Source organism: Pipistrellus kuhlii, unplaced genomic scaffold (assembly GCF_014108245.1).
Source record: "Pipistrellus kuhlii isolate mPipKuh1 unplaced genomic scaffold, mPipKuh1.p scaffold_m20_p_2, whole genome shotgun sequence".
Lineage (NCBI taxonomy): Eukaryota > Metazoa > Chordata > Mammalia > Chiroptera > Vespertilionidae > Pipistrellus > Pipistrellus kuhlii.
The window spans coordinates 32,947,932-33,092,110 of record NW_023425515.1 but is presented as its reverse complement, the minus strand read 5'-3'; the positions used below and the strand labels follow the sequence as shown (position 1 = coordinate 33,092,110).

Sequence of the window (144,179 nt, the reverse complement as noted above, 5' to 3'; positions counted from 1 at the left end):
TAGTTATGACAGAATATGGGGAAAAACTTGCTTCTCCCCACACCTTCTTATCCTCTAGGTGGCCTCCACTTATAATTGCTTTCACCCTCTCTTCTTAATTATTGCAAAATATAGTCAATGCTTCTTCTTCTTCTTCTTCTTCTTTTTCTTCTTCTGTTTCTTCTTCTTCTTCTTCTTCTTCTTCTTCTTCTTCTTCTTCTTCTTCTTCTTCTTCTTCTTCTTCTTTTTTGAGGTGGCAAGAAAGAGTTGAAGGTACATCTGTATTTTTCATTTTGCTTAAGCTATTTGTAAGAATGTTCATATGTTGAAAAGTATGCTTCTAGAATCTGATGATCAAGGTCAGGTTGACCCAACCAGAACCTACTTGGGGTGAGAGAAAGCTGGGACTGAGTGCATGAAGATTCCAGATGTCCGCTTGTAGAAGTTCCCCTATTTTTTTTAAGTGAGTGGGACAGCAGGCACACAGAAACCATTCCGGAGCTGGGAGTCCTCCCACGCCATCTGCTGCTGGCCTCATGCATGGCCCCGTGCGCCTGAGTGAGGAGGCAGAGAGGAGCCCAAGGACTTCCCCTCAGGCTGTTTTGCCTAGTGTCCTCCTCTTCCTTCACTCAGCAGCGTGGGGGGAACTTTCCAGATGATGGTATCAGGTTCAAAAGGGACCTAATTATTTGTCCTTAATCACATGTTGATTTTGGAATTAGAATTCTAAGAGGGGAAACAGGAATACAAAACCCTACTCAGGCATCTGAAAGAATAGTTGAAGTATGACAAGTATGCAATTTTAAGGTCCCAACTTTGATTTTTTAGGAAAACTTGAGAACAGAATAATTCTTTTGATTGAATTTACCTCCCCACTCTAAATTTAGATTTTTGGGATATTATTTCAGTCTCAGGTTAAGGTATTCTAAACTGAAGTTTGTCCAATGTCCCAAAACATTACAATTTTTTTAAAAATTAAAAATTGCTTAAATAATACATGCTGTAGTAATGAACCCCAATATTAAAGAACCAAACATCGTTCACTATCTGGTCTGTATCACAGCATTTAGCTTATTCTCTCTTGTGTTCTGTTCATATACAGCAAAGCAGTACATATACAGAGAAGCAGAACATATACCATACATATGTAGAGAGCATGCAGTGGGATAAACAAGTCCAGACTCTAGCCAGGGTGTTTTTCCTTTGGGTAAATTGCTTAATATCTGAGTCAGTTTCTACATCTGCAATCCTCTTTAAGGATTGATTATGAGGATTAAATGAGATAATAATGATTAATGATTTAGCATATAGTGTTTGGCACTGGTTAAGTTTCAACGATTGGGAGCAAACAAAAGAGGTTTATACAGATGTTCTCTTCTTTACTCAGGTATGGGACAGCAACCATATAACCGTGTCTTAAGTCAGTTCCTTCAATGCCTAATAGGAGTAGGGGCTGAACACATGTTTGTCAAGTAATAAATGAATGAATGAATGAATGAATGATGGTTTATTGAAGTCCTTGATACAAATGAGCAGTACATTTTTCAACAGTGAGATTTTATTTTGCACCTTTTATTTTTTCCTATGTGGTTTCCTTTTTTTCTGATGTCATTTTGGTTGTTTTATAGAAAATGTGAATAAAGCTTGGTATGCTCTGGATGCTGCACTTGCCCACTTCAATGAAATTGGCATTAGAATCTTCAGTCTTCACAGCAACAGAATTAATTCGTTTTAAAAAATTATTCTCACCCCTCTTTTCCTTTTGTTCTTCTTTCATGTATAGGTAATCTATTAGATAAAAATCACCTCCAAAGTGCCTATTTCTTCTCTGGCCAGTTTTCTCAGTTGTTAGAGCATTGGCCTGCAGACTAAAGGGTCATGGGTTTGATTTCTGGTTGCAGGTTCCATGTATCTTGGTTGCAGGTTTCATCCCTGGCCCTGTTCAGAAGGCAAACAGTCGATGTTTCTCTCTCTCTGTCTCTCTTTCCCTATTTCCTCCCTTTCACTCTCTCTCTAAAGATCAATCGAAAAATATCCTTGGGTGAGGGAAAAATATATCTATATACATATAGATATATCGATATAGATAAATAGATAGATAAAACTCTTATTTCGTTTTTTTTAAAGCCATTTCCATACAGGAAACAGTATTCTAAATAAGAAACATCTAAATAAATGAATGATTCAGGAAGGCTGAGGGAGATGAGTGATGCCGTTTTTAGCTTGCCACACTCTGCACCCCTTGACAAATATTTTTATTGTAAAATATTGCACATTTGTTCAGAAACGTGCCTTAACTTGTCTGCACAGCTTGACAAATAAAGCAACCACCCATGTAACTGGTACTCAGGTTAAGAAATCAAACATTGTGAGTCTTTTATCCCAATCCACGTATCTATTTCTGATCCTAACCCCTCTCCTCTCCTCAGAGGTAACTGTTATCCTTTTAAGATAGACATTTTTTTTTGGTTGCATTTTCATGATGACTAATGAGATTTAGTACCTTTTCGTTGGCAAGCTGGGTTTCCTGCTTTGTGAAGCAGATGCTCATCTTCCTCATTTTTCAATTGGAATGCACGCCTTTTTCTCCATTGATTTGGCCTGTGTTCCTTTCAGGAGTAATATAGGTGGATGTTGATAGAAAGTGGAGTTCTTGGTATATCCAATCTTTTTTTTTTTTTTTTTAAACATTAGGTGCAGTTTAAGTTATGGTGTGTGTGTGTGTTCAGTCTGTTCTTTTCAGATGTTACCTCCAGAGTTCACAAGTTTGCTGCCCTTAATGCTGGGTAAGATTTGAGTAAGTGCCATCAAGGGCGGGCACAGGAGTCATTTAATGGCGGACACCAAAGGCCGGCTGTGAAGGGGGATCTCCAGTCAATTGTTACCTAGAAGCAAAGAGCAGAACTTGGTCTCAGAAATCCCCTAACCTGGTGAGTCCCCTTTAACCAGTGCTGGAAGACAATTATATTCCCGTGAGACCCATTAGTTCATCTGGAAGCTAATGTTTCCTTGGAAGTGAGCCAAATGAGAAGGGGAGTTTCTGAAGCAATCCCCTGGAGAAATGCATCTTCCCTTCCTCTAAATAAAGATAAAGTAGAGGAAAGAGGAACGTAGGAGAAAGTTAATTGCAGTCTCCAGTGCATAAACTGCTGGAGCACTTCTGCATGTCTTTAAACATTGTTTGAAAAATGCTCGCTGGCTGACAGTTTTTCCATTTGAACTTTTTTTTTTTCAACCCTGAGGTTGAATCTTAAGAGCTTTATTTTGTTTTAAACAATGGTTGAGCCTGGTTAGAATTTTGCAAAAATGGAGTTATAGCCCTAAGTGGTTTTGTGTAGTGGTTTTGCTTAGTCCTTGGCCCAAGGACTGAAGGGTCTCAGGTTTGATTCTGGTCCAGGGCATGAACCTCAGTGGCAGGCTGGATCCCCACGTGGGGGACGCAACCAATCGATGTGTCTCTCTCACATCAATGTTTCTCACTCTCTGTCTCCCGCTGGCTTCCACTCTCTCTAAAAAATATAAATGGAAACAATATCCTTGGGGAGGATTAACAACAAAAAATGGAGTTAGAGCTTTTGGTAAGCTCTACAAAGGTTTGGGGCACCCGGTGGCTGAGGTTTAGAGAGTGAATCCCAGTGAGGAAGCAGGAATCACCATGGTGCACTTGTCCAAGGAGAGACAAGCCTGGGATGGGAATGTGCTTAGTTTGGGGAGTAACACCCCAAATGCCAGCAAACATTCCCCCCGTAACCCATCAGTTCAACAGTGTCTCAGTAGTGATGGTGTGTTGGAAAGTCAGTGTTAGGAAGCTTACGTTAGGCCTGGCTCAGCTGCCAATGGGCAACAACCCTGAGCAAGTCACTTAACTTCTCTGGGTTTGTTTCTTTGTAAGTTGGGGGGGTGTGGGCGAGGCCCACATTGTCTAGTATAGCAGCCATCAGCCACGTGTGGCTATGGAGCACTGGACATGTGTCCAATGTAATTGAGGAAGATTTTTAAATTAAATTTAAATTAAGAAAATGGAAGCAGTGTAAAATATTTTTCCTTTAAACACAACTTCATAACTTTGGTAGGACTATATTTCACATTAACTGAAAATTTAGCGTCCCACTGAGATGTGTTAGGAAAGTAAAATACAGCCTGGCCAGCATGATCCAGTGGTTGAGCGTCGACCTATGAACCGGAAGGTCACGATTCCATTCCCAGCCAGAGCCTGTGTCTGAGTTGTGGGCTCAATCTCCAGTGTGGGGCGTGCAGGAGGCAGCTCATCTATGATTCTCTCATTATTGATGTCTCATTTCTCTCGCCCTCCCCTTTCCTCTCTGACATAAATAAGGAAATAAAAATAAAATAAAATAAATGTAAAATGCACACTGTATTTCAAAGAGCATGAAAAAGTCTGTAGATTATCTCATTGGTAGTTTTTGTATTGGTTACATGTTGAAATTATAATTTTTTTTGACATATTGGGTTAAGTGAATGTATTTTTAAAATTAATTTCAACTGTCTTTTTTTTTGCTTTTAAAATGTGGCTACTAATAGAAAAATTTGAATTATGTATATAGCTCACATTGTATTCTGTTGGATAGTGACAGGCCTGCTTGCCAGCTGTGTGATGTTGGGTAAGTTACTTAAACACACTGGGCCTCAATTTCCTCATTTTAGGAATAGAGATATCGGGTCTAGTAATAATTAATGTCGTTTTAAAACATTCGTTTAAAATCTTGCTTGGCGTTGACTTGTATTGACATAACCTTCAAACACGTGGTATCTACAGAACGTGTGAAGTGCAATTAACAAGTTTTGCTTGAAAAAGTTTGTGTTTGGTTTGGTTCTTGTTGCAAAACTAGGGCTAAGAAGATGGCGGATGAAGAGCATATTCGGCACTGCATGCTTTACGAGTTCCAATTAGGAAGAAAAGCAAGTGAGGCTGCAAAAAACATCTGTAGTACTCTTGGTCAAGATGCAGTTAGTGCCAGAAAATGCCAGCGTTGGTTTGAGAAATTTCGTGAGGGAAATTTTTCGTTAGATGACAAGAGTGGTCGAGGCCGTGTGTCCAATTTTGATCAAGAAGCTCTTTAAGCTCTTTTGGTGCAAAATCCTCAAATTACCCAACAAGAGCTTGCGACAACTTTAAATTGTTCACAAAAAACAATTTCCAATCAATTGCGTGCACTTGGCAAAGTCCAAAAGTTTGGAAAATGGGTTCCTCATGAGTTGACCGACAACCGTAATCAAAGAGTCACAATTTGCAGTTCGCTCCTCTCTCGTCAAAACCGTTTGCCGTTTTTAGAGCAAATTGTTACCAGAGATGAAAAATGGGTGCTGTATGTTAATTTGAAAAGGCGGCCTCAATGGTTGGACAAAAATGAGGCTCCACAGCCCACGCCAAAACCTGACTTGCATGCGAAAAAAGTGATGTTGTGTGTTTGGTGGAATTTTAAAGGAATTCTTCATTATGAACTTTTACCATTTAACCAAACCATTACAAGTGCAGGGTAGAGTGCCCAATTGGAAAGGTTAGCCCAAGCTTTAAGAGAAAAAGAACCCACGCTGATTAATCGAAAGGGCGTAATTCTTCACCAGGATAACGCACGACCGCATACTGCAAGAATCACTGCTGAAAAACTGCGCCAGTTGGAATGGGAAGTTCTCCCTCAACCTGCATATTCTCCTGATATTGCCCCTTCCGATTACCATTTGTTTTGTTCTTTGCAAAACTTTCTTCTTGGAAAAAAATTTAATAATGAAGAATGCCTCAAAAATGCATTGACCAAATTTTTTGCATCAAAATCACAAGAATTTTACAACAGAGGGATTAAAATGCTTCCTGAGTGTTGGGCACAAGTAGTAGAAAACAACAGCAACTATATTGTTGATTAAATTTTGTTGTATTGTTTAAATAAATTCAATTTAAAAAAGTATTAGAAAACGACATTAATTATTACTAGACCTAATAAACACACCTACCTCATAGAGCTGTAAGGATTAAATGAAATAGTACATGTAAGGTGCCAAACAAAGTGCATGTGGTTTGCTGAAATAAATACTCTCCAAACATCTTATCTCCCGGATTGAAATTTTTAATACCCATTAAGATCAAAAAAGGAAGTCGGGAAAGAAAATGTCCTTACTTGTGCCTTGTAACTCTAAATGTGACCTTATCTCAGAGGGTGCTAGTTTCATGATGTTGCCCCCATGAGTGGTTGAAGGGGAATTTTCTGCATGTCTTGTGAGAGTTAACTAAGGAAACCAAAGTCATTTAATATCCTCTGTCCCCTCAACAAGAGTAGAGTGACTCAGAGGGCTCTCCGACAAACTTGGCACTAAGCTTTCTGCTCTAGAAAATGGAGAGAAATCTCCAAAGAATTTTTTTTTTTTAAAGCATTGAATCCCGTGTTGTTTTTACTCTTTAGCACCAGCCAATCCGCCGCAGATTCCTGGGAAGAGAGAGACATGGAATCACCAGCCCTTGTGGATACTTGAGTCATCTGCTCCAGGGGCTGTGCTTGGGGTGCAGATCTGGAAGCTAAGATATCTTCCTTTGATCTGGTGTTAATTGCTTTCCAAAAGTTCTACCCGGTGCATAGGAAAACAGCATGCAGGAATGCCACAGGCATCTAACCTCGGCTGCTGCTTGCTTAACATGGGGGAAACAGGATGGCAAGCAGGGTGGATAGAGCTATTTTGTTATTTGAACAGGTTCCCGTGACCCCTTGCATATACCTTTATTATTGTACTTGTCACATATAATCATTCCTTTACAGCTCTGTTACCAGCAGGAATATGAATGCCTCTGGAACTACTGCTGACTCCCAGGGGCGCCTTTCACAAGATAGCTGTTGTGGATGGTGCCCCCTGGAGGTGTGCAGGCACAGCCTGAGCAACTCCCCGACCCCTACTCCAAGCAGCTCTGCTGAGGCCGGGGTGGAATGGGTGGCTAGCAGAATAGCATTACACATCTTTTATCCTGACACCTGGTACATAACAGGCGCTCAACAACTGTTTTTTGAATGAATGACACTGGCCTTGCCGTTTAGTCGGTTTATTTGACCCATTTTCACAATCTGTGGATCTTTTCATCTAATCAATTAGCCTATTATGATGATGCTCCCTTCCCCACTTTCATCCAGGAGAGTGCTTCAGTTTTCCTCCCAATTATTTTTATTATTGAGTGTATTGGGGTTACATTGATTAATAAAAGAGTTCTTCACGAAGCCGGTTTGGCTCAGTGGTAGAGCGTCTGTCCCTTCCTCTCTGTAAAAAAAAAATCAATAAAATATATTTTTTTAAAAAAGAGTTCTTCAGTTTTTTAAGATATATTTTATGATTTTCCACAGAGAGGAAGGGAGAGGGATAGAGACCTAGAAACATCGACTAGAGAGAAACATCGACCAGCTGCCTCCTGCACACCCCCTACCGGGGATGTGCCCGCAACCAATGCACATGCCCTTGACCGGAACCAAACCTGGGATCCTTCAGTCCGCAGACCGATGCTCTATGCACTGAGCCAAACCGGTTTCGGCAAGATCTTCAAGTTTAAAGGATCTTTGTTATTGATGTTTCTCGTGTATCCAGAGAAATTTTCAGAAATGAGCTCACATGTCGGGGAGCTGACACATTCAGGCTGCTTGGTGCTGCTGGGGTCTCTCCTGCTTGGGGCACTGGGCCTCGAGGGCTGGGTTGTTCCACGTTTGACCCAGTCCTGATGCTGAGAAACTGGTCAGAGACCTCTGGCCTCATTTTCAACGTCACAGATGTGGCTCTGGAAGAGAAACGGTTTATATCTCTTTAACGTGATAGGGTAGAGTTTGGATCACAGCTGCAGCTAAATTAACCCGAGACAGACACACAGGATGTAAACAAAGTGGGAACGAATTTCAATCACTTTCCTAATTTGGAGGCGTGGGGTTGTGGGTGGATTATTTGCCTTGGATTTTTCCGGGTTTCTTCAATTCATACTTGAATGAGGGAAAATTTAGCCCTGAATGCTAATGGTACCAGGGAGCTTTTGGCTTCATCTCTGAGTTTTCCTGTCCAGGTAGACAAGCAGCCATTGAGCACTCACTGTGCGGCAGGCATGGCTGGCCTTGGGGGTTTTCTTCTCCCCCAAATCCTCTCACATAACGCTGCAAGCCTCGTGTTCTAGGGAAAAGAAGCCATGGCCTCCTATGGTTCTGAAGAAGTTGAGCTGCCCAAACCTGAGTTCACCTGACCCACTTCTTGATTGGTCAAAAGTAACAGAAAGATTTTTAGAAAATCTTTTTTTAATTTTTTTTTTTTTCCGGATGAAATTTGACTTTCAAAATCTACTGTGCTGTTGCAGACCCCAAGTCACATATTTGGATGTCAGAGACTGAATAGTGAGCCTTTCCCTCTTGACATTTCGGTTGTAAAAGCCCATCTCCCCTCCTCTCTGCCTAGGTGCTGCAGAGCTGTCTGACTAGAGAGAAGATCACGTCAAAGAGGAAAATCCATTCATATATTTTAAAAATGTTTCCTGCCTGTACTAACAGAATTCATGTCCAAGGCAAAGAGGCTTTCTTCCCAGAGGACAGAAAACATTTCATGGAGCAAATGAAAAGAGACCCAGCACCATGTGTTAGGACCTGGGAGTGTGGTTTCCCTCAGTTTCCCAAATAGTTTGTGCTGTTGTCTTACATTTAGTCCCTCAGTTATCGCACCCCAAACAGAAGCAAAGCAGGGCACGCACGTACCAGGTTTGTGAAATCAAGCTTCTCTAGTTCTCCTCCTGAGGAGCTGATGGGAATAAATTGTGCTTTTTTAATGAAAGGATAGTACCCCATTTCTCCGAAAATAAGACAGTGTCTTATATTAATTTTTTCTCCCAAAGTTGCGCTAGGTCTTATTTTCAGGGGATGTCTTATCTTTCCATGCGCTAGGTCTTATTTTCAAAGGATGTCTTATTTTCAGGGAAACACGGTAAGAGTTGACAGGCCATGCTATAAAAAAGCCACTTGGAAAAGGGTAAATAGGACCCAGTGCTTAGGATACAGCCCAGGATTATGACTTGTAGGGTTTGCTTTTCAGTGCGAGGAAAATATGGCTCTCATAGTTCAGCTTGGATGAGCCAGATGGGGTTAACCATGAAGTTGCTGATCATTTTGCCCAGGTGGCTGCAAAGCCAGGCACCTAATTATGTGTTCCGGAAATAACCTTGGTGTGGCATGTCCTTAAAGGAAGGCCCGTTTCCTTGCTGCCAAAATAATTGAGTCTCATAATTTAAATTTGCTGATATCAGTAGATGGTTACTGGTTTCAATTTATTATTAATAATTGACACAAAGAACAAATTTGATTTTCTAGAGTATTGATTTTAAAGAATTCTAAGCCTTTAAAGATGGATTCTGTTCTCTTCATCATCTTTTAAAAATCAATATATTTTATTGATTTCAGAGAAGAAGGAAGAGGGAGACATAGAAACAACAATAATGAGAGAGAACCATTGATAGGCTGCCTCCTGCACTCTCCACCCTGGGGATCAAGCCCACAAACTGGGCATGAGCCCTAACTGGGAATTGAACCATGACCTCCTGGTTTCATAGGGTGACTCTCCACCACTGAGCCACACTGCCTGGGTCTCTCTCTCTCTCTTTCTCTCTCTCTGTCTCTCTCTCAATATATTTTATTGATTTTTTTTTTACAGAGAGAAAGGGAGAGGAATAGAGAGCCAGAAACATCAATGAGAGAGAAACATCGACCAGCTGTCTCCTGCACACCCCCTACCAGGGATATGCCCGCAACCAAAGTACAATATATGCCCTTGGCCCAGAATCAAACCTGGGACCCTTCAGTCCGTAGGCCGAAGCTCTATCCACTGAGCCAAACAGGCCTCGGCTCGCCTGGATCTCTTGATCACCTTTATGACTGGGTCAAGTTTTCTTAAGTGTGTGACTGGGTCAAATTTTCTATAAAGGAAAGCAGAAAGTAGAAATATTTATTTTTAATATTTAGGTGAAACTCCTTCCTTTTACCTAAATGGCTCAGAAATGAACTTAGTTTTTTTCAGAGACAAATGACAAAAACTCAACTCCATCTAACTTTAGAGAAAAGTGAATTTATTGACTCATATGACAGGGAAGTGCAATCAGGAGTGGATTAGGTTCAGGAACAGTTTGGACTTGAGGTTCAAACATTATCACCCAGGCAGCTTTCCTCTCTGCACCTTTCCTCAAGGAGAGGCAGGTCCCCTTAATGTGGTAGGTAACTTGGGAGAGAATAACCCTAGGCCCATATTCTCCAGCTTAGCAACCCTGAGTGAACATAGAAGGCTCCTGTTCCATTGTCCTGGCATTGTCTGCTTGGGCCATGTGTTCATCTTTGAACTAGTCCCTGTGACTGGATCTGTGTGTGGAGAGAGATGGGGAGCAGGGGGGCGGGAGAGAGGGTAGTACATGTGAACTGGACAGTTTGGGCCCAGTGCTGATCCCTGTGGTGGAAATGCAGGTACTAACCCCCAAAGAAGTTCCTTTATGTCTAATTGGCACTAAGTCAGTCACATGCCCACCCCTGAACCGCACACTTGACCAAAGGATTTTGAATAGCTGATCGGTCATGCTTCTGGAGACAGAGACATAGGACCAGAACTGGGAGGGGGTGGGGACAGGGAGACAGAAAACTGGGGCACTGACAGAGTAGAAGCTGGCTATCTAAAACAAAAAATATTCAAGAGATTTTCATAAAAGCTAGCATTTCTTTTTTTAAAGATTATTTATTTTAATTGATTTTTTAAAGAGACAGGAAGGAGAGAGAGAGAGCAGAACATCAATGTGAGAGCAAATCATCAAATCATCGATTGGCGGCCTCCAGCACATCCCCTACTGGGGGTTGAACTGACAATCCAGGCTTGTGCCCTGACTGAGAATGGAATCAGCAGCCCTTCCAACAGAACCATCCAACCAACAGAATCACACTGGCCAGGGCAAAACTGGCATTTCTTGTTTAAAACTTTTGAGTTTTGATTTGTTTTCTTTCTTTTTCTTTTAAATATTTTTATTTATTTCAGAGAGGAAAAGAGAGGGACAGATAGATAGAAGCATCAATGGGGAAAGAGAATCACTAATCAGCTGCCTCCTGCATGCCCCACATTGTGGATTGAGCCTGCAGAGCCCACAACCCGGGCATGTGCCCTTGCTCAGAACCAAACCTGGGACCCTTCAGTCCGCAGGCTGATGCTCTATCCACTGAACAAAACTGGCTAGGGCTGTTTTCTTTTTCTTTTTTTTAATCTGACATTATATGTAAGTTTCCCCTGGTTACAAATACTTACGTCTTGGCCTAACCGGTTTGGCTCAGTGGATAGAGCGTCGGTCTGCGGACTGAAGGGACCCGGGTTCGATTCCGGTCAAGGGCATGTGCCTTGGTTGCGGGCACATCCCCAGTGGGGGGTGTGCAAGAGGCAGCTGGTCGATGTTCCTCTCTCATCGATGTTTCTGGCTCTCTATCCCTCTCTCTTCCTCTCTGTAAAGAATCAATAAAATATATATATAAAAAAATACTTACGTCTTGTAGAGAGTTTTTGATTTTACAAAGTTCTTCTACCAGCCCCATGAAGTTTATGACTATTCTCATTCTACAGGTGAGGAAACAGAGGTTACAGAGAAGTTAAATGACTAACCCCAAATGACTAACAGCTAGTAACCAGGGGAGCCAGCGCTCAAAGCCAGGCCGTCTGACTCTCCTGTCCTTGTGTTTTCCACTCTGCCCTGTGAAAGAGGCGGCTCAACAAAAGCAGTTGCAATGTGAATAGGAGCAGGGTGCCAATTCAGGAGATAGTTCAGAGGGCTTAGCAACAGCCTGTAGTGACTCACTGACAGTGGGTGGAGGTGGGGGTGGTGGTGAAGGAGAGGAGATGATTCAGCTTTCCAGCCGGGTGACGAATGGGATGGATGCTGCTGCCATTGAGACCGAGCTCATAGACAGAGATAATTCACAGCATCTCAGCTATTTTCCCTGCTTCTCATTTCAGTTCTTGAGCCACTCCTGATGAGACCCATTCAGTACCACCCCCTTTTTCCTCTGCCTTCTGATATCTGCTCAGGTTCCTTCCTCTGGCCTTGGAACCCAATGGTCCTATTTCATCCTGTCCACATGTAGATTTAATGATGCACAACATGAGGGTTAGCTCAGGCTCATTCCGTTCATTTTCAACTCATTGATGATTTTATTCTGTGAATCCCTTGGCCCATTGTGTTATTACAGATTAGGATCCAAAAACATAATCCATAACTCATGGATCTAGTCTCATTATTGGCTAGTGGTCTAACCTTTATGTCTTTTCTTCGACTTCCTCTAGGACTTGGGTTCTTTTGTTGTCAATTTGGACTCAGGGAGTGAGTCCTGGTGCTTTGGGTGGCCTGAGTTCAGCACATAGAAAGCTGACCTGGCTTCCCCTCCTCAGGCCTAACATTCTAGTGCTGCCTTCAGGGGTGAGCTATCATATCACCCTGACTCCTGAAGATCAGTTTGGATGGCCTAGCACATTGCTCTGCTTGACTGTCTGAATGGCTGGGGGCCATTGGACTTGCCTCTTCCAACACACTTAGTTTCTGTTTCTCCCACTTGATGTCCCTGACATAGGCATCAGGTCTACTCTTGTTCACCTTGCTGACCAAACTTTTCCCACCTTAAAACTTTTGCACTGGCTATAGCCCTGTCTGCCATGCTCTGCGCCCTGGCCTGGTTGGCTTTTTCTTGCCATTTCAGGTCCCAGCTGAAATGCCATCTTCCTATTCTGTGCTGCTACTGCCCTCTTCCCACCTCTTTCTGTATCATCACCTCATATCTCCTCATCACATGGATATATTTGGAAATTTTGTATTTGGGTTCTTGTTTTTTATCTGTTTTCTCACGAGAATGAAAGCTCCTGGAAGGCAGAGACCTCCCCTCTCAAGCTCATTGTTATATTGGAAGGCCCAGGACAGTGCATGCTACACAGTAGATGCTCAATAAGCAATATATAGAATGACACGAACGATTCTTGATTGCTGAGACCACATCATGTCTGGTGTATGCCATGGGGAGAAGATGTGATGGGTTTGTGCAGGCTGAACTGGATGGTTGTCCACTTGGAGCTGTCCAGCTCCTTCTGCTGGAGCTGTCCACGTGGTCAGGCAAGCAGAGTCCTGGATTCTGCTCGTCCTTTCCAAAACCTTCCCTTGCCCTGACCCTCAAAGAGGTAATAGGCACCTGTTCTTCCTTGCTCTGGTAGCACTTCTTTCCAATCTTTGTATAATTTGTTCACCTGTCTTTCCCCCAAGTTAGAATGGGAGCTTTTTGCCAGCAGAAATTCTGTGGAGTTTGTCTTTGGGGCTCCGGAGTCTAACGCATAGTCACAATTCAATTCCACAATTATTTGTGTGGGAATATACAAGTTGGCTAGTGCAGTAGTAAACTGGATGTATGAATTTGTTATGCAAGAGATAATCCAGGCAGTGGTACAATAATAAAACCAACCGATTTAATAACCAGTTATCCAAAAATGATGACACTGAAGAAAGAAACCTTTGAAACTCTTGGCCATTCACCTGCAGAAGAGCTCATGTCATTGTTATTGTGTCAAGTTAAGTTTATCCAGGCCATCCTCCTACTCACATGCTCTTATGCACAAGCCTAGGATAGAAGTACAGAGAGTTATGTGTCCTGACCACACTCGAGACAACTCCAGAGTCATGATTCTGACATTTTCAGCTCATGAACAGCTCCATTTTCATCTAACCTGAATTATAGTTGTGAGTCTTGTGAGGCCAGCCTCATTAGTCATAAAAGTCTGTGCTGGTAGGGCACTTACCTCATCCTGCCCACGTGTAGATTTAATGACGCACAACATGAGAGTTAGCTCAGGCTCATTCTATTCACTTTCTTTCTTTCTTTTTTTTTTTTTTTAAATATATTTTATTGACTTTTTACAGAGAGGAAGGGAGAGAGATAGAGAGCTAGAAATGTTGATGAGAGAGAAACATCAACCAGCTGCCTCTTGCACACCCCCTACCAGGGATGTGCATGCCCTTGACTGGAATCGAACCTAGGACTTTTCAGTCCGCAGACCGACGATCTATTCACTGAGCCAAACTGGTTTCGGCTCTATTCACTTTCAATTCATCAATGATGTTATTTTGTGCATCACTTGACCCATTGTGTTATTACAGATTGGGACCCAAAGACATAATTCGTTTGGTAATGCCATTCCGGGAGGAAATTTTAATTGTAAAAAAAACGAGTTGTTTATTCACCAGGCATTTATAAAATGTGTAGTATACCATAGGCATTGTGCAAGGAGGTGAAAACAGGATGAATAAGGTCAAGTCTTTGTCTCTGAGGAGCTGATAGTTCTACTGGTAATGCAAGACAAGAGGGTAAATGATTTCAATCTGATTTGGTGAGGGCCATGATAAAGTGAAATCTTGGAGGAGGAATGCTAGCTGGTCAGACAAAGGGTGGGAGGAAACAAGAATAAGACAGGAAAGCATGGAGAGGGGACAGCACAAGGCAAATCAGAAGATTCTCTGGGCCATATAAGGTCCCTGAACTTTAGCCTATAGACCAGCGTTGTCCAAAATATACTTTAAATCATACTTCCATGTGATAGTACTCTTATGTGGTAAAAGGATTTAATGGATAACCAAATTTGGGAAACACTGATTAAAAAAAAACAACACTTAAAAACACTTATTTAAAAAACTGTGCATCATCCTGTGATAGGTGTGGGGAGGGGGAAGCTATGCAGCAGGAAGCAATACATATAGTCCCATACTTACAGGGCTTGCAGGCCAATATGAATGAAACAAATGGCTAACAATGACTTGGTAAGTACTTACAAGTGAGAAAAGTCCCAGAAAGGTGACTGTGTTAGAGGATATAGGATAGAGTGGTTAATAACAAGAATTAACATTTGTTTAGCCCATGCCATGAGCTGGACATTAGGGTTCACAGTCATTATGACATTTAAACAAAGCTGAGTTTGGGCAATATACTAATGTGATTTTTGCATTTTCTAGCATTGGACATGGTAATAGGGCATTTTCCAAGTGGATTTGACTACAAAGCCAAAACCAGTTTGGCTCAGTGGATAGAGCGTTGGCCTGCGGAATGAAAGGTCCCGCATTCAATTCTGGTCAAGGGCATGTACCTTGGTTGCAGGCACGTCCCTAGTAAGGGGTGTGCAAGAGGCAGCTGATCGATGATTCTCTCTCATCAATGTTTCTAACTCTCTATCCCTCTCTCTTCCTCTCTGTAAAAAATCAATAAAATATATAAAAAATAAAAAATAAAAAGGGAATATGTTTATTCAAGCTTTAAAGAAGTTTCTGCATTATAATTGTCTCCTTCATAGAAAATACTTCACTCTCCTGAAATGAGATTCATAGATGAAATAACCTATCTACATACATTAAAAAGAATGTAATGCTCCAATTAATTTAGATAGGATAAAGTTAAGTAAGTTATCATTAAATATGTAATTTTCCATGTAAATAATTTCGCATGTCTACATCAGTCGTACACAGATGCTGACATCTGCATGGACAGTCACCGTGGATGTGACAACTGAAATCCTCATTTGCCTGTTTCATTATATTGGCAACTCAGATACCACAAACAGCTTTGCTGATGGTGATTTTCCAAAATGTGAAGGACCTTTGATAAAATTCTGAACAAAACAAGTACACATTTTTCTCCACATAAACACAGTAGATGCATTTTTTAAAAAATTCAGTGTATATTGAGAAACATGCAAAGACTCTCAAACACAAGGTATTTTGTGTTTATGTGGAAAATGGAGTTAGGTTTTTTGCTCCAATCATTGTGAACAGTCTTTCCTCTCCATGAATGTCCAGAGGGACATAGACAGTTCCCTGGAACTCAGGGGAATTCTTTGTTGTGTGGGACTTCCTGTGCACTGCAGGACACCTGCCACATTTGGCCATCCTCTCCAGCCCTGGCGACAACCGAGAAGAACAGACTTCCAAAATGCCCACCAGGGGGTGGCACTGTCCCCTCTGAGAACCACTTCCTTGGGCTGTGACTGTAATTGAAGTGTAGGCTAGGAGAAGCTCACTAAATGCCCGCTGAATAGCATGAGTAAGAATCTTGCAGACCCTCACCACCATCATTTTGAACTTTATTCCACACTTTGGGGAGGCTGTGGATATAAAAGAAGATCTAGACTGGGAAAGCCAGATGCTTCCATCTTTCAAGCCTATCCCAGTTGCTTGGAAGTGCTGTCTTTAATACCCTGTTTCCCCCCAAATAAGACAGTGTCTTATATTAATTTTTTGCTCCCAAAGATGCGCTAGGTATTATTTTCAGGGGATGTCTTATTTTTCCTTGAAGAAGAATACGGTACACATTTATTGTTAAATGAAAATAAAGGAAATTTATTACCTGTATATGGTATGGTAGTACGATAGTTGTCAACACAAACCAGACAAACTGTGAATCCTACAGTAGCAAGAATTTACTCATTTATTCAATGACAATCATGTCATCATCTTCTGGAACATCATCATAACAATCCAATTCCTGAATTTCCTGGTGAACTTCTTGTAACTCCATTTCTTTCAGAATCAGTGGACCAAATCTCTCATGTTTAGCCTAGGGGGGCCTTATTTTCGGGGGGATGCCTTATATTTCACTCAGAAGGAAACCTGTAAGTAGGTCTTATTTTCGGAGGATGTCTTATTTTCGGGGAAACACTATATGCCAGAGATTTTCAACCTTTTTCATCTCATGGCACACGTAAACGAGTTACTAAAATTCTGCAACACACCAAAAATATGTTTTGCCTATCTGACAAAAAACATAGATATAATATATAATTTTCATTCATTCACACCTGGTGGTTATTGTCGTGTTAGTGGTTGCCATTTTTTTTTAATGTGGCAATCTAAGGGAAAAAAGGTCAGTGCCCCTTATGCAATAGTCAGATCTTACAAGTTAAAAAATTTTTTTTGCAGCACATCAGTGGGCCTGCTGAGGCACACCAGGTGAAAATCACTGCTCTATAGAGAAAAAACATGTAAAGCCTTAGACTCATGGCTGGCTCATAGTAAGAGCTGAATAAGTATTAGTCACTACATTATTACTCATCAGAGCAGGAAGAACGCCTGCAGGGAGGTGATATGGGATTCTCTAACTCATGCCAGTGTCGATTTGGTTAGCAGAGGTGGCTGGAGATAGTCATTAAGATTAAAAACAAAACAAAAAACAAAACAAAACAATAACACAAGGAAGATCCCATCTTATACTCCACAAGTGGGTGGCACAGATCAGACTCCCTTGCTGTTCTTCCCCCTGCAAAGAGAATGTAAGATCAGATATGACTTCACTTTGGTCAGTTTTAATGTTTGTTTACATCAATAAAAACTACTCATGCTGAGATGATGGTTCAGTTAGGGGCTTATTTATTCTCCAACACACAAATACATAGATATTCAAATAACATAGGCTGTCATAGACTTTTTTGGTTGTTGTAAATGAGTTGTGCATCTCTGAACTTGGAAAGAGAAGTATAGTTCTCATGAACACGGAGAATTTTAGCTACAAAGGAATTCTTAGCTGTAATAGGAGCATGTAATTTGAGAGAATGAAAAAAAAAAAGTAATTTCTCCAGCATGATTAAAGGGAAAAATGGTTCTTTTTTCTTTTGAGTAAAGCATCTGAAAAAAGCAATATTCTGGACTGTGGAGTTGGGAATTCATAATGCCAGCATCTTGCAATAATATCCTCTTTCATCTATAAATCTCACAGCAGTTTATGGGCACTAATTAAGTTTCACCATACTCACCAAAACTCACACTGAGTTTTATTTATTCCATTTTTTACTGAGGAAAACTAGGGCAGAGAATCTTTACAGAATTACTTGAAGTTACAAAGCTGGGATTTGAACCCAGCACCCAAAGACTTCAGCCTAGGGAGGGAGGAAATGCACATAGTGGCTGATAGTTGACTTCTGGCTGATGTTCTGTAGAGCAGGAAATGTTCTCTAGCAATTCTGAGAGGAAGGAATAAGCTAGGAGTTCAGGGAAGGTCTAGGGGACCAAGAGCGGGAACCAGAGATCCTGACATACAATGACGGTGCAAGTACCTGGTGTCTCTTACCACCACATGATTGTCTTAGCTTGCCATGCTCCTGAATGGACACGTGGTATTGCAATTTATACCAACCACTCTAGGTCTTCTTGAGAGCAGTCTATGTGTGAATGGGACATTGCTCTAGGGTAGGGGTGTCGAACTCAATCAGAGAAGGGGCCAAAATCTAAAATCCAGCCTAAATCGCGGGCCGAATGGTTTACTGAACAGTCATAAACTGTCATTGTGATGGAAACGCAGCGGAGTGCAGTGATGACAGCGCGGTGCGGGCCACATTGCAAGGCCTGGCGGGACGGATTTGGCCCGCGGGCTTTGTGTTTGACACATGTGCTCTAGGGGCACAAAGGAGTGGTCTGGTATTGGTGAACAGAGAGGCTAGTCAGTTATCAAGTGAAGGGGCATCAGGGAGAAAACTAAAGGGCAACAGGTTATGTTATTCTTTCTCACTTGCTGTCTTGGCCCTCTTTAAAAAGAAGGAAAAAAACAAAGCACAGGCTAGGTCTGAGATCAATTTTAGATGGCCCATTGGGATGGCTATACCTGAGCATATCCAGGGACAGACTTGTCCAGGACCCCAAATAAATCTATTTGGGCCTATCAAAACTTTTGAATTGAGACTAAAAGTAAATTTAAAGTAATTCACTTAAAAAATATTTATTGTTCAGATTATTACGATTGTTCCTCTTTTCCCCCCATAGCTCCCCTCCACCCGGTTCCCACCCCACCCCATTCCCTTACCTCTGCCCCCACACTGTCCTCATCCAATTTTTGTCCAGTCTCTTCCCACACCCCCAACACCCCTTTCCCCTCAAGAATTGTCAGTCCACTCCCTTTCTATGCCTGTGATTCTATTATAGTCAAGAATTTATTCTGTTCATCAGATTTTTTATTCACTTAACTTTTAGATTCACTTTTTGATAGATACTTATTTGTTGATCATAATTTTTATTTTTACCTTTTTCTTCTTCCTCTTCTTAAAGAATACCTTTCAGCATTTCATATAATACTGGTTTGGTGGTGATGAACTCCTTTAGCTTTTTTTTTTTAATCTGTGAAGCTCTTTATCTAACCTTCTATTTTGAATGATAGCTTTGCTGGATAGAATAATCTTGGTTGTAAGTTCTTGCTATTCATCACTTTGAATATTTCTTGCCACTCCCTTCTGGCCATCATAGTTTCTGTTGAGAAATCAGCTGACAATCGTATGGGTGCTCCCTTATAGGTAACTGTTTTTTTCTTGCTACTTTTAATATTTTCTCTTTGTTTTTTGCTCTTGGCATTTTATAATTATGAAGTGTATTGGTGTGGTCCTCTTTGGATTCCTTTTGTTTGGGGTTCTGTGCACTTCCTGTACTTGTAAGTCTATTTCTTTTACCAGGTGGGGGAAGTTTTCAGTCATTGTTATCTCTCTCTCAGCCCTTGAGTTTCGCCTGCTGCCAGACAGTCCAATTTCTCCCTATATGGGTTTAGATCCCCAGAGTCTTGCCCAGAACTGGAGTTCAGAGCAGTCGGGAGCTTTTGTCTCCCTCCTGCTTGAAAAAGCCAGCCTCATACTCAGTTGCCAGCCCTCTCCATGTGCACCTCCATACCTCTGCACTTCCACAACTCCTCTAAGTCTCAGTGTGCTTTTCTCTTTCCTTCTAGTTTAGAATTTCCACTCAGCCAGCCTTCCTGTGGTTCTGGGTGATGTCTGTTTTGTATTTTAGTTGTAGTTTTGAAATTGTTGTGCGAGGCAGCAGTTCAGGTGTTTACCTATTCTGCCATCTTGGTTTCTCCCCATAACTCACTTTTATCCATATTTTCTTAAGGTGAATTTTTAAAGATGGTGCATGAATATTTTTACATAAATGGAATTAGAATTAAAAAAAGGGAATGAGCCCAGGCCGGTGTTCCTCAGTGGTTGGAGCATCAGTCTACACTTGGAAGGGTCACAGGTTTGATTCCTGGTCAGGGGCACAAATCTTAGTTGTGGGTTTGCTCCTCACCCTCAATCAGGGTGTGTGCAGGAGGCAATCAGTTGGTGTATTTCTCTCACATTGATGTTTCTTTCTTCCTCTCTCCCCCTCCCTCCCTTCCACTCTCTGAAAAAGCAATGGGAAAAATATCCTTAGGTAAAGAGTAACAAAACAAAACAAAACAAAAACAAACAAACAAAAAAAAAAACAAAAAAAGGAGGGGAATTACCAGAAGCCCCAGTAAAGGCAGGTGCAAATTCTGAGTGTCAAATAGGGGGGGCTCACAGGTTCAAAAATTATTATATTTCTGAGGTTAAATCAAATATATAAAAATAGCAGCAAATCATTAATTTCTTCAGACAGAGTTACATGCCAAATTGCAGAGGAATTTATTAGCACATCTAAATATGAAAAACAGTTATTATATATTCACAATGCTAAGTTATAAGCAGGAGGCAGAGGCAAAAAATTCTGGTTGCTATCAGTTTTTATTCCAAAATACAATTCTTATTCTAAATTTCATTAAAAAACAAATAGTTTACCAAGGACCTAGTCCCTACCTCTTAATAGGAAAAAATGGTGGTGCCCACAACCAAAGATGGTGGCGCCCAGTCCCCTCAGCTCTGTCTGGGTGGCAGGCACTCAGCAAGGCCAGGCCCACCTCCAGGCAGGTCCAGCTGCTCTGCACACCTGCCTTCTGAGTCCCTCAGTCCCCTAGGCCACCCAGCCACCCAGGGCTGGCCTGAGGTGCAGGCAAGCCTTGGTTGGTGGCGACCCAGCTGCTCAGGGCTGCCTGAGGCTTGCGCTGCCAGCAGTGGCAGCAGCAGAGGTGTGATGAAGCATCACCTTCCCCTGATCACCTGGTCACCTCCCACCCCTGAGGGCTTCCAGACTATGAGAGGGGGCAAGCCAGGCTGAGGGACCCTTCCCTCCAGTGCAGGGGTCCTCAAACTTTTTAAAGTGGGGGCCAGATCACGGTCACTCAGAGAGCTGGAGGGCCGGACTATATGAACTACTAATTCCTACTGTAACACCTCGGCTGCGCTCACTGCCCAAAAAACCTGGCGGGCCGGATCAGACTTCTCTGCGGGACACATGTGGCCCGTGGGCTGTAGTTTGAAGACCCCTGCTCCAGTGCATGAATTTTCATGCACCCAGCCTCTAGTATAATGATAATCAATGTTTATAATTTGGGGATTATGAAAAGATCCCCAAATGCCTTTTAGGTAATCAAAGAAAGATATGATGATATTTTAACCTTTGAAATAATTTTTTTAAAATATATTTTTATTGATTTCAGGTAGGAAGGGAGAGGGAGAGAGAGATAGAAACATCAATGATGAGAATCATTGATCTGCTGCCTCTTGCATGCCCGCTACTGGGGATCAAGCCTGAAACTGGAGCAAGTGCCCTTGACTGGAATCAAATCCAGGACCCTTCCGTTTGCAGGCTGATGCTCTATCCACTGAGCCAAACCGGCTAGGGCATGAAATAGTTTTCATGGTGAGTCATTTCATGATCCTTTGAGTCCTGAAAATTTGGTAAATCACGTATGGTACAGAAGCATTCTCTTAATTAGACCCTGCATTCACCAGAAAGGTTCATTCTCTCATATTGCATTCTACCAGGCACTTTGTGAAAGAGGAAACGTGGCCAGTGCAAAACATTTCCTCTTTTTATAAACCCTGAACTGAGTGTGTCCCTCACCAATTACCTAGGGTCCCTAGGGTCTCAGAACTTGGCGCTAGCGGATGGGTCTCTATGGCGATGCGCCTGGCCGCTGAAGCGGAACACAGGTGCCAAGGCGGAGGGAGGCAGGCACGGGGAGACTCGGGGAGCAGGTCTGCCTGCAGGAAACCCCTGCAGGGTCTTGAGCTTCTGGAACCGGCTGCTCAGCCTTGTCCGCAATCTGCAGAGCCCCCGGCAGGCCTGCTCTCACTTCCCACGTGTCCAGGAAAGTGGGCGCAGCACACTACCAGGTGGCAGCTTTGGAGGCGGGGTGCTCTCCATGGGTGTCCCAGCGGGGACTGCGGACTCCCTCTGGGACCCCACTTCCGCTGATGCTGACGCACCGCTCCTCCTGCGGCCTCAGAGGCGATGAGGCAGGTGAAAGGAGCCCAGGCTGCCCAGCCCCGTGGCCTCATGCAGCCCTTCAGCATCCCCGTTCAGATCACACTCCAGGGCGGCCAGCGGCGCCAGGGAAGGTAAGTCACCACCAGGCTCTCCCGCACTGGCGTGGGGACCTCGCTGAACAAGTGGCCGGTCTGGGTGTGTCCTCGATCCGAGGGTGCCCACTTGTGCTTCCCAGGGGACCCTGGAGGCTTTCCCGGCAGCGTTGACTAGTGTGGGCTGCATCTGTGCTCCTGCGCTTCCTCCTTCAGGTTGCAAGTCCTTGGAGGCCAGGGCCATTGTAACGTCACCTCTGGCTCCCCGGCTCTAGATCGTGGCCCAGCACAGCGGTGGTGCTCGGTTGAGTGAAGGAGTGAGGAAAGGACTGCCGGCATTTGGCGCCATGGTTGAAACATGCTCCAGCCTTGGAGTCACAGGCCTGGGTCCAAATCCCAAACCCCCCCAGCTCTACCACTTAACCAGCTGGACGATTGTGATGTCTGTGGGCTAGTCTTTTAATTTCTCTCTACCTCATCGCCCTGTCGATGAGATGGGATTAGTGATAAGGGATAGTAATGGTCGTTGCATGCCTTAGCATGCTCCTACATGATGCCAGCATACCGTCTATACTTTAAGCCATTGTAATTAACCACCTTCAGGGGGGAAGTGAGATAACATACTTCTTTAAAGATTTTTTAAATTGATTTATTTAGCGAGAGAGAAAGGGGGGGGGGAGAGAGAGAGAGAGAGAGAGAGAGAGAGAGAGAGAGAGAGAGAGAGAGAGAGAGAGAGGGAGAAATGTGAGAGTGAAACTTTGATTGCAAGCCTCCAACCAGGGAATCAAGCCTGCAACCTGGATATGTATCCTGACCAGGAACTGAACTAGAAACCTATCAGTATGCAGGAAGGCCCTCAACCAGCTGAGCCACACTGGCCAGGACTCTTTCTTTCTTTCTTTCTTTCTTTCTTTCTTTCTTTCTTTCTTTCTTTCTTTCTTTCTTTCTTTCTTTCTTTCTTTCTTTCTTTCTTCCTTCCTTCCTTCCTTCCTTCCTTCCTTCCTTCCTTCCTTTCTTTCTTAAACCCTCACCCAAGGGTATTTTTTCCACTGATTTCTAGAAAGAGTGGAAGGGAGAGAGGAGGAAAAGAGAGGGAAACATGCTCCCCGAATGTGTCCCTATCAGGGCTGGGAACCTGCAACCAAGATATGTGCCGGAGAATCAACTCAGAGACTCTTTAGTTCATGGGTCGATGCCTAGCCTCTGAGAAAACCTGGCCAGAGCCAGGGCACTTGTTAAGGGAGGAGGTGAGATATGTACAGTAACCTGAGGACCTCTTTTCTCCCCAGGGGAATGCAAAGCAGAGGGGCTGAGAGTCTTAGGTTTCACTCCCTCTGCCTGTGCCTGGATTTGGGGCAGGGTGAAATCAGAAGTGGGCACCAACGTTTAGAGAAGAGCAATGCCTGAGAGTGTTTGAGGAATGGGATATTAAGAGCTTTCCAGCCTCCTCCTGGGAGGGGTCCATTTCACTCTATCAAAAACCTGGGTGATTTGTCAGTGGCTGAAGGGGAGTTGGAAACAGTAAAGATCATCCCAGTCATCACATTACCCACCTCCATTACCCTCTAATTACACTCATGGGTATTTGAGAGACAGAATGCAGGACAGTGAGAAATAGGAGTTTGACGGATGTGAGAGGTTGGGGAGGAAGGAAGACAGAACCAAAGAGGAAAGAGACAGAGGCAAAAACACTTGTCTCTTAGAAATGAATGAATGATTTTGAAAAAAGACAAAGCAAATCACTGTATGGCAGAAGATCAAATGGCAAACTAGCAATGGAACAAGTTCTTAACATAATTAACCGGATAGAAGAGCAGTTGTGTTCTTCCCAAAACAATATAGCATCCTATATTCACTTCTGAAATGCACAATTATTGCTCTCTACTCTTACCAAACTCGATGGACCATGTGGACTTAACCTCATTTCCTGAATCAAAAGAAGTTGTTAAATAATTACAGAAATAGAAGGGTAAAAACAATGACCCAAATCTCTTCAGCAACATAAACTACAGGGAAATATTACTTTGACATAGCACAATGCTTAGAAATTCCATACACATGTGAAACTAGTATCAGATGAATTATCAAGCTTTGATGAACCACAGCTTCTTTCTAAGGAGCACGTTTTGCACAAGTTAGAGTGTTGGAGGGAGAGGCTGTTGGCATCTGCAGGGATTCCAGCCAAATGAGCATGCTCAAGGGCTTTGAAACCGAATTCGCTTCAGGCTAAGCCAGAAGGCACCTATAGTATGGGGAGTGTGAAAGTCAGTTCTGTCTGCAGGGGAGACAGCAGAATGGGGGTGGGTACTGCCTTGATTGAATAAAACAACCCTTGGTAACACTCTGGTTACAAGTGGATGTGTATTGCTTGCTGGCAAAAAAAAAAAAAAAAAAAAAAAAAAAAAGTTCTGTTTACTCATCTCTGGCTACAAAGCAACATTAGATCATTCTTAAGTGCTTTGAGGTCCTTGGATGAAAGGTGCTTATAATACCACAACATTAATTACAGGGCTGTTTATGATCTCAGAAATCATATTCAACAATAAGGAAATGATTGAGGAAAACGTGGGGTCCTGGCTGGTGTTGCTAAGTGGTTAGAATGTTGGCCTGAGAACCAAAGGGTTGCAGGTTCGATTCCAGGTCAAGGGCATAGACCTGGCTTGTGGGTTCACTCCCTAGCCATGGTCAGGGCACAAGTTGATGTATCTCTCTCACATCAATCTTCCTCTCTCTACCCCCTCTCTCTTCCTGTCACTCTATCTAAAAATCCATGGGGGAAAAAAAAATCCTTGGGTGAAGATTAATGACAACAACAAAATTATGGCAATTGTTGGAATACTATTATGTAGCCAATAGAAGAGTTACAAAGCATTGATGCTGACATATTTTTACATTAAGTGAAAAAGACAAGATTAACATTTTTTTTCTAGTGTTTAAAAATAATATAGAGGAGAGTACTAGCCCACTAAGCTTTTATCTCTAAGTAGTAGAATTGTGGGTGGTTTTTATTTTCTATTTTTTCAATTTTATAAAACAAACACAAAAAGTACATTACTTTCTCAAATTCTTTGACATTTGTTGAGGCTTTCTTTATGGCTCAGTTGGTGGTTAGGTCTCATAAATGTTCCATATATGTTTGAGAAGAATATATATTCCATGGAGCTTGAATCTCTGCCATTATGGCTGCCTTTGTTTAGCTTAAAATTTTGTTAGGCCCCTTAAAATGGAATTACCTCTGGGTCTCAACTGCTTTGTGAGAGGGAACAGCTAGTCAAGGAAACGGCTCACAGGAAGTGGTGGGACTAAGGCAAACGGGAGAAGAGGCTCCTGTCCACAGGGGCGGCCTCTGCTTGTGACTGGCTGTTCATAGGTAGGAATGTGGACCTTGTGATGCAAACAAATATTTTCAGGGGGAATGTGCAATAATCCCCCAAAATAAGCAAGTTCATAACATTTACTTACATAAAGCAAAAGCTACTTTTACAGGTAATTCCTTTCTAGCCATTGATTAATCAGGTCTCCGAAGACTTCTAGCATTCCTTAGTTTTGTTTGTTACATTCAAGAAAAAAAATTATCACACACCATTTTAGCATGTTTATTTATTTTTTAAAAACATATTTTTTATTGATTTTTTTTAAGAGAAGAAGGGGGAAGAGAGAGAGATAGAAACATCAATGATGAGAGAGAGCCACTGATTGATCAGCTGTCTCCTGCATGTCCCCCCACTGCAGATGGAGCCCTTAGCCAGAACTGAACCCTGGACCTTCAGTCCATAGGCCGACGCTCTGTCCAGTGAGCCAAACTGGCTATGGCCATTTTTGCATGCTTAGATAGACTTTTTTACCAAGCTCTGAACATAGGATCTCATTGTATTGCATGGAACCTGCTCACAACCCTTAGGGAGGAGCAAATGGGATCACCCCTCTACGACATTTTAGCCCCTATGGGTTGGTAAATGTACTGACTTCTTTAGAACTATCTCTTCCCCACTTCCTCCAAAGGACAGCTGTTTCTACCTCAGGGAGGAAGAGAAATACAGACCACGGTGGTGGAGACCCACCAGCTGGGCACAAGAAGCTGCCGTCCAGTGCTGGAGAGGACCGAGCCATGCTGCTAGGGTTCACAATGATGGGCTTCTCGGTTCTGATGTTCTTCTTGTTTGGAACAACCATCCTAAAGCCTTTCGTACTTAGGTAAGAATCGGAAAAAGACAGACCCAGCATTTCCAGTTCAAATCAGATGCAGGCACAGTGGTGGAGAGGGGAGGCTGGTTGGTTCCTGCAGCCATTCTGACAGTGGTCTAGGACAGGGATGACATACTCACTCGCTCTTTGGTCTGTGCTCAGAAGCAGCTGGGTGTGGAGCAAGAGATGGTAAGAAAGTGAAAGACATTTCTTGTCTGCTCCCCAATCCCAACCTCAAAAATACTTCCAACAACGAATCCACAAATTAGTCTTATAGGTAATACATCCTTTCTTTACTGTGCAGATATTCCAGGGAAGGCTTAATTTAAGCCTTCTACATGAGCACAATAGAAGTTTTGGAGTCTGAGTTTTTTGAGTTGGGTAATGTCTACTTGGAACATAGTAACTGCTCAATAATTATGAGTTCCCTTTCTTTTCTTTTAAGTAGTTTCCTTATTAGGTATGTGTAATAATAATTACCATTATTAAATATATAATATTTACAAGGGCTGGTGAACGAAATTCTTGCATGGGTAAAGTCCCTAGGCCTGGCCAGTGATCTGGGTTGATTGATCAGGGCCTTCTGACTAGTGGCCCAGTGCATAAAATTTGTGCATGGGGCGGGGGGAGTGGATCCCTCAGCCAGCCTACACCCTCTCCAATTGGATATCAATCTCATAATCTGGGATCGCTGGCTCCTAACTGCTCACCTGACTGATTGCCCCTAACTGTCTCTGCCTGCCTGCCTGATTGCTCCTAACCTTTCTGCCTGTCTGCCTAATCACCCCTAATTGCCCTCCCATGCCAGCCTGATCTCACCCCCAATGACCTTCCCCTGCTGCCCTGATCTTTCCCCTAACTGCTTTCCCCATGCTGACCAGATTACTCCTAACTGCCTCTGCCTGCCTGATCACCCCTAACTGTCCTCCCCTACCAGCCTGATCTCACCTCAACTGCCTTTCCTGGAAGGTCTGATCTGGCCCCCAACTGCCTTCCTTTGCTGGCCTGATCTCACCCCAAACTGCCTCTGCCTCAGACCCTACCACCATGGCTTTGTCCAGAAGGAAGTCTGATGTCTAGAAGATGGCGGTTGACCCAAGCTATGGATCAGATGCTGCTTCTCTGTCCAGGCCTCTCTTTGGGCCTGATCTGCAACCCCTTTGGCAGTCAGTGCTGGGTCACCACTGCAACCCAGCACTGACTTCCGGTCAGTTGAGCCTTCAGTCATTTTGTATGTTACAGACCCTGGGTTTTTATATATTAGAATATGACAAATATTCTGTTTTATTCTATTTAAAGCTAGAGCAAACCCATGATGGAAGGAAGCATTATTTTAAATTTATAAATGAAAAAGCTGAGGCTCAGGAAGGCCAAAGTAACTTGCCCCAGGCCACTAAACCAAGAAAGAATCTGCTTGTCATTCTGACATAAAGACTTCTTACCTCCTAAGACTTAAGCTTGCTGCAACGAGGGGATGGGGGGTGGGATGGGTGTTTTGATTAGGGCAGGACCGGGGCTGTTTAAAGTTGGAGAATGGCTCACATAACATGGAGTGCTTTGGGGGAGGGCAGCCCTGGGAATGCAAGGGCCACAGGGAATGGGAAAGGCAGGTCTAGACATTCAGCGAAAAGAGGTCACAGAAAAGGAATTTTTTAGATTCATCTCCTGCCATTCCAATGTTAACATTATTTGGGCAATAAGGTGGAGGTGACTATCCACCGGAGTGCACAGTGCTGCTCTTAGAAGGATTCCAGGGGAATTTTCTACCTGGTATGAGCACCAGAGAATCTGCTCTGCTCTTGGTCAACCTACTTTTTTTTTTTTTTTAACTCAACAGTCACCAGCCAGCCTATATCTGGTTGTGTTTCCTTTGTTGCTTTTGCTACTAAGAAGCTGCAAGTCAAATTTGTCCATTTCTCATAATTATAAGGATTCTTAGGATATACGGGTCACATGTTTGCACCTCACTTTTGACTTCATTCTAGCTTTCTACTTTCCTTTTTCTGTTACTCTACTTTATATCTACTTATGTATCTAATTTCTATCTAATCTGCATAGATATCTGGAATATCTATGTAAATGGAATAAATATGTGTGTGTGCACGTGTTTGTGTGCAGGTCAGAATATTGTTAAAAAATGTGATATATTTGGGAGATGGTTTGAGATACCACCTGAAAATTGGCACTAAGCTATTGCTCATATTTAAAATTGACTTTTCTAAGCATTTCTGGAAATTGTTTAAAGGAATTTAGGGAGTGCTTATCTCTTCCTTGCCTTGAAAACTTGTGGCACCAGAGGTAAGTTTCACACCCTAAAGCGTGATAGATATACCTATGCCCACTCCCTGTACTCACATTCGCCAATCAAATGATGGATTGTGTTTATTTGTAGACAAATAGACACACAATGCTATTGAAAGAACAGGCTAAATTTTTCCCCCGTCCGAAATACACCCCTGGTTCCACCTGGGCTCATGCATAGGAAAGAATATCTCGCTTTCTATATTGGAGCTTCCTGAAATCTTTGAGGATGGTTCAAATCATGTTTTATCTGTCACGTAGTGAGGATTTAGAGAGCTTAAGTTCTAATACAGATAAGCAAATAATTATAAACAGTTAAAGATACATTATCTAAATAAGTATAGAAATTAATTTTGTGTAAAAGCAGGCCAATGCTAAACATGTGAGAGAACCTTTCCATTTTTGTATTTTCACTTGCCCAATATTTTACTTTCTAGGCTACATTCAGTAATTATTTGTTTTTTAAAAAAATATATATTTTATTGAATTTTTTACAGAGAAGAAAGGAGAGGGATAGAGAGCTAGAAACAAAGATGAGAGAGAATCATCAATCAGCTGCCTTTTGTACATCTCTTATTGGGGATGTGCCCGCAACCTAGGTACATGCCCTTGACTGGAATCGAACCCGGGATCTTTCAGTCCCCAGGGGGATGCTCTATCCACTGAGCCAAACCGGTTTTGGCAGTAATTGTTTGCTTTGTTTGTTATTATTTTTTTTTAATTTCCTGGGCCTTAGGATCATATTAAATTGCACCATGTGTCTCAAGTTTGTTATATTGATAAAGCGAAATGATGATTGGTGGTCAAAGATCATAATGGGAGTGCTCTATACAGCTAGCTAAACAATGCCTTTCAAATAGTCTGACTTATAGAAGTTTGCCATTCTAACTTCTTGTTCTTAAGGCACTAGGAGATAAACACAAGGACCCACCTGGGGGTGAGTGTGAGAATGCATGAGGAGCTGCTCCTGTACATTCAAAACACATCCTCTTACCCTCACTTGTTCTCCACTTAGTTCATACATATATATCCGTTCTCTTCAGCCTCACCTCGGTCTTCATGGAAATGTATCTACCACTTCTCATTGCACCTATGTCAATCTGCGTTTGTCACATACCCAGATTCTCAAGGAATGTTTTCCAAATAAAATTTAATTTAGCACAGCACTTACTGAGCCTTTACTACGCGAGAGGCATTGTGTTTTAGGCTTTGAGGAACATAAAGATGAGTAGCAGGTAGGTCCTGACCTCAAGGAATTACTGACAGCAAAAACACAGTGAGCTTCTAATGAAATATTGCTTGCATGATTTGCATTTGCCTCTTTGGAAGCGGAGCAGGTAAATGGAATTGTACTTCGTTATCAGAACTTTTGGAGGCTGTGTTGACTAAGAGCCCAATGGTTGGACTTCTTCCAAAAGGTGCATTTTAAGATGATGAGGCATTAGGATATAATTTCTTTGAATATATTTTTATTGATTTCAGGGAGGAAGGAAGAGGCAGAGAGAAAGAGATAAAAACATCAATGATGAAAATCACTGATCAGCTACCTCCTGCAGGCCCACACTGGGGATTGAGCCAGCAATCGGACTTATGTCCTGACCAGGAATTGAACCTAGGTTGACTGAGCCACGCCAGTTGGGCAGATGGCAGATGATATGATTTCTGATGTGGATCTTTTTGGTTATCGTACTTAGAGTGATATTGATCAAAATATGGTTCTCCAAACACATGTATCTTAAAACTATTAAATAGATTTCTGGACTTAAACTCAGATCAACTGAACCTGAATCTCTGGGAATGAAATAGAGAATATACTTTTATTTCAGAGAGAAAGGGAGACGGAGACATAGAAACATCAATGATAAGAGAGAATCATTGATTGGTTGCCTCCTTCACACCCCACATTGGGGATTGAGCCCTCAATCCAAACACATGCCCTGACAGGGAATCGAACTGTGACGTCCTGGTTCATAGGTTGACACTCAACCATTGAGCGACACCTGCCAGGCTGGAATCCACATTTTAATAAGCTTCATGCTAACAAACTCGCTCAGGTGATTCTGAAGCTTGAAAACCATTGATCTAAGGGTTGGTGTAGTGAGAAATATGCCAGGAGGGTCCTAATTGAGATGGGGCTTGGCAATTTGCTACTATTTATTCCGTCTCTGTGTCCTCACTGTGTGCTTTCTATGATAGTCCTACATTTCCTCAAAATAGACAAATGCCTCAGGTTAGCACATTAGAAATATAAAACTAAGTTTTCTAGAGGGTGAAGATCATGATTTTATTTTATTTTTTTCAAATGGGAGCGCTCAGAGAGAAGAGGCGAACTGCACTATTGTCCTCACACGTATCACGGACGACGGGATGGGCTGCACTTTCACCTGTGGTGTGGCCTGCCAAGGCCAGGGCACGTATCCCTGTCTTCAGGTGCTGGTGAACCTCACCCATTCGGGCCAGAAAGCTCTCCTACGTTACAATGAAGAGGCTGTGCAGATCAATTCCAAGGTGATGTTCTAATGAAAAAGTTCTCATCACAGCAACCCTCCCATGCCAGAACTGTCCCCAGCAGGGTGCAGTACCCTGGGCAGCCTCTGGGGATAAATCTGTTTCCTTCTAGTGAATGTTTTGATAGTGGTCAAATCAGGATAAATGAAGCAAAAAACATTCTTGGAGGGAAAATGGGGTAAACAGGAAGGGGAGAAATTTCAATTTCATAAGCTGGTGTCTGAAATGTATAGGCTGAGCCAATGACCAGGGTCATTTCTGTGCAGATTTACTTTTGGAGGTCCCATCCCCATCCTATCAAAGTGGTACAAGGTTCTCACAGTCCACCTGAAATCAAGCAAGTTATTTTTTCTTTGAAAAAATATGTTTTTATTTAAAAGAAAGGAAGGAAGAGGGAGAAAGAGATAGAAACATCAATGATGAGAATCATCAATCGGCTGCCTCCTGACACCCCCCACTGGGGATCGAACCTGCAACCCAGGCATGTGCCCTGACTAGGAATCAAATTGTGACCTCCTGGTTCATGGGTCAACACTGAACCACTGAGCCACACTGGCTAGGTGCAAGTAATTTTTCTTATCAGAGAAATTTAAAGGATTATTATAAATTTTATTTATTTTATTTTTGTTAATACTCACCTGAAGATATTTTTTCCCCATTGTTTTTTAGAGAGGGGAAGGGAAAGTTGAAGAGAGAGGGAGAAAAACAATGATGAGAGACACATGGATTGCCTCCAGCACATGCCTTGATTAGAGCTGGGGATCAAAATTGCAACCCAGCCCTTGATTGGAAATCAAACCTTCGACTCTTTGGTGCATGGACTGATTGATGCTCTAATCAATGAGAAATACTGGCCAGGACAATTTTGATTTTAATAAGTTGCTCAATTGGTTCATATGATTTAAAGTGTACCTTTACACCTAACAATCACAGTTAAGTTGTATTAGATTAGTTGACACCTTACATTTTGTTGTCTTCACTTAATCACTAATTTTAATCTGATGATTTCTTTTCTATTTCGGATATAATTTTTAAAAAAATTTATTTCATTAATTTTTACAGAGAGGAAGGGAGAGAGATAGAGAGTTAGAAACATTGATGAGAGAGAAATATCGAGCAGCTGCCTCCTGCACATCCCCTACTGTGGATGTGTCCGCAACCAAGGTACATGCCCTTGACCAGAATTGAACCTGGGACCCTTCAGTCCGCAGACCGATGCTCTATCCACTGAGCCAAACTGGTTTTGGCTTGGATGTAATAATTTTTAAGGTCTCAAACATTTAAAAAAATATATTTTATTGATTTTTTAGAGAGGAAGAGAGAGGGATAGAGAGAGAAACATCAATCAGCTGCCTCCTGCACACCACCACTGAGGATGTGCCTGAAACCAAAGTACATGCCCTTGACTGGAATTGAATCTGGGACCTTTCAGTCCGCAGGCCGATGCTATGTCCACTGAGCCTAATTGGTTTTGGCATGATCTCGAACATTTTCAAAGGCCATCGGCACAATGCTTGGAGTGTCCAGTGGGTGTGATAATAAACCTCAATCTTGTTTTTTGTTTTTTTTTTAATCAGCTGATAGAAAGAGGTCCCTTATCCACTGGCTCTGCCTCCCAGGAAACAGAGCCCAGGTGGGGTCCCGCTGTGTGGGCCCAAGACAAAAGCCTCAATATGCTAATCCTTTATGGAGAGATTTTACTACAGGACATCAAGACAAAGACAATAGAGGGACCGATAGGTGTTGAAAGCACATAGAGCTCAATAAATATTTGCTGAATGGACAAATGGATTGAGTTACTGTCCAGAAAGAGGCTGAGGACCTGCATGTCAGGAGCGTGGTCCTTTTGAAGTTGGCCATGGTCTCTTCTGCAGTGTCTTGACTCTAAGAATACTTCCTCATGCCCTCGCTTAATGCCTGGAAATGGCCATTTCATTCGGTGCCCCTCTGCCAACCCTTCCCCCTGAGCTATGTGGTGGATTATCATCACCTTGAGATGGAAACTCCCAAATAGCTTCAAGCTATTTCAGAATGAAAACTGTTACATGCTTGATACTGCTAAGAGTGTTCTCATCTTTCTTCCTCCTCCACATTCCTAGTGCTTTTACACACCCAAGTGCCACCGAGACAGGAATGACTTGCTCATCAGGGCTCTGGACGTAAAGGAATTCTTTGATCACATAAACGGGACTCCTTTTTCATGTTTCTACACTCCAGGCAGCCAATCTGAAGATGTTATTCTCATAAAAAAGTATGACCAAATGGTTATCTTCTACTGTCTACTCTGGCCTTCACTGACGCTGCTGGGTGGCGCCCTGATTGTGGGTATGGTGCGGTTAACACAGTACCTGTCTCTCCTGTGTGAGAAGTACAGCACTGCACTCAGAGATGAGGCAGGTGGCAAAGCACCTTATACAGAACAGCATCGAAGGAGCTGAGCAATCTTAGGATGGTGGCCAAACTGAAGTCTTGGCCTTCAGACACCCATAGTTTCTGCATGTGAAGATTTGATTATGACTGGTTACAAATTAACCATGAAGAGACAGTAAAGCATGCTATGGGAAAGAAAAAAACTTTTTAAAAAATATATTTTTATTGATTTCAGAGAGGGAGAGAGATAGAAACATCAATGATGAGAATCACTGATCGGCTGCCTCCTGCATACCCACTATTAAGGACTGAGCCCATAACTGGGGCATGTGCCCTAACCCAGAATTGAACTGTGATCTTGGTTCATAGGTCAATGCTCAACTATTGAGCCATGACAGCCAGGCAAGAAAAAACTTTTAAGAGTCTCCCATGTATTCTATTTATTTTGTAAATACATACAAATTCACCATTTTTTCTACTCCAAATCTCTTCCCACATGAGCCAATGAAGCACTTCTTGTTCCTACATAGCAAAATGCGCTCAAGGTAGCTGTCCTTAATTTCAGCTCTACTTAGAACTTGTCAATGTGGAAATAAATAATGGGGCTATTTAACCTATGGAGCACTGGACGACCAGCCTTGTCCTATGCCATACAATTCACGTTAAAACATTTCTCAAAAAGATTCTTGGTGAAGCCCTAGCCTGTTTGGCTCAGTGGATAAAGTGTCAGCCTGTGGACTCAAGGGTCTCAGGTTTGATTCTGGTCAAGGGCATGTACCTTGGTTGCAGGCACATCCTCAGTGGGGGGTGTATAGAAGGCACCTGATCAGTGTTTCTCTCTCATCGATGTTTCTAACTTTCTATCCCTCTCCCTTTATCTCTGTAAGAAAATTAATAAAAGAAAATTCTTGGTGAAGAACAGTTCATTCACTATAGGAAGATTGTAATCTGGTAATCCCCAAAAGTGTGGCCCTACCATTTCACTTCACCATTCGTGATAAAGGAGGGAAGCCACTACCTAGAAAATCCATTAAGTTTAGAGTTATTTATATTTAACTTTATCATATACCATTTTAACTTTTCTTTCAGGTACAGGTATGCTTTCCGAAAGCTCATTTTATTCTTCGTGTACATTCTGGTGAGAAAGAGATGGCTAGAAATTTGTCATGAAGGAGGGATAAGTTGTACTGGATGGAATTTAGCATTCATCTCAGATAATCCCCCTCACAGAAAAGTCCCATGTGGCTACTCAACAATGGTCCTTATATTAAATGATGAGTCTACATGGTTATAAAATAATGTTATAAAACCCTCCCAACGGGTACTTTCCAGATCAAGCTGAATATGAGATGAAAACAGTTTGTTCTGAAAACCAATGTGCTTTAAAGTATCTATAAAATTTTATTAAAATATCTTACATGGTGGACAATAGGAAAAATGAGACTTTTGAAGCAATCTTTTTAATGTAGATGCAATCAAACAAAAAACTTTGATTCAAGCCAATTTAATGCCTTTTAGAAATTGTGTCATAAATTACTAAACTGAATAATAAAATTGAGCAACATTGACTTGCACAATTTTGGCACGTTCTCCTCTTTCTAGTGTGGAATAGTGGAGAGAATGTGTCTGTGTGTGTGATTTGTAGGCCATAATCACCACTTTTCAAATTTTTGGGCAATTCAGCTGAATTGTTAGAGCTTCTCTCTCTTTCCATCTTTAGAATGGGAATCATCTCTTCTTTCATGGGGATTGAAAGGGATACACAAAGTATAGAGTATATGAAACATCTAGCTTAGTTTCTGGCACTAGAAGAGGTGCTTAAAATTTTTAGGAGATAACCATCTTTTGCTAAGTTTCAGTATTCAGCCAGCCTTATCCCTCTTCTGGCTACATACCACAGGCAATGAAATCAGCACCTCCAAGAGATCCCTGCACTCCTATGTTCACTGAGGCGTTGTTCACAGTAATCAAGCTATGGAGATAGCCTATGAGCCCATCAACAGACTAAAGACATTGTGGTGATATATAATGTGTGTATAAGTACATGCAATGGAATATCATTCAGCCTTCAAAAAGGAGATCTTGCCCAGCCAGGTGGCTCAGTTGGTTGGGATGTCTCGTGCATCAAAAGGTTGCAGGTTTGGTCCCCGGTTGGGCATGTATAGGAGACAACCTATTGATGTTCTCTATCTCTCTAAAAAGTCAATAAACATATCCTTGGGTGAGGATTAAAAGAAAAAAAAAAAAAAAGGAGATCCTGCTATTTGCAACAACACAGATGAACCTGGCAGACATTATATTAAGTAAAATAAGTCAGGCACAGAAAGGGAAAAACTGTGTTCCACTGCATTTGTGTGGACTCTAAAGTCAAATACATAAAAACAGAGAGTAATATGATGGTTATTAGTAGGGAGATGGGGGAAATGGGGAGATGTTGGTTAAAGGGCACACATGTTCAGTTATAAGATGAACAATAAACCTAGAGATTTAGTACACACGATGGCTATAGTTAATAGTGTATTGAGTACCGGAAATTTGTTGAGTAGATTTCAGGCGCTCTCATCACATACACAGCAACTGTGAAGTGATACATTAACTAGTTTGTAGTGATCATGTCACTCTGTATTTCAAATCATTATATTGTAGACCTCAAATGTATATAATTCTTATTAAAAATAAAACGAATTCAGTCAGCCTCTGTGCCTTTCATTGGACAGCTGGTATAGGGGTCAGGGTAGGAAGCTCTGAGAGGATCCTCCCCACCATGTCTTAGCTAAATATGATATGCTTGTAAGGTCCAGAATGTGCTGTTTAAAGGCTTCTGTACACCAGACTTTCCGGTAATGAAATTATATATATTTAAATATTTAAGTTGAGTTTCTGTAGTTTTCTTAAATGAAGGGCACATTTCTATTCCATTAATATATATATATATGTGTGTGTGTGTGTGTGTGTGTGTGTGTGTGTATAAATTTCAGAGAGAAAGGGAAAGGGAGGGATAGATAGAAACATAAAAAATGACAGAGAAGCGTTAACTGGCTGCCTCCTGCACACCCCCACACTGGAGATCAAGCCTATTACCTGGGCTCTGCCCTGACTGGGAATCAAACCGTGGCCTTCTGGTTCATAGGTCGATGCTTAACCCTAAGGCACACTGGCCGGGTTCTATTCTATTTCTTAATAAGCTTGACACCCATCTAACAATATGCAATTCTTGGGATTTTTCTCCTAACAAAGTAGAAACCACTAATTTGAAATCTAGAGTGTGTGAAAGTGTTGAAACCTCAAGTGTTTGAATTCCTACAGTTTTCCATTGATAAAAGTGGTTATTTGGTCTATCTCAGGAAAGAGGCATTATGCTTGGAGAACAAAGTCAACTTATGACAATATTAATTCAAAATCACTTGGCAACTAAACAAAATGTAAGCAATTATTTGCTGTTAATGGTTTAGAAGTTCTAAGTGCCAATGCCCATGTGCATTATGGGTGCAAGAAAAGTTCAGACTTACCTTTTGCAAAGCTTATATTAACTAAAAGCAAAACCAGTTTGCTTTTAACCTACTTTCTAGGTTCTGTTCTTCAAGAGACTTGAAAAAAAGTCCTTTTACACATACACACTTATGCATCTAGGTATATGTATACATGTATTTCTGTTTAAAATACATGCATATAATTCTTTATGCTTAAAGGAAGTTAATATTTAAACAGATATATCTCTAATATTCATCACTTTACTGGGGCAGAAAAATTGACTTTGAAGGCATAATAGTTTTAGGTTTTCATCCAATGTTTCTCAGTCATTATTGGCAAGAACTCAAATTCAGCTAAAATTTCATTATTAGCAATACTGGTTTGCTTTTAAGCATTCAAAAGATGGCAAAATATACTTACCACACTTTTTTGTTTAGAATATAAAATATATAGAACACCAAGGATTATGTGGACACAAGTCAAAGCCGTTTTCTTTCTTTTTCTTTTTTTTTTAATAAACAGTGTGATGTTACAGACTACGAAGGTAAAGAAAAGCAGACATTGACAGTTTCTGATGAGCACAAACAGTAGTGCAGTCACAGGCCGAGCTTCTTGCTCAGAACAGCAAGACTGGGAAGAGGTCTTAAATTTAGTGACACTATTATTCTATGTTCTCAGTACAATAACACATGCATCTTGCTGTGTCAAATACTTTTTGGGCCATCATTAAAAGAACATTTAAAAACATTTTCTCCTAACGAATGCAGTATACCACAGAACTTCAATTCATTGAATGACAAAATATAGAGAGATCGATTTCCTACAGTAAGTGGGGCTAAAAAGGGTGGTAGGAGCTACTTTTTAAAATTCCCAAAGTCAACATTTTGTGTGCTAGTTGTTTTCTTTTTGTAGTGCCACATTCCCCAAGATGTTAAAGGGTTATGTTCCAAAAGGACACATTCTTTTAGGTTTTATTCAACTTATGTCCAAGGCTGAAATCATATTTAAACCACTGATTGCATTTGAAACTTAGGTTCCATAACCAAAAACACTCCTAGAAATCAGATGAAGGCCAACTTCTCTTATCACTTATAGGAACATAAATTAAATCTGGAAAGGGGCCTTTTCTTATAAAATCAATAATGACTTTTGGAAATTTACACTAGAATTAAGGAGTTGTCTTATTAAAGATATTTTGAGAAAATACCAAAGTTGGTTTTCTGCCTCCTTTCTTAGAAGTATTAACAAAAAATTTTCACTTAAAAAATGTACATGTCTCTTAGTTTAACCACATTATTGTCGTGACAGATTAAATATGATTTCAGATAGATTCATAGACTTGAATAGCTTACAAAATACGTTTAAAAAGCCCTTTTCCATACTTATCAACTTGAGGAATGGAGTCTACAGTTGGTAGTGAAAATCAGTTACCCAACTATACTAAATGTAAAAGGAACTGCTTTTATTGTTTTATGTCCTCCTTGTTAAAACTTATATGTAATTGTGTAAAAATTAAGTCAGAAGATTTCCTGATGGCTCATAACTGTCACTTTATGCTAGCCAGCATGGCTGTGATATTAACATATCTAAAATATTAACATACCTAAGCAAAAGGAATGGCGCTGCATTGATGAAAAGGAAGTGCAATACTTTATCAAGTGGAATACTTGAATGAAATAAGCTTATTTAAAAACTACCATCCCAACTTGGGAAACTCCTAATAAATTCTAAACTCTTCTGAATTTTAGAACCTGGATGTTTACATCTTTTATAAAAGATGCCTCTTGACTAGAACTAGCAAGCAGTGTGTATACAAACAGAAATGTGTGCACATATACACACACTAACTTCACTAATAATTAAGAAAAGAGAACACAACTAATTTTAAATATCAGATTCAAGAACCTAGTACCATGAACCTCCTAGCACTATAGTCTTTGCCAAATGGCTGGAGCAAGGATTAAATTTTTAACTGAGATTTTTTTCCCCCCTAATGTCTCCAATGCCATTAAAAATGAGGCATGCCAACTCTGACTATAAATCTCAAATACAGTGCTCTGCAAATTTCGATAATATCAGAGCTTAATGTATTGAATTGTGACTCATCTTTTTTTTTTTTTCTCCTTATTAACCTTCTGAGGTAGAGTTACCAGTATAATTTTATCAGGACCACCGTTATCTTGAGCTAAGCCCTAATCTTTTCAGAAAGTGAACATAACGTTTATTAGAAAAGAAAAAAGGCTTCCCAGGCCATGGCACATAAGATTCATTTACAATTTTTAATGCAATAATTAAAAAATAAAAATGGTGTTTATATTTTAAAAAACAGCCCAGCTGTATTATTCTGTCACCAAGAATGATTATCTGAGTATCCTGGCAATGCTGAATCTTATAGTTCAGCCTTCACAATCCCATCCTTGATGAAGAGTTAATTCCCTTGTGGTATGCACAATATATTCTCACAACTTTCAGCCTTCTTCCATGCCGCATCTGAGCAGGATATGAAGAATGTAATTCATTCAAACAACTCCGTTTTGCATAACCCCCACTCCCCTCTTCTCAAACACATCTGAAGTATGAAAGTTGTTTTTAAATAGTAGAAGCACCGCAATCCATTAACACCACACATGGCCTTTCAAATGAAATACTATAGTGGTGTCCTAGACATCAAAATTAATTTTTTAAGGTGGATTCTGAGTGTGTGGGTCCAGCCCAGGTCTGCTGTTGGTGCAGGCAATGAAACAAAAGGAACTTTTTAATATTCACAAAAAGTTAGCTTGCTGGCTTTAAACTAATGCTAGAAATTAAATTTCTTCCAAGAGCTGGCAAGCATAGGCTATTAGCCAGGATATGAATTAAATGGATTTACAAAATCATTAAGAAACAAATCCAGGTTTATATGCAGTGAAATTTCCATGGTGCCTTTAAAATAGATAGGCTGCTCATACTTTTTTAAGAATGCCAAATCAAGCACTTTTTGATGGAAAAAAGAATACAGATGGACTGTGGTTTTTTTTTTTTTTTTTTTTTTTTTTTTTTACCTATGTGAAAATTACCAATCCACTTAAATAAAATCCAAGAGGGTAAATACAATCTAATCAAGACATTGATTATTTTCCTGATTAATAAGAACTACACTTTACACAAAATACTTTATCAGCAGTTATTTTCATCAAAAAACCAATAGTCATAGTTTCACAGTTGAAAAAGTTACACATTAAAATATTTTACAATTCATTGTATATTCACCAGGTTCCATTTTCTAAAGGGCTTGTAATATAAAGCAGAGTAGAAGGGAAAAACCTCAAAGTTGATTACTTTGACACTAAGTTTTACACAGGACACTAAGAACCACAAAAAGCTTAGTTTCTATCAGAAAATAGAGACCAAATTCCATTCTTGATTAAAAAATCCAATTAGAAACATCTTTTAAAAAAACACATCAAATTCCACAATATGATTAACAGATTTCAAATTAACATCAGTGTAAAAAATTTTAAAATACACAACTTTGTATAGTTGAGAACATAACAAAAAGTTAAAGCATGATTTTCAAACAGTTGATCATTTTTTTTTTTTTTGCTAGAATGTGTTTAAAATTAGGTTTTACTTTGTTTAAACCTGCTCCTTCCCCCTTCAAAATAGTCATTGAAGGAAATATTGCTCAAGTGACCCAATGAAACTGTAGAGCCAATAGTCAGTTATACCACATTCAATGACGTATGGCTGGCCAAAGGAAGGGATCAATTGGAATTGATCTCTAATACTGAAGTACCTGGAAGCGACTCTATTGTCATGATTTAAAACATATCCTAGTCTCCCATGTAGCATTTAATTCAGTTTTTGGTTCCTTGTCTTCTGAGAACCACCTGTCCTTTTTTTCTTATTTTTAATGCTGTTTGCTTAAACTCTGCTTGGATTTGTTTAATATTTACTTTGCTTTTAGCTAGATCACTTAATTAATATTCTTTATAAAATTTGTTTACACTTCTCAAACAGATTTAATTTGGTTGTAATAACTCTTGAAAATAAATGTCAATGATAAAATATGGTATGTGGCATGTGTTTTAATGATGGAGAGGTCCCAGGGAAAGTGGACTAACTGAACTGATGTGGAAAGAGCAAAAACTGTATAAATTCTGTGCAAGGAAGCTCAAAGCTTTTTTGGCACTCAGGTAAAACATGGTTGGTTCTTTGTTAAAACTTCACTTTCCACCATCAGAGTCTCAGATTTATATCATTTCACTGAGTTTTCCTGTAATCAACTAACACAAAAAGACTGGGATGGTAGTATGTATTATAACTGAACAGATCTAAGACACAAAATGTGAATCATGAAGTTTTAATAAATTATGAAATCTTTTGCAAAATAATAGATTGGTTTCCTGCTTAATAGAGTTTAAATTCTTTTGAACTATTCCAAGACAGTTTAGAGAAATAAGTTCCACTAATCTTCAAATTTATTTTTCCCGTTGGCAATATTATATACATGCCTTAATGAAGTACCTAAATCTCCAATAATTATGCCCTTTAAGGGTTCTAAAATAGCCAAATATTAAGAGTATTTGTATTAGAGTCCTTGTTCACTATTCAAGACTATAGGTAACTGATTTCATAAGTGAAGATTTTTTAGTGACGCTCTTTCACTAGAGTATACAATGTGTGCTCTTTATAAAGTTGTATTCCAATAATATGCCTAATCTAGAAAACTGTCAGTAAATTATTGCACTTTTTCTGGTGTGGCACCTGAACATCTGCTAAAACTATTTCCTAGGGAATTAATCATTCATTTCAAATACTGAGTAAAATATCAGATTCTGGAGTGATGACTAGTCTTAGCCCCTACATCTTGGATTAATGTTTTTCAAAATGTTTAAGAATGTATCCTGTGCTCAACTGCAATTTAACGAAGTTGGAGAGTAAGCCCTGACCACTTGGAAATGGGACATAATCCTGCTTTTATTATGAGATATTGGATAAATAGCCTAAAATAGTAAAAAGTTCATGGTTTCTATTTCCCCATAATATAAAGTATTATTCATGAGCATGCCTCTGTAGAGGGTTTAAGCAATCAACAAGATACTCTAAATTGTATTAATTTTGGTAACTAATTTCATATGATTGAGGCATTCTTAACTATAAAAAAGGATGCAAGATGGGCAATTCATGTAAAAAGAGAAAGGAAAAAAAAGGATAAACTTTACTCTGTTTTCTTTAAGTAGTTATTCACTAGTATTGGTATAAATGGGATAGTGCCTGAGCCTTCTCCAAAGACCAAGAGAAGAGCTGACCATTGCTGATATGAACAATAAAAAAATTTGGGGTGCAAAACAATGCATGACTATGGGACAGATCATGAAATAAAGAATATATATTAATGATAGTTTCTATAATATAAATAGCTTTTAATAAAAAAAATAATCTTTTTAATAACATTAATACTCACTTCTATTTTTCTGGAAAACATGCATGAAAAATGTATTCAATTCATCAATTGCAAAAGGAAGAAAAAACAAACAAACTTAATGTGAATACTGTACAATTCTGAAGCAAGAACTATTCCTGCTCATTCTTTCTCTATGATTATTTTACTTTATGGGCCCCCAGAATTTTGCTGGGAAATAAGAATCAGATTCTTGTAAATACTGTCCAGAAAAAACCCCAAAAGCCACCTTATAACAGGTCTCATTTGTGACTGCTTCCAAAACTTTGCAGACAAGACCCTAAATCATCAAAAGGTTTGATTTGTTAAAAAAGAAAAGTCTCTGGAAAATCTCAAGAGTCCCTTCCACCCCAAGCATTTTTCTTCATTAAACAAGGAGTCAAAAACCCACTTCAAACTCTAAGTTGAACAGCAATGAAAAAAAAAAAATTTTTCATTATTTCCCATCTTAATGTAATTTAACATCAAACTCCAGTTTACCTGGACCTAATGCAATAATAGACTTTGCATGTCCACATTTTAAAACATAGAACATTTGCAAAACAAAAAAGAGCATCATTCTTTTTCCTTCTCCATCATTTTTATATATTTTGGGTGTTTTTTTTGTTTGTTTTGTTTTTTAAAAAAAGATACAAACAATCTTCAAAGTTTACCTTTTTGGACTTAAGGCATAACATTAAATTGCGCATTATTCTAAAGCTTAATTTTGAAATGAACTAGTTTAGTGCTATCAAACCCTGTTTGCATTTGCATTATTTAAATTATATAGTATTTTATTTCTGTTCTTGCTGTAAATTCTAATGCTGTTCATGGATTGTGCAATTCCTATGCAATCAGTCTTTGCCTGTTGACAGTTATTAATAGTGCAGACTAGAATCCAATATTGAGCTTTCAATTTCTTAGTTATCGTTCAGTTCAAAGCATGCTGCTTAATTGTGTGGAAGATCCAATCCATTTTTGTTGTCCAGCCACCATGATGTGCATCATTCATTTGTTTCATGAAATATTCCAAAGCCTCTTGCTCAGTTTTATCTAAAGCTAGGGTCTTTCGAATGTATGCAATATCATCAAAAGATTGCAGTTCTGGCATTCCAGAGCCAAGCATCATTGAGAAAAGATTTATGAAGAGATTGGCATGCTGCCGGATAGCTAGATAAGCTTTGTAACACATCTCCTGAAACCTAAAAGTAATAAGAACAAGTTAGTTAGTTTGAAGCAAATGGCATTAATACAAGTCTCTGCTCAAATGTCACATCTTTAGAGAGGCGTCCTTGGACAAACCTATAAAAAATAGCATTCCTCTCCTCAATCCCTTTATCCTACACTAGAATACAAACTTCATGAGTCCAAAAGGGCTTTGTTTATTGCTTTATCTTTAGTACCTGCAAGAATGTCTGGCACATTAGGAGTTTAATAAGGATTTATTAAATGTATGAATCAATCCATTTAGGATTTAGTCTAGGGCCAGGACTGAGTTATAGATGAAATAAAATTTTATAGAAGGTTCTAAAAGTACTTTAAAGTTTAAGATGGACTACTGATATACATCGTAAGGTGATAACAAAAATTATGAATAAGCATGGTTGATTACAGTTGACTGAATTCCTCAAATTGCATGACTAAAAAATGTCTTAAGTACTACACATTATTTGTCAATATAGAGAAGGTGAAGTCCAAGTATTTTAACAACAGTAAGTAAAAGCTTAATGTATTAAGAAGTTTAAAGATCATTTTCCTTTTAGACTTTGACTAAATTTTCTTTTTCTTCACTGCATTATACAATAAATAAAACCAATACATTAAAATATTCAGTTTGTTTATGCTCCAATGTTAATATAACATCTATTATTTATATTTATTGAAAAGTATCAATTGCTTTGATAGAACAGCAAGAATTCTTCATTTTGTGCTTTTGATTTCTTGAGCTTACCTCTCAAATTCTCTTGTCTTGGTGCATTCCTGGGCTCCTTTACTAATCACTATTAAGAAATCTTGTGTCAAAACAAATGGCACACGTTCTCGTTTATAACCAAATTTTTTCTTCTTGTGATCCAAAAAGTGTCCAAAATCTATATGGAACAGCTTTCAAACAGAAAAAATTATGTTATGGTTTGATAAATGCAGAAATATAATATCCCGAATTAATAAGTTTAAGAACACCAAAACGATTGAAAAGAGAAAGCTATTACTTGTCCATCATCTTTAACCATGATGTTGCTATTGTGACGATCTCCAATTCCCAAAATGAAGGTAGCGACACAATATCCAGCACATGAACGTGTAAATAGATCAATGGCTGCATCGTATCTACAAAGAAGAAATAAACTCTTTATGAGTTCTGTGGAAATACAGAGTGATCCAGTCCAAATTGGGAAAAGATGGTCAATGTCTGTATTAAAGCAATGAAAACAATCACTGATATTAGAGGGAAGAAGTAATTATGTCCAAAGAAGTGAGAAGTTTTGAGATTCTGAAATTTTCAAAGGTTTCTAAGGAATTTCCAGATACTCTCAGACCAAAGCATAATTCTTATTACAGTGAAAAAATACTTATTATGCCATTAAAATATTTTTTAATTGCTATAACAATAACCTAGAAGTAAAAATTTTAATTTGCAAGGTTAATTTTTCTAAAAAAATGAATAAGCAATAAGGAAAACAATTTTCAGATACCTATGTTCAATGTAAAGGATTTCACTAAGTAATAAGTAATTCTAATGATTTAAACACAATCTCATATATGTCCAAAGTTGAACATTTTTTCCCACCCTAAGTAAGTAAGTTGTTTTCTCTGGTCTAACTTAGAAGCATATTCAACCATTAAAAAACTTGTCTAACAACAACTTAGATTAAATAGGAAGCAAAGAATACTACACTCACATTTCTCCTTTGTTCTTGTCTTTGAGCCACTGATGCAGCGTGTGGCTGTTGAACTGCAGTGCCCCTTTCAGGCCCCCTTTGCACTGAATCTGCATGATAGTGTGAGAGTTTCTCACCACCTCGATAAGTCCCACACAGTCCCCAATGGACAGACAACCATAAGGTAACATTCTGAAAAGGAGGGAGACATTTGCAATTAAATGATAGAATTTTAAAATTGCAAAGATTTTAACAGGCTAGTATAATACATGAATATTACAGTACTTGCAAATTTGTCATGTTACTCCCTTAACCTAATTTTATTTTTTTATTATATTGTAGTACTAGAGGCCTGGTGCATGGATTCATACACTGGTGGGGTCTCTCGGCTTGGCCTGTGCCCTCTCTCAATCCGGGACCCTGAGGGATGTAGTAGTGTGTAAAGCGGCAGTCGGCCAGGGAGGAGCCTGAGCCCGGGCTGAGCACCACACTGCTCGTTCCCACTCACCCTGGCCCCACTGTGCCTGCCAGCAGTGGCCTGGTAGTGCTGCCACAGAGGCGGGAGAGGCTCGCGCCACCACAGCTGCACTCGCCAGCAGTGAACCCGGCTTCTGGCTCAGTGGTGCTCTGGCTGTTGAAGCACACTGATGACCAGGGAGCAGCTCCTGCGCTGAGCATCTGCCCCTCTGGTGGTCAGTGCGTGTCATAGCTACCGGTGGACTGGTTGCTTGGTCATTTGGTTGCTTAGGTTTTTATATATAGAAGACATTCCTAAAAAAATCCTCAAAACGATCTGCCATAATTTATTAAAACCTTCAATTGACATAATATTTACTTGTATATTAGAAAAGCATGAAGAAAATTATTATGGCAATTAAAATTTTACAAACATTTGTAGCTTAAAAATATGGATGAATTTAAAGATATTTCATTGACATCAAAACAATACTTTAAGATAGTAGTTTCAAATTTTTGGTCTCAGGACTTGTTAATACTCTTAAAAATTACTGTGGATTCCCAAGAGTTTTTATTTATATGGGCTATATCTATTGATGTTAGAAATTAAAATGGAAAAAAAATTAAAATATTAATGAATCCATAAAATTATAAAATAAAAACAAACTATTATAAGGTAATATAAATAACATCTATTATGACATAAAAGACTGTGTTAAATTAAGAAACTTAGTGAGAAGAGTAACACTGTTTTCCATTATTTCAAATTTCTTTACTGTCTAGCTTAACAGTATGAGCTGAATTCTCATATATGTTTCTGTATTCAATCTAATGCAACATTTTAATGGAAGGAAGCTTAGAGTTTTGAGTATGTGAGACAGTTTATTCTAACATTATTATGTATTAACTAGAGGCCCAGTGCACAAATTTGTGCATGCCTGGGGTCCCTAGGCCTGGCCAGCGATCAGGGCTGATTGGGACTGAGCCAATTGGGGCCAGGCAGGTCAGGGTCTGCCAGCCAGGGGGATGGACTGTGGAAGGCTGGCCCTGAGGAGGGAGCTGGCCCTCAGCCCCCCAGAGAAAGGGGCTGTGTCTGCTGCCACCCAAGCCCGGAGCCCAAAGAAATTGGGCTCTGGAAGAGTTGGGAGAGGAGGTGATGGTCGCCAGGCCGGGTGTGGAAGGAATGGGTGCTGCTGCTGCCATTGTAGGTGTCCTGCCATTGCATGGTTCTCCATCTCCACCCCTTGTTGCCACATAGCCACCATAGCAGGTGGGTGGCCCCCAGGGAAGGGAGAGGATGGGAGTGAGACAGACCCTGTGTCGGAGTGCTGACTTTCAATAGGATGCAGTAAGGGAGCTGCTCTGCTATGTATGAAACCCTGACCCTGAAGCAGGTCTCTACGAATGGTTTACCATGGGGTTGATGGGGGACCTGCTGGCTGTCGGGGGAGGGACTGTGGGAGGCTGGCTGGCTGGGGGGAAGGACCACAGGCAGTTGGCTGTGGGAGTGCACTGACCATAATGGGGCAGCTCAGGCGGTAAGTGTCTGCCCCCTGGTGGTCAGTGAACATCATAGCAACTGGACAACTGGTCATTCCAGTCATTTGGTTATAACAGTTGCTTAGGCTTTTAATCTTACCACCTTTCTAAAGAGAAATCCTCTACACTTATTTTCATTTTCTCATGTAATTTCTCATAGCCTAGCTTCTCTGCCTACCACTTTACTTAGTTCTTCTTAAAGCTAACCACAAATAATCATATCCAAAGGCTTAAGAAATCCCCTGAAGTACATGACACTAAATTGTTTGTGAATCTCTCCCTCTTTGGGGTTTTGTGAATCACTTACTCTAGTCCTCCTACTCTTTTGAACATTTTTCTTATAGAATCTTTTCTTCTATCCGCCCTGGTAAATACAGGAATTTCTTAAAGCTGTACTCCTGCTCATTCTCTTATTTATATTTTATTACTACTGAACATGCTCATAATTTAAAGAATCACATAGTCCCTAAAAGGCTAGTTAGGGAAAAAAACAACACACCACCAAACAGAATCACCATAAACCTGAATCTAAGTTTTGCCAAGAATAAATAAAAACGTTATCATTTTATTTAAAATTAAACTTTAAACAAAAATTTTAACCTTAATTAAAAAGAAAGAACAATATTTAGAAAATATCATGACTTAAAAACTTTCTAAAGATCCAATTTACTTTCCAATGATCAAGCTTAACTTTAGATGCTTTTTTTGCACAGTCACTAATTTACAATCAAATATCATTAATTACCAGAGTTGCACTACAGTTAAATCTTTCCTTTACTCTCTAGTTCTGCATTCTCTTTTGTACTCCACTCCCCTGGGAGTGGTGGCAGTGGCGGCGTGTGGATCTCTCACAACAGGAAATTATACCAAAAAAGGAAACCTGATTCATATCACAGGAATTGTTTTTGGAAAGTAGTAGGGATTAGGCAAAGAATAATAAGTTAAGAATTAAAGTTGATAACTAAAATTTGTAATGTGGCAGGTTCTATTATTTATTTCTGATATACTTTTATATGCTAGCTATTCTTAATCTAGAAAAAGCATACAAACAAAACCCTAAATAGCATTGATTCCTATCTCTTATGCCCACTTACAGACAAAATACTTTTGGAGAGGGTGGCCTTTGTCTGAAAGACCCTATATTTGCAAAGTAAGAGAAGGAAAAACCATTAAAAGCAAAGATCATGAGAAGAAGATGCATGAGAGAAAACTTGGAGATAATACTGGTAATTGTGGAAGGCTGGCCAGAAATCAACAGAATTGTAAAAGCTTTAAGATTAGTTGCTTTCATAAATTTTTCTGCAAAATTGATTCAAGACTAGAGAATTTAGAAAGTTTTAAAATTAGAAAATTTATATTATGAAAGAAACTTTTTTCTAAACTTCTGAAAGGCAACAGGGGCCTTTTGTCTCCTATATCCTGCTCTTAAACAGATACTCGCAGTTGCAATCTCCCAGTTTATAAGAGAAAGCTCTTCTTACTTAGCAGAATCTCAGTAGCTACAGTAAGTCAACGAGGAGGAGGACAAAGGAAAGAAATTAGTGTTAATTACTGTCTCATACTTTTTACAGATGTATGTCTCTACATGTTTTATAATTAATATTTATGCATAGCTTACTTTAAAAAAATATATTTTATTGATTTTGTACAGAGAGGAAGGGAGAGAGAGACAGCTAGAAACATCGATGAGAGAGAGTCATCCATCAGCTGCCTGCCCGCAACCAAGGTACATGCCCTTGACCGGAATCGAACCCGGCTCCCTACAGTCCCCAAGCCGATGCTCTATCCATTGAGCCAAACCAGTTTTTGCTGCATAGCTTACTTTTACAGGGTAATTTTCAACATACATGATGCCTTATTGGTTACCTACCGAAGATCAAGACCTTGATTTTGCCAGATATTTTCCATAATGCGAATAATTTGAAGTGTTAGCATATCTTGCCGCAAATCTGAAATTCAAATAATATGTACTACTACTTAATACCATAAGTACACATTTGAGTATCATGTTATCACATTGTTTTCAAATGATAAATAAATAGAGCTATATTTACTCTTTAAAATAATCTATTAGGAAGCAATATTTTGACTCTTTAACCCATTTCTAAAGTATCTACATAAACTCATCTATATAACAATGTACGATAAGCTATTTTCCAAAAATTTTAAATTAAAACATTTATTTTTCTGAACTTTTAAATTTGAACACGTTTATATTTAAACATTCGATTAACCGAATTCAATGCTGAAATGTCATTTCCCAATGGAAACCCATCAGTGACCCTCCCACTGCTCCCGCACAGCCTATTCTCCAAGTAAGTTAGGATCTCCTTTTATATGATTTCTTAGCAAACTATACTTTCCCCTTGCACCATGGTTGTAATTTTATTTTTATAATTATTTGTCTTACATCTCTCTTCCCTGCTAGAATGTAACCTTTAGGAGGGCAGGGATTCTGTTTTGTTTATTTATTCTTACAACCCCACTAGCACATCAAATGTCTATGGAGTAAATGGACACTCTCATAGCTAAACAAATGATAGTTAGAAACAGACTCAAGCATTCTGATTCTAAACCAGTGCTTCTTTTCAATAATTATACATACATATTCTAAAGGCCAAGACATCTGCTTAATATTACACATTTGCCACATGCATATTCCTTAAATAGCTTTCAATAGTCTTCATGGTTCATAAATATCCCGTATATAAAAAGATAGCTAAATTCATGCATCATAGGTTCATTAATACTCTTCCTTACCATCCCCATTTTTAAAGATGATCTCATTGTTCTGAAAGAGTAACTCTGACATGATGTCTGGGTTCTCCCAATTCAACCACAGTGGCCTTTTTGCAGAGGACATAATTCGACACTCTTCAAGCCTTTAAAATAGTTAAAAACTTTAATAGTAGGCACTTTAGCTTTATTATTCTTTTACCCTCAAATTAATTTTAAAATAGCATTACTTTCTAAAGTGTTATAAAAATTTAAAAGTTTTCACTTGATTTTATTAATGAATTCATTTCTAAGGGAGTATAAAGAGAAAATAAATGTTGCCCTAGCTGGGTAGCTCAGTTGGTTAGAGGGTTGTCCTGATACACCAAGGCTGAGGGTTCAATCCCTGTTAAGGGCATATATAAGCAACCAATGAATGAGTAGATTAATTGGAACAGCAAATCAATGCCTCGCTCCCTCTCTCCATCCCTCCCTCCCTTCTTTGATCTCTCAAATCAATAATTTAAAAAATCAAAAAATATTAAGCTTAAAAATGAATCACATAACAACATTAATTTTCAACAAACATAGGGACACATTATTAGTTTTGTTTTTTTTCCTATTCACATTCTTTTTTCAATCCTCACCCAAGGATATTTTTTCCATTGATGTTCAGAGAAAGTGGAAAGGAGGAGGAGGAGGAAGGAAAAAAGAGAGAAACATCAATGTATGAAAAATATCAATTGGATGTCTCTCATACGTGCCCCAACCTGGGCTGGGGATTGAACCTGCAACACAGGTATGTGCCCTTGACTGGAATTGAACCTGTGACCCTTTGGTGCGCAGGCCAATACTCTAACCACTGAACAATATCCACCAGGGCCACATCATTAGTTTTACAGATATTACATTCCATTTCTTATTCTATAGTATAGAAATTCTGGCTCTAGAGTATTATAAACTCCATTATTAAAGTAGTAAAACTCATCCTGAACTTAAGAAAATTTTACAACTCTTACTTTGTAGGGTATGAGAATGGAAGAAGGAAGCATGTACAAGGTGAAGCAAAAGTAGGTTTATAGTTGGTTGTATAGAAAATAATACAATAATTAATAAACAATACACAAATAAACTGTGCTTCATGTACTCACAACTATAAACGTACTGTATAATGGAATATTCTAATTATAATGGACATTTTATTTTATTATTTTTTAAAAATATATATTTTATTGATTTTGTACAGAGAGGAAGGGAGAGAGATAGAGAGTTAGAAACATCGATGAGAGAGAGTCATCCATCAGCTGCCTCTTGCACACCCCCTACTGGGGATATGCCGGCAACCAAGGTACATGCACTTGACCGGAATCGAACCCAGGACCCTTCAGTCCCCAAGCCGACGCTCTATCCATTGAGCCAAACTGGTTTCGGCTATAATGAACATTTTAAAAAATATGTATTTCTATTGATTTCAGAGAGGAAGGAAAAGGGACAGATATAAATATCAACGATTAGAGATAATCATTGATCGGCTGCCTCCTGCACGGAACAAACAGGGCATCAAGCCCGCAACCAGAATCGAACCTGAGATCGCCCCAGTCCACAAGCTGACATCTATCCACTGAACCAAACCAGCTAAGGCTAATTATAATGGACATTTTGACTTTTCTCAAGATTTTCTCCAAAGAGAATACTACTTAAACATATAAATAAAACTTCCAATAAGGTACCTTACCTGAGATTTCCTAATTGATGAGCAGGATTTAGAGGAGACAGAAAGCCCTGTAGAGCATCCATGAAATCTGGTCGCCGCATCTGCTCAACTAAAAACTTCATCTGTACCTGATAAATTAGTATAATCATGATTAGAGGATGAAATTAGCAGGTAAAACTAACTGCTAATTTCTTTTACACACTGGAACCTCAGACTTTGAATAGATATCTTGGATTGGCAGCATTCTAGTTAGATGTGCTTCTGTAACATAGAGCAGACAACTCAGGCAGAGGCGAGAGTGACAGCACTGTGAGCCTCCCTAGGAGCCTGATGACAGAGGCAATGCTCTGGCTTTAGAACAGGGCGCGGCCATCGACAGCAGGTCAGCGGCCAGATTTTGTAAATTAAATTGAGTTGAATATAACCATGCCCATTCATTTAGACTTTGGCTGTTTTTTCAAACAGCAGAGTTAAGTAATTACAACAGAATCCACATGGCCTGAAAACTTATTATCTGACCTTGTAAGAAAGTTTGCTGACCCAATGTTGTAGAGGGAAAGCTTTGGAGACATCATGTTCACTCTCTCTCTCTTTTTTTTAAAAATATATTTTATTGATTTTACACAGAGAGGAATTGAGAGGGACAGAGAGTTAGAAACGTCGATGAGAGAGAAACATCGACCAGCCGCCTCTTGCACACCCCCCACCGGGGATGTGCCTGCAACCAAGGTACGTGCCCTTGACCGGAATCGAACCCGGGACCTTTCAGTCTGCAGGCCGACGCTCTATCCACTGAGCCAAACCGGTCCAGGCATCATGTTCACTCTCTTTCTGATGGGTAGAAAAGGTCAAGGGAGGCTAAAAGGAACTGCTGGGAAAAGGACTTGTAAAAACATTTGTCTCACTGAGTCTCACACTATACTCATGCTCCAGCATAGACTTAGAAAGGTACATCCATTTTTAATCAGTTCAAACCAGAGCCCAGACTGCTGAGCTATCATGTCATAATTGCCATTTTATTTCAGAAAACCTCTATTGAAAATGTAAAATATGAGTGGGGAACAAAAAAAAGAGTTTAGGTCTTAGGAGTTCATAATAAATTTATATTCATGCTGGATTTTAGTAACAAGTCCCCGTCCCCCCTCCCTTTCTATGTATAAGTGAATAACTGGAAAATCTAGTCATCACTGACTAGGGGTCTTGATCATGCAAAGGCATTTTTTTCTCTGTCACTATCAGCTCTAAAGTTAGCACACTGCTTCCTGCACTTTTATCATTGTTATGATAAAATACAAACCACACAAAGTAAGTGCCTTTAGTCCTATGACTGGGGCAGTACTTTACATCCCTGTGACCATTTAGTAACTACCAATTAAAAAATATGTTTTTTTATTTTATTTTATTGATTTCAGAGAGGAAGGGAGAGGGGGAGATAGAAACATCAATGATGAGAGAGAATCACCTACTGGGGGTGATCGAGCCTGCCCTTGGGCATATGCCTTGGCCGGAATCATACCAGGGACCCTTTAATCTGCAGGCCGATGCTCTATCCACTGAACCAAACCGGCTAGAGCCAATTTGTATTTTTTAATCCCTTCACTTTTTTCAATCACCCCCGAACCCCCTCCCATCTGGCAACCATCAAAAAGTTTTCTGTATCTATTAGTCTGTTTCTGTTCTGCTTGTTCATTTGTTGTTGTTTTTAGATTCCACAAATCCTATGACTGTGTTTTTAGTTTCCTATCACAACTCCATTTAAGACAATAGTAATCCGAGTAGTGAATTTCATGTTCCTAATTAATCCACTGTGTCATGGCCAATCTGTTATAAAAAAAATTCCAGTTTAAAGAAATGCCTATATTTACTAATTTAACTAATATCTAGTTTATTTTTTCTTATCTCAGTTACAATATAAATGTAATAAGCATTATTCTTTCAAAGCAGTCTAGTCCCCTCTTGCTTACAATTCTAGCATCAGAAACAGTATAATTATTTTCTAATAATCTATATTTAAACTTATATACCATAACTTTAATAAAATTAATTCTGTGGCATTTAGATTAAAACAGTAACTTTTTTTTTTTACAGAAAGTAATATTTTTTCAATCAATATTAATGAAAATGTTGGAAAAATTAATTCAGTATTGCTAATTTACATTCTGTGTACTTTGGGGACTCATTAATAAGCTGAGATTTTTTTTTCTTCATTTCACTGGAGATGAAGTATGATTTCACTTTTAACTATAAAATATGGTGGGATAAAGGATAAAGAATAGGAAAAGCTCATGAAAAATCTTCACATTTCATATTCCTCAGTACTCTAAGCTTGACTGCACTTGACTAAAGCATGACATATTCACTGAGTAACGAAGTCCATTTTAAACCACGAAATATAAACACTAATTTTCTTCCACTCATTTTCAAGGTCATTACTAAAAGAGTAAGTGACACAGAATAGGGAAAATTATTTTTATTTTTTTAATAATTCTTTATTGTTGAAAGTATTGGAAAATTATTTTTTAAAGTTAGGATTATATGAAAGAGAAAGGAAGAGAGAGAGAACTAACAATTACTGGCACTTTCCATGTTCTAGGGACTGTGACAGGAGCTTTGCATATCTCAAATAATTTAATTCTCATGACAACACTATGAAGAATTATTCTCATTTTACAGATAAGGAAGATGAATCTCAAAAACTACATAATGTGTCTAACATTACACAGCCAGGAGCCAGTGGAAATGGATACAGATCCTAATATGCTTGATTCAAAGACCCATGATCCGCATATACAGAGGTGGGCAAAAGTAGGTTTTCAGTTGTTCATAGGGAAATAATACAAATAAGTAATACAATAATAAATAAATATTAATTATTTGTGTACTCACAACTATAGACCTACTTTTATACACTCCTGTATACTGGGCTCTCAAATAACCCTGCTACACTGTAACAAAGAGTTTCAAAAACAAACTAAAGAGTCACATACCTTTTGAGTCTCATCCTTCTTCTCTTGTTTGAGAATGTCAGTTAAGTTGATGAGCTTTTCCATAGCCTCGACTTGCCTGTTCAGGTGCTTCAAATACATCCCACATGCACGGCAGTAGGATTCCAAAAGCAGGCCAAACCTCTGACTAACTGTTTTATTGTGCATCTCAGATCTAGAGGAACAGTGCAAGATTAAAACAAAAAGAACAATACACATACACTCACACACACACACACACACACACACACACACACACACACATATATATATACACACACACATACAAATAGTTTAAAATGGGTACATATATACTTAAGAATTTTTTTTCCTAAATTCAGTAAGTGTTATATCATATGAACAAAATAATTTAAAACATCATTTAGAAGCCAAATAATCGAGAGTTTCTTCAGAGAGTTCTTCAAATGTTAACGTTACTAGCTTTTAGGTTTATTTCAACTACTTTTTATTAACTAATCTCTCAGATATACATATAAAAATGAGCAAAGGGAAAGTAGGAACAAAAATAAAATGGAGAGGGAGTTAAGAATCAGTAAATACTGTTTGACTCTGCTGGCATACATGTTCCTTTTCTACATTGTCTCTGAATTTAAGTTATTTTATTTTTTTTGGAGGAATGGAATGAAATTTTATTAAGCAACATTGCTAAATACACAATAATTTTCCAAATGTGATAAAAACTATAAATCTAGAAATCCCAGAAGCTCAACTAACCCAGCCAAAAGGAACTTAGAGAAAGACATCAAAGCACACCTGAACTTATGTTATTTTAAACCCAGCTTCTAGGTTTCATTTTAAATTTTAACATTTAAAAAACCATGTTATCTACAAATCTGTTTCTATATTTAGAAAAAAAGTGTTTGGTTTATGACTCCTACCTTTGAGAATTAGGTATATCTGATTCTACATATTTATTTCTATTCTTAATTAGCTTCTTTTCTAATAAGAAACTTGAGATTTTTGTTATTTTTCTTCTGAATTCCAATTCCAAGGTAAGATTTTTTTCTTCATTTTGGGATATTTTAATACACAACAGTGAAATCAAATATACCTTTAATCAATATTAACCTAGCAAATTTAACTTCACTTAAAGTAGAATCAAAGTCTTTATAAATATTTCAGCTCTCATTCCTGTAAAAAATTCAGTTTTGAATTTCACTGTTTATTTAATTCTAAAGAGAAAAGCTTGAGGGGAAACTACTCATTAGTACCACATATTTTCAATATGGAAAACTCAGACAAACAAAAGCTATAGTATATAAGTATGCATATTTATACAAATATTAAGAAAGTAATAAGTCTGTAGATAATTTAATGAGAAAATAATTGGACTTACTTTAAATGCCAAAAGAAAAAGTGCCCAATCCTTTGATTAGTCAATGCTTTTTTGAGTAAAAATCTCACAAGCAGGTTATCCAAATACTGTTCATATTTTAGGACCTATGTGTTTCAAAACAAACAAACATAAAATAACTTTTACATCAATGAGGGTCAATTTTTGCATGGTTGGAATTAAAGGCAATTTTTTTTTTTTAGAAAGAAAGTAGATACTACTGGTGACAAAACTAATTTTTAAAAAAGCATAAAATCAGTTAATAAGTAGAGGTTTTGAAAGTTGCCTGGACTTAGAATAAAACATAATTTTTCTTTTTTACATTATTTTACCTGTACGAGCTGAATTAGGTACTGAGAAAGTTTGTCATCTGTTAAATATTTTTCTAAGCATCGAACAGCAAAACTTCGAACCATAGGGTCTGGGTAGTTGCAGTCCAGAAGCTCCATAGCTTGTTCGGGTTTGATCGGAGGCCAGTCTTTTACCAAGCAGTACATCTGTGCACGAGAAAGACTACAAATCGTATTTGTAAAGCAAAGACAGTTGTGAATGAACCCTTTTAAGACATTGTCTTAATTTTTCATTTTAAATTCGTTTAGATAAAAGCTCCCTTATGAATTCAGTGCTTAAAATATTCATTTCTAATCATTTTTCTCTACTATATTACCATTATTAATTAACTTAAAACAGTCTATTTTACCTCATTTATGCAGACTTTGTGAGAGAAAACAATCCAAGCAACAGCTATTCAGGAATCTCAAACATGCACTTACCTGAGCTACTTCATCTCTAGAATTCCATTTAACAGACAGAAGCAATTTGGGTAGAATTTCAGGGATAGTTACACAATAGTGCCTGTGTAGAAAAGATAAAACAAAATAAAAAACATTCTTGCATGTTATTTATAAGGTCTAGATGTCTAAATTTTCAACTATGCAATCTTTAAGACGTTCCAAACACTTAGGTTTTATCATTACTAGCCTTCCTTAAAATTAAATTTAAAAAATCAGTGTTCTAACATTTTGTTGCATATTTATGTACACAGATACCTAGATCCAGTTATAATGGCAAGGGAGGCAAAAGAAAAATCCAAATGGAAGGCAGGTACTTAGGAAAAATTGTGAATATTTTATAACATACTTTATATAGCTTCTTCTATTCATCCAGTAGGCAACTTGGACCATGAGAAGAGTCACCACTTCTACTGTGGTCACAGGAAAGAATTTATGTTTAAGGAACTTCTGCAGAAATGCACTGCAATTGCTTTATTTAAATAAAAGTGTCACCAAGTAGTATGATAATTTCTTCATAAGTAAAAATAAGGCATTATACTATTATTTTGAGGAAGTGTAAGAAAAAAATGAAAATGAAGGGAACTCCTAAAAATAGAAATATAGACCAACTAAATTGATCTAAAACAATAAGATATTTTTTTGGATCTTGAATTTTATTAAAAAGCAAAAATAAAAACCAAATCCTAAAAAAGGTGTTAGCAAATTAGAATTTTAAAAAAGTATTCAATATCCAAAGTTAATACCAATGCAGCATGATTTTTTCTAGAAATACTGATCAATATCTACAACTTTAAAAAGGATATGTTTATATAAAAAGTCATGTGTCTTATGTTTTATTCTTTTTTTAAAAAATAATTTTTTATTGATTTTTCAGAGAGGAAGGGAGAGAGACAGTTAGAAACATTGGTGAGGGAGAGCCATCGATCAGTCACCTCCTACACACCCCCTACTGGGAATGTGCCCACAACCAAGGTACATGCCCTTGACTGGAATCGAACCAGGGACCCTTCAGTCCGCAGGCCGATGCTCTTTCCACTGAGCCAAACCGGCTTTGGCTATGCTTTATTCTTTTTAATAGGTATGGCAGAAAAAAAGGAAAGATCAGCCAAAGCCAATTCTTTCTTTTCCTCTGTAAGGTAAGAAACGAAGACTCCTCATCTTAACACTTACCTATGGCTCCAAAGAAAATCTTTCTCTTGCTCAGTGATTTCAGAGAGAGGATCTCGGGTACAAATTGCTCGGAGCTGTTCTTTATCATTTTCTCTTAATTCATTGTCTCTAGCTAGTCTGTTACTCTGTAAAATAAAGTAACATCTTATATGATTTTTTCTGCTATATTTTTCATGAGTGATCCACATAAAAAAAAGAAAAAAACTGTCAGTTCACTTTATATTGCTTATTAACTGCTGTGAAACAGTGTACTATTCCCATGATAAAACTTTATTTTTAGGAATAGGGAAGAATCAGCTCAAGACAGTATTTGTGGAACAAATCCAGTAACTTTTTTTTTCTTCCAGTTACTTATTTGGTTAACATTAACATCAACCACAGAATAGTAACTGCCAAAGTTAGTCAGGGATAAGAAATTGGATACTAGGGGTTAGCAGTGAATAAGTTACTTCTCACGCTGATGAGGACCCTCCTAGGTAATCTGCTAATGTTTCTGGAATAAGAGAATATGAAATAGTAATATAGTAAAATTAAAATGTAAATTATTTCATAATGGTTGCCTGGAGAGAAGCAATGTACCCATTAAAACCAAGTACACTGTGTTTTTGGAAACCAAAAACACCACAACTTTTGGTATAATTCCAAGTAATGAATTTTTTTCTTTAAATGTAGATATACTAACTATATAATAATTATGAATTCATATTAATGTATTATAAAAAACAATTATATATCCTTTAAAAAGGGTTACAGATATTTCTAATGGCTAAAAATGAAAGCAAACATCCATGCTACTAGGTTTTTATACATTTAAACATTGTTAATTTATCTAACAGCATCAAGAAATATTAGCACATATTTACTCAACAAATATTTATTAAAGCATAGACTGTGTGCTTTGTCTTGTTCTTACTGTTTGGCGTCATAAAATTATAAAAGAACCTGTATTAATGGGGCTTGTGTTACGGTGGAAAATTAAATGAACAAATAAGAAAAATATTGGCAAGTTGATTTAAATACTCTGGGTGATGTAACAGAGAATGACTGAGTGACTACTTTAGACTGGATGCTCAGAAATAGCCTCTGAAAAGGCATGAAAAGGTAATATTTAATTGTAATCCAAGTGACTAGAAAGAACCATCAATATTAAGATAGGAAAAGACTATTGCAGATGGAGGAACAAGGAAAGTGCCTTAGGGAAAGAATGAGCGTGGTGTGAAAGAGGCACAGGAAGAAGGCCAGTGAACCTGAAGCCCAGTAGGTGAGGGAGAGGAGTGATAGGAAGCCATGTTCACAGCATAAGAAATGTTCAGGTCAGGGTAAAAGGTTTGGATTTTATTTTCAGCGAAAATTAATTAAACAATGAATGTCATGATTTGATTTATGTTTAGTAAAGATCATTCTGAGTCCTGCAGGGGGAGAGAGATCAGTCAGGAGTCTACTGGAATAATAGTTCAGGTAAGAGATAAAAAATGCTTAACCCTCCTTTCACCAGGAAAAGTAGTCATTACCACTTACCACCTGGATCCATGGACTTTTAATTCTTTTGCATTATTTACTTATTTTTATTTGTTTTTATTTTTAATATAGAATAGAGAAGAATAAAGTGGTGGTGAAAAAACAATTATATGACAACTGGATAATAATTTAAATATAGTAAAACAAAGGTTATTATCCAAAATAAGCAACATTCTTTGAATGCAACTAACTGCTTGCTTATCAACTGTTGTGCATGAGGCTGGAACATATTCATCTTGTAAATACTAAGTCTAGATTTTAAATACATATCTAATAAGTTCTAGCTTTTCATTACTTCTGGCTCTTCTCGCACTCACATGTCAAAATGCAGTATTTTTGAAAACCTTGATGCCTCATAATTTTATTAGAATGGTCATTTTCTTTGCTTCATTTCTATTTTTATACTTACAGATACCAATCAGAATAATGGATCCAAGGAATTTTTAAATTTCTACGTCACCTTTTTCTTTCCAGTTACAGGTACAACTAATTGGATAGGGATATGGGCATGTCATAAGCATGTTTATCAGTATTTCATTTCTAACTTAAAATTTAAGGAATTCCTGCTCATTTATAACAGAACTAGAGGTCCAGTGCAGGAATTTGTGCACAGATAGGGTCTGGCGTGCCCACCCCAAATGGGGAGATCATTAGATAAGTAATTTAGATTTCTTATGCCTGTTTCTTCACTGGTGAAATAAGGCTTATAATAATACCTACTTCACAGAGATTGCTTTTAAGATGAAGTGAAGTAATATGTGAAAAGTGATTGGTATGGCATTTGATACACAGTAAACACTTGATAAATATTAGTAATTATCATCAAGGAATTATTTTTATTTTTATAATTTATTGATTTAATGAGAGGAAGGAAGAAAGGGAGAGAGATGGGGTGGGGGAAAGAGAGCGAGAGAAAGAGAAAGAAACAGCAATTTGTTGTTCTACTTATTTATGCTTTCATTGGTTGCTTCTTGCAGGTGCCCTGACTGGGAATCGAACCTGCAAATTTGGCTTGTCAGGATGATGCTTTAACTAACTGAGCTACCTGGTCAGGGAAGTTATCATAAAGTAATTAAATTTATAGAATAGTGGCTACAAATTTCAAGAAAGAGAATCTCTTTTTTAATGTCAAAAAAGTTTATTTTAATTGTACTTTTAGCATCTGACAAAATTTAGTAATGATTTTAAATTTATTTGTACTAAAAATAGCATTTCTATGTCTTTGAAAGTGCAAAGGCAGGAATGGTAAAGATGATTCTTCTTCTTCTTCTTCTTCTTCTTCTTCTTCTTCTTCTTCTTCTTCTCCTTCTTCAGTTTAAAAAGGAATTGATAAATTTCCTATTGAAAGTTCCTAAATGTGGCATTGCTGGCTGCCCCTGGGTGCTGCTGTTATTGCACCAAGAATATGTAAAATATGATAGGCATATTTTAGGACCTCTTGGCCCACATTCAATTGGTTGGTCTATCTATGATCTATAACTAGGTCAAAACGAAGTGATACATTTGAAAATTAGAAAAAAAAGCTAAAGAACAAAAATATCTTCTCTTAGCACTGACATCTTTGTCCTTGAGAAATAAGGAAGAGTTAGAGTTAATGGTTCCTATGTTATTATTTTGTAGTTCCAAATTTATGGCCAAGATCAGATAACTAGATCAATATTTAAATCCTATTTTTTATATATATTCTTTTCTAGGGGATTGAGCTATGGTGGTGAAGCAATGTCCTCTGCTTCCATGCTCACCTAACAATATATTTATACTTTGGCTTAATTTCAAAGTTACTATTGTATTTCAGAAAGGTCTCCTCTGAAATCCAATATTAGCCTTTTTCTCCCATCCCTGTTAGTCATTCCTGGCACACTATCGCTTTTTCCTTCTTGGCATTTACCATGATCTATAATCTTATATTTTTGCTTTTGCCTGCTTAATATCTATTTTCACCATTAGACTACATACTCAGGAGGTCTCTTTAGGTTACAACGTTATTGCCTGAAACATGTCATACATTAATGGCATTCAATAAATATTTGTTAAATGAAGACAGGCTAGAGCTCTGAATAAAGTAAGGAGAGGCAGGGCTGCAGTAAAAATATTAGCATATAGAGAACTTTATTATATTACAACGCTGTCCAAGCACCTATAGTAGCCATGCCAATGTAACTAAAACATATGAAACCCCATCTGTAAAAAGAGTATGTATCCAAATCCACTGATTATGGCTGATACTTAAGAAAACTTAGTGATTTGTCTTACCATTCCTGCATGGGAATAACTAAATCCTGCTTCTCGGGACACAGACCAGTTGGCATGCTCTTCAATCACTGTCATATCTGGAAACTTTACCACACTGCTGCTGAACCAGTCAAACTCCATCTCTAAGCATGGGGTTTCCTAAGAGATAGAATAAAAGTTATTACATCTATATTGTGTTTGACCTTCATAAAAAAAGAAAAAATTCTAATTTATAATTTAAAAAAAAGCTTACTTTATTTGGATTTGACCCAGTAACACCAATAGGATTCAGCAAATCTTCTAATCCATGAGGTACTGGCCAAAGATTCAAAGCCATTTTTCCAGATACTAGAGTATCTGTATAATCAAACAAGTTTATATTTCCCCACGCCAATGGGCAGTGTTCCTTAAAACACACAAACAAACCGAAAAATATTCACTACTTATTGGGTTAAATTATTAAACCTGTTTCAAAACACTTTTCTTCTCCAGAAAGGAGAATTCAACAACTATGTCCATAACAGTGTCTACAACAAACCATATTAATTTTTCATATTAATTTTTACAAAGTGTAAATATCTCGCTTTCCTTTTTCCCATTTTAAATGACATGTATTTTCTCTAATTATTATTATTATTAGGAAATATGAATCAAAGCAAGCAAGACAGATATTTGCATGTAGTCACTTAACAGATATTTGTGTGTGGTCACTTGGCATATTCCAAAAGAGTATCAGTATGACCTCAGGACAAACTCACAATTTATTTATAAATTCTAAAAGCTCTCCCAAGGTATTTTTTAATATACATTTATTAATTACAATTTTAAATTATTTATTTTAGATAAAGAAAACTAATATCAATTTCTTGATAAAAATTCAATAAGCAGTATAATTTGGAGTTTCTAAAGGTGAATATAATTTACCTCTTTAGCACCTTTTCGACCTTTAACAGAACAAATGGAAAGACAAAGCCGAGCAGCACGAGGAAGATCAGGAATGTACATATCATAATTCAACCATTCATTCCACCTATGTAAAATAAAAATAAAAATTATTCCTCTCAAAAAACGTTTATCCAGAGCATATGAATGACTCCTACAAATCATAAAAAAAACAATTAATAAAGCAAAAAACAGGCCAGAGATCGAATGGAACAGATATTTACCCAAATGGCCAATAAACATGAAAAAGTAGTCCATATTATTTGTTATCCAAAAAAATGCAAAACAAAATGTCACGGAACTATCACTATATAAAAGATTAGCTAAAACTATAAGGATTGATGATACCAAGGAGTGGTTATAGAATGTGCAGTAACAGGAAATCTCAGATACTGCTAGTGGAGGTGTAATTTATACAACCAATTTGGAAAGCTAAATGTACTAAAACTGACATATGACAGCTCAAGGTATAAAATCAAAGAAATGCGTGCATTTCTGCCTAGAATGTTAACAGAATTATTTACAATATTCCCAAACTGCAAACAATCTTAATGTCTAATAGTATACTAGATAAACTGCAGTATATTCATATAATGAAGTACACAGTAATGGAAATGCATACCATCTATTTACAACATGGATAATACAAATATAATATTAAGTTGAAAAAAAAAGACACACACAAAAAAATGTACTCTGTGAGTCCATTTACATAAAATTCAAAAAGTCCAAATTAAACTGTAATATTACCTTTAGAGAGAAGACTAATGGTCTGGGAGAGGGAATGAGGAAGGAGGGACTTTTAGAATACTGTTAAATGTCCCACTTCTTGACCAGTGTAGTGCTAATATACAATAGATATTCACTTTATGATAACTCACTAAACTCTTGCAATATATACTTTTGTCCATTTATGCTACATATTTTTACCTCCCAAAAAATAGCTTATAAAGAGGCAAATAGAAAAGGAAAACTAAATAAAATGAAATTTCCTATTATGATTATGATGACATTTACTTTTATACATGATGCAGTTTTATTCATTTAAATAAGTTAGTATTAAATAAAATGAAGGTAGAAAGTATTTGTTAGAAAGTATTTGAATTTTAGAACTATTTTGCAAGTAAAACCTGACATTCATAATAAAAAGTTACTATAAAAAGTGATACTTTTTTCAAGTTTTAATAAATTTCCTTTAATTTATTGGATATTACATGTGAAATAATGTCTATATTTTATTTAGTGGACTTATCTGTAAAGAGCCAAGCAAAATACATAATTGTTATTTCTTTAAAAAGGATTATAGTAATGGTTAAGAGTATGAACTCAGAAGTCACACTATCTAGAGTAGAATCTTGTTTTTACTATTTTATTACATGTGCAACCTTCACTTTGTCTGTTTGCTCATTTTGGAAATGTGACTAGTAATAGTATCTACTCTCATAAAGTTGTTGTGAAGATTAAATGAGATAACAAAAGTAAACAAATTAAAAGTGTAACTGATCCAAAGTAAAATCTCAAGTGCTAGATAATGATTTTGAAAACTTTTTAAATGGCTTCTTCAAAATTCTATTTTGATTTGGTCACAAATAAAACAAGACTTAATTAACAACAAAGTGGTATAAAATTTTTAATTAGACTAAGGTTATAAAACTTTATTAGTAAAATAAGTTTTGTGTATTCTTTGCTTGATTATGGATGAAGATTAAAAAATATAATCCACTTGTACAAAGAAGGTATGTTTAAATTGAGGGAACTTAGCAAGAAGGAATTCTAAAGGATAAAGAAACAATGCATTTGGAGAAAAGAAATATTGTGGGATTTGATAAGTTCACAGTAAATGTACCCAGGGTTTTATTTATTACTTCTAAATCTCTAGACTTGGTCAGAGTTAATGGGAAATATTCTATATACTATGAGAGCTATATCCTATGAACGTTGTTTATAATACTATGCAAATAAAGCATGTTTCTTCTCAAGTTCACACACAGAAAACAATTAAGTTCTTTATTATTAGGCAATAGCTATATATATATATAGTTCAAATTGATTTTGATTTTGGAGAGAACATAACATTTATGAAGAAATCATATGGTAATTTACCTAGTACATGGGAAGTACAGTATTTGGAACAATCACTTAATCTCAGAAGAATTTTTTTAATATCTCCTTTTCATTTTAATAACTTCATTTTCTTTTATTTCTATTTTTTTTTGTAAATACAGAAAAGTTTACAAATTTACTAAAATATTCATACTGCTATCATAGGAATTTTATCTTTTAGACTACAGAATTCTTAAAGAAAAGATAATCAATGTAAGTTCTTTTCAAATAGCTTCTTTAATTCACTAAAATTTTGACATTATAATCTTAGATTGTTAAATACATATATCTGGAAGATTGAAGATGGCTGCCGACGGGAAGGCAGACTGCAAGATAGTGTGTGAGTGAGAAAACAAAGGGAGAGTGTGTGGTCGCACAGGGAGTGTTTGTTGGTGAGTTGAGGGACAGCTATACCCAGAAGACGGTGGGGGACTGCTGGACTGGGCACCCCTGACCGGACAGCCTCCACTGCTGCTGGGTTCCTTCCCAGAGCAGCTGGCTCAGGTGCAGAGACCGTGCATCTTGAATGTTATCGGGAGCCTGAAAAGCCTGGGGAATCTACAACTGCGGCACCCACTGAACAATTGCGAACCCGAGAACACTGGTTCCCAAGAGGCACAAGCTCGTGGATTCAGAGGACTTCTACACTTCCCCACGGAAAGGAGAGAGAGAACTACATAACCAGACACGCGGAGAAGGGAGAACATGGGGAGACAAAGAAACAGACAACATCTGAAAGAAAAGCAGGCATCACCAGAAAAGGAAGTAAACAAAATGGAGGCAAGCAACCTGTCAGAGAAAGAATTCATAGAAATAGTCATAAGGTGGATGAAAAGAATGGAAGACAAATTCAACAATATGTGTAAGAACAAAGAGGAAATGGACATATTCCTAGAAAAATACAAACTTCCAAAATTTAATCAGGAAGAATTATAAACATATCAATAGGCCAATAACTAAGGAAGAAATTGAAGCAGTTATCAGAAAGCTTCTAGCAAACAAAAGTCCGGGGCCATTTAGCTTTACAGGGGAGTTTTACCAAACATTCAAAGAAGAACGAAAACCTATCCTCCTCAGACTATTCCAAAAAATTCAAGAGGAAGGAACACTTCCTGTTAGAATAGCAATCATCAACAAAACAACAAATGACCAGTGCTGGTGAGGATGTGGAGAAAAAGGAACCCTCGTGCACTGCTGGTGGGAATACAGACTGCTGTAACCACTGTGGAGAACAGTATGGAGTTTCCTAAAAAAAAAAAACACCTAAAAATCGAACTCCCATTTGACCCAGTAATCCCACTTCTAGGAATATATCCCAAGAAACTAGAAACATCAATCAAAAAGGATATATGCACCCTTATGTTCATAGCAGCACAATTTACAATAGCTAAGATTTGGAAACAGCCTAGGTGCCAGTCAGCAGATGAGTGGATCAGAAAAGTATGGTGCATCTACACAATGGAATACTATGCTGCTATAAAAAAGAAGGAATTCTTACCATTTGCAGCAGCATGGATGGACCTGGAGAGCATTATGTTAAGTGAAATAAGCCAGGCAATAAAAGAAAGCTATCACATGATCTCACTCATTTATGAAAAATAAAGACCATTATAACCTGATGAACAAAAAGATAGATATGGAGGCAGTAAAGCACTGAACAGACTGTCAAAATACAGCGGGAAGGTTGGGGAGTGTTGGGGAGGTGGGGAAAGAGATCAACTGAAGGACTTGTATGCACACATATAAGCACAACCAATGGACACAAGACAATGGGGGGGGGGAGGTTTGAGGGCATGCAACAAGAGGTAGGTGAGGCTGGGGGAAAATCAATGGGGAAAGAAAAAAAGATATATGTAGTAGTATATGTAATACTTTAAACAATAAAAAAATAAATACATTTACCTTTTACTTTTATAAAGCTAGTTTATTTTTTAGTTTTGAAACAAGTAGACTAAATGTACCCAATATTATTTTGAGGTTTTTGCCTTTGGCTTGTTAAACTCCTTAGATTGTTGGTTTTACAGTTTTTATCAAAAATTTTTTTGAGTCTTAACATTTTTTAATTAAGGTATTATGTATGTACATATCTTACCATTGTCCTCCCCCACTCCCATACATGCCCTCCCTCCCCAGAGTTTTGTGTCCATTGGTTACGCTTATATGCATGCAAGTCCTTTGGTTGATCTCTTATATCTCCCTACCCTCCCCACTGTAATTTGACAGTCTGTTTGTTGCTTTACTGTCTCTGTCTCTAACTTTTTGTTCAGTGGTTTATAATGTTCTTTATTGTCCATAAATGAGTGAGAACATGTGGTGTTTTTCTTCCATTGACTGGCGTATTTCACTCAGCATAATGTTCTCCAATTCCATCCAGGTCACTGCAAATGATAAGAATTCCTTCTTTTTTATGGCAGCATAGTATTCCATTGTGTAGATGCACCATACTTTTCTGATTCACTCATCTGCTGACTGGCACCTAGGCTGTTTCCAAATCTTAGTTATTGTAAATTGTGCTGCTATGAACATAAGGGTGCATATATCCTTTTTGATTGATGTTTCTAGTTTCTTGGGATTTATTTATTCCTAGAAGTGGGATTACTGGGTCAAATGGGAGTTCCATTTTCAGTTTTTTGAAGCAACTCCATACTGTTCTCCACAGTGGTTGCACCAGTCTGTATTCCCACCAGCAGTGCACAAGGGTTCCTTTTTCTCCGCATCCTGACCAACACTTGTTGTTTGTTAATTTGTTGATGATGGCCATTCTGACAGGTTAATGTGTTGATGTTGGCCATTTTGACAGGTGTCAGATGGTACCGCATTGTTGTTTTGATTTGCAACTCTTGGATAATTAGTGACTTTGAGCATGTTTTCATGTGTCTCTTGGCCTTCCTTCTGTCTTCTTTTGAAAAGATTCTATTTAGGTCCATTGCCCATTTTTTTATTGGATCATTTATCTTTCTTTTATTAAGTTGTGTAAGTTCCCTGTAGATATTGGAGATTAAACCTTTATCAGTAATAACATTTGCAAATATTATATGTTCTCCCATACAGTGGGCTTTCTTATTTTGTTATGGGTTCTTTTGCTGTAAAAAAGCTTTTTATTTTGATATAGTCCCATTTGTTTATTTTCTCTTTAGCTTCCATTGCTCTAGGGGCAGTATCAGTGAAGAAGTTTTTTTTGCATATGTCTGAGATTTTGTTGCCTGTGGATGCCTCTACTATTTTTATGGTTTCCCGTCTTATGTTTAAGTCCTGTATCCATTTTGAGTTTATTTTTGTGTATGGTGTAAGTTTCATTCTTTTGCATGTATCTGTCCAATTTTCCCAACACCATTTACTGAAGAGACTGTCTTGACTCCATTGTATGTTCATACCTCCTTTGTCAAATATTGAGCATAGAAGTTTGGGTTGATATCCGGATTCTCTATCCTATTCCATTGATCTATATGTCTGTTCTTGTGCCAGTACCAGGTTGTTTTGAGGACAGTGGCTTTGTAATACAGCTTGAAATCTGGTATTAAGATCCCTCCTACTTTATTTTCTTTCTCAGGATTGCTGTGGCTATTCGGGGTCTTTTTTATTCCAGATGAATTTTTGGAGAGTTCTTTCTAGGTCTGTGAAATATGCCGTTGGTATTTTAATGGAGTGTACATTGAACCTATAAATTGCTTTGGGTAGTATGGACATTTTAATGATGTTGATTCTACCAATCTACGAACAGGGTTCTTCCATCTGTTAACGTCTTCCTTTATCTCTTTTGTCAGTGTCCTGTAGTTTTCTGCGTTTAGGTCTTTTACCTCCTTAGTTTATTCCTAGGTATCTTAATTTTTTTTTTGGTGTGATGGTAAATGGGATTGCTTAATTTTGGCTATTCTTTACTCAAATATGTTTTGTTGTTCCTTTCACAACCAAATCACTCAACCTGTGAGAGTTATGCATTATGACTGGGAAATAAATTTTGTTGTTCCAATAAAGATTGTAAAAGATCTGGGGGTTGTTTGTTGTCACAGCATAAGTTCTAACATGAATGACGTACTTTCTGGCCTAAGGGTTCCGGTAGGGTGAGGAACTATTTCCCTTTCTCCAGGCAGAAAAAAATTACCATCTCTTTGAACTTGATCCAAACTCTAGAATGGTAGTCACCTCTAGCAACTTAATTATAAGATCAAAATTTTTTCTTGATTCTCCTAGAATTCAGTCTAAATTCATTATGAAATTTACTTGTAGAAACCTGTAACACTTTCAACAATAAATTATAAAATAAAGAGATTTACTTGTGAATGGTTCACTAGTTAGCTTGATTGCTATGCTACAAAATCAATTTTTAACACCAATTTGTGTTCTCTTAAAATATTACTATTATATTCAGGGTAGACTCTTATCCCAAATGACTCGATAGAGAAAGGAAAAGAAATGGCAGGATGACAAGCTGCTGGATTATACTACCTTTTATTCTGTCATTATATCTAGGTAGTAATAATTTAAAATGTTTCCAAGAACTCCTCCTCCTCCTAAGAAACTGATTAATTTGAATGTCAGATTTATCTATTTTGGGGGGTAATGTGCAGAAAACTGCCTTTTAGTAGTCTGGCTCTGGAGCTGTTTGCCAACTCTCAGTTCAACTATCAATGTAAATAAATGATAATGGAGATAAGAAAAGAATAAAATGCTAGGTTTATGAATCATCAGTATCAAAGTGTAACCAAATCTTTTTCTCTCCTTGATACAATGGCGAGAATCAGAAAAACCCTATAGGTAAAATTTTATAGAAATTCAATAAAGTGATCCTGTGTTTGGACAGAAAGTCCTTATGTTATATATGTAAATGTCTGGCAATTTCCTTGACTTGTATGAAGCCAATGATGGAAATTGTATTACTTTTATTAATTGCAATGCTAAACACTAATATGACATTGAAGATAGAAATCCATATACTTCCTTACCTAGGATTGGAACAAGGTACTCTTTGAGTGTTCACATTATCACATAAGGGTTCTCCTCCATGGTAGATACCTGTTCGAACATAGATCTAAAGAGAAAAAAAGGTATGTGATAACAAATATATACAAATATACATACACACACACACGCACATACGCACACACACACACATACACACACATATATATGATATAAACACACATGTACACGCATGGGGAAAAAAGTAGGCTTACAGTTGTTTTATGGAAAATACTACAATAATTAATAAATAATAACATAAAAATAACTGTTTCCCCCTGGCCAGGTAGCTCAGTTAGCAGAGCGTTGTCCCGATATGCCAAGGTTGCAGGTTCCATTTGAAGTTTCTGCTCAGATGCAGCTTTTCAGTTCTCCTTTTCTCACATATATAATAAGTTAATACTGATGCAGGCTCTTCACCAAAATTTGTTGCTATTTTTCGGGGAGCATCAGACTAATAAAAATCACTATAGGCCCACCGTTAGGACAGGTATGGAATTCAGAGTTTTTCATGTTTTAGAAAGATAAATTGGTACATATACTAAACATTATTCAATACTAGTTGAAGTTAGATCACCCATAAATATATTAATACTTCTGCAACAAAACACATGAATATTTATAGTAGTGGGATAAATAAAGATACAAAAAAAACTTGCTTCAAGTTGGGCCAGGTTTTGCTGCCAAATAAATTCTGTAAAACTTTTGGTTTTAAGAGCTTAGAATTGTGAGCATTAGAACCATTAGGATATTAAATGACAAAGGACCTTAAGCAGTGCAATATCAGAAGTAGATGGATGGTTTTCTAGCCATCTGAAAACATACTGCAGCTCAATAGATCATTATTTAGTTCAATAAAAAAGTTTATATAAAATCTACACTAATAAAAGAGAAAGATGCAAAATGATTGTACCTTCATGACGCCCACCAGCCAATCAGGAGTGAGTATGCAAATTAACCCAACAAATACTATGGGCTAATTTGCATATGCAGGCACCAAGTGGCCGGGGGTGGGGTGAGATGTTTGCATTGTCAGGCGTTTCGCCCCACCCCAGCAGCTCTGATCAGAGCAAAGGCAGTGCTGGCAGCCAGGGGAAGGAAGGCCCGTTCTTGCATGAATCTTTGTGCACTGGGCCTCTAGTAATTTATATAAAATAATAAGCATCAACATGACATTACCTTGTCAATGTCTCGAATATTTACATTTACATAGGTTGCACAAAGAATTTTTATTCTTAGTGCACTATTTATTCCCCAAAGGGATTTTGTAGAAGTTTCTCCATTCATATATGGTGTAGCTGTGGAGATGCGTCTAGAATAAGACGGCATTGTAAAACAGTCCATTGGCAGTTGCGAGTAAAGGCTTTCCTTAGCCATCAGCATCAAATTGGGCATCCTCCCAAGCATTATACAGCTTCTTATATACTGTAAAAGAGATGGGGAGAAGCCATTTTTTAAAATAAGGTTTTGCATTTTAAAAGCAACATGTAAGAGTATTATGAGAGAATTATACTAATAAATAATAAGAATTATACTAAGAAATACTAATCTGCAAAGGTGATAATGAAATCAAATATTATATATCACATTTCTTAGCAGTTGCTACATTTAACATTTGAAATACATATCTGGGAGTTACATTACAGCACAAAATCAATGAAGCAAGCACCTATTGGAATATAAATTATATTATTGAAATATATAAATTATTGGAATATAAATTATTAAAAAACAAAAGAGGTCAGTTTTTGACACTTTAGTTCTACCCTTAAATGTAAGAAAAAAAATTACAAACAAGGATCAGAGGATACTCATTATGAAAACACTATACTTGTTAAAGGAAAAGCAAAATCATTTAGTAAGCTTCTATCATTCTATCTATTAAGTCATATCGATGTCCAATCCAAGGGTTGCTGCCCCTTGCTCTTTTGTTGCAACATTTCTTGAGAAACATTTGTTTTGCTAAAATGTACAAAACAAAACAAAGAAGAGACTGATAAAAATATAGGGTGCATTTAAAAATATATTAAAACACATTGTTTGATCCAGGAAGTGATAATTAGGATAGAAATTTCAAATAGAGATGCTACTGTGTACATATTATAATAGCCTATTTTCTTACCCATAATCCATTAGACTATAAGCAATCTGAACGCCAGAAACATGTCTTGCTTGATATTGTAAATCAGTACTTAGCATACACTTGGTACAAGTATAGTTGCTTCTTATAAATATTTATTAAATAAACAGAATAGAGAGTAGGGTAATATTAATAGTATATCTTTTTTTATATAGTAAATACACTCACTCTTTTTTTTTTTTAATATATTTTATTGATTTTTTCACAGAGAGGAAGGGAGAGAGATAAGAGAGCTGGAAACATCGATGAGAGAGAAACATCGACCAGCTGCCTCTTGCACACACCCCACCGGGGACATGCCTGCAACCAATGTACATGCCCTTGACCGGAATCGAACCTGGGACCTTTCAGTCTGCAGACCGACACTCTACCACTGAGCCAAACCGGTTTCAGCTAATAGTATATCTTAACAGAACTAACAAGTCATAGATTTTTTTTTTGAAATGTTTAATTACTGCTAGTGCCATTGTTTGGAAGGAGATAAAATACCCCATATTTCGGGGTTAGTGTAACTGCTAATGTTTTTATATTTATTTGTCTTTTTTTGACAAGGGGAGATTTATGTTATTGCTTTCTTGCATATTCAAATGAATATAATAAACCCCTTTAAAAAACAAAAAAGAAGAAAGAAAAAAGACACATGAAAAGCCTTCTGTGCAAGCTTCATGTTATTTAAAATTCTTACTGGCTAATAAAAGTATTTCCACTAGAGAAATGGAGCTGTCTAGAAAAGCATATGATGCATTTTTTGCATGCAGAATACCTGAAACATTGTACTTACCTTAAAGCACAATTAAACAGTCACCAAATCAAATGTTTGTATCTGAATAATGATACAACTATTGTTACAATTGCAAAACCGTTAATCAGCTTATCCACATATATAATCAGATCCCCAAATATTATTACATAAAATTTAAAGAATAGCATCTGTTATTTCAAATTTAATTTATCATCAACCTCTCAAATTAAATAATTTATTATATAAAAATAAACTTGTGAATATTACTTAATATTATTTATTTCTCAAAAAGTATATTCTAAAAATGCAGACACTAGTCCCCAATGTGATTACTTTTTAAATTTAAAATTGATATTTTTGAAACTTGTTACTAACCTTATATTGACTCAGAGGATATTTTTCTAGGAAGTATTCATCACATCCACAAACTTTTAAAATATATTTGCCCTGATATTCTAGAACACAAAGTTTTAGTTGTTCAGATGATAGCAACATACTTCGAGTTTTTTTCCTGATTGCTTCAGCAATTACTTGTTCTGGCACATAATCATGGTTGATTTTCAGAGTATACTTTTGCTTGTCATTATTTGGAGAAACTATTACCCAAATCACCACTATTATTTGCCCTATAAGAGGAAAACATTATTAGATGTAATCATCATATACATTTCATTTTTCAAGAGACAAACTTCAAAAAGCGTGCACTACCATTCTTGTAACCATGATCACAAATGACTTATAATCTAACTAGTTAAATGCAGGTAAATCTTCAAATCTAATAGGGCTGCCAGGCTATGTCCAAATCTCATGTTTTATGGCAAGCATGCAAAACTGACTGGTGGGTCCTAAGTACCTGAGACCAATATAATTCCATTCAAAACTGCTTGGTATACTTCATAGATACAATTTCTGTGAAGAGTGCCTCATGATGGAAGTGAGAGGGTTTTTTGGTAACTATGGGAAAGAATCATGGAGACTTAAAGAAAGATGATAAATCATTATGAGAGAAAAAATGGGGGAGGAGGGAAAATAAGATGGATTTTCTTTTTTTTCTTCTTTCTTTCAAGATCAATTAAGGCAGAGGACTTTAAAAAAAAAAAGATGATAAACTAGAAAGATTAAAACTGTCAGAATCGCCTGGGTATTCATAGTACAATTCTTACAACTATCTTATATGTTGAAAATTTTTCATAAAGACTGGTTAAAAATAAAAGAGTGCTTGCTCCATTTTAAAAAGTATGCTGGAGTAGAAAAGAATTTCAAATAAAATGTTATGTTATATTGCATTAAACTACTTTGAATAATATGGGTGAAATAGTAATAAGATGTTGAAACTTATTTTACTAATAGAACTTTATATTTATTAGTGTGTGAGAGTTAACCTATTCTATAACTTCGAATTAAAAACTTCACTTTGACCCTGGCCAGTGTGGCTCAGTTGGTTGGAGAATTCTCCCATACACCAAAAGGTTGGGCTTCAATTCCCTTTCAGAGTATGTATTGGAAGGCAGCTGACAGATGTTTCTCTCTCCAACCTCAACACCTGCTCCTCTCTCTAAAATCAATAAGCATGTTCGCAGGTGAGGATTAAAAATAAACAAACTTCACTTTCTTATATTGAAAAATACAGAAATATATCTGATATATTTTCATTTAAAAAACCCCCCACACAATATAGTTTATCTTTTTCATGCTTATTTAAATCTAGAAATCAATATATTAAAATCAAAAGTCAAAAGTCAACCTCATTATGATCAGATTTATTAAATCTAACATTAAGAAATTTATTTTTTTAATATATGATATGTATCAAGACGATGTAAAGTTTTCCTAAAACTGCATAAAATGTGTGTCTTTTTATACTTGTTTTTACATGTAAATGATAATCAGCTATACTTCTATAGCAAGGAATGTCAAACTCAAACTTCTTTAGTTTTATTTTGAATAAACAATTCACCAAAGGCTCAGCACCATATGCACACAATTCGTTCAATTAATAAGTATTTATTTGTATACAAGTTGTGTACTTGGCACTCAACTATATCTTGTCAGTATAAGCAGTATCTGATTTCAAGAAGCTTATCATCTGAAATAAAAAATATTTTAAAAATATAAACACAATAGAAGTTTTCACTACAGTAACCAATTATGGTAGACTGCAAATTTTCTTACCTTTATCTAATTTATTATAAATGTGTTTTGGCAATTCTGGTGAAGATTCTACATTTGGAGGATAAACATACATTGCTCTACTGTGAGGTGAATTAAGATCCCTAAGATCCACAGCTTCTTTACAAACATTCAGAATATTTCTTCGGAAGTCCTGTACTTCTGGATCTTTAACCATGTCAAATTCACACACTGGCATGCCGATAGCAAAGCCTTAAAAAATTTATAGAAAGAAAGTAATATTCCATTAATACACAGTATAAACATGTTTCTTATAAATAGAAAACTTGGTAGATTTGGAAGATCACACTAGAATAAAGACGTTTCTCTGGGTTTAAAATTTTGGATGAACACATACAGTAAGAGTTGACAAGGACTCAAATACTTCTAATAAACATTATATTTAGCAACTTGGAGCAAAGGTAGCAAACATTATCCATATCAATTATTTTTTAGAGAATAATAAAACAAAACTGGGCTATAACAAATCTAAGTCAACCATACAAATCATACTTCTTAAAGAAAACTTTATAAAAAATACCAAGGTGTTAAAAGTAGTTCTTAGTCCAATAGTCAAAAAATACTTTAGATTTGCAATGATTCTTATTTAAAAATTTATTTAAGATTACAAAGGTAATTAACTGGTTCAAACAAATATTTCAGTGAAGAAAAAATAAAGTTGCACAGTTATTTGCATTATTAGAATAGGATGACAATGACATTTAGTCAAAAATTTTCTCATACCAATTTCTCGATTGAGGATCTTTTCTTCACGGTTGCCTACTGGCTCAATTACTTTTAAAAAGGGTTGAAAAAGCCGAAGGTCACATAGCCGTCTTGTTTCATCAAAAAATTCTTCCCTTTCTGCTTCTTGGGTAACACTTACGAAAATGTAAGAAGATTCATCTTGAAGAAGTTGATGGAGAGGGTACTTTCTTGCTTCTTTAAATAGTTCATGTTTTATAGTTACTAATGTAGCCTCACGGAGGCATTCTAAAGTCACTATCATTCCATTTGGTAGTAAACATTCTACTAGGATTCTTGGGGGCATCAAGTGGATGCCCCACAGTTCACCTGATGATGGTCTTGGAGGCATTGTTCTGAGCCTTTACAAGTTTTACATATAAAACTATTTTAAGGAATTAGATGTGTGGCTGTCCCAAAGCAGAAATCTAAACCAAAGAAAGAAAACAGATGTTAAAAGAGAAACAACTATAGAACAGATTTATGGCATTATTAAGTGTAAAAACTCATTTTCCATATTTTGAATTAATTAGGATAAGTAATAATAATTCATCTTAAATATTTTGATGGAGACTGTTGCTCCAAATTAGGCTGATAGAATTGATTGCAAAGCAGAAATTAGAAAAAAAATCACTTGTTTTTCATTATATTTAGTAAAGTCGTTCAATAAAAAACATTTCATATGAATGAATTTTTAACAATCAGGTCTTATCCAGACAGAAATGAGACTATGGGAAGAATGTATTAAGTTGTAATTGAAACCAAAATTTTCATCACCCATCACCTTTACCATTCTCTTCTATTTTACTGAGCAGAAGGATCTTTTATCATAGGCCAACTGCTCTCATTCTACAGATGAATAAAGCAAAGGCTTAGAGAAGTAAAATCTTTTACCTTTCTCCCCAACCTCTACCCTGTGGTAATGAGAAATTATATAGCTTAATCTTTTCTTCTTTCTTAAATCAATCTTTGTAATTTCCTTTTGTGTACTGATTACTTTTTAAGTGATATCTTGGACCATTCTGTTTTTAAGTATGTTGGGTATATGGTCACTCTAATATAAAGTGCCATCAATGCATTTTCCTTGGGATGTGACCAACTGATAATGATCCATCCACTTTATCAAATAACCTAGTCCTAATACCTCTAATTGAAATGATCTACACATAAGGGAGACCCACTGACTTTCTTTATCAGTACAATGTTCCAATCTTATTAAGCACTTGTAATATTTTATTTATTTGTTTGTTTATTTGTTTGTTTTTATTTATTTCAGAGAGGAAGGGAAAGAGAGATAGAAACATCAATGATGAGAGAGAATCATTGACTGGCTGCCTTCTCCACACCCCCCACTGGGGATCAAGCCCTCAATCCAGGCATGTGTCCTTGACCGGAGTCAAACCCAGGACCCTTCAGTCTGCAGGCTGATGCTCTATCCACAGAGCCAAACCAGCTAAGGCAAGCATTTGTTACATTTAAAGAAATATTAATTATTAACATGATTTAAAGCCCTAATTTTTTAGATGTCAACAATCTTGAAGGGATCTTTTGGAAGATACTGTCAAAACCAGAAAGCACAAGTTTATTTCTTGTTTGTATTTATTTTTCTATTTTATTCAGTGAGCTAAACTGCGAAGGTATAAAAAAAAAGGCAAAGTGAGAGACATTAGGAAAATAAAAAAGAAATAAATACTGGAGAAATGAATCAAAGGTCCAGATAACTTACTATATTTGATTACTACAAGCACTGGGGACAATAGCTATAAATGACACTTGGTTTATTCACTAAAAATGTATTGGTGCGGTCCCCAGAACCATGTTAGGTGCTGGGAATGTGACGATGAGCAAGACACATATCCCTTCCTCTCACAAGACAAAGTTAAGAGTGGGAAGATTATGTGTATGTTGAGTTTTGTGGTAATTAAATTCACAGATACAAAACAGAAAAACATGCTCTTGTGGAGAATGCTATAAAAGCTCACAGTTGTCACTTGACTCAATGGAAGTTGGGGTAAGGAGGCTTTCACAGGAGGTAACATATAAACTGAATTTTTAAAGGACATGCAGATACCGAGCAAACACAGTAAGAAGTGAGGAGCATGTTGCATCTATTCCAGAAATCTATCGCTGACTCCTCTATGTCATACCTATCAACATCTAAGCCATCAACAACTTCCGTTAATTCTATCTCCTGATCTGTCTACACTCCTTCACTAACACTTTTAGTACCTTGGGTCAGGCCACTACTATTTCTTGTCTGGAACACTGCAAAGGCTTAAGTGGTTTCCCTGCATCTAGGTTTGCTCCCCACAATGCATCTTTCACCTCAGTGTGGCTAGAGAGAGCAACAGGCCTATTTTGGGCAGCCATTTCTGCTATACCAGTTCTAAGTTGCAAACAAGTGTTTATGGTATGCTTCAGAGTTTTAACGTATGAAAGAGGTGAGGAGTAGAAATAGAAGACATTTCAAGCCTTACCCTGCCTCTGAAAATATAAAAATTGGGAGACAACCAAGAATATACAATTAGGGAGATAAGAGATCAACCAAAGGAGTTTGTATGTATGCATATAAGCATAACCAATGGATGAAAAACTCTGGGGGCTGAGGGTATGTAGTGGAGTGGGGGAGAGAGGGGCACAATGGTAAGATGTGTACACATATAATACCTTAATAAAAAGATGAAAAAAATATACAATTATATTTTAACAATGAAAAATATTTTTTAAATTTATAGGAGATCCACCAAAGTTATAGGATTTAAAATACAGATCTCCTATTTCTTATATTTTTCAAAGAAAATTCATTGACTAGTAAAAAAAACAAAAAAACACAACCCAGATGGATCTGTGCGTATAATTTTAGAAGTGACTAGGCTAAGCTTTTTAAAACATACAAGAAATTTAATGAATGCAAGGGATAATGCCAAAAGACATGACTACTTTTAAATGATGACCTGCCTGCACAAAAAGTTCAAATAAAAACAAAACAAAACAAAACCACAAACGACACCAAAACAGCAGCTGTGTTTTATAGTTTTCTTTGTTGAATGGCAGTAACAGGTCTATGTTATGAAATCCTGAGGGCAATTATTTTATAGAATAAATAACAACCCCCAAAGTTTAATATGTTACTTAAGAATTAGCAAAAGAGAAGTTTAGTATAGTAAACAGATTATTGATTCTAATCTTTATTATACTATCGTATATTTATGGGCAATTAAAAACTATGAAATACTCAAAATACACTCTTCTCATAAGAGAATAAATGCGATCATAACCATAAAACACTTGGGAGATCCTGAAGGGCAGGCACTGGTTGATATTATGATCATACTACACAGAAGAGAGAGCATGTTTATCTGTCTTCTTATTCCAGGCCTTATTCTGCACAAACCATTATCTCAGAGCTCACATGAACAGAAGTGTAGAAATACAATACACTTAGGAAGGCAACAACCCTTTATAAGACAGGGATTGCCATTTTTACATTATAGGGAAACCGAAGATCAGAGAAGTGAAGTTATTCACCACCAGATATAGATTTTGAACTTATGTCTAGGTGATTTCAAAGTACATGCTGTTATTTGGGTTTCAGTTATGGCCAGGTAAAACTCATGGGTGGTGTGGTGAATAAGAGAATGGGCTCTAAAGTTACACTGGACTCAAATTTTGGCTGTCTTAATTAGTTGTGTGGCCTTGAAAATTTAATTCATCTCACTGAACTTCATTCTGTGTCCCCCTCACCCCACACCCCATTTGTTAAATTGGGATAATAGTACCATATTTTTCTGTGTATAAGACACTATTTTTTTCTAAAATTGTTAGACTGAAAATTGAGGGGGCATCTTATACACAGAAGTCAGCCGAGAAGGGAGCCGTATAGATACATAACTGCCCATACTTTGTCAAAAAGTCTTCCTCCAATCACGAGCCTTATTATTACTGATGTTAGCTGATGCCATAATTGGAGTTGAAGATGGAGAGTGGGTAGATGCAACAGGGACCAGAGCATTCTGAGCCCATAAAGATGTCAAAAAACAAAAATATAAATACCAGTAAGTGATTGTCTAACTCTACAAAATTCAAACTAAATGTAATCAGCTATGCAGAAGAGCATGGAAATAGAGCTGCAGAGAGACAGTATGACTTCCTCCCACTGAGTGTATGATCAGACAGTGGAGAAAACAGGAACTACAACTCCTTAAGCTGCTAAAAAAGAAGAAGGCCTTAAGAGGAAAACCAGCAAAATGGGCAAACTTGGAGCAGAGGCTTAAGACCTGGATTAGGGAGCAGTGCCAAAGTGGCTTACGTGTGTCAACCAAGCTTATTCAATGTCAGGCAAGAATGTTTGCAAGCGAAATGAATATTGTTGATTTTACAGGAAAGGCAAACGGTGCTTCAATTTCTTGAGAAGGGAAGGGTTGGCCATGAGAAGACGAATAAAGTTACTTCAGAAAATGCCACCAGTTTATGAGGATGATCTCACATACACAGATAGAGACTCAGGACAGCAGTGATACAATAGAAGTTGAAGAAATTGATATGTCTGGAACTAATAGTGATGAAGAAGAGAGCAGTGATGCAACAGAGGCTGAATAAAGTGACATGCTGCATAATATCACAAAACTGGTATGTAAACATTACCTGTGGTAATGACTAAATAAGAATGTGTTCTGCTTTATGTTTAAAATACTGATTTCTTAATTTTGGGTTGGAAAAGTGAGGAGCATCTTTTACATGGGGGTATCTCATACATAAAAAAATACGGTGTACACTTCATCAGACTGTAGTATTAGAGAAGGTGGTGTATGAAAAACATGTGAGCAAAGGTATCTGCCTAGTAAGCACCCCATAAATGTGTTAACTATTACTATTAATAAACCTGGAAAGCATTCCTATAGTATCTTTTCAAGCTATTATGAATTATCCAGGTCTGGTAACAGGTAGGGATGGAGAAAAGGAAGGAGTCCAGTTTCTTTTACCGAGGGAGGCAAATAAATAAGGAGGTTCACAAAGCTGTGCCAATTTCAAAAGCTAAAAATTGAAGGGACCACTGGCAATGCAAGCCTCACAGACAAGTTTGGAATAGTAGTGAGTGGCTCAGATGCTGGTACTTTGCAGCTGCTTCTAGTTCCCCAGTCTCCTAACATTTCTATGGAAATGGTACAGTTACCTACGGCTGAGGTGTGAGGAATCCCTTGCTTTCCATCCCTACCAACCCCATGTTTTTGGAGAAATGTCTACTTGTGCTAGGCTCCTGGATAAATACGCTATGAAAACAATGGTAGGTAAGATGCTTTCCCTTCAGTTGTTGAGGGACTCACAGTTTATTGGGGAAGATAAAACACAGAACACCTTTAACAATGGGAAATTGTTGTAAGACAGAACATGAATTTGGGAACAGTCACAAGAAATCTCTGCCTGAGGAGGTTAGGAAAGGCATCAGAGGCAAAATTTAAGAAGAATACTGTAGATTAGTAGAGAGTTTGCAGAGAAGGGGTGGCTGGAGCATGGGAGATCTAGAGGATGTTTAGATTGCCACATGAGTATGCGTGCAAATCATGAAAGATCATGAAAGAATAAAGCCAGTTACCAGCAATATAAGCTGTTTTTTATTGCTTGAGTCTGAGTGTATGGTAATAGGGGAGGCATGTGAAAAGGAAAGTGGGGTGAAAGGTAGGCAGGGGACACAAGAGTCCACCTTAAGAAGTTTGAGTATTACATAGTTCACCCTAAGTAAAAGCAAGTCCCTGAAAAGTATTCTGAACAAAAATATGACATGAAACTTTCATGATTTTAAAATTCAGATTTCTTTAAAACTTTGCTTTTCAGCTACAGGATATAATCAAATAAATTAAGCCAAGGTATGAAAATATCTTCTCAATTCTCTGAATTTGGAGCAAAATCCTTAAAGTTAGTAAGTCAGAGCATATATTTTAAGTAAAAGGGCCTTTGCATTATAGAAAATTATATGTTAATAGAAAAAGTTGAATTATCCAAACCCAAGCGCATAATCTATTTACAAAGAAAAGTAACTTATTTGAAAATTAAATTTAATATACAAATTTGCATTTTGGAGGTTTGAGGTCACAAAAATAATGAATCTGCTAAAAATAAAACACTTTAAGAGGTAAGGAACACTTAATGGGGCTTTTGAGTTCAGAATGCCAGGGCTAAATGTTCATATGCTGACAAATCACAACTATTCAGAACTCTCAGGAAATAAATTGGTTTTGCTTATCCTAAATTTTTATACATCTACTGATAAGTTATTTCAGTGGGGCAATCCTATTTTCTTTTTTTATATCCCTACCTGAGGATATTTTTTCCATTGGTTTTTTAGAGGATGGAAGGGAAGGAGGATGGGGGTGGGGAGGTAGAGGAAGGGATGAGAGAGAAAGACTGGTTGCTTCCCACACACGGGCAGGGAACCTGCAACCCTTTGGTCTGATGCTATAACCACTGAGCAAAACTGGCCAGAACTAATCTTATTTTCTTAAAAGAGTATATATAAGTCATCATTTACCCTTTTCTTGAGGAGTCCTAATTATAAAAGTAATTACTGTGCTATACTAAAACACAATATAGCAAAGTTCTTCAGTGTTATCTAAAGGTCTGAGGGTATTTTTTGGCTCTAAAACCAACAAATCCAGGTTGGAGATGGTATTTTTTAAATTGCTTCTATTCTTTATTTTATAGCAGCTACTGGTCATCCCATGGTCATCCTCAGCTGTGGCTAGCTGGCCTGGTGATGTTGCCTCCTTTGCTATTATTCATATCTAGACAGCATCAACACTTGGCCACCATTTTGTAACAGTCTGTAAACAAAAGGCTGCAGACCACATGATGATATGAGAACTGCTCCAGCGCAAGCTTAGGAGCACAAAATGTATTAACAGATACTTTGCTGATCAGATATTTCTGTTTACTTCTTTATTCTGATATTAAAATTACTGTTTGGGCAGGAGGCACTGAAAGTCTCTTGGTTCTTATGAGGCCTGAAGCTGCATTTTTTTTCTTGGTAAAGGCTGGGTGTATATTAGCAGTCCAAGTGGAGTAGATGGTTTCACTCAGCAGGAGTAAAGATACCTTTAAGTACAAAATAAGAGCAGAAATGAACAGCAGAAAATTGTCTCTGACTCTCCACTGTCATTTGACTGTTAATGCACTGGGCAATTTAAATTTTGAACATTTGATGTGTACTCTTTTAGTCCAGTAAGACAATTTGTTTTATTAACTCTGTCTTTCTTAGAATGGTATTTCCATATTTCATTTAAAGCAAGGGCTTTCAAATTATGGCCCCAGTGCAAATCCAGCTTACCACCTGCTTTTGAAATAAAATGTAATTGGGACACAGCCAATAAACTGTGTTACATATTGTCAATGATGCTTTTGCACTATAACAATAGAGTTCAGCAAGTGCTAAAGAGCCCATGCAGCCTGCAAAGCCTAAAACATTTACTATAGTCCATTATAAAAAAAGTCTGCTGACTTTTTATTAGTATATTAGAAATACCTGATATAAATGGGAGAATTTCCAAATGCACAACAACTAATAAGTTATCCCCAACCCTACCTTTGCAACTACAATCCTACACTTGCAACCTAAGTCTTTTAGGGGTAAAACAAATAAACAAAGCATTAATTTTAGCCAGTGAAATTAGAAATCTTGAAATATTGTAGAAAGTTTCTCAGAAGCCACTTAGTTGGATATTTTCCACTGTTGGGAGCTCATTACTTGATATAAACATTTTTGTGGAGTACTTCTAAAGTTATTCCTAAAGACTGCTATTCCTAAACTTCATTTAATCAGTTCTGTTTGCCTTCTCTATCTTTTCACATACTTGACAGTGATAAGAATGTTCCCTAGGTCTCTTTTCCCCCAATTCCTTTCACTATAACGAAAGTGAGATAGTTTATCACCATCTTCTTTGTCTTCATTAGATGTGTTCTTTTGCTTAAATTGATCTCAAAATGCATCAAGAAAACTCTAATACAATACTCTAGAGTCAATATCCGTGAGGGACCCCGGGAGGGCTCCAGTATGTGTCCAGCCTGTTTTGCCCAGTCCTGATAGGGGCTGCTCGGGGCTATCTTGCCCAGTCCCGATTGGGGCCGGTCAGCTGGGGAGGGACCACGGGATGTTGGCTGGCTGAGGAGGGACCATGGGAAGGCTCCAGGGTGTGTCCAGCCCATCTTGCTCAGTCCCAATTTGGGCCAGGAAGGAATTGAGGAAGGGCTACAGGGCGTGTCCGGCCTATCTTGCCCTGTCCCAATGGGCCAGACCCCAGCAGCAAGCTAACCTACCGGTAGAGCGTCTGTCCCCTGGTGGTCACTGTGTATGATAGAGAATGGACAAATGAACAGTCAGATGCTTAGCATATTAGGTTTTTATTATATAGGATAAAAGGCTAAGTTGACTTGTGCATGCGTAATACATATAAAGGTCTCACTGGCGCCAATCACACACGTGTATTTTCATCTGTCATTATTGATCATGAATTTGGTTGACACTTATATTATAGAGAAAGGGCGAATAGCAATATTAAAATACTAGTAGCCCTGCCCACGAATCTGTGTGCCAGTAGTTTGCCAGTAGCTCAGTGTACAGATTTGTGCACTAGTGGGGTCCCTCAGTCTGGCCTGTGGGGATCAGGCTGAAACAGGCTCTCTGATATCCTCTGAAGTGTCCTGGATTGCAAGAGGGTGCAGGCCAGGCCAAGGGACCCCACAGGTGCATGGCCTCTAGTATATACATAATATATAGAATATATGTACAATATATAGAATTGTACACTTGAAACTTAGATAATCCTATTAATTAATGTTGTCCCCAAAAATGTAATTAAAAATATACATAAAGTATATTTCAGATATTTTAAATTCTGGTTTTAATTTCAGAAGTGTAGTATGTTTCAAATAGTTATTTATATTTAAATATCAATATTGTATGTGCATCATAAAAATAAAAAAAATATAAGAAAGCTATATTGAAGTGTACACTTGCAAATTTAGGGGATACCTATACTGACTCCATTGGCAGCTTAATCATCTCAAACAGCCACAATTTGCTAAAATAAGCAGCTTATATTTTCTAGATATCTATGTTGTATAAATATAGAAGCTGCATAAATGTTTATTGAATGACCAAAGGTTTTGCAAATACTTACATCTGATTTAATGGATACATTTATAAATGTGTATATTTAGACATATGTTGACAAGATATTTCCACCCTCATTCTCAGGTCAACAGGAAAACATTAACATGTGGTTTTGTGGCTAACTCAGTTGTATCTCTTTATTTGTTCATTAACCAGAAAATAAGATTTCCTGTTTGTTTGTTTTTTAATTACCAAATAAAACTTTAGTTTAATTTAGAATAAGAAAACGAACTTGCCTCCACACTTGCTACAGAAATAACATGATTAAAATCTGGATTAATAATTCTATGGTCTGACTACTTTCCTTAAAAGTTATTTAAATGTTTCCAGAGTTAAGTATTCTCTTTAAAAAATGTTACTCAGCCTCTTACATGTATTTCTATGATTATACCTTAATACATTCTTATTGAAATTATCTACATCCATGTTTGACTTCCTGCTAGACTGTGAACTTTTCCAGGATAGGTCTTGTTCTAGGTCAGTCAACATAGTTCTGGAGTATAGAGGAATAAGTAGGAAAACTAAATTGTTGAAATTATCTCAGGGAAAAGGTAGCAAGGGTCTGAACAAACTAGCAATAGTAACAGCAAGAAAGAGTGGATGAAGATACCTTGTAAAAGATAATCAAAAGCATTGAGAGATTAATTGCACCTGAGGGATAAGAAGCATGATTTTTTTCACTACAGTAGATATGCATGGGAAGCCAGTGTCTTTCAGTATAATTTTCCTGAGTCCCAGTTAGAGCCTCTAAAAATTCTCTTCCTCTAAGGGTCACTGAACTGTTGTTGGAGTGAGTCCAAAGGGACAGCTGTAATATACACTAGCTCTGAAGGATGAGTATTATCCATTTCTTTCAAAGTGCTGTCCTTCACTGACCTTTACAAGCTAACCATGAGAAAACAGCTTTAATTCATTCTTTTTAGTAATTAAGAGAGACCTTAAAAACTTCAGGGTAGAAGGTCGTTTTCATGCCCAATATGTAGAAAATTCAAATCCTTTAGTAGGAGATGCAATTCATTCTCACTATTAAGTTCATAGTGCAATGAAAGGTGTTATGAAAATACATTTCAGAAATTTAATAAATTATTTAAGACAAGAGTCCCCTAATACCAGGTCCATGAATGGGTTTAGAAAGAGTCTGTGCTAATAGATTTTTAAAAATAATGACAAAGTTTAGGCCAGTGATGTCTATACCAATGTAGACTTTTAACTATCAATAAATGTGAATAGGGCTGAAACTGGTTTGGCTCAGTGGTAGAGCGTCGGTCTGCGGACTGAAAGGTCAAGGGTTCGATTCCGGTCAAGGGCATGTACCTTGGTTGCGGGCACATCCCCGGTAGGGGGTGTGCAAGAGGCAACTGGTCGACGTTTCTCTCTCATCGACGTTTCTAGCTCTCTATCTCTCTCCCTTCCTCTCTGTAAAAAAATCAATAAAATATATTTAAAATAAATAAATAAATAAATAAATAAATAAATAAATAATAAATGTGAATAGGACTTTATTAAGGTGGATTAACAGAATCCAGTATGAGTAGCAGAATCAAAAGTGGTAAACAAATATAAGAGCTAGTGATAAGTTGCAGATTAATAAGTAATATTAGCTTTTAGGTACACTATGAATTTTAATGAGAAAAAAGGTACTTTGCTTATAAAATAATTACAAAGTAATTTCTTTTACGTAAACAGAGAAACGAGACAATGAAAACAGAAGCCTATTTATGCTATTGATTGCCTCCATGAAAGTTTAACCAATGAGGTCAATGAAAATATCAGCCCAGCAAAACAAGACAGCCTACTATAAAGAAAATGGAAAATATGAAGAGGGTTCTGGAAATACTACTCCAATTTCCTGCTAAGCAAAAATTTTAGCTCCAAAGGAAGATAAAGAGAAATGAAAGCTCAACTCTTTAAAAGTAAAAGTTTAGAACCAAACTTACTACTGATGATAATAAAAAATTGGGGCACATAGTTCTATGTAATTCCCCTTTACAAATGAGACCCATGCCCCACATACTTCAGGAATAAAATCAATTTATTACTTGGAATTACACAAATGTTGCCATCCACACATTGTTCTTTTCTTGATTGATGGATTCACTTAAGAAAAAAGTATAAAAGGCTCTACTTTTCAGCTTAAAGTCAGTATTAAAACTAACTCTCCTCCCTTTTTCTTTCAAAAGTCTGGAGGCTTCGCCAAAATTAACTTCACTCTTTCTTGCCCTAGTGAAGCTAACACCATCCTGGGCTTGGCTTACTTGTAAAACAGTTATTTCCCAGATGCTGGTTATCTAAAGAAAAAGAAGAGACAAAAGAGTATATCATCTAGGGTCTGACTGGATAAACTCATGAAGAGTTTAAGAATATAGAAATTCAACATTTCAATTAAATTATTAACATCTACAAAAAAGTAATACCAGCAATATACCTTCCATCTTACTTGACTTGATTCTTTTATTTTTTTAATATATTTTATTGATTTTTTACAGAGAGGAAGCGAGATAGAATTAGAAACATTGATGAGTCACTGATCAGCTGCCTCTTGCACGCCCCCTACTGGGAATGTGCCCACAACCAAGGTACATGCTCTTGACTGAAATCAAACCTGGGACCTTTCAGTCGTAGGCTGATGCTCTATCCACTGAGCCAAACTGGTTTCGGCATTGACTTGATTCTTTTAAAGACCTTGTAATAAGCAAACTTAAGGTAAGATGTTTCCATAAGCTATCCATAAGAATGAGAACTCCTCTCAATGAAGTTTATCAAGTGGCCTTTCCTCTTTTGCTTCTTTTCTCCGGGTTTTGAATACTTCAATAACCTTCTTTCAAGTCTTCCTGCTACTATGGGTGAGGGTGCATGCACTTGTGGAAAACAGCTGCTTCACATTGTTCCCTTTGCCTTTTTCTCTCTTCATCAAAAATGAATAGCTACCTTATTTCCTTATGTCATGGGATGAAAACAATTTAGTCATTATTGAGACTTCTAGCCAAATTCTAGTCCTTCTGATGGTACCCCTCCAGGGTCCAGATACATTAAAATTTGTCTGTGCCCTCCCCCCCCCCCCCCCCCCGACACACACACACACACATAGATAAACGTTACAGTCTTTTTTGACAACGGCAAAAGGATAAGTCTTGCATACCAACCCTATGCCACCATTATAAGCAAAGTACAACATGGGTCAGCTACAGGTTCCTCAGTAGAAACTATCACTCTATTTCCTTGCACAGAGAAGGCAATTTGTGTCCACAGAGAAACAAATAAATAAACAAAATCCAAAATGCCAAAACAGTAAGTTTTCAGTCTAGTCCAATAAAAATGGAGCTAGCAACTTTGGGGCTACTAGTAGACACAATACATTCACTTAATTGCATCCAGATATATTTCATAGGTCTCTCTGTTTTGGAGTATTATTTTCACTTTTGACCAACTCAGCATCCCAGCCTTAACACATCTGTGCTATCTACCAGAAGGCCAAATTAATCTGGAAGAGAGAATCAAAGACCAATCATAAAGCTCCATCACAGTCTCTGGTCTTCAACAGATTTTCCTATTTCCGAGGCCTCGTGTCATAAAACTGCAGCTATGGTGTCTGTGCCTATGACTGCGCACTGCCATGCACAAACAATGAACAAAGAAGATATTCACATATCATTGCTGTAACTGGCTGTGGCAAGGGTAACATTTTCAAAATGAAATGACAAGATCTAGACTGTGCTGCAGTGATTACAGTGGGGATTCTGCCAATTCTGGCAGGCAGAAGAGGAAATGTAAATGGACTCCATCAATTTGCTTTGAATCAGGAAAACAGTCTGCTACTAAGTGAACCAAATAAAATACCATTAGTTTAAAAATATGGAGTATTTCTTGAATGTGTGTATCAACCTTACCCAGGGCTATGCTAGTCTTCTGTTGTCATTCTAATTTTAGTAGTATATTCTGTGGAAACGGATACTATCCAATTTACTTAACCAAAAACACTAGAAGGACCTTGCTTTTAGTTTCATTCATATCAAGGCTACATTACATAATTATGCATAAGTGGACTACAAGTGTCATGGAAACATATTTTAGTTTACAAGGTATTTAGATTGCAAAAATCTACCTTGAGATGTACTGAGTATCATTGGTTATCATACCAATACTTAGGTCCCTGACATTTTTGTCTAAGTTATTTATCAACCTATGCTTTTATCCCTTTTGACCCCAAATCACAATCTCAACCTTTGTGTTTAATCTCATTTCTTTTCTTAGTGTTTCTCTTATACCAGTGACTGGCAAACTCATTAGTCAACAGAGCCAAATATCAACAGTACAACGATTGAAATTTCTTTTTTAAACTTAGCAACTATATAGGTTGGTACATTGTTATTAATTTAATTAGGGTACTCCTAATTGGCCTTTGCTAAAAACTCAAGGGGCTAAAGAGCCGCATGTGGCCCGTGAGCCGCAGTTTGCTGACCACTGTCTTATACCATACCTATTGATAAAGTATTGGCATGCTTATAAATAGACATGAATAAAAGAATGTATAGTGCATTAACATTTTATTTAATGAATTTTCACTCAAACTGGTCACAATGTTTATTCTTTTTTAAAAAATATATATTTTATTGATTTTAGAGAAAAAGGGAAAGAGAGAGAAACATCAATGGTAAGAGAGAATCACTGGTCTGCAGCCTCCAGCACAACTGTCATTGGGAATTGAGCCTGCAACCCTGGCATGTGCTCTCATTGGGAACTGAACTGTGACTTTCTGCTTCATCTCCTGAGCCACACCAGCCAGGCTTAATATCTATTCTTAATCTGCCCATTTCACATGCCAAATTTATTGGTTAAAGCAAGTATGCCCCAGTTTTACTTAACTTAAGCAGATAAATACATAAAGAGCTACTTGCAAATGTTCCAATTTTTTAGATTAAATTATGCCATTTGTTCAGTGAACACTACCCAAGTATATCCATAGGTAACAATACATTTCCAGAGGGATGATACAACATTGGATGAAAGACATGAAATTAGTAGAAACTTGATTTTAAAACTTTGCTTAAGGATGTCCGACTGATGGCTTAGGCCCACTAAGCCATCAGTCGGACATCCCCCGAGGGATGTGCAACTGTGAGAGGGCACAAGGCAGGCAGAGTGTATGAATTTCATGCACTGGGCCTCTAGTATTTTAATATTACACTAATAATAGTGAAAAAACCTTCTATGAGCAATTATTGACCAACTTCAATAGTGATTTATCATTCTTCAGTATTTGATCTCTAATAAAAGGGCTACTTTACTAAAGCAAAATTTGAATAATACAGCAATCAGATAGAGGGTAGCTTAATTTCAGTACAACTGTCACCCACCTATAATGTGAGGAGTAGTCCTATGAATGACTGACAACAACGTAGAGTCACAGATATATTTTTTTATTGATTTTAGAGAGAGAGGAAGGGAGAGAGAAAGATAGAAACATCGATAAGAAACAAGTGTCAATCAGCAGCTTTCTGCATGCCCTCTGCTGGGAATTGAGCTGGCAACCCAACCACATACCTTGACTGGGAAATTGAACCTGTGACCTCTTGGTGCATGGGACAATGCTCAACCAACTGAACCACACCGCTAAGCAAGTCACAGATATTTTAAAAAATACAATTTTTTTTTTTTTTTTTTTTTTTTTTTTTTTTTAGCTATTACAATATGGGCAAGGTAATTCAGAATGTATTGAACAATGGGAGAGAAGATTTTGAGATGGTCTTTACTTTGCCCTTTTAAATATTCATTGTTCACTTATATTTGATGTAGTACAATGTACCAAGTATTTGAGAAATTATAGTTACCATAGCTTAAAATGAGAGTAATAAGAATGACAAACTGAAATGGGTATTACTGTGTAAAAACAGCAACATAAATGATCAGCAAGTACAATATTAACATGTTCATTCGTTGATGCTCAATATGTTATCAATTGATCATCACCTAAGGCATACAGTTAAATAATAAATTACCTTATAATACTGCAGTAAGTTAAAGTGCTTCCTTAAAAATGTATCAACTAATAAAAACTTTTAAATTAGTTAATATGTCATTACCCCATTATTATTCCAACAAGTGCCCCACACATTATGATTCATAAGTGGTACCCCAGGAAGGGGCATGACTACAAAGGGTGAAGTAAAGAGATAAGGGAAAGTCCCAAGGTTGGAGAACTGTAGGAGCCATCAACAGACACTTTTGTGTGTGTCGCCCTATAATGGCTATTGCAGCGATGGACACATGATGGAGAATTTTGATGTGATGAAAACTCAGAGTGAGAACATCTATTATGATACATAAAGAGTACACCCAAAGCTTAGTTCTTAAGTTGAAAGATTAGGTTGAAACTGGAACATACGCTTTTAACTTCATCTAGTTAATACTAATAATCTCTACTTGATAATTATTTATGGTCTAATGTGATTATAATTTGATACTCTCATACCAATTGTGAGGGGCAAAAAGAAGAGACAGGAAAATTTATTTATAATATTTTCACTGTCATTATTAGAAATCAGAAATTTACCTTCTGTCAAAGGCCCTCAAAAACGACAAAGTTGTTGTTTTTTTAAGATGAAAGTATGGATTCTATTTTTATAGCATAATTGACAAAAATCATTATAATTTGCTTATTAGTTTAAAAAACCTACGTTCACATCTCTAGAAATTGACTAATTAAAACCTGTGCTTGGTTCCTTTGTTAAAATGGGTTTTACAATACTAATGTTCTCACCCATCAGTAGTCTACTCACAGCAGTATCACTAACACTAAGATACAAATAACAGTGCTGTATTTATGACTGCACTTTAGTTTCCACAAAAGCAAAATTCTGAGAAAAGCATGAGTCATTATCTCCAGGGTTAAAAAAATATTTCTTTGATCAGAATATGAAATGTTACTGAAACCAGTAATTTAGACTAGAAATTCCTTTTCTGAATAAAAGGAACAGAATGTTTCTTTTCTCTATGTGAACACTCCAAAATTAGCATAACTGTCCATCTGTCTGCTTTTACTACTCTGTATATCTGGTGTGTGGTGACAGAAAAAAAAAAAACCTTTAGTCTAGCCATTTTCAGTCCTGGTCCTTAGTTTTTCTGTCCTGTCAGCTTGTCATTTTCCCAGGATAAAATATATGCCCCACTGCCACACAACACACACACACACACACACACACACACACACACACTCACTCACTCTAACTTTTCCTCCTCTATTTGACTCAGCATCTATTACAAAGTCATTGAAATAAACATAGAAAACATTCTAAAAAGTGATATTTATATCCAAATTATTTAATGTTGAAAAGTTTTCAGGTCCATATTTTATATATTATCTTAAAATATTTTCCTTAATGCTCGGCCAGTGTGGCTCAATAGTTGAGTGTCAATGTATGAACCAGGAGGTCATGATTTGATTCCTAGTCAAGGCACATGCTTGGGTTGCCGGCTTGATCCCCAGTAGTGGGTGTGCAGGAGGAAGCCAATCAACGATTCTCTCTCATCATTATTGTTTCTATCCTTCTCTCCTTCTCCCATCCTCTCTAAAATCAACAAAAATAAAAGAACATTTTATTAAAAGGTCAAAGTTACAAAGAACCTATTGATGCTATAAATGATGTAATTAAAGACACCCCCCCCCCCGAAACTCCCCAATAAAAGTCAAAATAATCTTTCTATGATAATTATTCTGGCTTCCTTTATTCTTTTGTTTGTATCTCTTAATCTGTTAATTACTCAAATGTGGGCATTTTTCATGACATCATTGCTCTCTCAAACTCCAAAGTTAGAATCTTTAGAGTTATCATTCCTCGTGCATGATGTCATTTCCACCCATTAAATCGTCCTCAAATCCATCACTTTTTTTTTTTCTTGTTAGCTATCTTCTCTATCATATGTAAACCCTAAATAGTTCTTATGGGTAATACTGACCTGTCTCTAATTCTACAAGCATTCATTAAGCAATTGCTATCTATAAACACTGACAATTAAAGAGAAGGCATGTGTAATGAAAAAGAGAGGGGGAAATATCATTCATATATGTATAGTACATAAATAAATGTGAAAAGGACAGAGTTCCAAACTTTATTAACCAACCTATAAGGCAGTATGTAGTAATACAGGAGACATTGTGTGTGTGTGTGTGTGTGTGTGTGTGTGTGTGTGTGTAAGGGAGTCACACAATAAATGAAAAGGATTTCTGATAGGTACAGTGAGAAGGGCAGGATGATAAAGTGGGCAGTATGCAGTAAGACAAAAAAGACCTGGAAGCACATATTATTCACTTTCTCCCTTCCCCAATTCATTAACCAGTGTCATTAGAGGATTCCCACTCTGATTCATTACCCACAGTCACTACATACCTAATCACACTGCTACCCAATTAAAATGATAGGGAAACTTTAGTATCTACACATTACATATGGCTAAAACTCAGAGCCTCACCACAACTACTCTCTCCTCTTCCTCTCTCCCCACCCCCCAGCTCCCTCCAAGCTCTAACCTTATTGGATCAATCTTCTTTTTTGCATTTGTAAGTAGGGTCTATGATTTTCTTTTACATCTATTTCCATTTGTTGCTATTTCCACCATGCCTATCCTTTAAATTTAGCCCAAATGCCTTTCTTTCTCATTAAAACTTGGTTTATAATACTAGGTTAACTTCAGAATAATTTTGTTAAGTTCAAGAAAAATCAAAGCAAAACTTGGTGGCATTTTGATTGAGAACCTTTGATATATAGTAATTTAGGGAGAACTGACATTTTCACAAGATATATAGTCTTCCTATTCAAGTATGCATTTTCACTTATTTAAGTCTATTTCTCAATGTTCCTCAGCGGAAGAATATTCTGTGTTCATGGATTGGTAGAATCAATGTCATTAAAATGTCCATACTATCCAAGATAATCTACAGATTCAATGCAATCCCTATTAAAATACCAAGAGCATATTTCACAGACCTAGAACAAATACACCAAAAATTTATATGAAACCAAAAAAGACCCTGAAGTAATTTTGAGAAAGAAAAACAAAGCTGGAGGAATCACAATACTAGATATCAAGGTATACTACAAAGCCACCATAATCAAACCAGTTTAATACTGGCACAAGAATAGGCATATAGATCAATGGAACAGAACAGAGAACCTAGAAATTGACCCAAGCCATTAGCCTCAATTAATACTTAACAAATGAAGTCAAGACAGTCTCTTCAACAAATGGTGTTGGGAAAATTGGACAGATATATGCAAAAAAATGGAAACTTACACCATACACAAGAATAAACTCAAAATGGATAAAAGACTTAAACGTAAGTTAGGATACCATAAAAATCCTAGAAGAAACCATAGGTAGCAAAATTTCAGACATCTCTCATAGAAATATGTCTATGGATACATTTCCTAGGACAAAGTAAACTAAAGAGAAAATAAACAAATGGGATTAAGTCAAAATATAAAGCAAAAGAGACTATCAACAAAATGAAAAGGGAGCCGAATGTATGGGAGAACATATTTGGCAAAGGTACATCTGATAAAGGGTTAATATCCAAAATATATAAGGAACTCATACAACTTAACAAAAGGAAGACAATCCAATTAAAAATGGGCAAAGGGCCGAAGCCGGTTTGGCTCAGTGGTAGAGCGTCGGCCTGCGGACTGAAAGGTCCCAGGTTCGATTCCGGTCAAGGGCATGTACATTGGTTGCGGGCACATCCCCAGTAGGGGGTGTGCAAGAGGCAGCTGGTCGATGTTTCTTTCTCATTGATGTTTCCAGCTCTCTATCTCTCTCCCTTCCTCTCTGTAAAAAATAAATAAAATATATTTTTAAAAAAATGGGCAAAGGACCCAAATAGACACTGCTCCTTCCAGATGACCAAGAGACATGAAAAAGCGCTCAAAGTCACTGATCATCAGTGAGATGCAAATTAATATGACAATAAGGTATCACCTCACACCACTCAGAATAGCTACTATCAACAAATGACAAGAGTTGGCGAGGATGTGAAGAAAAGTGAACCCTAGTATATTGCTGGTGGGAATGCAGGTGGGGTGCAGCCATTATGGAAAACAGTATGGAGTTTCCTCAAAAAATTAAATATGGAGCTTCCATTTGACCCAGTGATCCCACTTCTAGAAATATTCAATATATCCTAAGAAACTCAAAACACCAGTCAGAAGAAAGAATATATACCCCTATGTTCATAGCAGCACAATTTACAATAGCTAAGATCTGGAAACAGCCTAAGTGCCCATCAGTAGATGAGTGAATAAAAAAGCTGTGGTACACTTATACTATGGAATAGTAGGCAGCAGTAAAAAAGAAGAATCTCTTACTCTTCGAGACAGCATGGCAGGAACTAGAGAGTATCATGCTAAGTGAAATAAGTCAGTCAGAAAAAGATAAGTATCACATGATCTCACACATATAGGGTATCTAATTAACAAAATAAACTGATGAATGGAGTGGAGCTAGAGACATGGAAGAATGGAACAGAATGAGGCATCTTAGAGGGAAGAAGAAGAAAGGAGAGTGGGTGGGAGGTAACCTACCAAAGACCTTGTATGCATATATGCCTAACCCAAGGTGGTGAGGCCTGGGGAACTGGGGTGGTGGAGGTGGGCAAAGCGGGGAGGGAAGGGGACATATGTAATACTTTCAACAATAAAGATTTTTAAAGAAAGGGATGATGGAACGATATAGTGAGAAGCTGATAAAACATGGTAGCAAAGTGAAACAGTAGCAGAAAATTTCAAAAGTGAAGTTAAAATGCTCAAGTTTACTTTGATAATCTTCAAGTCCAGTGGCTATTAGAGAGGCATTCTTCAATTCCTCAAATGCTCTTATTATTTACTAATGTATAGATTTCAACTTAATATTTGAGTGGGTTATTTTAGCTTTTTATAATTTTTTGAGACACTGACTGAGGAACTCTATTTGGAAATCTTTATAAGATATAAAAGTTTTTCAAGTGTGTAGTGTATTTCAAAGTATGCTACCTAATTTCCATTTTCTTGATTTCAGTTCTAGAAATATTGGCAGAAAAAGTAAAAAGCTGACAGCTGGGTATAAGGATGTTACAAGATGATTCTAATTATCTAAAATGTTTCTTTTAAAAGAACAGTTGCTACTAAATATTTCATTGCTAACATTTGGCTTAAGCCATAGCTACATGTATTCTATGGCATAGTGAATCTGAACTCTGCAGCTGGTGGTTGATTTCCATCAACACCTAAAGACTGAAGTCTAAACTTTGGAAATCAAGCTTTAAAAAATATGATGGAAACCCACTGAATACTTATACATATATACCCTTTTGTCTTAATTGTTACAGAATTGGATGTTACCTACATAAATATCAGTTGAGTTTAACTTTTAAAAAGTATTTTTGGCTACCCCATTAGGTCCCAAATTTCTGCAAGAGATACACATAAATATCACAAAGCAGAGTATAGGAGGTGGTTATGAAACTGAAAGACAGTTTAATACCCAGTAATTAGTTCCTGCTTTGGGTGAATAGGTATTATTTTATAAAATAGGACTGATGAAAAAGTTTATTAAAATATCGTTTCTCCCCATGATATGTGAGCGGGGGGGGGGGGGGGGGGGGGGGGAGGATGACGGGAGAGTGAAGCTTAAAAAGGAATATGTGTGTGTCTGTGTAATTTTACTGTGATATTGTACCTTTCCTGTAAAGCTCAAAATCAGAAAGGAAGCAAGCCAGATTTCTTGTGTATAAATCTCAAGTCTATACTTACAAGCTGAGAAATTATAGGCAAATACTTAATAATAAGAGATCTATTTTCTCACTGAAAAATGAGACTAATCACTCTTTCCTTGCATTCTTTATTGGATTGTTAAATCACATGACAAACATTTATTATGCAATTATTCTGTGCCAGGATTATGATAGAGGGACAAGATAAATCCTTGAACTCAAGAGGCTCACAGTCTATTGAGGAAGATACATATGTAAGTAAGCAAACACTTAGTATGTGTCTGTTGTAATAAATAGAACCTAGGAAAATACAGAGGAGGGAGAGACCCACTCCACCTAGGAGAATGAGTCCAGGAATACTGTAAACAGATTATCAGAAGCTGAAGACAGTGGGCCAGGTCCATAGTTATTGGGAGAAGCAGTCATAATAAAAGGGGCTCTGAGAGCCAGGAACAACATGTGCACAACAAGCACAGGAGTCTAGAAAGGCTCGGTAAGTCTGAGGCAGTTCAAAATGGCTGGGTTGTAAGGTGTTCAGTGAGGAAAAAATATAAAAAACACATCGCATACAGAAATATGGCCTGGTACCAAACTATGAGGAGAACTACAGCAAATTAATGAGCTTGCACTTTATTCCAAGGTCAGTGTTCCTCAAATCCTTGTCCTGGGATCACATGCATGAGGACCAAGAATGGGAAGGCTTGTTAAAATGCATATTCCCAGGCACATGGATCAACTGAATCATATTTTGTAGGGTCTGAGTAACTCACTTCCCCCTCCCTCAGCTCATTGCTTTTTATTAAACATGTTCTTATTGACTTCAGAGAGAGGGAGAGAAAGATAGAAACATCAATAATGAGAGAGAATCATTGATTGGCTGCCTCCTGCACGTACCCTGCTGGGAATCGACCCGGAATCCAACGGTGACCTCCTGATACACCAGTCAACCCTCAACCACTGAGCCACATTGGCCAGGCTGGGTAACTCACATTTTGACATGATTCCCCCACATGATTCTTTTTTTTTTTTTATAATATATTTTATTGATTTTTTTACAGAGAGGAAGGGAGAGGGAGAGGGAGTTAGAAACGTCGATGAGAGAGAAACATCGACCAGCTGCCTCCTGCACACCCCCTACTGGGGATGTGCCCCCAACCAAGGTACATGCCCCTGACCGGAATCGAACCTGGGACCTTTCAGTCTGCAGGCCGATGCTCTATCCACTGAGCCAAACCGGTTTTGGCAGCCCCATGTGATTCTTATATACCCACGGCTTGCGAAGCAGCAACCTAGGCGATAAGGAATTACTGAGCTTTAATTTTTAATTTTTTGGGTGATACTTTGGCAGCTGTGTAAAAGCAGTGTCAATCTCTCTCTTCTACAGAACCTATTTATTATAGCACATTCACAAAATCCTTCTAGTTACTTACATGTCTGCTAATTTTGGCAGCAGTTTGGAAAATAAAAAAGAAAAGTGGATTGATTGGGATCTGCAGTGATATGGAAAGGAGGAAACTAAGGCAGTGACTATGGAAGGATGGAGGTGGCATCAGGAGACATTTCTAATTAGAAAAACCCAAAACTTGATGATCAGTTGGAGTTGATAGGTCAGAGTCAAGGTCAACAGAAATTTCTAACTTAGGCAAGTAATGCTATTAACAGAAAAGGATCATATAAACTGGAACTGTGAAAACATTTTGAATTCTGGAAATCTAAGTGTAAGATAATAGTAATAAGGTTTCTTTCTAGAGTGCTTCCCACACTTCTTTTCTTAATTTAGATGTAGATTGTATTCAGATTTCTTTCAGTATAAAAGTAATTCATGCTTACAGAAATTCATTCACTTAAATACTGACTGAAGTGTCTATTAATATTTAGGACTGTGCTCTGTACTGACTCAAAATACAGGGGTGCACAGAAGAATGAGGAAAACAAATTAGTGAAAAACATGCCTGAAGCAACCATTATTACCATTTTTTAATGTATTCTTTTTTTTTCTGTTTTTTTTTAAGGTGTGAGTTTTATTTTATAGACATATAATATTGATTTCAGAGGCAGGGAGAGGGAGAGATAAATACATCAACAATGAGAGAGAATCATTGATCAGCTGCTTCCAAATGCTTCCCACTTGAGCACGTGCCCTTGACTGGAATTGAACCCCAGACCCATCAGTCCTCAGGCTGACACTCTTGCCACTTAGGCAAGGCAGCCAAAACCGCTTCATAATTCTTACTATCGAAAGAATCTGGATCTGATAGGCAATCAATTATTGGTTCACTTAGGTACAAGGTTCCATATCTAATAGCACCCAACATTATCGTCCTCAGTCAAAGCCTTTCTCTCATTTTCTTCACTTCTTTCTGAACACTTGCCACTGTCCTCGCTGCAGGTCCCCTCGTGTAAATCACGCATTTTTTAATGTATTCTTTTACAGAATTTTTTTCTATACGTATTGGCTTATAAGTTGTGCTCAAATAGTATAATAACGTTCTATTTTGCTTTTTTCACTTTAAAAATATATCCTCTAATTACTGTAAACTCTTCAGAAACAATAGCCTTCTATGACTACCTATTGCTATCGGGAGATACCAGTAGCTTACTTGTTGAATATTTAAACTGTTAAAATTTCCACTATCCTATATAATAAAAGGCTAATATGCAAATTGTCCCCTCAGGAGTTCAACCGACCATGAGTTCAACCACTCGCTATGACATGTGCTGACCACCAGGAGGCGGTGCAGAACAAAAGTAGGCCCCAGCCAGCAGCCTGGGGAAGGAAGGCCCTGATCAGCCCTGATCACCGGCCAGGCCTAGGGACCCTACCAGTGCATGATTTTCATGCACTGGGTCTCTAGTTATATATAATGCTGCAAATGGACATATGGGATTAAAATATGTTAATTTTAAAGGCACAAAAATCGCTGACTTGCTTTCTAAAAGGATTAAATCAATTTAGACTGCCAAGAGAAATACCTGAGCACCTCCACCAGCTGCACCACCATAAGAAAAAACATATTGCTAACTGGAAAAGTAAAACTTTGTCATTGCATTTAAAAGTTTCACTTCTGTGATTATCTATCTGTAAAGTTGGGGAGATTCCATTGGGATGAGGGAGGAGTCCAAGTTGGACAACAGGCTCCCCAGCTCAGGGTTCTAGCTCTGCTGTAAAAACCAACAGAGACTGTGGCTAAGACAGAGTCTGTTGGAGTCCCAGGCAGCTCCTCTTAAAAGATTTGTGTACGGACTTACTTGAACTCACTCCCCGTGAGCTCCAGCTGGGACAGCAGAATGAAAGGCACCAGGGAGACATTTGATGAGAAAATGAACTGTCTGGAAGGAGGGCAAGAGCTGTGTGTGTATGGTGGTGGTGGTGAAGGGAAGGAAGGCGGGGAGGTGGGAGGGAAGGAGGGCGCATGCATACAGCTTTCTGCCATACAAAAGTGCTGTCAGAGGCCCCTTTCTGAGACCCCTTCCCCCACCTTCCTACAGAGCTGGCAGGTGGGAGCCATAACTGAGTCTTCATTTACATGGCTCACACTGTTTGCCCATCCTGGTGATTCCCTGAAACCCCACCCAACTTGCTGAGCCACCCAAGCTGATTCCAGTGGTTTTTCAATATGAATAGCCTGTCTCCACTCATGTTTCAGACTTTCCTAAAATCTCTCAAATAAACAGCATCTGGCCTCAGTGTGCCTTGTTCCTCTCACTAAGTGGCCCAAGGCCTGGCACTAGCAGCAGCCAGCCTTGGTTCCTAACTTGGCCTCCACCTGGCACTTCCAAGCACAGCACAAGCAGCAACCATTTGTAGCCCATGCCAAGTGGCCCTGAGCAGACACAGGCAGTGGCTGATCTTGGTCTATACTTCCCAGGAGGCCCCAGAGCTAGTGCACCCAGTGGACAGCTTCAGACCAGGTCCAAGCACCACCCAAATGCCTCCACAAGTGATGCACACCAGAGCCCTGCTTAAGTCCTACTCTGTGGCATGGGCCCTTGCACAGCTGATCTTTCTCCATAGTGGTCAGTGGTTGCAGCTGCTCGCCCTGGGAGTAAATCCCTTCCATTGACGTGCCAACAGCAATCAAGGTTCAACTACAACAGAAGGGTGTAACAGCTCACATGTTGGGTAAGGAGGAGGCACACTTGGAGTACCCAGTTTGGAACCTATAGAACATCACTACATTAGGCCAGTGTAGCAAGCCTGAAAGGCATAGTAGCCTACCCAACACACAGAAACAAACACAGGGAGGCTGCCAAAATGAGGAGACAAAGAAACATGTCTCAAATGAAAGACAGAACAAAACTCTAGAGGTGGGGGTGGGGGGGGGGGGGGGGAAGAAAAAAAAAATGAAGACAAGCAACGTACTAGATGCAGAGTTCAAATCAATGGCAATAAGGATGCTCAAGGAACTTCCACAGCATAGAAAAGGACATGAAAATCATAAAAAAGAGCCAATCAGAGATGAAGGATACAGTAACTTAAATGAAAAATAATTTATAGGGAACCAACAGTAGAGTAGATGAAATCAAGAACTATCAGCAATTTGAAACACTAGTATAAGGAGCAAAATACACCCAATCAGAACGGCAAAAAGAGAAAATAATCCAAAAAATGAGGATAGTGTAAGGAGCCTCTGGGACAACTTCAAGCATACCAACATTCATATCATGGGGTGGGAGAAGAAGAGAGTGAGCAAGAAATTGAAAACCTATTTGCAAAAATGACAGAAAACTTTCCTGACCTGGTGAAGGAAATAGACATACAAGTCTAGGAAACACAGAGAATCCCAAACAAGATGAACCCAAAGAGGCCCTCACCAAGATGCATTATAATTAAAACACAAAAAGGTTAAAGACAAAGGAACAATCTTAAAAGCAACAAGAGAAAAGCAGTTAGTTACATACAAGGGAACTCCCAGCTGATTTCTCAACAGAAACTTTGCAGATCAGAAAGGAGTGGCAAGAAATATCCAAAGTGATGAAAAGCAAGTACCTACAACCAACATTACTCTTCTCAGCAAAGCTATCACTTAGAAACAATAATAAAACACATAAAGAGCCTCCCAGAAAAAAAAGCTAAAGGAGTTCACCACCACCAAACCAAATTACAAGAAATGTTAAAAGGTCTTTTTTTTAAATGAAGAAGAGAAAATAGATTAAAGTATAAACATTAAAACAGAAATAAATACATATCTATCAATAATTGAATCTAAAAAACAAAATAAGCAGAATAAAAACAGACTCATAGATAAAGAGAACATTTTGATGGTTGTCAGATGGGAGGATTGTTGGGAGATGGGTAAAAAAGGTGAAGGGATGGGAAGTACAAATTGGTTATTACAGAAAATCATGGGGATGTAAAGTACAGCATAGGGAATAGAGTCAATAATACCCTAATAACTATATATGGTGTTAGATGGGTATGAGACTTATTGAAGTTATCACTTAGTAAGTTAAATAATGTCTGATCACTAGGATGTGCACCTGAAACTAACATAATAATGTATGTCAATTGTAATTGAAAAATAAAAAATGATTTAAATAAAAAATCATTTTTACTACTAATATTTATAACTATAAAAATGACAGTTTGAAACATAAATTTTTCTTCCTCTGCTGTCATGTATGGTTTGATTTCAGACTGAGCTTTCTAGCAGTACCGTATTTTCCGGCGTATAAGACGACCCCCTAATTTTACAGTTAAAACATAGGCTTAGGCCTAAATTTGCTGTATAAGACTACCACCCACTTCAAAGAAAAGACTTACTTTGCCGTCAAGATCTGCAGGTAATTTTTGTGCAATTTTGGTCTTTTGCCCCCGATTTTTGGTTGACTTTTTTTCATTTCAAAAGTCGTCTTATACGCCGGAAAATACGGTACCTAATTTCAATAGTTTTCCCTACTATATTTCCCATTAATGCTACTTCACATTTGATAATGCACTCCATAGTCTACATTCACAGAATACTTACTTATTTAGCAAAAAGTACTCCAACATTTTTGCACTTGCAAGACATTAACTTCTTAAGGAAAAACAAACATAATTCACTTGCTTTTAGGTAAAGACAGTAAATTGCTTCAAGATGGAAAACTATTTCAGCTCTACCCCTGCAGTAAGTCCATCAGAAAATTACTTGGAAAAGTACAATCTCTGAAAGAAAAATAAGCTACAGAAATATGCTTTGTTTGTTGAAAGTACGTATATACTCCAACAGTCTGCTGGTTAAAAATTATTCAAAAGTTGAAGGTGAGTAATTTGAACATTTATAGAAACAACAAATCAATAGCAAACACCATTAGTTTCCGATCAAGGACAATGATTTTTGTCAACCATGAACGTATTTGCACAACAGAGGATTCATCTAGAAAAAAAAAAAGGCTTACTCTGCCTCTGGAATTAACATTACACTTTTTCTAATAACCATCTAGTGGGATGAGTTACCTAAGGAAACTATGGAACGTATTTTCCTAGAAGTCTTTAATGAGGACAGTGGCCAGTGGCTATTAAGAGTGTTGTGACAGGTTTGCTGGCCTTTACAACCCTGGCAACTGGTGTGCAATGGATGATCTACACTCCAGGCCTGTCAGTTATTAAATTGCTCTCAGTGCTAGTAAGTAAATGGTCATGCATGCAGTAAGTCTGAGTCTCCAGTCACTGATGGTTTCACAAAATAAAATAAAATAAAATTTCCAGTCCATTTTTTTCTGATGGCAGCATGACTTGACCATACAATTTCACTTAAGGACCTTTAAACACGTGCAAATTTAGTCCAGCTGGTGTGGCTCAGCAGGGGCACATGGAACCATGAACCAGGAGGTCACGGTTCACTTCCCAGTCAGGGCACATGCCTGGGTTGTGTGCCTGGGTTGTGGGCTGGATCTTCCGTGGAGGATGTGCAGGAGAAAGCCAATTGATGATTCTCTCTCATCACTAATATTTCTTTCTTTCTCTCCCTCTCCCTTCTTCTTCTCTCTCTAAAACCAATAAAAACATTTTAAAATGCATACAAATTTATAAAAAAGCAGGGAAAACTATTTTATCTTCTGAAAAATACCACAAACTGAGATAAACTATCCTCCTAGAAGTGGCTTCCTTTCATCTTCTATGAAATCAGAATTAGACTTTATGCTTTTATTTTATTTTTTATTGATGAGAGGGAGAGAGAAGAAAAAAAGAGAAAGAGATTTGTTGTCCCATTTATTTATTCATTCATTGGTTGCTTCTTGTATGTGCCCTGACTGGGGATTGAACCTACAACCTTGGTGTATCGGACAATGCTCTAACCAACTGAGCTACCCAACCAGGGCTAGAAATAGTTTATACTACTAGTAATTTCATAGAGTTTGGGAGTTGTAAAGAACCTTCAAAATTTTGAAGGTGAAGAAACAAGTACTGAAAGGTTAAGATCTAAGACCAAACAGCTAGTTAATAGTTCAATACAGAACCCAGATTTTCAGATTTCTGATCTAGTATTCTTTTCACCCTAGCATAAGCCTCCTCTTAACCTATCAATCTTTGTAAAAAATATCTCCAAATATCAATAAAAATATATAACTAGTTAACAACTTTCAGAAAAGTATTTCTATCAATATATGCTTCAAATCTGTACTTAATAAATGATTAACTAAGACTGGCACATAGCAATTTACCTGCTTTTCAAATAGTTTAAAGAATATAGCTTGCCCTAACCGGTTTGGCTTGGTGGATAGAGCGTTGGCCTGTGGACTGAAGAATCCCAGGTTCGATTCTGGTCTAGGGCATGTACCTTGGTTGTGGGCACATACCCAGTAGGAGGTGCAGGAGGCAGCTGATCTCTCATCGCTATTTCTAACTCACTATCCCCCTCTGTAAAAAATCAATATTTACTAGCAATATATATATATATATATATATATATATATATATATATATATGGTAAATAATAGAAAAGTATTATGATTTTCAATTATGATTGTACTCTAAAAACATCAATGCTTACTGATTACCTACATTTGGGCATCATGCTAGGTGCTGAGGAAATAAGAATGAATACAGTATGCTGGTGTGGCTCAGATGGTTGAGTGTTGTCCCAAGGTTGCTAGTTTGATTCGTAGACAGGGCACATGCCTGGTTTGGGGGCTTGATCCTCAGCAGGGACATGCAGAAGGCAGCAGATTTATGTTTCTCTCCCTCCCTCCCTCTCCCTTCTATTCCCTCTAAAATCAATAAAAACACATTTAAAAATATTGAATACAAACATGGCCCCCTCCTGTTAAAAAATTTATGCTTAAAATTATCTTCATAATATTGCTTTAGATTTTTATAGTACTTTATAGTATAAGATATATCTCCCCACTGAGTCTCATTAACTCCTGGTGAGTTAGGCAAAGGAGAAGTGATCAGAGCAGAATGATTCTGTCCTAATGCAGCATTTTTCACATTGCAACACTAACTTCTTTGGTTTCCACTACACAAATATTTAAACTCATAAGTGTACCAGGTAAGCCTGGTTTGTAAGAATTCTTACTCTTTTTTATATCTCATGTTTATTTCAAATGGCAATGCTGGCCCTGATACAAAGATTCCTTGGTTAAAAATTGCAATTATATGCTAAAAAGTTACTAAAACTTAACCTTTTATAAGAGAGTGTAATTTAGGTAATTTACCGAACTAGCTAATAAAATGATACAGAAGAAACGAATACTTAATTTTCAGGTCAAATACAAAAAAAAATGTTATTCTTGTATTAGATATAAATTTAAAATAATGATGATCATATATACATTATTTCTTAAATAATTTTATGCACTTATTAGTTATATGAGTTATTTGAAAGGCAACATATTACAATTCCTATTGTATCAATGCCGAAAAAGAGGCAAAGATGTGATACAATCTTCCTCCTCTCTCCTCCTCCCCCCAAAAGTACAAAGTAGCAATTTGGTATTGGAATTTAGTTTCCCAGCCATCCAGATCAGAGCTCTATACAGTTTCATTTTAAAAAATATTAAACTTGAAGGAAAAGTACTAAGCTACTACTTTTATTACAAACTTACAAACTCTTTATTGAAGCATTTTAACTTTAATTTTTTAATGGATTGATTTTAGAGAGAAACACTGATTTGTAGTTCCACTTATTTACGCATTAATTGGTTGTTTCTGCGCTGGCCAGGATTGAACCTGCAACCTTTAGCGTATGGGGATGATTCTCTAACCAACTGAGCTACCTGGCAATGGAAGCATTTCAACCTTAAACTCCCCAAGCTGTATAGTTAGGGAGAGGAGAAAGAACACCTAAAACTTTCTCAATCAGGATCAGTTGATTCATATAATAAAGGATTAAATGTGAATAAGATACATATCAGTATATCTCAGTTTGAGTCATCTTTAGAATGATGGAACTCTCAAGCCTGCAAGTTGAATCCTTAGACTTCAGTTTTGCCTCTCATTTCTTATTTATACCCTAATACTTCAGTTTCTCTTACCCACAGTTTTAATTTTATTATAGTATTTTTCCCCAAAAGGATTGTTAAAAAGATGTCCTATAAACATAAACATGTTTATGTTAAGAACTGAGGCAAGTCAATTTAATTTATACAAAAATTATCAATTTATTAAGAAACTTCAGCAGAGGTATTATTACACTGTGTGCAAAGTTACTTCTAGGCATAACGATTTTCCAAGCAGGTTGACTAACACCTTGATGTTTGACAATGGAATGGGATTCTAGTAAAATGAAACTAAAAGCCACAGAGGTTTTTGGTCTCTCCTTAGTCACACCTGTAACACTAGCAGCCAGCAAAGTGGAAAATAGGATTTATTACACAAACCGAGTATGTTATCTCTGCCAAGTTCATTCGTTAACTCTTAATACCTCTGAAGGGGAACAGAAATGAACCTTTATTAAACACCTGATCCAGGGTAAAAACTCTCTTGGATCTATATGTCTCATTTAATTAAAAAACAAACAAACAAAAACAGCTCTATCGAGTAGCAATTACTCCCATAAGCAGATAGGACATCTGTCCAAAGTAATTGTGCCACTAACTGTAAGAACCAGATTTTCAATCAAGGAGCTTCAGATTCCAAAGCCAATATTTTTAGTATTCATGCGATTTTAAGGCTAAAACACTAGTACCACATAAAGCATCAGTACAATTCCTTTGTGTTACAGATGAGGTCCAAAGAGAATGAAACTTACCTAAGTGCACAACACTAATGGTGAAACTGGGATTTGAATTCAAGTCTCCTGATTTCCAGTGCAGTTAGTGGATAATAATGCTCTTGATTTCTGTTCGCGGGTGTGTGTTTGTCATTCCCTCCCGTCCCACCACTCCAAAAAAAAAAAAAAAAAAAATATATATATATATATATATATATATATATATATATATATATATACATATGTATATATTTTTTATTGATTTCGGAAAGGGCAGGAGAGGGAGAGAGAGATAAAAACATCAATGATGAGAGAAAATCACTGATCGGCTGCCTCCTGCCCGGGACCGCTTACGGGGGATTGAGCCCTAAACCTGGCTTGTGCCCTTGACCAGAATTGAACTGGGGACCCTTCAGTCCGCAGGCTGATGCTCTATCATCCACTGTCAAACCAACTAGGGTAAGTGTCATTCTTGATATAATTTGCATGTAATATAACATCGAGTCTCCAAGTGAAATTCATGTGACAAGTTCAGGGATGTACATTTTTAGTGACCAAAATTATTAAATGTTTTTGGCAAGAATAAAAACTTAGTATTTATAAATTATTACATATTGTAAAGTCATCTGTCAATATGCTTATTTATTCAGTTAGTAAAGTGCCTATTTTATACTGGCTCCTGTGCATGGCAGTAAGAATGCAACTGTATGTGAGATAAAAGGGGTACCTAACCTCATGGAATTTACATCCCGGTGGAGGGTACAGACAAATAGGCAATTAGAATGTGGTGAGTCAATGCTATGATGGTGAGAGTACAAGACACTATGGGAACAGGAAGCAGGGACACCTAACCCAGACTAGACTTGTCAAAGGAGGTAATAATGAAAGATGAGTAGGAGTCAGCTAGTTAAGGATGGGGTGTGGAGTGCACATATACTTTAGGAGGAGCTATAGAAGGGAGGAGACATGTACCTAGAGAGAGAAGGACCAAATCACACAGGTCCTTGAGAGCAAGGACTTTACAATCTTATCTATTGGATTATCTGAGGAGCTTTAAAAGCAAACAAACAAAACAGATGTCTGAGCTCCATCTTAAACCAATTAAATCAGCATTTCTGGGAATAAGACTCTGACACTGGTATTTTTCACTAGGTAACCAGATGATTCTAATAACCAGCTAGGATTAAAAACCACAGGGAATTAGAAATATATTGCAAATAAAAGATTATCTTAACTAACTAAACTTCTGTAGGTCCATTGTTTCTTTATCTATTAAAAAGCAGGTTAGAAATGGTATGATATAGTAAAAGGAATCAGAAAACATTGTGGTTTTTTTTTTATCAACAAGTCTATCATTTGACACCTGTCTGGCCTTAGATTAAAATATCATTTCCCAGAGATAGTAATACTGCCTTACTTATGGGACTGTTGTATAGTTCAGGATAAATAATACTTAAGAAAACAGCTTGATAACTGCGCTAATAAAATATAAACCATGATATTACGAGATTTAGGCTAGTAAAGTTGCACAATTTTTAAGATCATAAATATTTTCACCAGAGATGAAATCATTTATGATGCTTCAATTAAAGAAGCTACCCTACATCTGCATTCAATATGCAAATAATAAAGAACCAATTCTTTAAGGCTACTCTAGTTGCTAAAAGGATCAAATGGGGATTAAGTTAGCTCTTCAAATAAACAGATCAACAAAGGAAATGTCTTTTAAATGGTACTAGTGAATGTTTAAAAAATCTTTATTCAATAAAGGGAACTAACAAGGAAAGTCACACACAAAGTAAACTGTTTTAGGAAAAAATGTTATTATGATCTACATTATTATATAAGTATTTTATTTATAAGTTTAGTTTTTTGTGTGTTTTTTTAAAGGGGGATATTTGGGATGGAGAGGATCTTATCCTGGCAGGAAGGAAGCGCTGCCTCCAGAAGTGCAACACACAGAACCAGGCAAAGCCTCTGCTCTCTTACAGTCTCCTTTTTACATCTACCTCGCCCCACGAGAATACACACTTCCACGTAACTTTTCAGTTTAAGTACAGTATTTATATTTAGCGACATCTCTTTAATGCTATATCCAATTTACTTACCATTTTAAAACACTGATATAAAAACACTGATCTGCATGTATGTGTGGCTCATTTTTAATTCTTCAACTAAAACTGATAGCAATGCCTTTCAAACTGTACACTCAGCCAATGATATACTTCTGAAAAAAACGTACTGATGAAATTTTATTTAATTTTATCTCAAAACACAAACTGAGAAAACTAAAACGCAAGCAAGCAAACAAACCACAAAAAAAACAACAAAAAAAACCCAACACATATACACACACATCACTGGATCATCTTCAGATAAATATGACACTGCAGAACAGTTCATCTGATATTTAAAATTTTCCAGAACATGTGGTGTTTAGATAGAGAGCTAGGCTGTCAACCAGAATTCAACAGTTCGGTTAAAAAAAAAAAATCTTAACACTTGAACACAACAGACATAGTCACAAATTCTTATGCTGTAGCTGCTTGTGTCCTAATTCATCCAAATGAAGTTGGCAACACGGTATCCTAAGTATTTCCAAGTCTTTTCTTAACAGGCAACCCAGCACACACATTTTTGTGCGGTGCAATAACGTAAGCAGATAACCAGAGAATCTACTTTCTACGCTGGGAAACATGCGACCGACACCACCCGCAGTGGCTCCAACGCAGCCCGTAGAAAACACCCGACTTGAGTTACCGGGAGTTTACCTACCCAAGTTTTTTCTAAGGGCTTCTCCCAGGCTTCTCAAACTACGGCTCCAAACCTTACACCAGCCCGGGTTCCGCACGTGCACAAAGGCACAGCGCTCAAATGAGGAAGCTGCACCCCACCCCACCCACCCTCGACTCCTCCACAAAAACCACCGAAATCACAGCTCTGTGTCATGAAAGAAGGTGCGGGCTGTTTTCTCTAAAAGCTTCCCCTTATTGCGCTCCCTCTCCCTGCAGGGAGCTGTGTCAATAAGCTCTCCAGTTATTGACATCTAAGAAAGTAGCTTTCGATTCCCGAGTCTAGGAACCAGCCACCGTCACCACTGCTCCTCCGGCATCCTAAAATAAACCCGGGGGGGCCGCGGTCAGCGGGCGCTACCCCGTCTTCCCGATTGAACCACTTAGGGGAGTTACGAAACCAGCATCACAGAAGAGACTTGGGAAACACACCAACCACGAGACAATGTCTCACTCTCAGGTCTATGAATGAAAAGATCCACACGTTGGATGGTCACGGTCAAAAGGGAAAAAACAACAACAACAACAACAACAACACACACACACACAAAACAACCTCGAGAGGAAGGGTGAGAGAGGAGCTGCGGGGTGGGGGTGCGGTTTTCCTGGGCGCCCCAGCCGGGCGATTTAAACCCGCACGAGGCAATCGCAGGGTCGCGGGGTCGGCGGGGCCGTGGTCCGGAGGTTTGACAGCCCCTGCGGACCAGCCCGCGGTTCCGCGACGGGGGGTCCCTCCCGCCCAGGTGCTCGCAGCAGCCCCCCGCCACCCGCGGGCCGGGTGGGCGTGCAAGGGGGCGAGGGGAGGGGGGGGGACCGCGCTCCCGTGGCCGGGGCGGCGGCCCTGGGCGCACTTCCTCAGCTCCTAAGCCGCCCCATCACCAAAAATGGGAGAGGAAGGAAACAAGGAGCGAGGCAGCGGCTGCGGGGGAAAAGAGAGGGAGCCCTGGTGTGTGCATCGGGGTGAGGCCGGTGGCAGGCCAGGCAGAGAGGGGAGCGGCGATCGCCGGCGAACTCGCTGCGGCGGCCGACACACAGGGGTGGGCAGCCCCCGCCCAGCACGGCAGGCGGGCGGGCGGGCGCGCCCGGGAGTCCCCGGCTCCCACCCGGTCCCCATCCCCATCCCCACCGCGCCGGTCCCCGCGCCCGCGCCCGCGCCCGGCGGGTCCGCGCTCTGAGTACTCACGCTCCGAGCTGCTCCAGCCTCCGCGGCTCCAGCCGCATCGGGTCCCAGCCCCGCGGGCGGCGGCGGCGGCGGCGGCAGCGCCGAGGGAGAGGAGAGCCGGCGGCGCGGCCCCCGCCTCCGGGCCCCTCTCCCCCGCCGCTCCGGAGCTGCCCGGCCGGGCCCGAGCCCTGCCTCGCCGGCGGCCCCAGCCCCAGCGGCGGCGGCGGCGGCGGCGGCGGCGGCAGCCCGAGACCTCAGCGGCCGCGGCGGCGGCGGCGGCACCGGAACTGCCGCTTTCTCCTTCTCGATCCCTCTCCGGGCGAGCCCCCGCCGCACGCCCCCGCCCCCGTCTCCTTTCTCTGTCACCCCTGTTGGCTTTTTTCTCCCCCTTTTGTTTCCAGAATAAACTTTATTGGTCTCCTTTTCCGCTCACATCGTGTAAACAAACAACGAGCTCATCCCCACCCCCTGGCCTCCCCCCCCCCCCTCCTCGGGCCGAGGAGGGTTGGAGCCGAGGAGGGGCGGGGCCTCCGTGCCCCGGAAGCAGATGCGCCGGAGGGAGGAAGTGAAAGTGCTGAGGCCCGGACGGGGGAAGTGGGCACTCCGGGTGACAGCGCGCGGGTACGCCTGCGCCGCGCTGTTTCCGCCCGGAGTCGGGGCGGGGTTGGGGGGCTGTGTTGCTGGCGCGCGCGTTTTCGGAGCTACGCCTTTTGCAGGGGGATGAGGTGGCGTGTCCTCCTCGGACGGACAGCATGCGTGTCGCCGATCGCCTTCCTCGAGCGTCAGGCGAGCTAGGGTAGAGGGAAAGAAAGGCGGGTACCGGGAGCCAGTGAGTTCATTCACTGTAAACCCGTGGAGGAAATGAGGTTTCCTCTCCTCCGGGGGCGAGAGAAGGGGGCTCACTTCAAACAGAAATGAGGGGATTCCCCTGACTGGTCCCCATGTTAAATATTCTGGTTAGCCGCTGGTCGGTGGCTAACCAGAAGTGGCTCTCGATCTTAGCCTTTCGACGATCGTTGCTGCACACCCTGCCTTCTGCCAACCAAAGGAATGCACTGCCACCGCCCTCTGCAAGACTGACTCAGGGGAGACCTTTTTTTTTTTTGCAATGCCCACCACCTCCCCCCCCCCCCCTTTTTTTTTGTTCAAATTTGAATCAGCTTGTAGGATGTGATTGTGACTATTCAGAAGGAGTGCGGTTTTTCTCGCGTAGTGCCCACGGAAACACCAGGAAAGCCATCTTGGCTATCGATCAGAGATTCCAGGCGGTGCTTTGGTGCTGCGTACCGCACAAGCCTCTTTCTGCTGAGAGCCCTGTAATGGGATCTATTGCCTTTTGAGATCACTACTGCTTAGGGCCCATTTTTTATCCGAGTTTCTCCCCCTACTGGTCTTTCATTGTATTGAAAAGGCATAGGAGCAGTGTTACAAGTCCTAAAATGTAGGTTCTCCCTTGAATTTTTAAGAAGGGGACCTGGAAGGGATCCACCCCAGAAATGTTACAATCCAACTTGTCAAGCAGAGCTAAACCCTGGCACCATACATTCGAACCCAGTTGTAAATGAGATCCATTCCTCTATGTGGTCCTGGTTTCCATTCGACGGTGTTTCTGTATTCCTTGTGTTTTCTTAAGCTCTGGTTTTCATCTCACATTCCAGGGGTCTATATTTCGAACTATTTTTCTCAAACCAGTGTTTTCCTCAGTTTCAGAATACTATGTCACTCCAGAGCACATGTGTCAAACACAAGGCCCGCGGGCCAAATCCGTCCCGCCAGGCCTTGCAATGTGGCCCGCACTGCGCTGTCATCACTGCACTCCGCTGTGTTTCCATCACAATGACAGTTTATGACTGTTCAGTAAACCATTCGGACCGAGATTTAGGCTGGATTTTAGATTTTGGCCCCTTCTCTGATTGAGTTCGACACCCCTACTCCAGAGCATTCATGTATGTAACATGGAATTACTCGTCAAAGTAAACCTTAAGGCAGCATTCCCAAATTGTGTTCCCAAACAGAGTTTCATGAGAGATTACTAGGTACTCCTTGTGGGGAAAAAATTCTTCTAGGTATATTTTTCCTTCTAAAATATAATTTTTGAAAGTTTTTTTTGTTGTTCGTTTAATACATCGGAAAAGAATGCATATACAAAGAATCGATTCATGAGAAAGCATTGGTTCAACACTAATAAAACTACAAGAATTCGGATTTTGCCAAAACCGGTTTGGCTCAGTGAATAGAGCATCCACCTGTGGACTGAAAGGTCCCGGGTTCAACTCCGGTCAAGGGCGTGTACCTTGGTTGCGGGCACATCCCCAGTAGGGGGTGTGCAAGAGGCAGCTGATCAATGATTCTCTCTCATCGATGTTTCTAGCTCTCTATCTCTCTCTTCCTCTCTGTAAAAAAATCAATAAAATATATTAAAAAAAAAAAAAAGAATTCGGATTTGGGGAAGGTGGAGAATATTACCTAAACATTTTTTTAAATGTTGGAAACTGCAACCAAAATAAGCTGGTAGAGTCCCTATTAACACTTATGAAGAGTCTTCATAAGACTCTCTCCATGGTTTTTATTAAATTAGAGAACCTCAACTGGCTGCTCTAGGGTTCCCCATGCAAAACAGGAATACAGTGATTCCCCTGACTGGTCCCCATGTTAAATGTTCTTCCCACACCTACCCCACCCCTAGCTTCTTAATGAAGCAGGTGTCGATCCTCATAACTTGAAGAGGATGTGAATCATTCCACAGACATCCGCCTTCTTGCACCCCTTGTATATACCAGGTCTTTAGCTGTGTTCTAGGAACACCATATCATACACTACTAAGCTGCACATCTATGCTAAACTTATAAGACTGACAGGGAAAAAAATTTTTTTAATTATGTACCTAATCCATTTGGTATATTTCAAAAGATGCAATACTTTTCTTCATTTATTAGTGAAAGAAATTAGAGATTAACTTTCTTTTTTAAAAAATCAGCAAACGGCTAACAAATTTCCTTAAAAGTTAGTCACGTATACAGTGCATCCTAGAAAAGAGGAGGGGCAAGACAGGTTCCACCCACTTTCATCAAATACTGAACCTACTCACGGGTGGAGAGAACAGGCAGCTTTCAAAAAGAAGTATGTTATTAAATGAGGCATTTACTGTACTCCTTCCTAAGAGCACTGGTGGGGAACCAGTTTTCTAAACTAGATCTGGGAAGTGGAATCACTCCATCCTCACCTAAAGGGCTATCCAATGGTTAACAAATTTTTTAAAAATGACTAAATAAAAACAAACCACACACACAACACTAAACAAACAAACTAGATGTCTCAGATCACTCTCCCGAGTGGAACCCGGGAGCAGCTTCAACAACCCGAATTAGTCTGTTAGAGTTATCACAAACATGCCTTGCTTTTAAACAAAACAAAAAACTAGTATTGATCACTTTTCTGACAATATACAATTACTCAAAATTAACTAGTATTGAGAGGGGGAAAGAGACCATATCTATACGCCTTGTTTCGCATGAGTGCATATGGGTAGGTAGGTTCAGGGCATTTGTCATAGCAAAAACGAATTTTAATTTTTAATCTTTCGTTTGATTTAAACATTGCTTTTACTAAGATGCCGAAACCAGCTGTGCAGAAAGGGCTCTGGAGAGATGATCATAGCAGCACACACCTGCGGCTCTTCTTCGGTTCTGGAGGCTCCAGGGCAGCCAATATCGCTTTGTCAAATACATTCTTTAGGCCTTTCTGTGTGAGTGCAGAACACTCCACATACTTGACAGCCTTCAGGTCACAGGCCAGCTTTTCAGCAGTCTCTGAAGTGATAAGTTTCTGTTTGTTCTTGCCAAGTTTCTCAATCAGAGAGGGGTCATCTCTGAGATCGATTTGGGTCCCAACAAGCGAGAAAGGAGTCTTTGGACAGTGGTGAGTTATCTCAGGCACCCACTTTTCTTTCACATTTTCAAATGAGGATGGAGAGACCACTGAAAAACAGACTAAGAATACATCTGAATGTGGATAACTCTTTGGTCATAATCTGTCATAATCCTCTTGCCCTGCAGTATCAAAAAGTCCAAGAGTATACGGCTCTCCACCAATCATAACTGTGACTGCATAGTTGTCAAAACAAAATTGGTACATACTCAGATGGAAATTTGTTTGTTTTGTAGGATAGTAGAAGTTATGTTTTACCAACAGCCCAAAGGATGCACTTAATTGTCTGCAATGCATTCTGAAGCAGTTTTATATCCACTTTAAATATTTCAGATACAATGTGACCTCAGCCTCTCCCTAAAATATAATTTTTAAAAGATGCTAATTATATTATGATTTTTATGTGATAACCTGCCTTTTTTGTTAAATATTGTTTTTATTAAATTTATTGGGGTGATATTGGTTAACACGAACATACAGGCTTCAGGTGTGGGTTTCTATGTTACAAGATCTGTATATTCCACTGTGTGCCCACCACCCAGAATCAAATCTTCTCCTGTCACCATATGTTAGGACACGATAGTCTGTCTTTAAGAAATCACTTGTCAGCCCTGTCGGTGTGGCTCAGTGGTTGAACACCGGACCTTTGTACTAGGAGGTTCAGTTCCCTTCCCATCGGGCATAGGGCTCGGTTGGGTCGTGTCTCCATCCCCAGTAGGAGGTACCTAGGAGGCATCCAATCAATGATTCTCCCTCATCATTGATGTTTCTATCTCTCCTCTCTTCCTCTCTAAAATCAATAAAAATATTTATTAAAAAAGAAATCATTTGTCAGAAAAAAAAAAAGCCATACTTGTTACTTGAATATATGATGAGTCACTGGTGCAGGAGTAGCATTTACTGCCCAAATCACAGTTGATGCATTTGGTTTATTTGATAACCATTGCTTTATTATGTGCTTTATCTTGTTTTCAAAGGTGTTTGCCCTACTATGATAAAACTCATTGCTCAAGATCCTAAGACTACAAGAAGAATGTTTTATAGGAAAAGTTGAAATAGCAATTCTCAGACCTTACATCAAGCAAAAAGAAAAAAGAAAAAAAAAGAAAAAGAAATTCTTCAGAATTAAAGAATTGCCGCCTAAGTTTTCTAAACATCCAAGATGAAACTATTGTTCCATTCTAACATATTTCAGATATGTTCACAGTTTCTTGCCTTTTGGATTTATTTCCATTGAAAATTATGACTGATACTGAAGTGTGTACCAAAACATTCTCTAAAAGCACTTAAGTCACTACTAATCTCTGAAGTAATTTGGAAACAAAGTCAGCTTGGTTATGTAGCAATATACTCTGGCTGAATGAAGTTGCCAAGTTAAACAATGAAACTATACCAAAAGGTAACAGAGTGAGCTCCTGCATAGCACATTTTAATTCAGTTATGGTCAGAAAACGTACTTTTAAAGTTCCAGTTCTTTGCAATCTGTTAAGGTTTGTTTTGCCCCAGAATGTCCTATGTGCACTTATTAAACAACAACAACAACAAAAACATTTAATGTGCATTGTTGGTCAATTATGTGAAGTTGGTTAATAACATTGTTAGGTCTTGTATATTCTTACTGGTTTTCTCTACTAATTCTACAGTTTCTGGGAGAGTAGCATTGAAAGCTCCAATTATAATTGTGGATTTGCCACGTCTTTCATGTCTGTGTATTTTCACTTTATGTTTTGAAGCTCTGTTGCTAACACATTTAGAATGATTTTTTTAAATATATATTTTATTGATTTTTCACAGAGAGGAAGAGAGAGGGATAGAGAGCTAGAAACGTCGATGAGGGAGAATCATCGACCAGCTGCCTCCTGCACACCCCCCACTGGGGATGTGCCCGCAACCAAGGTACATGCCCTTGACCGGAATCGAACCCGGGACCTTTCAGTCCGCAGGCCAACGTTCTATCCACTGAGCCAAACCGGTGCCGGCTAGAATGATTTTTTAAAAAATATTTTATTGATTTTCTTACAGAGAGGAAGGGAGAGAGATAGAGAGCTAGAAACGTCGATGAGAGAGAAATATCGACCAGCTGCCTCTTGCACACCCCCTACTGGGGATGTGCCTGCAACCAATGTACATGCCCTTGACCGGAATCGAACCTGGGACCTTTCAGTCCGCAGACCGATGCTCTACTGCTGAGCCAAACCGGTTTCGGCTAGAATGATGTTTTTGATGAATTGATCTTTTATCATTATGTACTATCTCTCCTTGTTCCTTGTGGTGTCTTTGTTCTGAAATCTATTTTGTCTCACATTTAATATAGACATGCCAGCTTTCTCTTGATTAGTTTTTCTGTGATATATCTTTTCCTACCTTTTTTATTCATTTTTTTTAATGTTGTATTTAAAATGGTTTACTTCTGGGCGACACATAGTTAGGACTTTAAAAAAAATCCTATCTGATCATCTCTTTTAATTGCAGTGTTTATATCATTTACACTTAATGTAATTATTGATATGGTTGGATTTAGGTCTATTATTTTATTATTTGTTTTCTGATTTCCCTTACTTCCAATCTTACTTTCTTGCCTTCTTTTGAATTGTTTAAATATTTCTTAATATTACATTTTAATGTATATATTGTCTTTTGGATATAGCTAGCTCTCTCTCTCTCTCTTTTTTTTTTATTATATTTGCTCTATAGCTTACAATATACACACCTAAACCTTTACAGTGTACATCACTGTAAATATTACATCACTTCAAGTAAATGTAGAGAGACACCTTACAACCACATAGGTTCCTCTATTTCCCACTCCCCCCCGCTCCAATAACTAACCTTTATGTTGTAGTTGGTATATGTATTATATTTATTTATTTTAAAAACTTTTACAAGAGTTTACTTGAGCCAAACTGATGACATGCCAGGAAGTAAGATCACAAATGCTCCAGAGAATAACAATTTTGCATCTTCTTTTATGCTTTTGAAAAATAAGGAGGGAATGTACCTGGAGCTGGGGATTGGATTACAGAATAATTAACAAGATTATGTGCTTTCTTGAGAGTGAACGCCCCCTTTGAGAGGTATTACTTCTGGTATTTCGAAGGTGTGTTAGCCCTAGATGCACAAGAACAAGAGACAGAGCTGGCTTAAAACCTTTCACTAAAGAAGCTATGGGCCTGAGTTATGACTACCTACCATGACTTTCCCTGTTAGGAATTTATGATCAGATCACCCTGTAAGGTTGCTTTCTGGGAGCTCTCTGAAAAGAAGTGGTTACCAACTTGGCATTTTCTTCAAGTGACTCTATCAAACCTTGGTAATAGTGTAAGATGCCTCTTTTTAATAATGTCAGCTAATAAGCTCCTTCATATAAATCCAGTTTAAATGCACTGTGATGATGCCAAGGAGCCATGAAGAACCAAGAGGCCATCTTGGGTTTTCCAGAGTCCCCACTTACTTGTTTAATTTTTTTTTTTTTTTACCACTTATTTATTTTATCCTCACCTGAGGATAAGTTCATTGATTTTTAGGGAGAGAGCGACATTGATGTAAGATGTCTCCTGGTCTCACCCCAACTGGGAATGGGAGCCAAAACCCAACTATGTGCCCTGACTGGAGTTTGAACCTGCAACCTTTTAGGGCATGGAACAACACTCCAACCAACTGAGCCACCTGGCCAGGGCTTATCACTTATTTTACAATGTGTCCTATGCAATTTTGAATCTTTTGAGGTGTTCCAGGTGCTCTATATATAGAGATATTTTTAATCCTTAAAACACCCTTCTGAAGTGCCTCAAAGTTGATCTTATGTATAAAGAGATGTTTAACCCTTAAAACCTCAATTTCTAATGAAAACTGAGAAGTAACCAATTTGCATTCTTTAAAAGTTTTATGAAGACATTTTAGTTATTTTAAAAATACATTTTTATTGATTTTTAAAAAGAGAGGAAGGGAGGATAAAAAGATAGATACATTGATGAGAAACATTAATAGACTGCCTCCTGCACGCTCCCTATTAGGGATTGAGCCAGCAACCCAGGCATGTATCCCGTCCAAGAATCGAACCAATGACCTCTTGGTTCCTGAGTCAACACTCAACCACTGAGCCACACCAACTGAGCTATGGAGACATTTTACATCCTCTAGAAACATAGTTCATAGACACAAAAGTCAATTATTAACATGGACTTATTTTTATAAAACCCAGGCAAAACAAAGACATGTCTTTTACTTAAACAAGCAAACTTAAATTAGGTTTTATTTGCTAAGGATTAACTTTAGATCATGTGAACTTGAAAAGCATGAGTTAGTTTATATTTTTGCAATCCTTACAAGCACTTGCCTTTAAATTGATTTTAATAATAACATCCAGTGGCATAAATTATCTAACATTTATATCATACATATATACATAGACACACACAAATATAATAGTTGGAGCCAAATTTTGTTTTGGAGGCATTTGAAATCTGTATATATCCTTGATAAGTCAAGTAAAAATAAGGACAGCCATTATTAATAACCTAAAGAATTGGGATGACACCCAAAGGACATCATAGGTTAATCCGCTTATCTAAATCCTCTTTTTAAAGCTTTGTGAGACCAATTTATGCTTTCCATTCTTTCTGCCTAATTTATAGACAGCTTTTGTAACTATGCATGCAAAAAATTAATTAATTTTTTTAAATGTTGTTACTGATTTTTTTTAGAGAGGAAGAAAGACGGACAAGGGAGAGAGAGATAAAAATATAAATGAGAGAGAAACATTGACGGGCTACCTCCTGTATACCCCCTCCTGGGGATCGAGCCCCCAATCTGGTCAAGGGCCCTGACCAGGAATTGAACCAGAAACCTCTTGGTACCTGGATCAACACTCAACCTCAGAGCCATACCGACTGGACCATAAGATTAATTTAGAAGTACCAAAGGATCCTCATCTGGCCATGTTAGTACTAATGGAAGGCTGACTGTCATGGGGCTTATTGGCCTCGGAAGCACAATTTCTCACATTATTTATGAGATCTGTAGAGACTGAAAAAACTTCTAGGGAAAACCAGCCCTTATGTCCATATCTCCCGATGAGCCAATTTGGTGAGTATCCTTCCAGGGCTGCTTTACACCCTAAAGTTTGTGTTTCTGAGGCAGCTCCACAAAGACTTTTCGTTACCTAAGAATGCTTGAGCAAAAGACAGTGAGGGCTTACTGGTCACCACCGAACCGGATACTTTCGAGGGAATGGAACCCTTTCTCAGGTCCCTCTCTGAAGGTGAACCTGTTTTAGGGTGCTGTGCTCTTCTCCCTGGGGCTCCCTCCACTGGTTTCTCTGGGATCAGCTGCACTGCTGCACTGCTGACTCTTGGAGCCCATATGGATTCAGAGATCTGAACCAATGCTGTCACCCCATTGCCTATTCGGGTTGGGGAAGTAAATGTTCTTTCTCTTTTAGAGCTAAAAATGCTCAGTCTCTCATTTAACCAGCAAAAGTATTGTTTAAACTCTCAGTAAGCAATCTACTTAAAAAGCCAAAATTAAGAGTAGCAACCCATTCCTCCTTCTCCTCCTCCTTTTTTTTTTTTTTTTTTTTTTTTTACTTTCCCTGGTTATCTCAACCCTTATCCACCTTGAAGATTCTCTAAAAACAGCTCAGATAAAGTCATGGCTTGCTACTAAAAGCAAGGGCCCCCCAAATTCCCAGAGAAACTCACCCCAGGTCGCCTGATAGAAAGTAGGTAGTTGGTGGGGCATAATGAGCCCTTACTTGTATCTTAGTCCTGGTCCAAGTTCACAGGGTGGTTCTGGATGAGTTTCTTTGACATAAACACCCAAACCTTTAGAAAATTTTTATAAGAGTTTATTTGAGCCAAACTGACAATATATGCCAAGGAGCAAGATCTCGAATGCTCCCCCATATTATATTTAACAATTTATTATGCTTGAATTAAATCTATTATTTTATATAATAAATAAAACATGCAACAAAATGGAAATATCATTTGACCCTCTACCCAAGCCCCATTCCAATTCCCTCTTTCCCAGAACCAGCCACTATTTATAATTTGGTACCGTATTTTCTGGCGTATAAGACGACCCCCTAATTTTACAGTTAAAACATAGGGTTAGGCCTATATTCGCTGTATAAGGCTACCTTCCACTTCCGAGGCAGCACCAGTTCTTTATTTAATAGACTGCCTCCCTGACTCTGGCCAATCTGAGCAGGCTTTTTACTAGAACACAGTGTATCTTCGGGTACAGAACATGTATAATTTGCATGCATAAAAAGCCTGCTTGGATTGGCTGAGTTAGAGAGGCGGTCTATTAAAAGAAGAACTAGTGTTGCCTCGGAAGTGGGGGGTAGTCTTATACAGCGAATACAGGCCTAAACCTACGTTTTAACTGTAAAATTAGGGGGTCGTCTTATACGCCGGAAATACGGTATTTTTTATTCTTAGTTTTACCTGCATTTTTCATACTTTTACCTACCTACTTCTAAAATTACTTAAAAAAAAATATATATATATATTTTTTTATTGATTTCAGAGAGGAAGGGAGAGGGAGAGGTAGATAGAAACATCAATGGTGAAATAGAATCATTGATCGGCTACCTTCTGCACGCCCCCTATTGGGGATCCAACCCACAATCCCAGGCATGTGCCCTTGAGCAGAACCACACCCGGGAACCCTCAGTCCAAGGCCAATGATCTATCTACTGAGCCAAATAGGCTCGGGTTACAATCACTTTTTAAAAGTGTCATGTGTTACATTTTCCTCTATAGCCATTTTTACTCAACATTATCTTTTCGAAAAATACATTTCTATTGATTTCAGAGGGGAATGAAGAAGAGATAGAAACATCAATGAGGAGAGTGTATCATTGATTAGTTGCCTCCTGCACGCCCCCTACTGGGGACTGAGCCTGCAACCCAGGCATGTGTCCTGACCAGAATTCAACCATGACCTTCTGGTGGATGCTCAGCCACTGAGCCATGCCGGCTGGGCTTAACATTATCTTTTTTGAAATCTATCTACGTTGAACTAGTTTATTTATTTTGAAGGTCTGGCACACTCTTCTCCCCACCTTCAACTCCTATTATTACTTGGTTTGCCCACTTCTTTCAAGCCTTTAAGTGTCAGTATGGATGTTTCTGACCATCCTTTTAAAAATTACATACACACTCTCCTAGGACTCCTGTTTTCCCTTTTCACCTTTGTTTTTCTCCATAGCTCTTACCACTATCTAATATAGTAAGTACTTCTTTATGATATGTTTCCTCCTAAAAGAATGAAAGCTATATGAAAATAAGGATTTTTGTCTTTTAGTAACTACTATTTCTCCAGTTTTCAGAACAGTGCTTGGCACATAGCAGTCATTCAATAAATATCGCTCTATATAAGAGCCTAAGTGACCGGCTGGTCAACCAGTAGGTATGACGTGCACTGACCACCAGGGGGAAGACACTCGATACAGGAGCTTCAGAGTGCCCTCTTGCACTCCAGGACCCCTCAGGGGATGTCAGAGAGTCGGTTTCGGCCTGGTCTCTTCAGGCCAGGATGAGGGACCCCACCTGCCAGAGGGACCCTGCTCACTCCTCAGGTTGGCAGCAGGTTGGCTCCAGGGCGTGTCCAGGCTTTTTCGCCCAGTCCTGCCCTGCTGGCCACCTTCTAATTAATTTACTCTCAATGTGCATGAATCTGCACTGGGCCTCTAGTTTGTTTAATAAACAAATGAATTTAGAAAATGCCAGTCAATGGACAATTCGATTACTTAAAGTTTTACCATATAAAAAGCCATGCTGCTTATCAATGGGAAAATATCCTTGGGTGAGGATTAATAAAAAATAAAATAAAATAAAATATGAATGCTTTATGAGTTTGCATCTCATCTTTGCACAGGAGCCATACTAATCTCTATATCATTCTAATTTTAGTATGCATGCTGCCGAAGCAAGCACTCTCATTTTTATCATTTAACACAGTAACATATGGGTAGAGTTAGAATATAAAAAAAAACATTGTATTAAAAAAGGGTAGTGTCTCACTCCTTGTATCTTACTTTCAGAGGCAAACACAAATTCTCCTGTTATTTCAATACTTAGCATTATAGCATTATTTTGCAATTTCTTGATTTAACTTTTTATGTAGACACATTTTTGTTCATCCTATATTCTCAGAATTATAATTTGCAGTTAAAGTTCAATATTTATAAGTGTGCTAATATTGTTAACTGCACGGCCAAGTAGTGCATGCTTTTTTGTCTTGAAAAGCTTCACTTATCCTTGAAGAAAATAATTGCATCATTTTTCACATATGTAATTTTTATATGTAACTATTCTTATTTTTTTCCAATTGCATATCAATTATTGTATGTGTAATACTTGTTCTCTTCCCTCAATATGTCTGATTAATTAGATAATTCATTAATTTTACTTTTTTTTTTTTTTAATTCTCTGAAACCTTGTCTCAGAGCCCTTCATCCTCCTGCTCCAGTCTGGTTTGGTTATATCCTGGGCTCCTACTGCCCATCACCCTCTGCATTTTCTATTTTAAGTCCTTGTTTTCTAGATCCTGTGCTTTCCTCTTCCTTGAGTACTTCCTCATTTCAGAGGAGTACTTCTCTAGTCACTTCCTGAAAAGGGGGTGCCGGGAAGTAATTTCTCTGAGATCTTAAAATCCAAAAAGTTAAAATTCAAAAGATTTTACAATCCAGGGCTTGTTCTATTCCAGTGGTTTTCCTTGATTGCACATTGGAATTACACGAGAGAGCCATAAAAGCAAAACTGGTAGAACAAAAACTGGCTGGGTGGCTCAATTGGTTTGAATAACATTCTATAGATCAAAAGGCTGAAGTTTGATTCCCACTCAGGGCACATACCTGTGTTGTGGGTTTGATCCCTGGTACCGTAGAGTGCAGGAGGCAACTAGCCAATGTCTGTCTGTCTGTCTCTCTCTTTTTCCTCTCTCTCTCTCTCTCTCTCTCTCTCTCTCTCTCTCTCTAATCAATAAATATATTCATGGGTTAGGATTAAATATAAAAAAGCAAAATAAAAACACCTCAGGCCCTGCTCAGAGCCACTAAACAATAATTTGAATAATAAGATTTAATAATCCCTCAGGAGATTCTACAATAATATGATACAAGGTTGAGAACTTGAAGGTTTGGCTGTATGTGGTAAGCCAAATTCTACGATGGACCTCAGGATTCCTCTTCATGATGTACACAACTTGCATAGCCCTCTTCCACTGAGTGTGGGTGGTACTGGTACATATAATGGAGTATTAGTCCCATGAATAAATTACTAATCGGTTGACTTTGAGTTAGAGGGATTACCCTGGTTAAGTCTTGCATAACTAGGTGAGAAAGTAAAGCATCTAAGAGACATTTTCCTGCTGGTCTTGATGATGCAGCGAACTGCTGTGTTTCAGGAGTGGAAGCAAGGGTCAAGGGGAAGCCACTAGGAAATCAGAGCAGTTCCAGGCTGACAGATAGCAAGAAAACAATGACTTCTGTCAAACTGACTTCTGCCAACAACTCACGTGAGATTGGAAGAGGACTTTGTATCATCTGATACCTTGTTTTCAGCCTTTTAATTCTCTGGGCAAGGAACCTAGCTATGTGCCCAGGCTTCTAACCTACACAAACTATCTTACTTAATAATAAACAAACATGTAAATTGACCTTACTTCTGCTATGACCACAGCCAATAAGAATTAAGTATGCAAATTAACCTGACAAAGATAGCAGGTTAATTTGCATATGCAGGGTAGCTGGGTGGGGTGGGACGCCTGCTACCGTATGAGGCAATGAGGGGGTTAGAGGGAGCTATCGGAGCGGTGCTCCCACCTGGAGTGGGGACTTAGCAGCTACTGGGCTGTCTGGGAGCAGGGATCTAAAGGCTCCTGAGTGGCCAGGAGCAAAGCCAGGGGAAGGAAGGCCTATTCTTGCATGAATATCATGCAATGGGCCTCTAGTCCTATATAATAAAAGCCTAATATGCTAAGCATCTGGTCGTCTGTCCAACCAATCAAAGATAATGATATGTTAAAGCTACTCCACTGCTCACTATGATGTGTACTGACCACCAGGGGGCAGACACTCCAGCTGGTATGTTTGCTTGCTGCTGGGGTCCAGCCAATTGGGATTGAGCAAAACAGGCCAGACACACTCTGGAGCCCTCCCGCTGTCCCTCCCTGGCTGGCCAACCTCTCCTGTCCCTCCCTAGCCCCAGTTGTGCACCGGTGGGGTCCCTCAGCCTGTCTGTGCCCTCTTGTAATCTAAGACCCTTTGGGGAATGTCAGAGAGCCAGTTTCAGCCCAATCTTGAGGGCCAGGTAAGGGACCCCACTGGTGCACGAATTTGTGCACTAAGTCTCTAGTCTATAATAATAAAAGCATAATATGCTAATTAGACTGAAAAACCAAACAACCTTATTGACATCATTCCGGATATCCTTCTGGATGAAGCTGTGGTGGCAGGAGCCAAGGCAGGGACAGTTAGGGGTGATCAGGCAGTCAGGTGAACAGTTAGAGGCATCAGGCAGGCAGAGTGATTAGAGGCAATCAGCAAGGCAGGTGAGCAGTTAGGGGCATCAGGCAGGCAAGCAGAATGGTTAGGGGTGATTATACAGGCAGATGAGTAGTTAGGGGTGATAAGACAGGCAGAGGTGATTAGAGGTGATCAGGCAAGCATTGTGTTTTGGGGGCATCAGGTAGGCAGGTAGAATGGATAGGGGTGATCAGGTAGGCAGGCAGAATGGTTTGGGACGATCAAGCAGGCAGGCAGGTGAGCAGTTAAGAGCCAGTAGTTCTGGATTGAAAAAGGAATCCCAGATTGTGAGAAGGTGCAGGCTGGGCTGAGGAACCCCCACCACCCCAGTGCACAGATTTTGTGCACCAGGCCTTTAGTGAGATAATAAGTGGGTAACTGAGATTACAGTAGTTTGCTCTGTAGCAATAGAAAACTGCATAGAATTCTGGGGATAGGGTTAAATCATTTCCTCTATGAATTTTGGAGGCATTGCTGCATTGGCTGCTAGCATCCTACGTTGCTATAATGGAATTAGATGACATTCTAATACCCATTATTTTGGAGCCATTTGTAAATTTCACAAAAAATACATACCTTTAACTTTAAATATTAAAGTGCATCTATATATATACATATTGTATATAAGCCTAATATGCAAATTGTTCCCTCAGGCGTTCGACCAGGAGACCAGGAGTTTAATCACTCACTATGATATGTGACGACCACCAGGGGATGGCGTGAAATGAAGAAGGCCCTGGCCTGCAGCTGGCAGCCAGAGAAGGGAGGTCCTAGCCAGCAGTGGGAAGGCTCTGATTGCCTTGATCACCGGCCAGGCCTAGGGACCCTACCTGTGCACAAATTTTGTGCACCATGCCTCTAGTGTTCTTATTTATCATAAGAATAAAGAATTAACTTAAATTACAACAGTACGATTATAAAAATGTAAAATTTTAACATTGTTATAGTACTTTCAGCTACAAACTTTATTCAATTTCACCAATTACTCTAATAATGTCCATTGTAACATTTAAAAATGCCCTAATTTAGGGTTGTGCATCACATTTAGTTTCTTGTTGTTGTCTCTTCAATATCGAGGAGTTCCTCAGACTTTGTCCTTTTTTTTTTAACTTAATTTTTTTAAATTGATTTTGTACAGAGAGGAAGGGAGAGCGATAGAGAGTTAGAAACATTGATGAGAGAGAGTCATCGATCAGCTGCCTCTTGCATCAATCAGCTGCCTACTGGGGATATGCCCACAACCAAGGTACATGCCCTTGACCGGAATCGAACCTGGGACCCTTCAGTCCTCAAGCTGACGCTCTAGCCATTGAGCCAAACCGGCCTCGGCAGACTTTGTCTTTTGTGACATTTATGTTTTTGAATACAACAGGCCAGTTATTTTGTAGAAGTTTCCTCAATTTTGGGTTGTTTGCTCATCATTAGTTAGATTCAGGTTATATATTTTTGGCAAGAATATTCCATAAATGGATGTTCTTTTCATTTATTGATTTTTATAGAGTGGGGAAGAGGGGGGAGAGAGAGAAAGAGAGAGAGAGAGAGAGAGACTTGTTGTTCTACTTATTTATGCATTTATTGGTTGATTCTTCTACTAGTACTAGTGACCCAGTGCACAAAATTCGTGCACATTAAAAGGGGATTAATTAGAAGAAATATTTTAATATTGCTATTTGTCCTTTCTCTATAATAGAAATGTCAGAGATGAAAGAAAATTAGTAAAATGTATATGAAAACCTTCCTCCTGTCAGAGTCTGGGACTCACCACAGGACCCAGAGTCAAGTCACTACCCACCCACATGCACCTCAAAATCATATGAGACCCAGACCCTGCTCCCCCAACCCCTGCATTGGGCTAGATCCAGACCCAACGAGTCCCACCCTTGTCAAGCCCTGCCAGGCAGGGGTGTAGTCTCAGGTACCCTGGCTTGGTGCCAGGATGGGGGCATGGCCTGAGGTCCCCCAGCCCAGACTGGGGCAGGGGACATGCCTTTAGGTTCTCTGTTAAGCCCCGCCAGGTGGGGGTAAGGCCTGAGATCCCCTGTCAAGCCCTGCTGAGTGGAGTATGTGGCCTGAGGACCCCCGGCCTGGTGCTGGGGTGGGTGCCAGCCTGAAGTCCACTGTCAAACCCCACCTGGTGGGGGGTGCGGCCTGAGTTCCCCCAACCCAGCACTGGGGATGCACCTTGAGGTCTCCTGTCAAGCCCTGCTGGGTGGGGGGCATGGCCTGAGGTCTCCTGTCAAGCCCAGAAAGTCAGGGGGGCACAGCCTCAGTCCCCTGGCCCAGTGCTGGGATGAGGGGTGCAGCCTGAGGTCCCTCATCAAGCCACGCCGGGTGGGTGGTATTGTCTGAGATCCCCTGGCCTGGTGCCAGGGTTGGGGACGCAGCCTGAAATCCCCTGTCAAGCCCCACCTGGTAGGGGGCACAGCCTGAGGTACCCTGGCCTAGCATTGGGGCAGGGGAGCAACCTGAGGTCCCCTAGCCCAGCACCAGGATGGGAAGCATGCCGTATGGTCCCCTATCAAGCCCTGCTAGGTGGGGGAGGGTATAGTCTCAGGTCCCTGCTGATTGCTCATTAAGGCTCCTTATGGGAACTTGGCCTCAGCTGTGGGTGCAGCCATCTTTGTAATGGAGCGATGGTCAATTAGCATATTCCCTCTTTATTAGATAGGATGTGCCCTGACCAAGGATTGAACCCACAACCTTGGTGTGTCATGACAACACTCTAACCAGCTGAACTACTGGCCAGGGCCTAGTGTGTTCTTTTCAATACATCCCATCAGGAACTATATGATGTCAGTTTGTTCCATTGTTTATGCTATTAACCTTGATCACTTGGTTAAAATAGTATCTGATGAATTGCTCCATTACAAGGTACTATTTTTTCCTGGAAAATTTTCGACTATGTAATTGTTCTTAAATTACTTTTATGTACTAGTTTTTGGAACCTGTGATGATTCTTGCCTGACTTGATTGTCATTATTTTTTAATGACCTTAATTAATTGTTTAATTTATTCTTAAGTGATCTGTTTTTCTCTCTGAAAGCTTCTAGACTATTTATTTTAAGTGCACCATAATTGCATGATTTTGATACTAGAATTTAACGATACCGGTGTAGTTTTTCTTTATTCATATTTCTGGGTACTCAGTAGATTCTTTTAATCTGGAAATTCTTTTTCTTTGGAAAAAATTATTTTTATTATTTTATGTTATCTTTTTGGGAATCTTGTTTGTGGGATATTATACCTCCTGTATCATTCTTTTTGTTATTATTGATGGTATTATCTGCACTATTATATGTCTCTTTAATCTTGTCTTTGCTATACCATCTGGAACTTGTCAATTTGATCTAATGAATTTTTAATTTTTATGTTTGAATTTTAACTTTTTTAGAGCTATTTCCTGTTGTGATTGTTACTTTAAAAAATAAGATTCTGTTCTTCCATCATATATCATATATGTAATGTGTTTCCTTTTGTCCATCAAAAGGCATAACAAATGTTTGGATATTTTTTTTGGTTCATTTTCTTGCATCTGGATTTAGGTTCCTTCCCCTTTCATGCACCCCCACTCCTCTTTTGTTTGTTTGTTTCAGTATGATATGTTAGAGACTTTCTCAAATGTTTGATGACTCATACTACCCATTTGAATTTTGGGATGAGGTGCTAAGAAAGCTGAGTGGTTGGCATCAGTGCAGGGTGATTCATCTGTTAGTATTAGATATTAGTAATTACTCCAGGTTGTTTTTTTGCTTGTTTGTTTGTTGTTGATGTTGTTGTTGTTGTTGTTTTCAGGATCCTCTCGCCTTCTGCTTGTGAGACATGTATCTGATCCACAAAATTCCTAAACTAAAGGGAAGATCCTGACTTCTTACTACTCAGAATGTAGGCTTTTACAATGTTCGTCTCTCCTATTCCATGCTGTACTTGTTGCTAAACATAAGAGCCTTTCTAATTTCATTTTCTTCAGAGAGAATAGTGGCTTGGTTGTGTTGGATTGAGAAGAGAACCTGTTGTTTCAGTCATTTTGTATGTAGACCTTTGACCAATTTCTCTGTTTTTTATCTCTGCCTCTTGTCCTCTCAACTAGGGCACCTCGTTGTCCATATTTTGAGCCTCTCAGGGGTTCACTGAGGTGAACCAATGTGTTTCTTATCAGCATCTTGTAGCATCCTCTTCTTTTCTGTTATTCTATCTGTTTTCCATCTTCCAAGAATTTGTTGGTATCATTTGCCAGCTGGTGATCTCTGTGGTCCTCCGTTTTCTTGTGAATTTATCTTTTTCAATAGTGCATTCAATGCTGTTTTTAGGTGTGATGCTGGATGGAGAGGAATTGAATTTTTTTGGTAAATGTGACATGTTTCTGTTTATTTTAATGTATTTATTCTTCTCGATGAACATATAATCGGCTTTCCAGTTTATCCTAACTCACCTACCCATATCATTTATTTAAAATTGCATTAAATCTGTAGGTTTATTTTTGAAGAACTGATATCTTTATAATACTGAGTCTTCCATTCCTGAAATTCTTCATTTATTCAAGTATTCTTTGATATAGACCAGGAAATTACTAACAGGTTCTTCATATAGAGCTTGTATGTTTTCTGTAATCTTATTGATAGATATTTAATCTTTTTTATTGGTCTAAGAAATAGATTCTTCATTACATATTCTTTATTTTTTAAACATATTTTATTGACTTTTTACAGAGAGGAGGAGAGAGGGATAGAGAACTAGAAACGTTGATGAGAGAGAAACATCGACCAGCTGCCTCTTGCACACCCCCTACTGGGGATGTGCCCGCAACCAATGTACATGCCCTTGACTGGAATCGAACCTGGGACCTTTCAGTCCGCAGACCAACGCTCTACCACTGAGCCAAACTGGTTTTGGCACATTTTCTAATTGATTATAGAAAATCTATAATAATAAAAGCATATGCTAATTAGACCAGATAGCCAAATGACCATCTGGATGTCCTTCTGGATGTCCTTTGATGGCTGCAGTTGTGAGGGCCGACCCCTTTGCACGAATTTTGTGCATTGAGCTTCTAGTATATTTATATTTATCTTATATCAGATAATTTTGATGAACTCTTGAATGTTTTTTTGAAAAATAAGAATTGATTCTTTTATATAAATGTGTATAAACAATTTTAAACATGTATTATCTATAATAATAAAAGCATAACATTCTAAGCATAACATGCTAATTAGGCTGGACAGCCAAACAACCTTCTGGACATCCTTCCAGACAACCTTCCGGATGAAGCCAGGGCTGAGAAGGCCTAGACAAGCTGCCACAGCTACGAGGGCCAAGCTCCTTGCACAAATTTTGTGCATCAGGCCTCTAGTATTTTATAACAAGTGAGAAGAGAGCTATTTTATTAAATTTAATATATTTTGTTAATAAATATTATTTGTTATAATATTGTAGCAATTAACTTGTGGCTTTTTCCTACTTTGTTTTTATGCACTTAAGTATTATGTTAGCAGTTTCTCTTTTTTATGTATGTTGTTGTTTTTTTTCCTATATTCTTTCTCTTTTAAAATTTAAGTTCTTTATTGTTTAATGTATTACATAAGTCTCCTTTTTCCCCCTTTCACCTCTCCCTGGCCACCCCCAACCCCCAGCACATGCTCAAACACCCCCTCCCCTGTCTGTGACCATTGGTTATGCTCATATGGATGCATACAAGTCCTTTGGTTGATCTCTTACCCCCACACCTCCAGCCTTCCCTCATAAGTTGAACAATCTATTTGATGCTTCTGTAACTCTGGTTCTGTTTTTGTTCATCCATTTATATTGTTCATTATATTCCACAAATGAGTGAGATTTATCTTTCTCTGATTGGCTTATTTTGCTTAGAATTATGCTCTCCATTTCTATCCATGCTGTTTTAGCAGTTCCTCTTGATGGAGATCTATTCACACACTTTCATTTGCAAAGTATTCCAAGATCAAATAAACTTTAAAAAGCTATCTTAAAATACTCAACACCTACCACAGAGCACCGCACGTAGCACTAGCTCAACAAAAACTTATTAAATGAAAACATGTTCAGTCTTCTCAACCCCATCTTCTTTCCTTCAGCTTGTCCTCTAAACTCAGAGATGAAACATTTTCTACAAACTTCCCAAGATGACTATTTCCTAGCATCCCCAGCAATCCACGTTAGTGTTGAACAAATCTCAATGTCAGGAAACTTCCTTACCCTAAGGCTATTTTGCTGTAGTTTAAGTCATTTCCTTTTATTCTTTGGTGCTGCTAGAGAACAGGTTACCATTCCTTGTGTATAACTCTGAGAGAAATTTTACATGTGCTTTAGAAATTCTTTTCACCTCTCTCCACAATGATTCTATAAGGTAAGGATAACTCTGTCACCCATGAAAAAAAAGTGGATTTATTTATAGCAGAATATTTTAAAATTTTGTCCAATTAGATATTAAAGAAAGGTGATACTTAAACTTAAAGATGTTTATCTCACTTTCCTCTCAGATCACTTTATACCAAAGATTTCTAAATTTGACTTATCTTTAAAAACACCTGAGGAACTTAATAGATATAAAAAAATTTTAGCCTCCCCACTCTCTGCCCAAATGTATTAAATTTGAATTCCAGATGGATGGTTCTTGGAAGTTTATAATTAAAGAAATGATTTTCCACTCTGGAAGCTTCTAAAATCTCCTCTTTATTTCTAGTGTTATTATGTTTTGGTTCGGGTCATTTTTTCATGTCTCACTAGGCAGTGCAGGGGCTCTTTTACAAAGTTGGAGGTTTATGTCCTTTGATTCTGGGAAATTTTTTTATTTAATTATTTCCCCCCTTCTATTTTCTTTTCCTGGAATTCCAAATAGCTGGGAATTTGAGCTTTTGGATTACAGCCTTGTTTTTCTTACTACTCTTCTCATAGTAACCATCTTTTCCTGTTAACTTTTCTCAACTTTTCCTTTTAATGCTTCTATTGAATTTTTATTTTGATGGTCATGCTTTGATCATAAATATAATTTTCTACAGCTATTTTTCTTCTGATGTTGTGGCTTAAAGTATGTCTATAATATAAATTCTTTGATGCTCTCATAGAAACTTGTAGTCTAAACAACCCTTTCTTTGAGTAGGGGCTGCAAGTGATACTCTGTAAATTTTGGATACCAGATCATAAAGGACACTGTGGGTGTCTTATTTCTCTTCTTCTGAATTATTTGCTCTGGGGGAAGCCAGTTGCCATGTTGTAAGAACATACAATGTTGTTATGAAGAGTTTCATGTGATGAGAAACAGAGGTCTCCTGTCAACAGCCATGTAGAGAGTAATCTTAAAGAGGATCCTTCAGTCCTGGTTGAGTCTTCTAGAATCTGCATCCCAGCTGACAGCTTAACAGAAATCTCATGAGAGACCTTGAGCCAGAACCATCTGGCTAAGTTATGCCCACATTTTTGACCCACAGAGGCAGTGATATAGGAAATACGTGTTGTAAGTTGCTAAGTTTTGGGGTAGTTTGTCATGCAGCAATAGATAACTAACATCTCGTGCTGAATGTTTCTTTTTATAACATCCTGTTCTTGCTTCATAGATGCCATACCTTCTGTAATTTCACAGGATATTAATCATCTTTATTTGTTCATTTTCCTCATTGCATTGTCTCTAATTCCTCTAGTTTCTTTTTCCTTTTCTTTTGGATTCAGGGGAGTTGACAAAAAGCCAAAAAGATGGAAGGGGATACAGATTCTCGAAGTGAGGTAGTGGGAGAGGAGGCAAACAAATGGCCAATGTCTGCTATAGGAATAAAGGAACATGAAGTAGGAGAAAAAGGTTAAATATCTCATAAGAGAAGGAGATCTGTGAATGTATTCTAGAGGTCTTCTTTGTTTGTTTTGCTCACTATTCCATCAACTAGCATCAGCACTCAAATTCCTGAATCCACACCATGTTGGGCAAAGATTTCTAATCCTATATAATATAAGGGTAATATGCAAATTGACCCTAACGGCAGAACGACCGGTCGATATGATGAGCACTAACCACCATGGGGCAAACTCTCAATGCTCCACAGGGGGAGCTTCACTCAGCCACATACTGGGCTGACAGCTGTGAGGGCTCCAGAGCTGCCAGAGGGATGTCTGACTGCCAGCTTAGGCCTAATCCCCTGAAGAACAGGCCTAACATGGCAGAGGGACATTCCCCGAGGGTTCCCAGACTGTGAGAGGGCACAGATTGGGCTGAGGGAAACCCCCTTCCCCAAAGTGCATGAATTTTCATGCACTGGGCTTCTAGTCTATATATATAAAAGTCTAAGTGACTGTCGACCATTTAACTGCTCTACTGGTAGCTATGATGCACAATGGCCACCAGGGGGCAGACACTCAAAGCAGGAGCTGCCCAGCTGTGGTGACTTGGCAGCTATGGTTTTTCAGGTGACACACCCAGAACCAGAGAGGAGGGAGCTGGATTCTGGGCTGCGTTACCCAAGAACCACCCTCTCACAATCCGGACCCCTGGGGGATGTTGAAGAGCTGGTTTTGGCCCAATCCCCACAGACCAGGCCAAGGTACTCCACATGCACTGGTCCTCTAGTATAGTATACATTAGACATACTCAGTGGTGATGCTACAGTGTTTTACTTGAATTTTCCTTTTCCTAAAGCTATGTGATAGGTAAACTAGAAGTTATAAGGCTGCATTAAGAAAACCTACATGTTGTTTGTATAATAAGTAGATTGAGCCAAAACCAGTTTGGCTCAGTGGATAGAGAGTCAGCCTGCAGACTGAAGGGTCCCGAGTTCAATTCCGGTCAGGGGCATGTACTTTGGTTGCGGGCACATCCCCAGTAGGGGGCATGCAGGAGGCAGCTGATCGATGTTTCTCTCTCATCCATATTACTGTCTCTCTGCCTTCTTCTCTGTAAAAAAAAAATCAATAAAAAAAAGTAGATGGAGTGTTGATTAGTCTGACAGTAGTTTTCTGACAAAGCTAAAAGTCAATGGAATCATTGTAACCCCTCACCTGTGACTTTGAGTTTCTCAAATTTTAAAAACCTATTTTGTAAAATGCAAATTTCAATAGCTTCTATCCTAGAGTGGTTATAATGATTTAATGAGTTAAGGTGCTTAGAATAGTGCCTGGCACAGTGTTCTCTGTCCTTTTCCTTTTCTTCACTTTTTACTTCCTCTTCTCCTTTTTCTTCTCTTTCTCTGCTTCTCTTCCTCCACGTCATATTTCTCCTTATTAGCATAATATAAAAATGTATTCTCATGAACATTGAATCGATCTTAGAGGAACTTCTGGCTTATTGGCCACTTTCACAAGTCTTATCCATGTGCTACCATACCAAATTACGATATTGACACCTACATTTGTTATGATCAGACCTCTAACAGAGAAGCTTGATGTTCTGTAACACACCTAAATCATTCAACGCATTTTTCAGAAGGCCTGCTCTGAGAGAGAAACTGTGCTAGGAAGTGGCTATATATTGTAAAAATATGACACACTGCTTATAGTCTAGAGAAGGAGACAAATATAACACAGAACCCCCCACTATCATAGCCATTCTAAGAATACAGGGGCATAGGAGAAGGAGTCTGATATGCTTTATGATAGTCACTGAAGGCATGACAAAGACAAAGCACTTAAAAGGTTTTTATTTATTTATTTATTTATTTATTTATTTTGTGTGTGTGTGTGTGTGTGTGTGTGTGTGTGTGTGTGTGTTGGGGTGTTGGGCATAATTCCAGATATAGTGAAAAACATGTGAAAAACTATAGAGGTATAAGAGTGCATGTTTGTTGGAAATTAGCAAGTAACAACATAAAATCTGAGGACCTACTGTGTATCAAAGTTATGTAATAAACATGGAGTCTTCAAAGACCAAAACATAGTTCTTTCCTATGGAAAAGCAGCAAATTAAGTCCTCATATGGTACCTGAGAATTATGTCTGTATAGAAGAAGCACTCCCATAGCACTTCGTACTGATCTAAGCATTTGTTAATATTTGCTGGATGAAGAAAGAAATAAAAGATACATCTTAAAGAATGTGCAGGAGTCAGCCAGGTGGAAGTTTTATTTCTTAAGTATTAGCATTCTTTCTCTACTCACTCTAGAGCTGCAATATTCATTTATACAAATATTTTATTTAGCCCTAATTATTTGCTGCCATCTAGTGTAATAAAGTTGATGCTGTAATGTTGGCTTTTTATCCTAATTTTACTGAAAAATAATTGACATACATCAATTATTTTAAACTTAAGGCATACAGCATGATCATTTGACTTACATTTGTTGTGAAATGATTACCACAATAGGTTCAACTAACATCCATTTTCTCATACAGATACAATCCTATACAATAAAAGCCTAATATGCTAAGTGTCTGACCATTCGACCATTTGACCAGTCACTATGATGCTCCCTGACCACAAGGGTTAGGCGCTCAGATCAGTAGAATAGTGCCTGGCACAGTGTTCTCTTGCTGCTGGGATCCTGCTAATCGGGATTGAATGAGATGGGCTGGACACACCCTGGAACCCTCCTGTGGTCCCTCCCCAGTCCCAATCATTCACCAGAGGGGTCCCTTGGCCTGGCCTGCACCCTCTCACAATCCAGGATCCCTTGGGGGATGTCAGAGAGCTGGTTTTGGCTTGATCCCCACAGGCCAGGCCAAGGAACCCCACCAGTACACGAATCTGTGCACCAGGCCTCTAGTAAAAGAAAAGAAAGAAGAAAAAGGAAAATACTTTTCTTGTGATGAGAATTCTTGGGATTTATTCTTTAAACAACTTTCCTATATATTGTCCAGCAGTGTTAGCTATAGCCACCATGTTGTGCATTCTACCTCCAGTGCTTATTTATATTATAACGGGAAGTTTTAATCTTTTGACCACTTTGCTTTGTTTCCCCCTCTTTCTTACCCTCTGCCTCTGGTAACCACAAGTCTGATCTCTTTCTGGTTTATTTGTTTGCTTTGCTTTATTTTTAGATTCCACATATAAGTGAGATCATATAGTGTTTGTCTTTTTCTACATAACATTTCATTTATGTCTTCATAAATGTGTAATGTCTTCAAGATCTATCTATGTTGTCGCAAATGATAGGATTTCCTCTTTATGGCTGAATAATATTCGTATATTTATCTTTAACTTTTAAATCTCTTAATCCATCAGTGGACACTTAGGTTGTCGTAAGTATTAGCTATTGGTGATGCTGCTGCTGGGAACATAGAAGTGCAAATATCTTCCTAGAAGTGGAAGGATCATATTGTTGCGTCATAGGTTTTATTTTTTTTTACTTTTTTAGGGTTCTCTATACTATTTTTTTTCTATACTGGCTGTGCCAATTTACAACCCTACCAATAGTGCACAAAGGTTCCCTTTTCTCCACATCTACATTAGCCTTTATCTCTTCTCATTTGATAATAGCCATTCTACCAGGGGGGAGGTGACATGTCATTGTGGTTTTAATTTGTATTTCCCTAATCACTAGTGATGTTGAGCATCTTTTCATGTACCTGTTGGCCTTTGACATGTCTTCTTTGTAATGTCATTTTTAATTAACATTATACTCTGTTGATTTTTTTTTTTAAAAAACAAGGAACAGTTTTTTTGTTTTGTTTTGTTTGTTTTTTAATATATTTTGTTGATTTTTTTACAGAGAGGAAAGGAGAGAGATAGAGAGCTAGAAACGTTGATGAGAGAGAAACATCGATCAGCTGCCTCCTGCACACCCCCCATCGGGGATGTGCCCGCAACCAATGTACATACCCCTGACTGGAATTGAACCTGGAACCCCTCAGTCCGCAGATCGACGCTCTATCACTGAGCCAAACCAGCTTCAGCTACTCTGTTGATTTTTGATGAGTATGGCACTTCATAATTCATTTGAAAATGTGAGCCATAACTAAAATTTGAATAAAAAATGAGAAAGTATCATAATAATGGTGCTATTTAGTAGTATGTAATGATTTTCCAGATTGTAGTCTATGTATTAAAGTTAAGTCAGTGAAATCAACTGATATAAAATTCAAGGATGGTGCATACAGAAAAGATGACTAATCTAAAACATTAAAAACACTCTAAGGTGATGCAATAAAATGATATAATTTGGAACACTCTCTGTCCTGTGGTGCTGGCTACTGGGTTCCTGTACTTCCTCTGCTCTAAGTTCATTACTGTGTACTTGGTGATGATTTTTAATGTTTAAAAATGGCATAGTTCATTTCTCAGACAATTAAAAATGAATCATAGAATACCATTTAATCTATTCACTGGCTGTCATTGTCATATACCTATCATAGCATCATTCCCTCTTTTTCCCTTCACCCCTCCTCTTTCCCTTTTTACATTCTGTGTAAGGAAAATACTGTTTCAGTTTTTATTTCACTTTTAGAAAACTTGTGGCCCTGAAGTAAATGTTGGCTGGGAAGGTCTGCCATGACATCATCACTAGACTTTCAAGACAAATGTAACAGTAAGTTGTTTTTGAAGCCACCAGCACTTGCTGTGATGGAAGAGACTCCGGAAAAAGAACTTCCTGCCCTTCCAGGCTTAGGGCCCCTCAGAGTTTCCTCTGAGAGGTACCAACTTAGAAAGGAATGCTTTATTAGAATATTCCATCTTCATGCCCCCATTTCTCCCTCCAGGTGTACCACTAACACCATGAATTCTACATAGAAGAAACTCTAAGCTGGTGCCCGAAGACCAGAATTCTAATCCTGGTTCCTGTCCCGGAAGTGGTGGTGTGACATTAGTGATGACACATAGACTACTCTGGGCTCACTTTCCTTTTTCGCACAGTCAAGCATCGCGTTTAGATTTTTTGTTGTTGTTCTTTCTATGGGTAAGAGGCAGTGATTTTTCTTGCTGTTCACTTTGCTGAGCTTTACTTATTTTCTGTATTCCCTTCATTAGAAGACAATTCCTGAAGAGGTAGGGAAATAAGTGCTATTGGAAAAGTTGTTGAAGAAATAAGGAAGGTTAAGTGGTTGCCCTTCTTTTAGGTCCATCCATCTGCTGAAAGGTAGCAGAATAGTTTCAGATATCTCTCTCTCATCATTTCACAATTAGAAAAACAAAACAAAACTGGCTCTATGAAGTCTGAAATGTGTTTTCCAATATCCAGTATTGGGAAAGATGTGAGTTCACCACATGCAGTTTATCAGAAGGGAGCCTAATGCTCAGGTGAGATAAAATGAGGGGAAGGTACAGTCAAGTTGAGAGGGCGGGGAGGGGCTAGGATAAATTCCTGACTCCACTGTGGGGCAAGGCAGAGTTATCCTCCATTAACTGGACCCTAACCCTTACCCAACCAATCAGGGTCAGCCAAGGCAGTGACATCACCACTGGAGTAAAACCCCAGGGCTTGGCGAAATTCGCTCTCTCTTCCGCCATGCTGTGAGTGGAACAGAGCCCATGCTACCCTGTTTCCCTGAAAATAAGATAGTGTCTTATATTAATTTTTTCTCCCAAAAGACCTCTCTGCGCTAGGTCTTATTTTCAGGGGATGTCTTATCTTTCCATGTTCTAGGTCTTATTTTTGGAGGATGTCTTATTTTCGGGGAAACACGGTAGCATGGAAGAGGCTCTTTTGTTTATTGCATCGGACTCAGCTCCCTGGTGGTGCTTGGGGATCAAGAAGTCTGGGCGTAACAAAGTACTGAGGGCAGAGTTAAATATTCAAACCCCGAAGTTAAATATTCGATCCCCACTTCTCACTGACGAGTTGCCAGCTGTCACCTCTGCTTACATGATTTGTGAAAACTGGAGCTCTTTTTTTTGAAGCAAATACTGATTTTCTAGTGTGATTTATGAAAATTGGCCTTACTGGCTCATAAATGGGAAATTAGACTTTAGTGAATACATTCTCTGGGTAGTCTGAAAAACAGAAGACTTTTGCTGTTAAAAGTGAGGCAATTTTACTTTATTTGGAGAAGCAGCAAGGGACCACTTAGCCTTATAAGGAAAATAAAAAGAATTATGTGTCAGATCGGGAGCCTAGCCCTGTTGAGATGCTCCCCAGGAGCTGGTATTATGTGAAAGAAGATTCAAGCATATTATTCATTCTTTTCTATTTTCTTCTTTCTGTCGACTCTGATCTATTCTGAAACATTTATTTATTCCCTACTATTTCAAGGGCTCCTTTAAAAAACATAAACAATATATCAGTGGGGGGAGGGGGGGAACAAGTGTGGGAAGACAATGAACAAAATGGCAATTGAAATGGCTGGCTTTGCTTTGATGGCCTCTCTGATTCTTCCTCTCCCCCCCCGCCCCTTCCCCCCAAATCCCACTACAGAGAAAGAAAGCAATTCTCCAGGTCTGAAAGTCAGCAAGTTTACATAAAATATCCGCATTCCAAGATGATGCTGACTGATCCAGGTAACTTCCTAAATTGGAGTTCTCACAACTAAAAAGGTTCAAGCGATTAATCATGAAAGACTGTTAAACTGGATGTGAAATCACATTTTCTAGTTTCCCTTCTAATACTGAAGTCCTTGAGGCAGAATAGTAAGCTGCTTGAGAAATCCCCTGACAAGTGCAATAAGGGAAATGGAGACAAAATAATTAGATAAGGCCAAAGATTTTGTAATTTATGGAGAGAGAAGAAATTGCATGTCACACACATGCAACAATCTGGTAAATATTTATGAATTTTCTGCTTCTTAATAGGAAGGTGTGAAAATAACTAAACTCCTGATTGCATATTAGTAATTACTATCAATCTAGAGAAGATAAGAACACAGTCCTGAATAGAGTCTGCATAGAAAACACATAAAAAATATGTATGATGCCCATCTCATAGCAATTATTTTTTTTTTGTATTTAGTGATTAGGAGATGATATAATATATAAAAACCTGACATGAAGTTAGACCACTCTTAATGGAATTGGATTAACTGTGCTTGGTAGTCTTATACATTTAAAATGCACTGCATGTAGGAGAATCCAAGATGGCTGCTCGGGTAGGCAACTAGCCGCAGCCGCACACAACAATTTCAACAAAATACAACTAAAATATAAAATGGACATTACCCAGAACTACAGGAAAGTCGACTGACTGGAAAGTCTACAACAAGAAGCAAGGAGAAAACCAGAAGGAAGTGCGGAGGAGCTGTAAAAGCCCAAGGTACGGAGACACGCGGCGCTCGCAGAGAGGACAGAGCCGGAGAGGAGGGAGGCCGAGTGCCTGGCTGGCGGTCCCAACCGGGAAGGAGAGAAAAGCTCCGACTGTGCTGGGCCCAGCTCCAACTGCTCTGAACCCCAATTCTAGGCCAGACCCCGGGGACCCAGGCTCATCCATAGGGAGCCGGGCTGTAAGGCGGGACTCCGGGGAAGAGGTGAAAGGAGGTCCCGGAGGCGCGCACACTGCGCCCAGAGAAGGGCCGACCGTCTGTGCCGTGGGATTGCCCTGACGGGAAGGAGACAGGGGCTCCAGACTGCTCTGAACGCCACCTCCAATCCCACTACCAACTGAACTGAACCCCAATACCGACTCATTGGGGGAGAGCATAGACAGTTTGGCAGCAGGCAAAAATCGAGGGCACCTTTCTCTCAGAGGCGCTCGCAACAAGTACTGAAGGACCCTGAGTCTCAGGAGTGCCATAGGGTGGGGCTGACCGAAGCCAAGGCTGTAGGCTCCACCCTGAAACCCCGCCCCATCAGGAAAGCTGCCTGCGAAAATGCCTAAACCAAATAGATCACAAACGAAAGAAATGGAGGACAAAAAGCGACTGGATATAGAGTTCAAAACCACACTTATAAGGTTGTTCAAGAATCTCCTAGAAAAGGCCGATAAAATAAACAAGACCTATGAGGATATGAAAAGGGATCAACTAGAAATAAAGGGATCAACAAGAAATAAAGAATACATTGTCTGAAATAAAAAATATTTTATGGAGTCCTAAAAACAGAATGGAAGATCGCAAGAATCAAGTCAAAGATTTGGAACATAAAGAGCCAGAAGACACTCCTCCGCAGACGCAAGAAGGCCAGAGAATCCAGAAAGTTGAAGATAATGTAAGAAACCTCTGGGACAACTTCAAGTGAACCAACATCAGAATTATGGCGGTCCCAGAAGATGAGAGAGAGCAAGATATCGAAAACATACTGAAAGAAATAGTGACAGAAAACTTTCCCCACCTGGTGAAAGAATTAGACTTACAAGTCCAGGAAGCGCACAGAACTCCAAACAAAAGGAACCCAAAGAGGACCACACCAAGACAAATCATAATTAAGATTCCAAGAGCAAAAGATAAAGAGAGAATATTAAAAGAAGCAAGAGCAAAGAAGGTAGTTACCTATAAAGGAGCACCTATACGATTGTCAGCTGATTTGTCAACAGAAACCATGCAGGCCAGACGGGAATGGCAAGAAATATTCAAGGTGATGAATAGCAAGAACCTACAGCCAAAGATAATCTATCCAGCAAAGCTATCACTCAGATTCGAAGGTCAGATAAAGAGCTTCACTAATAAAAAAAAGCTAAAGGAGTTCATCACCACCAAACCAGAATTGTATGAATTGCTGAAGGGGGTTCTTCCAGAAGAGAAAGTAAATAAAGATAAAAATTATGAACAACAAATACGTAACTATCAACAAGTGAATCTAAAAACCAAGGAAACTAAAAAAAAAAATCTGAGGAACAAATTAACTGTTGAATATAATAGAATCAGAGGTATGGAAGGGGAGTGAACTGTTTATTCTTGGGGAAAAGGGGAGAGGGGGATGTGGGAAGAGACTGAACATAAACTGTGCACCTATGGATGAGGACAATGGGGGGTGGGGAAAGGGCAGAGGGTGGGGTGAGAAGGGGGGAGAAAGGAACATTTGTAATAATATGAACAATAAAAATTTATTTTAAAAAAATGCACTGCATGTATTATCTGGAGACCTTCTTCAAACTATAGATGTTAAGTGAGCAAAAGGATTGGATGATCTCTTGCATTAACCCCTGAGGGCCTAAGGGCCAAAGGAAGGAACCTGTCTACTTCTCTGGAACAATGAACTCAATCAGGTTGAGGAGCAAAGACCTTGAGATACAAGTTGTTTGAGCTTTCTCTTCTGTAATGAATGTCATGAAGACAAAGGGTATATAGAAAACATGTGTGTTTTTCCTTCTCAAACATTCCCCTGCCTTGAGATTTGTGCATTGCCCTGCCACCTCCTTTACCATCTATAATAATAAAAGCATAATATGCTAATTAGACTGGACAGCCGAACAACCTTCCAGACATCATTCTGGACTTTTTCCTGATGAAGTCGTGGCAGTGGGAGTGAGGCAGAAGTAGTTAGGGGGTGATCAGGCAGGCAGGTGAGCAGTTAGGAGTGATCAGGCACGCAGGCAGAGTGGTTAGGGGCAATAAGACAGGCAGGCGAGCAGTTAGGAGCCAATAGTCCCAGATTGTGAGAGGGCACAGGCCAGGCTGAGGGACTCCCCCCCCCATGCATTAATTTTATGCACAGGGCCTCTAGTCTCTCAACAATTCTCTAAAAATAGTGGTTCCTGCACTTAGTGCACATGTGTCAAACACAAGGCCCTCGGGCCAAATCCGTCCTGCCAGGCCTTGCAATGTGGCCCGCACCGCGCTGTCATCACTGCACTCCGCTGCGTTTACATCACAATGACAATTTATGACTGTTCAGTAAACCATTCGGCCCGCGATTTAGGCTGGAGTTTAGATTTTGGCCCCTTCTCTGATTGAGTTCGACACCCCTAACTTAGTGGTTTCATGCACCAGGAACATTTAATAAGACAAAAATAAATAAAAACATGTAAATGCTAGGGTAAATGGGGACATTGTACGATGAGAAACATTAAGAAACAACATCATTTTCATATTCTAAAAGAAGCACTGAAATTAAAAAGAATATAATCTCAACATAAAGAGTCAAATTTAAGGCAAATTAATTTAATTGAAAATTAATTGTATTATCCTTATTTTTATTATTTCCTAGAAATCTAATGAAAATGTCCTTATGAACTGGTCAATTTGAATCACTACTTAAGATAGCAGTATAATCTTTGTTTCAAATAACATGATTTGGTGGAACATTTTTATTTTTTTTAACTTAGAACTTACATTCCATCAGGAAAGCCTCAGACAATTTTGTTTTATCCATGCTGAACACAGTTTCAAACTTGGGTCTAACATGCCATGTTTATTTATTTGTTTATATCCCTCTAGCTTCCTTGGATTATATTTCTTTTTTTCTTTTTTTCTTTTATTGATTTTTTTTACAGAGAGGTAGAGAGAGGGATAGAGAGTTAGAAACATCAATGAAAGAGAATCATTGATCAGCTGCCTCTTGCACACTCCCTCACTGGGGATGTGCCCACAACCAAGGTACATGCCCTTGACCGGAATCGAACCTGGGACCTTTCAGTCCGCAGGTCGATGCTTTATCCACTGATCCAAACCGGTTTCGGCCCTTGGATTATATTACTTAATTTGGTCATAAAAAATACTTAGCCTAATTCCCAAAAAAACTATTTGAGGTGGCTCGTAGCATATATTATAATAAATTTCAATAAACAGAAGGGGAGATTGAAATAAGATAAAAATTAAAATGAGGAAATAACATTAGAACACAAAAATACATGCTGAGAGTCTTGTATAAATTTTAGAGCTGAGTCTATATTTGAATTTGAATCTAGGATTTCTAGCAGCCAAAAGAAAGAGGAAAGCAGCATGAGTAGCCTGGTAAAATGCTTGTTTTATCGCTATGGCAATGAGGCAAGTGTTCTATCCCACCACAGAGGGCCTCTGGATAGTGGGCATGTAGTAGCCTTGTGGGGAGGATGGGGGGAGGAGATACTTGCGTTGTCGCCCTGGTGATGAGGTAAGAGTTCCATGCCCAGCTGCGCCCCAGGCCTGGGCTCAGATGAGCCTCTGGGCCACAGAAAGCCTCTGGGCAGTGGGTACAGAGTGGCCAGGCCCTACAGAGAGCTACTGGTATATGGATTCATGTGCAGGACTACTAGTTTTATATAAAACTAGAGGCCCAGTGCACAAAATTTGTGCGGGGGGGTGGGGGGGTGGGGACGGGGGGAGGGAGGTCCCTCAGCCCAGCCTGCACCCTCTCCAAACTGGGAACCCTTGAGAGATGTCTGACTGCCCGATTG

The 144,179-nt window shown here is 38.5% G+C and overlaps 2 protein-coding genes, 2 non-coding genes and 1 pseudogene across 6 annotated transcripts; 1 reads left to right on the top strand and 4 right to left on the bottom strand.

The window, feature by feature from the left end:
* Positions 1–22,183: 22,183 nt before the first annotated feature.
* On the top strand, positions 22,184–38,033 carry KCNMB3 (potassium calcium-activated channel subfamily M regulatory beta subunit 3). The gene is made up of 4 exons (XM_036444027.1): positions 22,184–22,245; positions 26,209–26,400; positions 31,002–31,200; positions 37,564–38,033. Exons 1-4 carry the CDS (start codon positions 22,184–22,186, stop codon positions 37,630–37,632), a joined length of 522 nt encoding a protein of 173 aa, XP_036299920.1. The 3' UTR covers positions 37,633–38,033.
* Positions 38,034–40,190: 2,157 nt separating this feature from the next.
* On the bottom strand, positions 40,191–110,769 carry PIK3CA (phosphatidylinositol-4,5-bisphosphate 3-kinase catalytic subunit alpha). Of its 3 annotated transcripts, XM_036444023.2 has the most exons (21): positions 110,632–110,769; positions 75,618–76,045; positions 74,877–75,086; positions 73,080–73,330; positions 71,002–71,247; positions 69,807–69,892; positions 62,743–62,848; positions 62,072–62,224; positions 61,840–61,977; positions 58,069–58,193; positions 56,878–56,959; positions 56,437–56,601; positions 56,108–56,211; positions 54,754–54,925; positions 51,788–51,894; positions 50,098–50,219; positions 49,208–49,286; positions 45,364–45,534; positions 44,674–44,791; positions 44,415–44,566; positions 40,191–43,665 (listed from the first exon to the last, which is right to left on the bottom strand). In XM_036444023.2, exons 2-21 carry the CDS (start codon positions 75,967–75,969, stop codon positions 43,395–43,397), a joined length of 3,210 nt encoding a protein of 1,069 aa, XP_036299916.1. In that variant the 5' UTR covers positions 75,970–76,045; positions 110,632–110,769; the 3' UTR covers positions 40,191–43,394. The 3 variants fall into 3 exon arrangements, with proteins under 3 accessions (XP_036299916.1, XP_036299917.1, XP_045439656.1); XM_036444024.2 differs by lacking the exon at positions 62,072–62,224; XM_045583700.1 differs by lacking the exons at positions 49,208–49,286; positions 50,098–50,219; positions 51,788–51,894; positions 54,754–54,925.
* On the bottom strand, positions 88,627–88,731 carry LOC118725052. The gene has a single exon (XR_004989807.1). It is a non-coding gene; the product is annotated as a U6 spliceosomal RNA (small nuclear RNA).
* Positions 110,770–114,159: 3,390 nt separating the features above from the next.
* LOC118724406 lies at positions 114,160–114,771 on the bottom strand (annotated as a pseudogene).
* Positions 114,772–122,376: 7,605 nt separating this feature from the next.
* Positions 122,377–122,480, bottom strand: LOC118725044. The gene has a single exon (XR_004989804.1). It is a non-coding gene; the product is annotated as a U6 spliceosomal RNA (small nuclear RNA).
* Between the last annotated feature and the right edge of the window lie 21,699 nt (positions 122,481–144,179).

What these genes read in the sequence shown, in the direction of transcription:
- KCNMB3 (XM_036444027.1), top strand. Translation starts at nt 22,184, where the DNA reads ATGCAGCCCTTCAGCATCCCCGTTCAGATCACACTCCAGGGCGGCCAG. An exon ending in GGCCAGCGGCGCCAGGGAAG is followed by an intron (nt 22,246 to 26,208) that starts GTAAGTCACCAC and finishes CTTCCTCCAAAG; the next exon opens with GACAGCTGTTTCTACCTCAG. An exon ending in CTGTGCAGATCAATTCCAAG is followed by an intron (nt 31,201 to 37,563) that starts GTGATGTTCTAA and finishes TTTAATAAACAG; the next exon opens with TGTGATGTTACAGACTACGA.
- PIK3CA (XM_036444023.2), bottom strand. Translation starts at nt 75,969, where the DNA reads ATGCCTCCAAGACCATCATCAGGTGAACTGTGGGGCATCCACTTGATG. An exon ending in GTTATTCCCATGCAGGAATG is followed by an intron (nt 58,194 to 61,839) that starts GTAAGACAAATC and finishes TTTATTTTACAG; the next exon opens with AGTAACAGACTAGCTAGAGA. An exon ending in ACCTAATTCAGCTCGTACAG is followed by an intron (nt 56,212 to 56,436) that starts GTAAAATAATGT and finishes TGAAACACATAG; the next exon opens with GTCCTAAAATATGAACAGTA.